We start from the raw sequence: 116,711 nt of genomic DNA on the forward strand, positions 1-116,711 counted from the left end.
CCTCCAGTTATGGACACCCAATGTTGGACAGTGATTTTTCATTGGATAAAAGTATAAAATATAATTTTATGCTTATATTATTATAATTCTAACGATGATTAGTAATCATTACCGTTTACACAATCGGGCTTGGTCGCCAGTTACATTATGGAAACCATCAAAGACGACTAATTTAACTTTTTGAAAAAAAAAGTTTTACAGAAACACTAAAATTTTCAATTCATAACATTATAAATCCTGTCCTCCTGCATTTTATTCTTCTTCTTGGTATCATTATGTTCCCCCAGTGGGGCGGAGGAACAGTTTTTGAACCCAGACTGTTGACAGCAGCCAGCTTTGCATCGGACCACGTGATTCAAACTTCCCGCATCTCCGTCCGATCGAGCGCCGCCAGGTCTATTTAGATCGGCCTTGCTTACGCTTGCCCTGCGGATTCCATTCGAGAGCCTGTCTCAGGATTTGGTTTTAGTCTCTACGCAGGGTATGACTATTCCAACTTCATTTGGGCGTTTTACCTGTGAACCAACAGCATCTTCATGGCAGCTTTTCCTCAGATCTATGTGGGAGATCATCTCGGGCCAGAAAATCTTCAAGTTCCGCTGGAGACTGTGGTTAGTGAAGACCTGTAGCTTCTGTGTGTCTATACGTCTTTGTGGTCTACCAGGTGTTGCAAGCGTATAACAGTACCGACTTAAGTAACGTTGGTGATAAATATCTTTCACTGTAATGAAGAGGTGTACCGTTGACCGTATTAGTACGGGCACCCACATCTAGGTCAATGCCACCATCTCCTGCAACAACACTCTCGTCTCAACCTCATCCGTTCCCACAATCCTCTCGTCATATCATATCGTCTGGGTTATCCAGGTCTTACATTTACACCAGCCAGAAGAAGCCGTGCTTTTAATTTAAGCTTTTATTTTCAGAACCTTTTCTCTCACTTCCCTTTTTTCTACCAAAATTTTGCTCTTAATTCCTTCTCCTCCTAAAGCCTCTTCTTTTCAAATTCTTATGGTATTCTTACCAAGCTTCACTGGTCTATTTTGTCACACGATCACTGTCTATTTCTCTATTTCTATTATCTGTGGGGCTGTAAGTACTTGCACCTGGCTCTCTCGAATGAAACCTTTGTGCTTGTGCCCCTAGGTCTAAACTGTATTCCTAAGCTTGGACCATTTCCCACCTTGCTGGTTCACTGCAGGTTGGTGGGTTCACATATTTAGATGTCTAACTACTACTATTATATTACTAATTTATTTCATTCTAATTCTGACGGTCGAATGGCGTAGTGGTTAGTGACCCTGACTGCTATGCCGAAGGTCCCGGGTTCGATTCCCGGCTGGGGCAGATATTTGTTTAAAGACAGATATTTGTACTCGGGTCTTGGGTGTTGATATATTTATATTTAGTATCTATCTATCTATGTATTTGTGTAGATATATCAGCTGTCCGACACCCATAACACAGGTTCTGCCTAGCTTGGGGTCGGATGGCCGTGTGTGAGATGTCCCCACATATTTATTATTTATTTATTTTATTTATTTTATCTGTGAGCGTGTTTTTCTACAACCACAACACTCCAGTGAAGACTTAGATTTTCATGTGCATCTTCGATCAATACTTGTTCTGGAACACTAGAAATCGATGTATGGGGAACATGTTTGTGTCTCCATAACGCATGGCTGCAGTGGCCATCCTGTACATCCATAATAGCATCTCCCATTTACTTGGATGTATATTCGTTTTTCATGGAAAATATGAAAAAAACAGTGATGGACACCCAATTATGGACACATGTACAACACTGGTATCGTTCATTTTATTCATGTTTTACAAAAACTACCAATATAATTATGAAATTCTAAAGACAATTAAATAAGAAAACTCAACATTACCTTAAAACATTATTTTCGACACGTGTCCATAACTGGATTTACTGAAAATTTGCAAACCAGTAATGAACACCCCCCTCTGAAATAATTTTCATATACGTAAGCTGTCCTATTCCTTTGAAAATATGTGCGTAATTCAGTATAGTTTCCATAAAATCAAGCTATTCAATATAAAATATAATAAAACGAAATTACAACAATATTCTACACTTACCTCCTAAACGATTTTCTTAACAAATCTCTATTTCATTTGTGAACCCCCGTCAAATGAACTTTTTTGCCTCACAATTTTGAATCTAAATGGATGAAATAAATAACTTGTTTATATAACAAGAAGGGATGTCTAGGCTTTGAAACTAAGGTGTTGCAATTTTCGTAAAACTCTGCATACTCTTATTTTAGACAAAATAAGTTTGTAAGTGTCCATTACTGGGTCCATGTCCATTACTGGTGCCGTTACGTTAGGAACCAATTTCACAATAATACTAGGTTCTTATTCATAACTCTTAAATCAATAATATTAAGCTTATAATTAACTAACCAACAAAACAATAATAAAGTATTTATTTAGATCAGAACATCATATTTCTGAGCAATTTTTAGGTTCATAAATTCTTTAATGGAATAAAAGCATTTATCCAATAAATAATGTTTGAGACTTTTGCAAAAGACTTTTATATTCGTTTCTGATGTTATATTTGTAGGTAGATTATTAAATATTTTTACTGCCATGTAATGTGGACTTCAGCGGATATGAAGATGTCGATCGCTCTTTGCCAGTGCCGCCATTTCAGCTCGGTTCCCGTGGAACCACATGGAACCTGGATCCATATGGAATCTGTCAGGTCACAAGAATTTCATAAAAACACTTTTTGCGGATAAAGATGCTTTTTCTTGACACACCATGTTTATTTTTATTGTAGGTATATAAAATTTATAAATAACGATATACCGAGAGTATAGGCTTTTATTACAAAAATGTTATTTGCGAAACATTGTAAGACAACTGAACTGACACTGACACGCAATATCTTCATAAAAGCCATAGATCATGACAATGTTAACATTCAAATACTACTTATCTATGTGTCTTGTTATTGTTCTATGGTCTTGTTGATAACGCCATCTTACATCTTTTTTGGTAGTAAGAGTAATATAAAGAGATGGCACTACCTTCTACTAAAAGTTCAGCCATTAAGGCATTGACTCCCCCCTGTCTTAGCTTAAGCACATGCTAAGAACACGAATTCACTATCATAGACACTACTTGAGCACAGACTATGCCACTATGTTCGCACTCTGACTTAGCCGAGTTCGAGTTCACATTTGTCAAGACTTGGCCCTTGCTTAGCACGCCGTTGAAAGGAATTATTATTCTAAGCTCTCGGGCTATCCACAGACCACATTTATACCAAATTTGCTAAAAAACTACGGAATGAAACCATGACTACAGATAAATAAATATATATTTGACGCAGATTTGACATAACAGGTTCTAAGCCAGTGACTTAGCCGAGCAAACGCTAAGTAGTATCTATTTTAGAGATTCATTGCAACTCGACTTAGTTCAGGTGAAGTCGTACTTGGCTAAGCATTAGTTTGAGCAAGTGCTAAGCAACGACTATTTATCTGGGCCCTAGAGTTGCTGCTCTTTTGCATACAACTGGCCACATACGTAAAAATATCGTTACGTTTCGTTACCGTTGTCATGTTATGTCTTTGGACAACTCTAGACGAATATTTCAACATGGCAACAATTATCCTGTCCTGTCACTTTTGTCATTTCAGATATATCTGTCAAATTCGGCAATTTGTGAGAATTTTGTTGTTTCACTTTCTTTTTTGTAATAATATCCTTTTACAAACTGTGATGTGATTACTATTTTACTTTAAATGTGATCGGTATTAATCCCTGAATGGCTAACAAGTCCATGATGGGGGACAGCAGTGATTCCGACGAGTTCTACGATGCGGAGGAGTTCACTCCCGTGAAGGGGTCGAAGCATGTTGAATTTGTTTACTTACTGCTATTCCCTCCGTTCCTAGTACTTCTCCTGTTCTTTTTATTCAGAGTTATTGACCAAACATCCGTTTGGTATTCAATTTGGCACCCTCGTAATTCGGAGCTGTCAAAAAAGCTTGAAAACAGCTGGGCGTGTAAAACAGATGTTTCAGGGGCCTGCCCTTTGCCTTTTGTAGTTCATAGTGCAATGTTATAGAACCTGAAATCGTGTTATTGTGTTCGTTGTAATTACATACTTAGTTCTTACTTTGAGGTGCATGTTTACAATATATCAACATTCATATTTCACAGGAGATCATCCGTCTGTAAAACTTCACCAAAACCATCAGATAATACTGATTCTAAAGACAAGGAGAGGATATCTTCAGCAAAGCAAAATGAGTCTGTTCCATCCTCAAGTGCGGCCCCAATCTCTGAGATGTCGGAGGCAGACCAGACTTCTATTACACATGTATGTATGATTCACCATTTAAAAATAAGGATACCTACCATACCATACTTTGCATATTTGTTAAGTCAACAAATAAGAATGTATGTATATTGTGATCTATAAGGAGTGATAGATGGCATGAAGAATAATAGAGCTTATGTTTATTGATTGATTAAATTTAATTCTGTGTGGTGAATCTCTTTGGTTGTCTGGACATGAATCCAGTTCAACTCAAGATCAATAATATAGGGTAAGGTACTGTCCCAAGTGTTTCTCCATATTCCTTAACATAAAAAATCACCTCCAACTCCAGTTTAAAATAAAGTAATGTTCTAAAACCTAAGCTAGAACAAAGCAAGGCCACACTTATTAGCATTTAGTTTGTATTCAAAACTCATTAACCTCACTGACTACATTATCCACAAACTGGAAGACTGCAAGAAAATGCTAATAAGCAATTAAGCAGATTTAGATAAATATGCTGCCAAGAAAAATAGATAAGAACTGAACTAGGCAAAGCTGGATACAAATAGCAGAGACCTAGCAGTGATCACTATCAGTTGGCACAGCATCATTACATTATATTAAGTTTTCCTAACAAACTTCACTTCATCTTTATGGGATTTCAAAACTTTGGCACATGCCTAGTGGCAAGCCCTAAGCTATAGCTAGTTAGCTAATGGTTGTAACTGACTCGCTAAGAAAAATATATTATGCCTGCAAAGGTGAGCTTAGTTGAGATTTGGAGCTGTGTGTAAACTTTTTATATTCTCTGCGGGGCTGTTAGTGCCTGCTCATGGCTCTCCCTTTTGGAACCTTTGTGCCTATCCCCTAAAGGTTTAAACTCTCTTCTGCCGCACGAATACGACAATACACACAGTATATAAGTACGAAATTTTAGAAAAGGCTTCTTAGCAGACCCCACTAAGCTTGCTTCTGTCCACAGGCGGTGCAAGACAGGCGGCGGTTCCAGGAGCTCCGGCGCTGCATGCAGGCCGAGGACGAGGACGAGGGGCTGCCTGACGCCGGCTCCCTCGACCACCACACATTCACGCTGGAGCAGCCATTTAAGTATGTACACACACACACACAAGACAAGACAGCCAGGGCTTTTAGGAGCTCCAGCGCTATACAAGCGGCACACACACACTCTGAAAGTATTCAAGTGGCCCGCACGGAAACTATATCCCTCTTATTCATTGCTCTATTTGCCACTTAGTGAGGGTCAGGTTTCTTTGCAGCCAACTATACACGCACAATCGCGCACACACTGTACTAGATGTTCAAGTATGTACGGTGGCCTGCGCCTAAAAGTATACAGGCGGAGTTTTTAAAATAGCAATCCCTGATTATGAAGGGACCAGCTACATCTGTTATAAATCCGGGGACGTGTTGTGTGTGATGTGTGTAGCAGTGGTGTTTATGTGGATGTGCTTGAGCAGCATGTGAGCTTGAGATCGCTATTTTAAAAACTCCGCCTGTAGGTATACTTTTAGGCGCAGACCACCGTACCTACCATCAGGAAAACTATGATTGCCGCTTTTAAAACATATCTGGTGCTAGGATCTAAAATCATGGGACCAACTCTAAAATCGTGGAAAAAAACATGTTCCATTAGAAATTGCATCACTATTGTTGTAGGTCCGATTTATTGACCCTTGTCATTGATCCTAAATAACATTATGAATCATAATCACATAACGTAGTAGGTAACATTCACGCTATAAATTCAATATCAACAAGCTGGACTGGGTGATTGCCCCATGAATACTTTTTCAAAAAGGCTTGTTCAGACTTATCACGTAAAGCTGAATAATGTATTAAATTAAAATATTTTTATAAAATAACGCTTCCATAAAAAAACAATTATAACATAAGGTACAATTTTGACGCATTTCACACTCATTACCATCGGTCGCAACGACTCCAAAATAACCGACAGGTGTAGTTTGTTAAAAAAGGCATTCATTGCGATACGGCTAGACCAGTAAACTTGAACCGATTGTTGTGTCGCACATTGCGCATTACGCAACCCGCGTCCGTCCAGCTGCCGACTGCAGTTCAATATTTGAGAGAAACATAAGCCTTTTTAATTGATCCAATTGAAAACAACTTTCACTTGATCGCAATGTAGTGACTTTTTCATTTCAATATTTTTATCGAGCACTTGTATTTCGGCGCGGTTCGCATTCGCCACTGATCGGTGTCTAGAGAGAACATCTTCATATACAAAATGTAGGTCTTTACGTGTTTTATTATTACAACTTTATAATTGAAACGTTTTGCTTCGCTTTTTGGCTGTGCTTTAAATTGCTATATTTTTATACTGAGCTTAAATTTACTATTTTCTATTTGTATTTATGTTTCATTTCCTATTTGGATCTGGCCATAAATAAGCTTTTAACATCATCTTTAATATCCAGTCTCTTCATTCTTTACCTTCCAACAAAGTACCTACATGACAATGTCTTGTGGCCATAATGGCAAAAAGGACCTTTACTCACCTACTGACTTCTCTACTGTCTACATTTACGCTATCATTAGTGCGTACATAATAACAGTTATTATTGTCTGCAATCTATAATATCACATGTGTATTTTGCCTGCAGGATCGTAGCCCACGATACGATGAGCTTACAAAGTATGACGTCACTGGGCCGCATCGGCAGGATACTCAGTGGTGCCTCCGAGTCTCATCGTGAGTACAATGAGTACATTTTACCCCCGAGCGATAGAGACGTTTGTTTTATGTGTGACATGTGTGTAGGTATGTAAGTGCGCAACATCGCAATGTATAGTATAGTCAAATTGGATTTTAAATGTTAACTTTAACCAATATTTTTCATAATTTAAAGATCATGAATCATTACTGTCTCAGTTCAGATTTTTTATGCCTTATCTTAAACTTCATTGTGTTATTTCGATGTAAATAAACACAATAGCATTATCTCAAACAGCGGAAATGTATGAAATATTTGTGGTCAGAACACATGCTTTAGAGTTTAACAAGACACAAACTTCGCGATACACAACATATTTTTGTAATGAAATTTTATTTTTTACAGCAAATATTCGCGAAAGTGCTCCGGCACAGGCGCAGGTGTCCAGAGAACCCTCAACTTTGTCTGAAGAAGCGATCCTACCTGATAGAAATCAAACTGGTAAGTTATCAATTATGTTAATAATTTATATATATTTTACTGAAATGGTCTATTAGGTTGGGTATTTAAATAAATGTATACAATGTCAATATGTCTCATATAGTTTTATTATAAAATGTACTTATTGTACTTCATTTTTATATATAAAATATACATTTTAAAATGCATTACATTTATTAAAACGCCTAAATTTATAGACTTCCTAACAAGAAATCTAAGCTAGTATTTTTATAGCCATTGCTCATTCATTCCGCGCACTCGTAAGCTCGTATCGTATCGTAACTAATATTTTGTAACGTTGTAATAACAATTTGTGGAGAAATGTGTACGGCCATTAGTGATTCGTTCAGCTTTTTATTTTTACCGTATGGCTGTGATATGCGTTGCGCTCGGCTCTGTTAGTGCATCTTTAGATGTAGTGAAGGAATATAGTGTTGTGTGGTCCGGTTTTTGACACGGGTATATTTGCTGTCAAGAAAAGATGGGTAATTTTTATTTACTGTATAGATAGTTAACTAAATGACGTATTGAAATTAGGTAAACATATCTAACACATTATACTATTTTTATTGTATCTTTTTGGATTATATTTTATACTAGCTTTTTCCTGCGAGCTGCGCTTTGCCCTAAAGTTTTCCCGTGGGAATTCCGGCATAAAAAGTAGCCTATGTATTCAGGGTACCAGCTTCCAACCCCAATTTGATGAGGAGCCTTTACAAATTTTCGTGTTTGTAATATTTGTAGGATTTAAGCTGAACTAATGTCTTGTTATAAAATAATGGTATGCCCATCATGCTGTCACACTACCTTCTGCGCTGCATAATAGGTAGGTAGGTACTCAATCAGAAATTTTGTGAAAACTAACATCTGCCAAAAGTTTTTAAATTTGATCACCACAACAACAACACTATGACCACCACAAGACCTCCGTACTCACCTCAACCGTACCTAACCTATACACAAACACCACCCCACAACTATACTAACACGAGCCTTTCCACCGACAGTGCTAGCCATGGCGGAGCCCGACGTCATAGCCAGCACAAAAGCGAACAGCCTCAAACACCTAGGCAGTGGCGGGTCGGCCATCGTGGCCATGTGTGGCGCGGAGCCGCGGCCAGCCAGTGTTGCCAGCGGCCCGGTGGCGCCGCCACGGAGGAAAAAGAGAAGTTAGTAGTTAGTCTAGTACCCCGCGATGGCAATAGATGGCGCTGTTCACGCTTTTGTCTGTTGTTTTCTGTGCTTGGTGTGTATTTCGTTTGTGTAGCTGTCATTTGTACTGTTGTACGTTTAGGTGGTAGAAATTATGTGCTCTCAGTAAATTTTTGTACTACCCTTGTTTAACACATTGATGGACAGCATGACATATACTGTGTTAAAATGTTTATCGCTCCTCAACGTGTTAACGATTATCATTCTAGAATCTAGACTATTCATCGATTATATAGCACAATCATTTAAGCTATCTTGTCATCACAAACGTTTTAACATTTCAGCTTCTTCCTTACACAGTCGATAGATGGCGCTTAAGCTTTTTCTAAAAACTTACAATTATTTGAAGGTTATGACCCAGCGTTTATTTTATCCACAGATAAGCTTCACGGGTCGCAATCTCTATCGACAACGGACGGCGACAACCTGAGTATTTGCACCAATGACACGGATGACTACCGACTGATGACGTCAGCGCGTAAACCGGAACGGCCTGAGAAACCGCCGCCGCTAGACGCCTTGTTGACTGAGGTATAGTGCTGGTTAGATGTATAACTTTGAAACTCCAGGGATCTGTTGAGCAGATATTGGTTTAAAAATAGTATTTCATGTGACGGAAGACTGTGAATAGACTCGCTTTGTTACTAGTAATCATGTGAACTCTAACAAAGCATCAGCATGTATTTCGAAACAATAAGTTGAATTATGTAGGTATAGTTTTTCAGTTATGTTCATACTTAAATTTAAGATTTTAAATTTGAAATAAAATAAAATTGCACAGTGTGCACCTTTGTTACTATATGCTGTTTATGAAGGAAAATTTGTAATTGGCCTTACTACATAACAATTTAATAGATTATAATTACTTTTGTTTACGCTGTAAATTTTCTGAATAAAAATATAAAAGCATCGGCAAGGGGCGACAGTCAATGACTCAATCAACAAGTCACGTTTATACTTTGTCGAAATATCCATTCTCCATAACTTACGGCGGTTTTTTCAAGGGGTACTTATGGAGTCGACTGTGAAAAGTTATTTATCAAAATGTGTGTATCAAATACGAGTGTGTTGTTTATCAAAATGATTAAACCAATGATTTAAAAGGGAAGGACACGCCCGTACGAACATTTTGCCTAAAAAAAATGTCACCTTGCCGCTGGCCCTAATTCAAACAAATTATGACAGATATATGAGATTTTGGGGCCACCGCGAGGGTGCCATAATTTTTTGCGGTTGGGCCTGTCCTTGTAATGTATAAGGGCCAGTTTTTTGATCCGTGGTCAACTTTAACAATTAGTCAAGTCACTTGTCAAGCATGACAGCTGCATACAAATTTGGGTGGTTTTTAACTAATGGTCGCGATTTTTGACCAATGGTTGAGTTAACTAGGGATCAAAAAACTAGCCCTAAGTCAATGATTGTAACCTCTTGTGTTGTTCGCTACAGAACCCGCTGTCGTCGTCGCTGTCTCAGAGCCAGTCGGCGGCGCTGCCGAGCCCCGCGTCCACCATCGAGTCTCTGACCAGGGAGTTCCAGGACTCACTGGAGCTCTCCAACTCTAAGTATGGTAAGGATTTTACAATGTAGCTGAAAAACCACGCACGCCTCAGTGACAATCCACGATCCAATGCTTGGTCTGTATGCAACTGCCCTCGGGGACGACGATACAGACCGAGCAATGAATCGTGTGCTGCCGCGTGCGGCCGGTGTATACGCGGTATTGAAGGAAGCTCCAGACCGTCGCTGGATATTATCAGGAACAACATAAATGTCATGTCAAAAAATCGCATTAATGTCAGTCGATCGGTCCATCCGATCGATAGGCACATAAATGGTTACATAAAACGAAATCGTTGATAGTGCTATTAATAAGTGCATGCAAAAGAGTAGGTAAGTTATGAATGCTCTAAAGTAATAGGAAAACAGAAATAAGGAAATGTAGAAACATAAATAATTCATTTGATGTATTTCATTCTGTTCTTCAACCAAGTTGTATTTTGTCGTGTGGTCGCTATGGACAATATGTAAAACGAAGCAATTTTAACAATATCCTAATTTATCATGGTAACTGCTCATGCTGCATATTTTGTATCGTTTAACTTTTACTATTATATCAAGTTATTAATCAACATTACCATGAGCTGTGTGCCGCCCTCCACTCTTAATTTACAATTTAATCAACATCTTTTATCTTTACGGTGAAATAGCGTGAGAGTGAGATAACTTATAATGAAGCTGACAGTACAAACTGTACTTAAACATCAACCCCTTCACACCCACAGAGAAATCATCGACGATGTCATCGAACCGTTCGACGCGACACTCCACAGAGCGCAGCGCCGCCTCTTCGCGCAGCTCCACCGGCAAGTCCGTACGCGGGCAGCCGCTCGATGTGAATGAACCTCCTACAGGTGACTGCTGCCCTGGTACTTTTATCTTCGTGTTGCGGCTGTATGGGTCCGTTATTGACATAGATAATATAGAGAGAGTTATATTTATAAATACGGAGATTGGTGGAACGCGTACTAAACCAGTTTATAGACGTCGATAATGGACCCGTACCTACCGAGGGGCTTATCCTTATTTAGTTCACTCACAATTCTGCTAATGTAATACGGTAAAAAATTGTAAATCAAAATAACCAATGTAACAGAGTGGTAAACGCTTAAAACCAATATTAGGAGTCATGTACCTGATTGCATTTTAACAGACACAAAATATTTACTATAAGTACTACACATAACACACATTAAATTCCTAAATTCATAACATCACACATTGCGTTCACAAATTCATAACATCGCACATTGCGCAGGGGCCCACGTGGTGCGTCCCGCCGACGACGACCGGCTGCGCAGCGGCGGCTCCAGGACCCAGAGCGAGAGCCGCGCCTTGCCCACTACTGGACACTCGAGCTTGGGGTCTAATGGCAGGTGTGTGGTGTTTTGTTGATTTCATATACAGTAGTAGTACCTATGGTAATGGTAAGCTGAAAGGGAATGACATAGTTTATTTTTCATGGTGTTAAAAAGCGTATAGTAAGCGAAAAGGAGGTAACTCAAGGGATCATTCTGAACAACTGTGGTTTTCCACTGGTAAAAAAAAATAATCCACCAGTAGTTTTTTTCACGAATTTCCAAAAGTTGTACCTCCGAGCTACCCTTTTTGACTTATTATACCCATTTTGCAACAGTCTGTACATACCATTGTTCTTTACATCCGTTCCTTAAGAAAAGAAAATGGAACCCTCATAGATAATCTCACCAAAAAGACTCGCCCGTTTTGTTCTTATAAGTGACATGGCATGACAGTTTAACTTTCATTCATCCCTATCCCCAGACGCAGCGCTTGCGAGTCAGGCGGGCCGCGGCGGCGTTCCTGCGGCGACGAGTCAGCGCTAGCCCAGGCACTACGCGGGTCCCCGCCGCGACTCACCGACACAGAGATACTGGAGCAGGTCACTGTGCTCAACCTCGATACGGGTATGTTTATCTCCCTCTAACACATGCACTCTAGAGTGACAGGGAAGTATAGCGTGTGGTGACGAGTCAGCCCTAGCCCAGGCTTTGCGTGGGTCCCCACCGAGACTCACCGACAGATACTGGAGCAGGTCACTGTGCTCAACCTCGACACGGGTATGTTTGTCTCTCTCTAACTCATGCCCTCTAGAGTGACAGGGACGTATAACGTGCGGTGATTTGTCAGCCCTAGCCCAGGCACTACGCGGGTCTTCCCCACGACTCACCGACACAGAGATACTGGAGCAGGTCACTGTGCTCAACCTCGACACGGGTATGTTTGTCTCTCTCTAACTCATGCCCTCTAGAGTGACAGGGACGTATAACGTGCGGTGATTTGTCAGCCCTAGCCCAGGCACTACGCGGGTCTTCCCCACGACTCACCGACACAGAGATACTGGAGCAGGTCACTGTGCTCAACCTCGACACGGGTATGTTTGTCTCTCTCTAACACATGCACTCTAGAGTGGGAGGGACGTATAGCGTGTGGTGACGAGTCAGGGCTGGAACAGGCACTACGCGGGTCTCCCCCACGGCTCACCGACACGGAGATACTGGAGCAGGTCACTGTGCTCAACCTCGACACGGGTATGTTTGTCTCTCTCTAACACATGCACTCTAGAGTGGGAGGGACGTATAGCGTGTGGTGACGAGTCAGGGCTGGAACAGGCACTACGCGGGTCTCCCCCACGGCTCACCGACACGGAGATACTGGAGCAGGTCACTGTGCTCAACCTCGACACGGGTATGTTTGTCTCTCTCTAACACATGCACTCTAGAGTGGGAGGGACGTATAGCGTGTGGTGACGAGTCAGGGCTGGAACAGGCACTACGCGGGTCTCCCCCACGGCTCACCGACACGGAGATACTGGAGCAGGTCACTGTGCTCAACCTCGACACGGGTATGTTTGTCTCTCTCTAACACATGCACTCTAGAGTGGGAGGGACGTATAGCGTGTGGTGACGAGTCAGGGCTGGAACAGGCACTACGCGGGTCTCCCCCACGGCTCACCGACACGGAGATACTGGAGCAGGTCACCGTGCTCAACACACGAGTGAGACGTGATGTCTTAGCCCCTCTCACACGATGCGACTGCGATGCAACACATGATCGCCTACGTTTCACTCGTCGTAGAAGAAGCTTACGTTTTGCGAAGTGAACAAACATGGGAGTAACTGTAGTTGCTGTGACAATATCATAGTCAGTTTTTTTTATTGATCAAACACGTCTTCTATTACTGTTATAATATGCTTAATTATCACAATCTCAATGTTCAGCTCATTGTGTATCATCACACACGTGTATCATTTTTGCAAAATTGCCATTCCTTTGCACACCCCAAATCTACTCCATCACGTTTAACACTCAACTCAAACCTCACACAATGACACGCACATTCCCTCCCCAGGTGAGCGAATGCCTCTAAGCGTGGCGGAACACAAGCTGCCGCAGTGCATCAACCCGCTCAGCCTGCACATCATGAGGCTCACTTCAGAGTATATCGGACGACCTAATGATGATGAGAATACTAGGTAGGTTTATGTGTGTAACTAAATGAAATTTAGTGTGTCAAGGTTTAACCGCATAACAGTAGTAATAATAAAAATAATGGTTATGAAAGGTTCTTGTAAACTTATAGTTTTTTCTATGAATTCGGGGGTTAGTGCTAAGGTACCAGCGGCTAACCAGTTTAAACAGTGGATTAAAGAAACACAACTTTGTGTCACAACACAGTATTTAATCTCTATACTATTAGCCGTTAGTACCTAAGTATTCTCGTACTATATTTTGTATAAACGAATACATTGACAAAAGCTGGATATTATAGTGTAGTTATGGCCAATGTGATCTTAAAAATAATATGAGAATATAGTCCCTAAACACTTTACTCCATATTCCTTCGCTCAGTTGAAATCCGGTTAAAATGTGTACCTACCTCTATTGTTGTAACTGCATGTCACGCTTTATTTTTCCTAAAGTATCTGTAGTAGCATGCACCTAATAACCCGTAATAATGGAGCCAAATTCTATAACAACCTACACACATACATCCAAAGTATAGATCCGTTCTGCATGCATTCGTGCTTTTTTATTTTTGTTTGCTGGACTTTGAGACTTCGAGTTTGGCTCTAGAATACCTTAACCTTGTTAGCAACTCTGACTATACCTTTCCTTCATTAACATGTTAAGTTCTAACTTTTCCTGCTTTCCTAATCTAACAGCTGCACGATTATTTCAGCCCGATAGTAAAACCTAAAACTCCTTGGACTCAAATCAGGGTGAGGATGCGATTGGGCAACCTCAACAGGCTAAGGAAATCGCAGTCCACCACCCTGACAGCCACAGACTCTGACATAAGTCTCGATATTCAAAATATGTGGGTTCTATTCTACTTTTTAATTGTGTTTCTCTGTTCGTTCGTTTTGTGCCAGTGTTGTTGTTGTCTTGAAAAAGTTTCGTGTCATTTGTTTTCTTTTTAGGTTTCTTTCATTTGTTTTTTTACGATTGGTGTGTTGTTGGTGTGTTTATTATTGTAATAATATGTTACTTAACAATTTATTTTCATTTAAAATAGAGTTATTTATCTACTAACTTATTTGGCATGGTTTTTTAACACTTTACAAATACAAATCTTATGTACATATACTTATTTACTCGTTGTTTGGTCGCTTTCATACTATCACTGTTGTTTAGTCCAACCCCCAATACAACAAACCTTTAGTTAACAAATAACATATATTTTAGGGAGACAGATGAGGAGAGTGAGAGCGTGTGCGCGGGCGGCGCCGAGGATGAGGCGAAGGAGGCCAAGCGGGAGTCCGCCGACAGACAAACCACGGCTATCAAGAGGAAAACGGAAAAGTAAGTTGCATAACCCCTTTCTTTACCGTAACGCAGACATAGCGAAAGCAATTTATATGATCCGTAACAGCTTTTATAATCAGTCTTCATTTAGATACTTGGTTTGCCTGAAGAATTAGATCAAATCGCTTCATAAATCCGATCTGTTAAATTTTTCTTCGTTTCGGTGACAAACTTTAGAGCTATAGATTGCCACTGCTGCAATCTGGTGATTGGATTGGCCAGACAGATTAGTGCCGAAGCATATACCTAAGTAACTGGTGATGACTTGAGGCTGTTTTCGTGCTCAACCGTCCTTTGGTTTATTTTATAATATTTGTCTCTGTACCGACTAGGGACAGCGACACACATATCGACACTACACCGCTAGACCTCCCAGCAAATGATCGCAAACACACACAATACGAACTAGCTAACTACAGGTACAGGGTGACACTAACATCACGATTGGATTTTGCATAACTTGACTTTTGAATTTAATTATTGAAGGATCTGAGTGCTTAGTGTGGATTTCAAATAAAAGGAACTATTTATCATGCGTTAACGATTATGAAACAAAAGACAGTAGTTTAAAACATGTTGACAAATGTAACAGTTGACCGATGAAAACACATTATTACGTTTTATTTTAAATAATAACTTTTACTGAAAGTGTTTCTACAGAGTTTTGCATTTTATTCTTGAGGCTTCGCTTAGAATGGCACACCGTTTTAGCCATGATAAAGAAGTGGCTTTGTGTGCTCTACTATTACTAATCCCTAAACCTACAACAATTTCCAATGAATAATCTATACAAAATTCCCCCACAGATTAAAACGTTTCTTCGGCACGACAGTAAAGAAGACAGTGGACGCGGCGAAGTCGCTCGCCCAGGAGGTGTCCCACGCTAGGCACAAAGAAGACGTGGCTGACATAGCCGACGACGTTAGAGGCGAACATAATATCAAATTGAAGGCGTCTAACTCACATAAAGGACCTTATGACTTCGATGGATGTGTGCGACATGTGCAGGTAAGGATTTAGTGTGTTAGTGTGAAATATGTGTGTGTAAATTCTACAAAGCTTATTTTGCTGGCCATGGCTACCATCTTTGACCTGCAAAACAAACAAAACTTACTACTACTTCGCAAGTACGAGTTTTGTTCACTGTTCTAGTAGTAAAAATTACATGCGTAAGGTACGGGGTACGGGAGTCGCCATCAATATTAGTATAGCGTCATTTATAAACATCCACGTACTTATACTTTTCTGTGCTATCTATTTGCGGCTCACAGTTTCTGCACCGCCATTCTGACTTCTTCATCCTGATACAATCCCTCAGACTACTTCAGAGTAACCCTAACGCTGAGTTGCAGAAAGGGACTTTAAGCTAATGTTGACCTTAATTGTATTGCTGCCTTGCTTTGACAGTATAGAGACAGAAAGAGACTGTTATAGATTTAATGCTGACATTAGCTTAAAGTTCCTTTCAGCACTTTCTGACTTGTTCCTCCCGATACAATCCTTCAGACTTACACTGATTTGCAGAAAGGATCTTTAAGTTAATGTTGACCTTAAATGTATTGCTGCCTTGCTTTGAAAGTATAGAGACAGAAAGAGACAGTCATAGATTTAATGCCGACATTAGCGTTCCTTTCAGCACTTTCTGACTTGTTCCTTCCGATACAATCCTTCAGACAAACCCTAATAGTGACCAGTTTAACCATTATATATTACTGTATTACAGGAGATGGGCAGCGGCCACTCGGGCGCAGTCTGGTGCTGCAAGTTCAGCGTGTGCGGCCGCCTACTAGCCACGGCGGGACAGGACAAGCTGCTCCGCGTGTGGGTCACCCGGGACGCACACCACATGTTCCAGGTCAGTGCTAGACTGCAGCTGTGACCTAGGACTCAGGGCAACTGCTGGACAGGACAAGCTGCTCCGCGTGTGGGTCACCCGGGACGCACACCACATGTTCCAGGTCAGTGCTAGACTGCAGCTGTGACCTAGGACTCAGTGCTAGACTGCAGCTGTGACCTAGGACTCAGTGCTAGACCACAGCTGTGACCTAGGACTCAGGGCAACTGCTGTGACATGGATAATGGAAGGCAATGTTAACCAATGTTCAAATCAAAAGCCGCAATGCTTTACTTGCAACTCTTGGAAGGTGGTTTGTTTATAGTCACTGCTCTGCTTTTTCTGTTCAGCGTGCCAAAAATTGTATAGTAAGTATAAAGAGAATGACTTTTGAAAATAGATTCTCGTCTAGAATGTCGAGCTGAGTCACCCCATTTCGCCTTTGTTTCCCTTTTTCTTTACTTAATCAAGGCAATATGTATAACAATAATATATTCGAGGTGCTCCTAAACTTAAACCCAAAGAGTTAGTCCATAACCAAATCTATTTTCTCTCCACAGGACATGCGAACAAAATACAACGCTGAACAAAAATCCTCCCCCACCCCTTCCCAAGAGTCTCTGGCCTCCCTCGCCGCCCCTCCCCCCGCGCCGGACGTGCCCCCCGCCGGCCCCTCCGCCCCCTTCGTGCCGACCCCCTTCTGTGTGTATAGTGGGCATACGTCGGACCTGCTCGATGTCAGCTGGTCCAAGAACTACTTTATATTGTCGAGCTCTATGGATAAGACTGTCAGGTATGGTTGTTATGTTTGTGAGTGATAATAATAATAATAAAATTAGTTTACTGAAACTCTTTTTTCCACATATTTTGCGTGAGTTAAGTACTTTTGCATGTTTTCCTTTTATCTTTGTGTTCTAAAGTGTTAACTTCATGTTAGCTTGAAAATTTTTATAATTAATTCTGTTGAAGAAACCTGTTATTGGCATTACTGATCAATGATTACTCCCTATAAAGGCTCCTACCCACAGTCCCGGAGGCTAGCACGGCTGCATTGCCAAAGACATAGTAATAGTTATCTTTAGGTTTCTCAATAAATAAATTATGTATCAAAAGTTGCATGATAATTCCGTAAGATGCGCCAATTTGTACGCGAGAAAGCACAAGTTGCAATCTTTAACAACTGACAACCCATACTTGGCCTAGCTGACACTAATACACCCATCTCTCTCCCACCCAGGCTGTGGCACATATCTCGCGGCGAGTGTCTCTGCTGCTTCCAGCACATCGACTTCGTGACGGCGATCGTGTTCCACCCTCGAGATGATAGATACTTCCTGTCGGGCAGTCTGGATGGGAAGCTGCGGCTGTGGAATATACCTGATAAGAAGGTGAGTTTGTAATAAGAGTTTTAGCAGAGTTAGTAGGTTCTGTCGCACGCACAGATGGCTTGTTTCTAGTAAAAGGAGTACCAGAATGCCTGAATTACCTATCTATACCACTTTTTAAACACTCTGTATTCTCGTATTAGTGAGCACCGGTCCTCCGAAAACTAGTGTGTGTGTGTGATATGTAAATTTGTATTTTAGTGTCGTCATCAAGACTAGTATTGAGTTATTTTTCAAATTAAATAAATAGAGTATTGTTAGGTCAAATAGTATTTTTATACATCTTTATACCTACTCAATATCTTTACATTATAATATATCGTTTCAGGTTGCAGTATGGAACGAAGTGGACGGCAAAACGAAACTGATCACGGCCGCAAACTTCTGTCAGAACGGGAAGTTCGCAGTCGTAGGCACTTACGACGGCCGCTGCATATTCTACACCACAGACCAACTGAAATATCATACACAGATCGACGTGCGATCTACTAGAGGAAAGAACTCAACGGGAAGAAAGATCAGCGGAGTGGAACCCATGCCTAATGAGGACAAAATACTCGTCACTTCAAACGACAGCAGAATACGACTCTACGATCTAAGAGACCTCAATCTCTCCTGCAAATACAAGGGCTATGTCAACGTCTCTAGCCAAATCAAAGCTTCATTCAGCCACGATGGTAAATACATCGTCAGCGGATCAGAAAACCAATGCATATACATATGGAAGACCTACCACGACTATTCAAAGTTCACGTCGGTCAGACGGGACAGAAATGACTTTTGGGAAGGCATCAAGGCTCATAATGCGGTGGTGACGTGTGCGGTGTTTGCGCCGAACCCCGATTATATGATCAGGATGATCAATGAGAGAGAAGAAGAGGCTAAAGCTAAGGATGGCACGGAAAAGGATGAAGTGGTAAGTTTCTGCTACCTACCTACCGTGAACTACTGTTATGAAATGTTTTAAAGGACCAAATCTCTGCCAAAACTTGTACCAATCCTATCTAATAAGTGATTAATCCACTTTCAGAAAGGGGCAGAAGGCGGCATGGTGGCGTCATCACAGACGGGCCATGTCCTAGTGAGTGCAGACTTTAACGGCTGTATCAAAGTGTTTGTTCACAAAGCGAAGCCCAAACACAGCTCCTTACCCGCTTCAGCCCTAGCGTAAGTGTTGTGTTCACAATTGAGACCTAAGAATAGATATTAGACTGTGTTATGTTGGCAGCACTGACGTTTGTCTGTGAAACAAGATGGCGGAGGCAGTGGCCAATCACAAAAGAGCTTTATACAATGCGTATTGGTATGTAGGTATAGTAGTGTTCTATGAAATGGTGAATGATGGGCAGTTACATTTTGTTCAATCGAGAATCACGTTTTAATGTATATTAGCCTTAGTTGGGACTAAAGTTTATACTCTTTTCGGGTGTTTATGTATAGCTGTTACATAATAAAGCATAAGAGTCTTCAATCATGTCTTAGTTGGCTTTAGTCAGTGTTCGCACTACTTTTATCTTTCAAATTTAATTCGTTAACATAATCAGAATAAAATCATTTCGTTACGGCAATATGAGTACTCAAATCATATGATATATTTTGACTTTAATTTTGTTTATCATTAAAATAAAGTATTTTTATGTAAGGGCTATGTTTATGTAATTATTTATTCGTGGTAAGGACTATCAAACATGCTATATTTTTGTTATTATGTATGTAATAAATTGTCGTATTTACTTTAAAGTATACATTACACAGTATGTCGTTGACTAGGTTTTCGGAATTGTACAGTTCTCCCATATTAATAATGCGCATGCAAATCTTCGCAAACTGTCGTATTCCCGGAAACACCCGAATCAGTGCCTTAAACAAAGCACTTGCATTTTGATCCTTGTTCGAAAGAAATAGTAGTCAATATCATGTGACACATAATCGAAAACAATTTGGGCGGTCGGTGGCTGTCACCGATCAGTCAAGGGTCTCAAGGTCAAGATCAATATTACTTTTGTGGAATTATAACGAGCTGCAATTACACATCGTTCTTGTTATTTTTTTCAAATGAGAATTTAATTTCAACTTTAATTATTTTTGACGATGCCATATTATGAGGCACATTTAAGAATAAAATATGCGTCACATTGATAGACTTCACTTTGCCAATAAAGCCACACCCAAAAGACCAAGTTTGTAATTGTAATATTATTGTGAATGATCAGCGCTGTAAATACTTTTGAACTGAGATTTTAATGTAAACATTTTTATTAATGTGAAATAATCAGTGCTGTAAATACTTTTGAACTGAGATTTCAATTTTTTTATAAACCTGTGTTTGAAATCCATTTCTCCTTATAATATAAACCTTGTGTTATTCAAACCTTCTTTCATCCATCTTTACATCAGCTTCAGTAAGACACTTGAAAAGTACCTACTGTAACATTTCAACAAGTAAATTTTAATATTATGGAATATTATGAATTATCGAATCAAATTTCGTTACTGATAAATCAATTATCTCTTTTAGCACCAATTACATAATTCTACTAAAATTTCATGAAGAAAATGCACTTAACCACTCTAAATACATAATAGTTTTCTAACGCTCGGGAATACGACCGTTGCCGAACAATGACGAAGATTTCTATGTGCATTATCAATTTTGGGGAACTGTAATAATTATATTCTTACTTCTAGTGTTGTGAATCTTCGTCGTGTTAAGTAGATGTTTTAGGTGAATCTGAAGCAAAAATCCCTAATTGAAATTTAAAAGCTATCAGAACGATTATTTTATCATGGAATTGGATTAATTCTTAAGACCAATTAACATTTCGACAGCATTAAATTTTAGATTAGGTATTTGCTTCAGAAATAGTTCTATTTTAAAAATCATGTTTCATCTGTAATGTTGACAAAATTATAACGCACGTAGATAAATAACAAAATGAAAATGGCGGCCGACACTTAAGTGAAATTAGAAAGGATACAATTAAATGACAGCTTGCATGAGTCCGGCTGCCACTTTCATATTGTTACGAGCGTTATACCTCATAATAAATACCCCTTCTCATTCATTAAATTTCAATGTGGAATTTTATCAGAAATTGAACCTTTGAACTGGTCAAAGACTAATATATTATGTACCGGATATTAGACCAATTTGCTTAAATCTAAGACTAGGATTACTCTTGGGTTGTTTTTTTTATTTATGTTGCATCTCCCGATGTAAGAGTGCAAGTATAATCAAATCAAATATCCGCCATTTTCAGATCCCTTTCAATGTATAGTTTGTCAACGCAATGTTTGTCAATATAAAATTAAATCTTATTTTTTTATATCTTTTAACATCTTTCTTGGCTGTGTTTTGTTTCTCTTATACTTCCTCTTTCTTAGACTTTATCAATGTAGATATTTATTAAATTTATAAGTTCTTGCCTTATATTAAATAAAAAATGTGATTAAATATTTTGTAAGGATAAAATATAATTATTTAGTATTTTGTAAAAAATTGCGATGCCATTGTATAATCATTATTTTTTAAAGAGTTCATATATTTTTAACACACATTTTACCTCCATTAATAAATTTCTGTTTTAATGTACAGTCTTGGTTTTACTTTAATCCAACGGTCTTCTTCTACGAGTGTATAAATAAACTTCGCTTCAGCTAAGACCATTCTTGTGACAGTTAATGTTTTTCCGATTCTAATATTAATAAGTCCACAGCAAAATGGATAGAATTTGTCTCCACAACGTTACAGGAATCATCTTAGCTGAAAAGAAGTATAGGGGCAACGTCGGCATAAATACCTATTAGAAAAAAACACAAATATTCAAATTTACGTCAAGTATTTTATATTAAAAAATAAAGATATTTAAATATTGTAAAAATACAAATCTGAATACCGAGTGTTGTAAAGCACAACAACTCACAATCGACGTGTGCCGTAATCTAATAAAAGTCTAAAAATCTGCACAAATCTGACAAGTCTGGAGACTGATTGTAGATTCTAAATTGAATAAAAACAAGTTGTATTTCATAAGAGGGCCTATGACCTGTATCTCGGGTTTTCCTTTACCGTTCCCGTTCGAAATGGGACAGGGCCCCTGATCGTATGTCTATAGTTTAAACATTGGTGAATATAAAAAGATTGGAAAGTTTCAGTTATTGTAAAAGCAGTAAACTGCCTTTCATATACCTACCGTAGTAGGGAGCGTTTTATGTATCACAGATTATTTTTTATAAAGAATTTTTGTTTGAGAATCTAAAAGAATTCATTGTTATCCCAAAGACATTGAAACCTATTTTTACTATAAACTTGGAATGTATCAGTATGTATTGTATTGTATGTAATCTGTAAATAAATTGGGAATATTTAAACTTCTACTGAAATGCCCTTAGTTATACAAATATTTTAACTTGGTCAATGTTTATATATAAGGTACATAAAAAATATACAATATTCCATCATCAACGCACACACACATTTATTATTGTGGATGTTATAAAAATACAATTGAATACTTAATCCTATCAGTTCATTTATACTACAATCGGAAATATGTATATCTACTTATATTGCATAAAAAAATATTTACTTATAACCTAACTGACTGCACTAGCATTATCTACGTTGCTAAAACATTCAAAATCAATTAATTGACAATATAATCTAAAATCTGTGATGTCAAAACATAAAATACCACACAGAAGGGTGTTTTTTACCTATTGTCATGTATCATTAATTAAAAGCAGGCGCGAAATAAATAACTATTGCTTCACAATTCGACACTAGGACTTCCAAGGAGGTTTACTCAGACTCAGAGTCCGTCTACTTTTCTCTCTCCTATCTTTGTCGGGTCGATCACTTGTCGGTTCTTCGTTTACATCCTTCTGTGAGGAGTCTAGATCTTTCTGTGTCTCGCTGCTCGCGTCAAACGAGGCTGGCTTCGTCAGGAGCTGAGGAGACAACTGGATGTTATTATTGGTGGTAAGCCGTATTTATTTATTGAGCGGCGGAGGTCCCATACTGAACATACTTTTGTGCTACTGTAACATTTAAAATTCCCAAATAATTTATTCAGAATACAAGGTGTTGCAAAAATATAAAAGTCTTATTTTTCTCCTTCGTTAGTGCTTTAAACTGAGAGAACAGATTAGAAGAAGGTTTGTGTAAACTCTGAACAAAATTGTTTTTCAGAAAGACCACCCCTGACTTTCGGAAAAGGACTTTCGGAAACACAAAAGGAGTAATTACATAAAACCCGCATGCGATAAGGATGTAATAATCATGATCGCTCTTAGCGATAAGGCCGCCTATTGATCATTGCTCTTAGTTTATAGGTATTTTTTGTATGTTTTGCTATTGTGGGGACCAATAAAGTTATATTCTATTAAATTCTCTATTGACCTACCATTTTAACATACTGCTGCAGCTCATTATCACTGAGTCCCTCGAACAGGTCTCTCCTGGCCGCGGCTCTCGCGTCCCTTCCCCCTGCCACCCTCCCCCCCGCGTCCCTGCCAACTGGCTCACGTCCTGATGACTGTGACAGTGACGACATCTGTAGCGGTGGAGGGTAGTCTCGGCAGTCCGGGGTTGACACTGTGGATGTGGAAGGTGTTGGTTATTGGAATAAGGGTTGAGGTTGTACGGCATTGCTTGTACCGATCGATGAGGTCTTTAGTTATGTACATGATAAAAGTGCTTATGTGCGCTAAACAAGTACATCAAGAGTCAAGAGGTAATCCACATAGCAAATTTCGAAATATGCACCTAATGTTAATGTAAAACTGCGATACGGCTTGCGATTTTCGATTGCGACTATTCTCCTGGACATTTAAAGAGACAAAAGAGATATATCTGAGTAGTCTCCTCACCAGTGTCGTTCCTAGTGAGGTCGGCGGTGGAGGCGTGCGTGAGTATGCGTAGTGCCTGTCGCCACTGTGACTCCATTACACTGTGCAGCTCGTTGGCGATCTGCCCGCGCCGCCGCCGGTAGGAGTCCAGCTTTGACTGGAAAAGAAAGAGAAGTAGTAATCAAAGCTGCACAAAATGTACCTTCTGAGGAGTCTACGGTAGATATAACGTTTTTAAAACAATATAAAGCGTGAAACTCGTCGTGCGAGCAAGTGTGTTTGTAGTAAGTATAAAAAATAAACAAACTTTAAAATATGGTTTAGTATTAAATAAGCGACGGTGGTTTAGTATTAAATAAGCAACGACGCCAACGCAGACTGGCCATGTAGGCCAGTCTGCGTTGGCGTCGTTGCTTAGTGCCAAAAGGTAGTGCTTAACAAATACTTAAAGTATGTCTTGTAAAATCAAGCGCTAGGAATATGACTCACAGAAACATCGAGTTCGCTTTTTAAATTATTTAAACAAGTCTTACCTCCAACAAACTGATCTTCTCGCTAGCTTGTGCCAGTTGCAGTCTGTACAGTTTTATCTCTTCCTTGTGCTTCTCTTCCAAAACGTTTATCTCTAATTTGTGCCTGAAACAACATTTTAACTTATAGAGTAGACGGTATATAAAACTACCATAGCAATAACTAAGAAAGTGGAAGGGTAGACTAGTAGGAGTCCAAAATATAAGAGCAAATAAACGGCATAGCTCGCACCGATGGCGTAACTCGGCCTCGCCCAAAACCTTCAGAGACCAATAAAATGTGCTTCTGCGCTTTGGTGAAGTTACGCGAATTCGCGAATTGAACTGTACCCGGCTGTATACCGAATAACTGATGGGGTAAATGGGTTCTCGAGTGGCTCGCTGAACCGACGATCTTAGATTGGTGGCCGGTAGTGGGTGGATTACGACTATGATATAAACGGGTATACAATACATACTGTTCCTCAATGCGTTCCATCTGCTTGTTGAAGGTGTGCACGATGGCGTCCTCCTTGCTGCGGCTCTCGCCCGCCAGGTCGCGCTCCGCACTGTCTAGCTGCACCTGTTATATAAAACAAGGAATCGTTATTAAACTTACTGTATATTATTACTGTGAGTAAAATGGTACCGTTTCTGGGTATCTTTGGGTGACATACTGTATTCATAATCATTACTACCCAGAAAACACCCAGCCAGTAATGTGTCCACTGTGCATGACATGGGCTTCCTATAAGATTCCCATTATCTCTACGCTTGGCAGACAGGTTGGAGAGGGTTGGAGTTATTATCCAACACAAATATTTAACATCCATGATCCGAAAAATGCGTTCACTGCGCCATGCAGTCGAGGCGATTTTTTAATGGCTTAATTATTTTTTTGCTTTATGATAAAGGATTAAACAAAGAGTACCTGAAACTCCTGCAGCTTGGCCAGCACCGCGTCTTCGAGCTGCTTCTGGTAGTAGCTTTTGAGGTCATTCTTTTGAGTCTCCAGCTGTCTGCGCAGAGACTTGATCTCTGTATCTTGCATGTCCTGTTTTGATAGAAAATAATTACCTATGTATATTGCCCTCTGGCGCTAAATGAGTTATCAAAAGAACCACGTTATATTTTTTTCCATCTTTCACAGGAACATAATTATAAACAAGAAATCCATTTTATCAAATTAAAATGGAGTCGATATTGATATAAGGCGCGTAGATAAAGAAAGAATATGGAAATGGCGGACGGACACATGCTATTTAATTCCTGGATGGCGCGCGTTCTTGTGTGTGTTCGCATATAAAGAAATGGCGGTCATCCTACACGTAGACAACGCCATTTACGTACAAAGAGTAACTTTTTTGTTTCGACTAAACTTTATTATCTACTTACAGATTTCTTCATAAGCTCACTGCACAAGTTCTGCTTGTCAGCGAGTTGGCGCTCCAGTATGTTCCCTCTCGCTCGCTCCTCATTCACCTTCTCTCTCACCAGGTCCCGCTCTTGCCTCACTAGCTCCGTCTCGTCCTGAGTCGTCTGGAATTTTCTGGATAATTCCGCCATTTTGTTTTTCGTCGCTTCATGTTCATGCTTTTCCTGAAATGATTTGATATTGTATAAAACAAAGGGTTTAGCTAAAAAAGATGAATAAGGGAGGGATATAGATGTAAAATCTTTCTCTTTGCTGCAAAGGTCTGCTGCATAGGCCATGTAACATTCAAATCCGGATTGGATTAATAAATGAAATAAAGTTATCTTAATCATATATTTTTTTAATAATAGTTTTTGATACCTCTGGTTCCTGCTTACCTTTTCCAAGGCTTCGTCCACATTCTTAACACATTCAGTTGACTGCTTATTTAGTCTCATAACAGCTTCATAGTTCTCTTTCAGAACCTCAATTTCTTTTGACTTGCCATCAATAACCTCGTCTTTACCAGCTAAAGCTTTTTCCATATTTTCCTGAAGCTGTTCTTTCTCTTTTGCTAGGTGTTTGCACTTCTCCTGGTAGTCATGTGCAAGATCTAACGCTTTGTACAATTCAGCTTCAAAATGGTTAGTTTTCTGAAAAATATGAATGACTGGTTTAAAGATGGCAACTATTGTGTATTTTATATTTTCTTCAGATGCAATTCAATTCAGAAAAAGTCAGATATGTAATATATCTATCAAAGTCTAATCCAAATGCAGATAATATAATCAAAATCAGATATGGCTATAAGAAATTGTACCTTTTGAGATTCATCAGCAACTACTTTGAAGTTCTCTACTTCTCTATTCATCTTGTCCAGAGCAGACCTGTGTCGCTCCTCGGCTCGGTCGAGGCCGGTGGTCAGTCGGAGCCACGCTTCCTTCAGCTTTGAGATGGCGGCATCTTTTGATCGGTCCACCTTGATTGCCACTGCTAGGCGTTCTTGCTGGTCCAACAGTTTCTTCTGTAGCTCTTGGATTAGGGCTTCACAGTGCTGTGCATTGTAAAATTTCAATTAGATCGAAAATCTTTTAGTAACATTTTGTGTAATCTAAGCAATTATAAATTACCTAAGATCTTAAAAGGAATAGCAATAGTGTATTCTTAGTAGGTGTTGAACCAAACTCGTAATGTAGAGTTTTCTATGTACCAAACATACATAGTGAAAGAACCTTACCTCTCTTTTTAGTCTCTCTTCTTCCAGTTTGTCTGAATCTACTCTGCCCCCTCCATTTTTCTTCTCCCCCCACAGGTCTGTCAAACTGAGCAAGTCTGTGTCTATAGTGTCCAGGAATTTACTCTGCATCATGCCCAGCTTTGGTCCTTCCCTCATCTCTATTGGCTTGTAAGGGTCAAATGATCTCTGGTTCTCATAGTTGTAATGTCTCTCAACATTGCTAGGTCTTTTTGGCACTTTGAACTCTTCTTTTTTAGGTGATAGAGCATAGCTGGTGTTGGCAGAGGCATTCTGGGTAGTCTGGCTGTTCATACTCTGAGCTTTATACTGTTCCAAAACCTTTGATGCTCTGTCATAGATTTTGTTGGAGGATGGCCTGAAGGTGTCTAGATAATTTATAGTAGCTTGAGGCCTTTTTGGGGTGGAGGTCGGCTGCACATCCTTATGGGTGTCTGGAAATGTGAGCTTACGGGCACTTGGGGACTTGGACTCTACTGAGCTTTTGGTTGTTTCATAACATGGCTTGGAATTTGATTCAGATTTTATTACATTAGTATCACTTGCATGCAATATATGGTTGCCTGCAGCAGGCCTATCAACCTGGGTAGAACTTATTGCATTATTTTTAACTAGATAGATATATTTATCAAGCACACTTGATGGCACAACTCGACCACTTGGCAGTGTAACTTCCTCATAATTATTTTGTGCATCCAACTGTTGCGTGAGGTAGTCTCCGGCAGCTTTAATTACATTCTCTGGGCTGTAATGAGATTCTGACTTCTTCAACTTAGAATCAGGACTTTCATATGTGTCTACTTTAGTTAAAAACTCATCTATTTCATGCAGTAGCAACTTGTCATTGTTTTTGTTGGGGGTGGATACTATGCTGCTTAAATCCCCATCCATGCTTGGTGATTCATCTACTGTGCTGTCTTGAAGTTTGGCTGATTCTATGCATTCAAATTTCAATGGTGGAATATGTTTACCGTAAGTGCTAACTGATTCGAGGCTTGTAAAGGAAGTATCCTGCTTCCTGTGTTTAGTTAAATTCTTCCGTCTTCGCCTGCGCGGGAATGTGGAGTATTTTCTGTCCGAGCTGTCGAAGCTTTCGGACAGGTGTAGAGTCCTGAGGCGAGAGTGCGGCCCGAGGCTCGACACAGAGTCACTAGCGGTACTCAACTCCAAACTTTCTAACCTGTTTTCCAAACTATAAACTTGATTCACCAACTTTCCAATAACTTGTGCAGTGCACGACTGTGGTTTATGCACGACAGTTCTTGATGATTCCAGTAGCGAGTCTTCGGAACCAGAGCTTGGAACTAAAAAGAAATTTGGCGGTATCAACAGCAAAACATCGGTATCGTCCGTTTCACTCATGACAGCGGTTTTCTTCGGTCCGCATTTGTGTTCTCAGCCATGATAAATTTGACTTCGTATTTTCTAGGTGTTCACTGGAATTTTGCTCAATATGTAATAAACGGAACAAAAATTATTCAAACAGTTTACTCTACAAAACAACACAACAACAAACAACCAAGAACGTTACTATACCATAACTTATTAACTTATCAACAGTTTTTTTTTACTGTCGTGAATTGGGTTGCCAGATGCATCTTTAAATCTTCCCTAAATTAAATCAACATTACAAAACGATTCAAACTCATCGATTCGGCTCTATAGACTCATGACCACTCTCCCGCCCGGCAAGAGATAAATGCGTGGCAGTGATGATTCTTATGATATAAGTTTTAGTAGTAAATAATTATTGTTCCAAAATTTCTAAATGACTAGGTACATAGTACCTAAATGTATCACTGAAAACTCCGTAAAGGCGGAAATCACCCAAAATCTGGCAGCACTATTAATACCATAGATATAGATTCCTCAAAAGAAGAACTTCCTGAAGAGTGTTATTATTCTGATGTTGTGATGTTGCTGATTTTGAGACAATAAAAACTGTAGATTTTCTAATGTCCCGAGGAAGATTATCAGGAAAAGTAACCATCCAACATTTCAATGTAAGAGATTGTAATAAAAAATAATTATTTATTTGTTACAATAACATAATCAACATACATTATAGGTAGGTATCTATTACTAAAAAAACTATGGAAAGAAACAAACTGACAAAATGTCCTGAATTAAATCTTATATAAGAATATTAAATATCTTAAAAAGCTTAAGCTAAAGCTTAGTACACATACTACACATTCCACACACAAATCTTGCCTTATTCAATAGAGGATATCCAATATTTTTAAAGAATATATACAAAAATAACATACCTACTTAATTTAACATGAGGCTCTAACAGCTATTGGTGCCTGTTTTATAAAGGCATCAAGTTTGGCCTTAAACAATTCACTGGTGATAGGCTCTCCAATAGCACACAGTGGATTTCTGATAGCGTACTTCACATATATTTCACTGTAGATCTTTTTTAGCAGTTCCCTCACTCCTTGAGCTTGGTTGTCGGTGTTGATGATGAACTTGAGCCCCGACGGAGTCTCGAGGCAGTGCAGGGTGTACTTTGAGGTCTTGTAGTGGAGAAAACCATCCTTGGGGTCTAGGGGGGATATTTTACTGACAAATGACTTTATGGAGAAAAGCATTCCGTACATTAGTTTTCCTTCCTGAAACAAATCCATTATGTCAGTAATAGATAACTTAGTGCATATTTATTCAGTCAATTAAAGTAATAAGTTATTGTTGAGCAAGATATTACTAATATATTGATAATTTTAATGAAGATCTAGGCAAATATAACATCAAATATTTTTACCTCTTCTCTGGACATCCCAGACTGTTTTGTTCTGTTCCATTCGCCATAATAAAGTAGTATGCCAAACCGGTCAAATATGTACAAGTTGTGAATGGTCATAATTGAAATAAGGCGCAGAGAATCTCCTCACAATTTGTTTACGATTCAAATTTAAATGTGTAGTTTATTGAAAATCACCATCACACAAGAAAAAGAAAACAATGACTGACAGTCTGACACATTGACAGTCTGCTGGTGCTGTCTGTTGGCTGTCTGTCACTGACGTGTGTTCTGTCTGAAAATAAAATTTATTGTTACAATGTTTGGCAGTGTGGAAGCTTTTGTAAATTTAATAATACAATTCTTTACGTTGATATGTTAACTAGGTATTTTTTTATAAACTCACGTAAAGACTCTCCCTCCGTTTCTCTCTCTTTTTTGTTTTCTACTCTACAAGATGAAATCGGGATCCGAAAGCTCAAAATAATAACAGCCTTGAGTTGTGCATAACATTATTTTGTTTCGAACGCAGACATCAAGTTCAAGCTCACAGAGTACTTTGAATAGCTGTCATCTGTTCACAGACGTCATTTTCGGATTCGATAATTTTCGTTTCTTTTTTCCGACGTTTTTTCCAGATGTGGAAGCATGAAAAGCGTTGAATTGTTCAGTGTTTGTGTGTTTTTCAAAATTTTGTGAAGTGGTCACTTAATATACCTAGTTCCAAGTGCAGTGGGTTTTCGTGGACTTTGGAGTGAAAATATTTTAAATCGTATTTCCAATTTAGAGGTTATAATCTTACACAACACTATCAGACTGAAACATGGATGAATATTCGAGAGAACCATGCCCTTGGCGTATCCTTGATGATTCTGGCGGTGCGTTCATCATGGGAGCTATTGGAGGTGGTATATTCCATTCCATAAAAGGATTCAGAAATGCTCCAACAGGATTCAACAGAAAAATGGTAAGTAACACTTAGTATTTTTTTTATAAATTTTCTACAATGTAAATCTAATCTACTGATATTATCTATCAAAACCCAAGAACTGAGAATAAAACCCTTATTTCAGCTCGGAAGTTTAGCCGCAATCAAGGAGCGGTCACCCATAGTAGCGGGTAACTTTGCAGTTTGGGGCGGGATGTTCTCGACTATTGACTGCTCCCTTGTGTACCTGCGACAGAAGGAGGACCCGTGGAATTCCATCATGAGTGGAGCCCTCACTGGTGGCATTCTTGCTGCAAGAAATGGTAAGATCATATATTTTTGGTTTAGAAAACATAAATTAAAGTTGTCATTTGATTTGATGAGGCCACCAATACAATAAACCATTTCCTCCACCACTTTAATGAACCATTCTCGAAAGTCTGCATAAAAGTTACACTAAGTAACAACTTCACCTTATATCTACCAGGAAGAAAAACAAACAAATACATTAAATTAACTATGCTGTTTGTTTGTGATTTGTATATGAACAAGGGAGTCTCTTCCTCAATCAAGTGTCAATCAATCCTCTATAAAACAAATATTTTTTTACAGGTGTTCCAGCCATGGCAGGGAGTGCATTAGTTGGAGGCATCCTTCTGGCTCTAATTGAAGGCATCGGTATCATGTTCACAAGATTATCAGCAGAGCAGTTTAAGCCTCAACAACCAATATTTGAAGACCCCTCTGTACTTGGCCAGGGCAACCCAGGGCCACCACCAAATTTCCAATAAGCTATTTACTATAAATATGTATAGGAATTGGTAAAAAAATGATCTTAAAATGGCTTCATCAGAAGTCATGTTTAGATTTGTTGTGTCATCAGAAATAAACTATGTGTGTTAAATTGTACTTTGAAGCTAGATCCAAATTGATTAAAGTAATTTATTTACTATATTTTCATTCAATAATATTACATAATCATTACACCTTATGTATGCATAACTTTACATTTTTTGTTTGTGAATTTGAGTGAATATTGTTTTGTATCTGTGATATTTCAGTTATTTACTGATTGCCAATAACTTTTCGCTCACTACATAAATAAAAGTACAGGATATTCAGGTAGCTTGTATTTTTGGTTGACACTAAATTATTTTTCAATACATTATTGTTAATTATTACAGGTACATACTTAGGGCATTTAATTAGAGAATATTACCAGTTCCAGTTGTTTACAGCCTCTTATTTGTTCCCCATGTGGTAGCAAGCAACTGTTTAATATTATTTAGTATGTATGTAAGTGTAAAAAGTTATAACTGAATCTTATAATGAAGGTTAGTTTTCCCATCTTCTGTTGATTCATGTTGTAATGGATTTACTATCATTTTTTTTTCTATTCTGACTATTCTCTAATTAATTATCCTATTTGAGTAGCATTATTTTAAATAAATAGTTTTTATTCATATGGATATCTTTTACTTAACAGCTTTTTCTACCTACCTACCTAATTATAACAATGCTACTATTATCAAAAGTACAGCCAAAAATAGTTTCAGCTATAATACAATTAAAAGAGTAGAAATATATACAGACGACCGAATGGCGTAGTGGTTAGTGACCCTGACTACTGAGCCGATGGTCCCGGGTTCGATTCCCGGCTGGGGCAGATATTTGTATAAACACAGATATTTGTTCTTGGGTCTTGGATGTGCCCGCCCCCTATTACATTGGGACTAACATAACACTCTGGCGAAAAGTGGGTGCAGCAATGCACCTCTGCCTACCCCGTAAGGGAGTACATTAGTACAAGGCGTAAGCCGCGAAAGTGCTTGTTTTTTTTTTTTTTTTGAGTAGAAATATCTATCTTGCAACAGTACATTACATTGCAAGGTGTGATTAATGGATTATAAATGTTTATAACCAAGAATAGATCTAATCCTCTTTAGGAGCTGTATTAATTATAATTTTTTACATTGCAAAAGGGTTGATGGCTCATTCCACTCCAAGTGGAAAACGGTCTAAAGTCTTCCGGTCCTTTACCTGTCATGAAATATTGTGAGGTGCATATCAGTCAATCCAAAAGGGGAGCCAATGGGAATCATATTATTTGAATTACACTTAAAAAGATATATTACATGCAACTTTAATCTCATTCATGCATAATCAAATTAATGATCCTACACAATAAAATTTTACTCATATACAATACAAGTAAATATTGTTATAAAAATAGCAGATCAGTAGGTTAGTTACAAGTTAAAGGGAATATTAAACTAACACTAATTATCATAGATTGAGAGGTTTATTCTGTGCAGCGTTAGTTCCCATCTTCTTGATTTCCTTAATGATATGTGCTAGAACTTCCGGGTCGACTCCCAGTTCACATAATTTAATGCAAATAGTTAGCGTCTCCGTATCTAGCCCGGTGCACAGCAGCTGAGATATTTGGTACAACATTTGAAATGTCTCTCGAGCTTGGCCAATCTGAACATTCCTTTCTGATGTCATTTTCTGCAAAAAAACAAATGAGATGGTTAGAAGACCATTGTGGCTGTCCTTGGAAGGCTTACAGTCCAGCAGTGGCTGATAACTGGATGATGATGAAGTGGTTAGAATATTGCAAAAGGGTTTATCTCTGAGTTATTTGAGAATGAAAATTTACATTATGTATTTAAATAAATAACATATTTTCTACCTTGAAGATGATTATGGTTTACCTTCAGTTTTGTATGCCCTAAAACACCTAATATTTCTTAAAATGCAAACAAATCTCTTTAAATTTTAAATAATCAAAACAAATTAAACACCTTTTTTAAATTATTATGTGTGATCATTCGACACCTTTGACACGGTGATTATATGACAAATGACAGTGACCACAGAACACATTTACTACATGACAGACCGAAGGTCAAATTTGCCAAAGTTACAAAAACTTGTTGACGAAAAACTTGATTTCATTTGATAAATAAAATAGGAATTCAGAGTTATACAATACCGGGAGGACTACGTTAATAATTGCAAAGTGGAGAACTTTATCTATGTTGGTTTAGACTACTTAATTTTCCATCATGATAAGAAATACTTTGAGTAAAATTCGCGCTGTAGTACCGATAACAAATCAAAAATGTACATTTTCGACTGCATCTAAGCCAAAGGTACTACTATAGTTTATTTATTTATATGGGTGGTACTACTCTTCCTAGCAAGCTAATATGTTCCATTCACATTTACTTTGTAGTTTCAGGAAGACCAAGTTAAAGTGAAAGGTTGTAATGTTAACTACTTAAAAGTAGGCAATGGGCCGCACAATATCCTCTGCTTACCGGGTGCTCTTGGCAGCATCTGGACTGACTTCAAACCTCAAATTGAGGGTTTAGACCATGGCAAGTTCACAGTGGTTGCATGGGACCCTCCTGGCTATGGGAAAAGCAGGCCCCCAGATAAAGAATTTGAAGCAGATTTCTATGAAAAAGATGCACACATTGCTCAGGATTTCATGAAGGTAGTATTGTAAATAAGTGTGATTACCAGACACAGTTCATATAAAAAATTAAGAGTTATATTATAAAATCTCTGGTTTCTGCAGAATACTAATTACCTACTGTGCTTTAAGTACTTTTGATACTACCAGATGGTCCACTTCTGCTCTTTAACCACTATTTGTATAACTTTACTTGTATTCCTTTGTAATTAGAATATTTCTCTATTTGATTTGACAGGTTTTAGACATACCACATTATTCTGTACTAGGGTGGAGTGATGGTGGAATAGTCGGCATGATTCTTGCAGCAAAATACCCTGCAGCTGTCAATAAACTGGTGATATGGGGAAGTAATTCTTTTATCCTCCCCAAAGAATTGGAAATGTATAAGAGTGAGTATTATATTACGGGTGGTTTTCTAAGAAACAAGTATTTATTGGTTTATTTGACATAAATGCCAAGAATTTTATTATTTGCCACCTATTATCTAGTCCATGAGTGATCAGCTTTGAATGTGTGGCTCTTATCAAATCACACTGTGTAATAATTGGATATCATCCAAATTGTATCCAGCCTTTCTCACAAATTACCTCCTTCTCTAAAAAGTACCTAAGTTATTTAATTTTATGCTTCACAGAAACAAGAGACATAAAAACATGGTCAGAGAGGATGAGGAAACCCATGATTGAGGTGTATGGTGAGGAATACTTTGCCAAGTTGTGGGCAAAATGGTGTGATGGCATGGAGACAGTTTTCAATGCCAATAATGGAAATATATGCTCACACCTTCTGAAAGACATCAAATGTCCAACCCTCATATTACATGGAGAAAAGGATCCTATGGTTGATAATGTTCATGTTTCCTATCTACATACTAATATTGTCAATTCAAGGTATATTAATTTATCTCCTTCATTTGTGTACAACATTCTCTTAGTTTAAGAACCTATTAGATTAGAAGGTGCTTTGGCTTGGTTTAATGCCATGAACTTGAAATTTACTTATTTCCCGAAAAAATATTCCTGAAGTGACTGAAACTGCAAAACCTTTGTATTTTTACAGGATTCATCTGTACCCTGAAGGCAAACACAATGTACACCTGAGATACCCTGATGACTTTAACATGCAAGTTGAAAAGTTTTTGCTATGAGCGACAAACTTCTATTCCTATAGGATAATAATTTAGGATAAGATATTATGAACTGTTATTTAATCTCTATTATGAATATATTACCTGTTATATACTCTTCCAGTTTGTTTCTTTCATTTATTGCGTAAATAATACAACCAAATTCCCGTATTTTCGTTTACTTCTTATAAGCATGTTTCATGTCAGAGTAATTAAAACAATTTACATTCAATAACACATAATTTAAGTTGTGAAGTGACTCATTTATCATAATGTACAGTACTGTTAGGCCAGGCCTATATGATATTATATTTTACTCTTATAATAATCACACCTAAATTTTTGTTCAAAATGTAGCTATAGGTATATTTGCAACTAAGTTTAAATAATGGGCAAAATGTTAGTGAAAACAAAAAATACTATAATATGAACATGAAACATGTTCTTTTGAAACTACACAGCTGGGCAGCTATTACAACATGCAGCGCAATGTCTAGTCAATATAAAAAATATGTTTCATACATATCAAGAGTGTATCTGCGACTGTTAATTTAAATAAATATATATTGCACTCATCTACAACACAATCTTGAAATCTAAAAAACGTGGTTGCAATTGTTTTATTTTTTAAATCCCTACCGGTACAAAAAGTCACGTGTATAAAAGATCACATTTTCATGTAAGGCACACACAATGAGCTACAGCTTCGAGATAGGAAGCACTTCACAGTTACAGACTACGATGCGTGCCGATTTACAAAAACGGTTTGTTTTCAGCGCTTGATACTTTACAAGTTATATCCTATCTATAATTATATAAACAAACACACAATAATTAAGCGGCCTACCAATATAAATACGTAAGAAAATATAGTGACGATATCAATCATTCGCTAAATCCAGTATGCTTGTTCTTATCTCATAAATAATTTCTCTAGTTACAAAAATAGTATACATTGAATGGAACAGCGACACAATGTAGAAACATTAAGAGGACGCCTTATTTACTAAACCTGCCTGCCGATACCGCAATACCTAAGTTAGCTCACATTTAACTAAATTAATTTACCGTCCTTTGTTAATAAATACGGACAGGCAGGGCCTCTCCGCTGGCACCGGGCGCGTCCACCAACTGCGATCCATCCATTAAATATATTACAGCATACGATTACTCTTACAAAATACATAACGATAAAATATTACAACATTATCACCGGGATTATTAACAATACGGTATTAATTAATAAGACACTTTTAAATACGTTACAATTCGTTACGTGTAGCAAAACTAGCATTTTAATAGAGAGAAAGTCTTGGCACACACTGTTTGAGAGAGAGTTCGGGCGGCTCTGCGGTTCTAGACGTACACGGGGCCGGGCCCGTCGCTGTCGTCTAGGTTGATCTTGTTGGTGTACCCAGGGCCGCCGTCATCAAAAAACCGCCGAAACGTGAACTCGAAGAACCCATGGAACGTCTTCCCATTATCCAGTAACTCACTATCCGATTTGTTAGAGTCTGAGCTGGAGTTGCGTAGTTTGTCGGGGTCTATGGGGTCGAAGTTGGAGGTGTCGGTGGGGTACTCAATGTGCGGTATGTGCGGGGCGACCTGGCGGCGCAGGCCCTTGTCGAAGTCGATGGCCTGCAGGAAGGGGTGCGCCTTCACCTCGGAGGCGTCCTTGCCGAGGCGCGTGTCCTGGCCGGAGCACAGCTGCAGGATCAGGTCCTTCGACTCGCGCGACAGGTTCGCCGCGTCCGGGATGTGCAGCGTGCTCTCCCAGTTTATCACCTGGAATTGGTTTAAATTTTTAGTTGTTTGGTCCATGCATTACATAGTTTTGAGAAGCCTACTACTAGTTTGTGGAGGTACGAGGAAGGGAATAGAGATCCTATGTGTAGGATGATATTTATAATAACTAGGGCTTAGGTATTCGTAAAAAAAAAGTCTCATCATGGCATAGGGAGGGTATTTCATCAGCTTTACAATGTAAGTAACTATACAAATATTTGCACTATTTTCATAAAAGCGCATAGCGCAACCATCTGCTATTAGGTAACCAATTAAATAAATATCTTACAAAACAACTCTTACCTTAAGCTGCGTCTCCGCGGGCGTGTTAGCCAGAAACGGCGGCGACCCGACCAGCATCTCATACAGAATCACTCCCACCGACCACCAATCACAGAGCTGCGTGTACCCAGTCCTGGTAAGCACTTCGGGGGCGATGTAGTTTGGTGTGCCGACTAGAGAGTGGGCCAGACAACGCTGGTGTTCGCGCTTGCGTCGCCGCTCCAGAGGCTTGAGCTGGTGGCAGCGGCACTCGCCCATCGCGCCCCACTCGCCGTCGACTGGGTCCATGGAGTCTTGCCGTCCGTGGTCTGCAATGTACGAAGCGTTTGTTAAATTCTGCATTGCATATTTTCTTTGAAAAGGTCCATGAATGTTTCAACTGTAACTGTCCAGCAACTTGGGCAGTTTGTTTCATCTTGGACACTCTAGTGTGTCACTGGCACGCTAAAAAGGCTTGCCATAATGGCTGGTAAAATCCATGAATCTTTGTCATTCTTTCAAAGTAACACACACACACACGCACTCACGCCTTGTACTAATGTACTCCCTTGCGGGGTAGGCAGAGGTGCATTGCTGCACCCACTTTTCGCCAGAGTGTTATGTTAGTCCCAATGTAATAGGGGGCGGGCCTATTGCCATTTTACGGGCACATCCGAGACCCGAGAACAAATACCTGTGTTTAAACAAATATCTGCCCCAGCCGGGAATCGAACCCGGGACCATCGGCTCAGTAGTCAGGTCACTAACCACTACGCCATTCGGTCGTCTTTCAAAGTAAATCAGCAAATATAAATTGACACTTATTACACATACAATTTTAACATGACAAACTTAGATAACTGCAAAACTAGACCCACTTTAAACCTATATTTTCAGCTAAAACACAAAATACTACTTTAAACAAAACATGCACACTAACCATTTCTTTGATAGTATTTCGAGTTGTGCGTCCACCTGAACCCCGTACACAGTCCGAAGTCAGTGAGCTTTATATGTCCGTCGCGATCTATGAGAATATTGTCCGGCTTGATATCCCTATGAATAAAGCCCATTTTGTGTACACTTTCCACCGCACACGTGAGCTCCGCGATGTAGAACCTCGCGAGTCCCTCCTCGAAGATTCCTAGTTTGATGAGTAGAGACATGAGGTCTCCGCCCGGGATGTAGTCCATGACGAAGTAGAGGTTGTCCTTGTCCTGGAAGCTGTAGTAGAGCTTGACGACCCACTCGTTGTCGGCCTCGGCGAGGATGTCCCGCTCGGCCTTCACGTGCGCCACCTGGTTGCGCTTCAGCACGTCGGCCTTGCGCAGCGTCTTCATGGCGTAGAGGTGGCTCGTGTCGATCTTGCGCACGAGCGTCACCTCGCCGAACGCGCCGACGCCGATCGGCTTGATCTTCGTGAACATGGACTTGTCCATCTTGGCCCGCTTCAGCCGGATGTAGTTGGACTCCTTCTGGGAGAGCATCTTGCGCATCTGGCACTGCGCCTCCGCGCTCAACCCGATCTTCGTCATCTCCTTCTCGAGCTGCATGCGGCGGAACATGCGCTGCTTGTACGACTTGAGGATGTTCTCGACGTGCTGCTCCATGAAGAACTTGAAGGCCTGCGGCGAGTAGTTGCGCACCTTGCAGTCGCGGCGCGCGTCCTCCTGCTCCTTGCTGATGGTGCGCCGCTCGGGGATGGGCGACTGGTGGCGGATCTTCTTGGGCGGCGCGGCGGGGGCGGGCGCGGCCGGGGCGGGCGGCGCCGGCCGCTTGTCCGAGCCGGACGCCACGCCAAGCTTGTTGGAGCAGTTCTGGTTGGGGCACTTGCCCTCGGGCGGGTCCTGCGAGGCGTAGGGCGGCGGGGCGGGCGGCAGCGCGCGCTGCGCCGCCAGCGCCTGCATGGTGATGGCGTAGCTGGGCGGCTCGCTGGCGGGCGCGGCGCCGGGCGAGGGCGGCTTGGGCGCCGCGGGGTAGCTCGGGGGCGTGGCCGCCGCCGCCTTCTGCTGGATGGAGCTCGCGTAGGACGGCGGCGGCGGCTGCGGCGGCGCGGGCGCGGGCGCGGGCGGCGCGATGGCCGTCTGCAGCACCGGCTTCTGCACCTGCGTGCTCTTCACGGACTGCATGATGATGGGCGGCTGCACAGCCTGGCGCGCGGTCCACGCCTGCAGCGGCGCGGGGCGCGCGGGGGCGGGCGCGGGCGCGGGGGACGGGGAGCCGCCCGACGCGCCCGAGTACACGCCGGACGAGGGGCTCTTGCGGTAGTCCTGCGACGTGGGGCTCTGCCGGTGCTGCATGGACACGGAGTAGGAGGGCGGCGGCGGCACGCCCGCCAGCGGGTAGGGCGGGGGCAGCTCGGCGCCGCCCTGGTACAGCGACAGCGCCTGCATCTGCTGCGACAGCTGCTGCTGCACCTGCGGGTTGTTCTGCACGATCATGGGCCGCGCGGGGGGCGCGGGGGGCGCGTGCACGGGGGAGGTGCCGCGCGCGGGGGGCAGCGGCGGCGCGGGGGACATGCGCTTCATGAGCTGCTGCACGGAGGGCGGCACGGGGGGCGTGGAGGGGCAGCGCGGCGGCGGCGGCGGCGGCGGCTCCGCGAAGGCCGAGGGCGAGTACTGGCGCGACAGCTTGTCGTGGTGGTCCTGGCGCGGGCTGTCGGAGCGCGAGGAGCCGGCGCCCGAGTCCAGCGCGGGCGAGCCGCGGTGCGCCGCCAGCTCGCGCTCCAGGCTCGGCTTGCGGATGAGCTTGCTGCCCAGCGCCATGGCGCCGCCCTTCATGCCGTTCATCCCCTCCCCCTGCTTGGACAGGTAGTCCAGCGCCGCCTCCAGCCGCCCGCCCCCATACTTGAGTGCTCTGACTGCAGGATCCTGGAAACAGATACAACAGCTATTCAAATACCTCGTTTTTCCTTGGCAAGTGGAAGACCCTTATATTTCAATGATATTCTGTGAGGAGGTTAAATTCCTGTACAACCTCTACCTTTATACATATTTATCCTCTCAGATTTCCTGCCTGGGTGTGCAGCAGGCAGCTTTGTAGAACAAAGGATAGATAATTTTGCTTTTATAGTACATGGACATGCTTATTATAAGTAACTAAAGAATGTGTTGAGCTTTTTGAAGCAAAGGAGTGTGTACCACTGTACAGATTTTGAGTTATTTGATAAAATAATTATGTATATTGTGTTCCAGTATTTTGTAACTAGGACCTTGAAAAACACTGTCTAGCATGAATAACAAATTATTCTCTTGTCCCCTATAGCATGGATAACACAGCAGCTACATTATAAAGCTGGGCAGTGAAAACTGAGGTCAAAACCAATGAATTCACCAAAAATAAAATAAATAGCCTATAGAAGTATAATATAGTATAGTATTAGCCTAGATTACCTAGTAAGAATAGGTGTTACCTGGATTTATTAGTTCTTTTGAATCAAGTTTAAGGAGCCATGAACTAAAATAGAGAAAAGTTTAAGACTAAACAACTTCCAGTGGCTCTGCCAGAGGACAATAATTAGTAGAATAAAGAAGTGTTGTAGAGTATGATTATGCTCTAACATAACAGGATTATGGACCACTACTTCTTCTGCCCTAGTACAGGTTTTTCAGTTCAAAAATAAATATTATGGTTGCTATGACATCAGTTATCATCATTATCTTACAGTATAACACAGACATTTGATTTATGACTAGCTTTTCATCCTCTTTTAATGGTTTTCTCATGGGTATTCTGGAATTAAATTGAAGCCTATACATAGCACTTAATGATATTGTAGTAACACTGTTGCAGTCAAAGTTAACTTGCTAAGTTGGCCTTCCCTAGGCCACTAGAAGACTCTGTAGGCCTGTAGTATGTAACTTATTAAAGCTACAGCTCACTTGCATAGAGGTATCAACTCTAGAAGTTATCAAAAGTAGAGAATATAAGAATCCTGTAATGGAGGTTTTGAGGTTTAGTTTTCTAGTCTCTATCTCACACTATCCATCTCTTGCAATATCCCTAAGATCTTACAGTGGGCCTCATGTGCTTTTCAGTGGAATATTTATGGGATGTGTATGTTTGTAAGTGGATTTACTTTTTAAACCATTGGTTCCTTCCATTTTAAACAAAAATATTCTGGATATTCTTATACATAATTTACTGCTGGACAGTACAAAAAAAAAACACACACACTCACGCCTTGTACTAATGTACTCCCTTGCGGGGTAGGCAGAGGTGCATTGCTGCAGCCACTTTTCGCCAGAGTGGTATGTTAGTCCCAATGTCATAGTGGGTGGGCCTATTGCCATTTTACGGGCACATCCAAGACCCGGGAACAAATATCTGTGTTTAAACAAATATTTGCCCCAGCCGGGAATCGGACCCGGGACTTTCGGCTCAGTAGTCAGGGTCACTAACCATTACGCTACAGTACATAATACTCAATTAAGAATGCTATAAGCTGTATTGCTTACCTCATCGTATCCCAGAGCAATTAATTGGTTTAATGATTGTGGTAGCACATTGAGATCCTTATCCAGGCCATTGCCCGAAGAGGAGCTGAAGCCAGAACTCACTCCGGAGCTGACAGTGCTTGCAGCAGAGGAGCCAGGGGGCTCCGAGCTCCCGATGTTAGCGAACGGGAGCAATGAGTTGCGGATCTCGGCAAGCGCCTTCTGGTGGTACCCGGAGGAGCGCGTGGCCGTCTTGCCGGAGTTGCCGGGCGCCGCCGGGTTCATGGCGCCCGCGCGAGCGTCAGCTCACCCCGCGCCGCCCATCACACCTCCACGCACCACCGCCACCACTCACCAAACATTACACTCCGCACATACATTTACAATTCAACACTTTATGTGTGGAGTCAAACAGTTCACTCAGTTTGTAGTTTACCACTTATTTTCACTTTTTATGTTTGATTATCATACTGTTTGTTGACTTGCTGTTTTTATGATTGTTTGTGGTCCTGAAAAACATAAACACTGGTGAGTTGAATCATTTCAAAGCAACTAAATGGAAAATAGAAGGTAATTGTAATGAATAACCCATTTAAAAAAGGGAATTCAACCAAAATACTTCGTTTTTCTGATGCAAACTGAAGAATGCTTGAAAGGAATTTGACATATAGAGGGACAGGAGCAAGGAAAGCCTACATTACTAACTCCATCGTTATGTATTCACGAGGACGACTACAACATATAGAAAAAGTAGTTACCTGATACCTTTTAGTGTCTTCAAATCCAAATTATCCGAATAAGAATCATAAACGTCATAATCCCGTAAAATAAAAATTATAGCAGAGAACTCTCACATTAGCGATGACATCTATGTTCGTGCACATTAGTAACCAGTCACGGGTCACTCGAATTCATTAATACCGAATCACATCAATATTGTATTGCAGTTATTTGTAAATGATACAGTATCAAAAGTATTATGAAAACAAAGAACTCTGAAACACAGACATGCAAGTTGGCAAACCATACACAGCGACCATTTTGAAGAATTACCACATTTTTTTGTTTTATGATCGGAAATTATTAAAATAATATTGAACCAAAATTGATGTGATTTATAAGTTTTGTTTTGTATTCAATAATTGTATTTTTAATAAAATGGGGATAAAAATGTTTTGTTGTTTTTCATAGTTTTATAAATGTAGTCATTATAATGAAATAATAAGCGCTTCATGGTTTTCTCAGAAGAATAACTCCGAAACATTAAAGTAGTAGTTTCCGAACATAATAAAAGCCGTTCCGTTCAACGCAATTTCTATTGAATTTAACGTTTGATTAGGAAATCAGAATAATAACGAAAAATCTTTTCAACCGAGAAGTTTGGTGGGTTTAGATTAATCATATTTACCAACAAACATTTTAAATGAGTCTTCAAGACCTATGAATCCTCAGAATATTACACGTATGCTTCAAACGTAGAGTTTTCACCACAGAGCAACTCTCATATCATCTATCATTCTGTCACCCATTCACAGAATATGTTGTCACTGTGTAGGGTTGTCAATTTCTCAATATTTCAAAATTTGCCTCAAAATAAAAATTAAAAATCCCATCCTCACATAGTTTAGACTCCCCATTCTCAATTGAGGAATTGGAATCTGCTATCCATGGTTTGAGAGACTCGTCTCCGGGCATTGATGGCATTCCATATTCCTTTATCTCTAAGTCGAGCTCCAGAGTCAAGCATTTCTATTTAGAGCTAACAAATTATTTCTTTGAATATGGGGCTCTCCCTGATTCATGGAAAAAACAGATAGTATTGCCTATTTTAAAACCCGGCAAAGATCCAAATGATCCCAATTCTAGACGACCAATAGCCTTATCGTCTGTTTTATCTAAGATAACGGAACATATGATCAAAACTAGACTGGAATGGTTGGTCGAAAATAGAAACCTCATAGCTAAGTCTCAATATGGATTCAGAAAGGGTATGGGTACACTAGACAGTCTGGGTATTCTGGTCACAGATATCCAGACTGCATTCAAAAGGAAAGAATATCTGGTAGGTGTTTTCCTCGACGTGGCTTCTGCGTATGATAACGTTCTCCTTCCAATACTCAGGCAGAAACTGCAACATCTGAGTATCCCTGAGAGGCTGACCCGTTTAATATGCAACCTCCTCGCGGAGAGACTTATTTATATTAAGTGCCCAAATTCATCCATTGACAATCCTAAACTTGTATGGAAAGGACTTCCCCAAGGTTCAGTATTAAGTCCACTCCTGTATAACATATACACTCATGACCTGGAACAGTCTGTAAACTGTTTTTGCGAAATTTTGCAGTATGCCGATGACATAGCGTTATACTTTGCTAGCCCATCAATAAGCGAAGCTAATGTTTCTCTGAACCTAGCCATGAGATATCTAACTGACTGGTTGCACGAGCATGGCCTTTCATTATCTGTTGCCAAGTGCTCCAGCGTGGTATTCACCAAGAAACGGTATGTACCAGATATTGAAATCGTTGTAGGTGACGATGTAATCCCTGTTGACAACAAGGTAAAATTTCTAGGTGTTATTCTCGACACACGCCTAACAGGTGTTCCGCATTTAAATTACGTCGCTCAGAAATGTGAAAAAGGCGTTAACGTCCTAAGATCCCTGTCTGGAGTTTGGTGGGGTGCTCACCCCTATACTCAAAAACTAGTATATAACGCTGTGGTGCGCAGCCATTTCGACTATGCGAGTTTTATCTTAGACCCTTGCAATAAGGCTGCTTCAGAAAAATTAAATAAACTCCAATATAAATGTCTGCGCATTATAACTGGTGCCATGAAGTCTTCCCCGACCAACGCTCTACAAGTGGAATGTGTGGAACCTCCCCTCTCTCTCCGTAGACAATTTCTATGTGACAGATTCTTTTACAAGATCTGTCAATTTACCTCTCACCCTCTCCTTTACAAATTAGGTACCCTTCAACATCTATCTACCGCTCAGATCAATCAATCCCCATTAACAGTCCCACTTCTGCTGAGAAGCTTCATCAGATTCTCTAGACTTCCCAACACGACAGTGACGTTTCTCTCTAACCCTATGTTTAGCACCTCTTATGACGCCCTTACCTTTCAACCAAATATTATCACCGATTTTGGTGTGGAAAAAGATTCTCCTGACGCTGACCAAACCTTCAACTGTTTGGTAAGTAAAATGTTTTCAGATTGGTTATGCATATACACAGATGCATCCAAACCGTCAGACACTAGCGACACTGGCCTGGCAGTATGGATCCCCAAATTCAAGATTATCCTTAGTTTCAAACGCCCTCCCGAGTCTTCTGTCTTCACAGGTGAAGCTACAGCAATCTATGAGGCCCTGCTTTATGTAGAGTCTCATAATCTTCAAAATTCCATTATCTTTTCTGATTCATTGAGCTGCTTACACGCCATAATTTCATTCCCTTTTCGAAGTAAATCCAAATTCCCTATTATATTTCAAATTCGAGAGTGTTTACACCGCTGCGTTACCCGTGGCATCAATGTAGCTGTGGCTTGGATCCCAGGCCATAGCGGTATTGTCGGTAATGAGCGCGTAGACTCATATGCCAAGAATGCTGTCCAAACTGGTTTGCCGACTCATTATAAAAATTTTGCCCATGATCTTGCCTCACTTGCCAAGCCAAGACTTGAAAAATCTTGGCAAAAATCCTGGGATCTTTCAAAATCAATAAAGGGAAAGCATTATGCTGATATACAACCAACAATACCCAATAGACCATGGTTTTTTAAGTCTAAGCATATTGACAAACGCACCACATCTACAATCTGTCGGCTGCGATTGGGCCACGTGTGTAGCCCAGTCCATTTGGCTAAGATCCGGGTCCGTGATAGCTCAATTTGCGACTGCGGGACGGACGAAGGCACAGTAGAACACCTTCTCTTCAGTTGTCCAAAACTCCAATCCTCGATATACGACTCCCTACCTCCTTCAATCCCTCGTCCTGTTAATGTAAAGTGTCTACTAACCTATGTCCATTCCTCATTTGTAAATATTTTATCAACTTTTCTTAAAACTAACAACATAACACTCTAACAGTCCTCCCCTCCGAAATTAATAATGTAAATACATGTGATCGTTATACTAACATTAATCTACTAACTTTTGTTTGTGTTGTCTTGTTTCAGAATATTCATTCTCTGACTGAAATACATCAATCCGTAAACAAGGCTAAATAAAATACCATGCAATCTCCAACACATGTTATTGGCGGAATTGACAGTGTTAGTCACACACAGTCAGAGAGCCACAAAAACAAAAATTGAATTGAATTGAAAATTAAAAATAAATTAGTTCTCAGTGGGATATGGATAAACTGATAATATTTTGCAGATAACAGGACTGAAACTTTCAGTCATTTCTTACTATTGACGGATCGTGGAAATTACAATATAAAGCCTGTTATAAAAATAGTGAAAATAAAATGTTTGCCAAATATTTATATTTTCTTCTAGTCTGGCCCTACTTTGTAGCCCCTAATGAAAGCAATATTTATGAATATGATGCTGATTCGTTTAGAACACAAGTTAAAGAAATGGATGGAAACTTCATAATGTTTTATGCACCATGGCAAGTTATTTACTAATTCCTATCCATTTGTTTTTGTCCTAAAAAATTAAATATCTACTTAACTTGATTTTCATTTCAGGTCTAAATCATGCCAAAAGTTTATGCCTATATGGGAAGAGCTGGCAGAACTGATTAACACGAAAGATTCTAATTTTAATATTGCCCAAGTGGACTGTACTTTACACACTAATTTGTGCAATGAAAATGATGTTACAGGTATGCCTATTTGAACTGTTATTGTTCAGATCAGAGATTTAATAAAGTTTTTGTAAATATTATTGCAAGGAAATATTACGTAAGTATAAAAAAGCAAAGGAAAATTAAGGTTGATGATATTTATACCACATTTTCAGGCTATCCTACTCTACTATATTTCCACAAAAACACATTTGAGCCTATTGAGTACAAGGGCACGAGGGACCTAGCCTCGCTCACTCTGTTCCTCAGTGAAGTCTTCACCATGAAAACTGAGGTAAGAACTCACTTTTCATTGTACTTCAGCAGCATCTTCTATTGTGCACCACTCTCGGCCAACTGTTTCCTTAATTATTAATTTCATATTCTTGTTCATACTTATCATAAAAAGCCAGTACCTCTTGTAGTACTTGTTGACTGGTAGAACAATCTATTGGTAATTAAGTCTATCCTTCTTTATTTTTAGGGCCCGCAGTCAGTCAAAAACACAGATGAGGTCAAAATATACAGTGGAGTGGCATACTTGAATGATTACAATGTGGAGAAATTCCTGTCATCTGGACAACACTTTGTCATGTTCTACACATCCTGGTGCAAAGCATCACAGGTAAACAACCTTACCTTAATATAATTAAATGTGAATCTCAGAAATTTGCTTCAATCTTGTAAGATACCATATTTTCAATGGGAAAATACATGGTCTATCAGTAAGACTAGACTGTTTTGTGATAAAAAAGAAAAGAAAATAGTGACCAAGCTCATGCCATCTCTTTTTAATTTTAGGTCAATTTTTACACCTTCCTACTCCACACTTAAAAACATTTGAACACAGAGAAACTATTTAAATCTAACATTGTACTGAAATTCTTCTTCTTTTGTGTCAGTGAAATGCGATTTTTTATATTTGTCCAGACCAAAAAGAAGCAACTTTGATAGCATTCTGGTTGGCCTGGAGTAAGTCTTCCCGTGTGCAGGTGGAAGGGCACAGGGGACAGGAGAGTAAATGCTCCATAGTCGGGGGGGCGGTACCACAGTCGCATAGGTTGGTACCAATGGTATAGCCCCACTTACAGAGATTGTCCTTGCAGCAGCCTACCTCTGCTCGCAACCGATTTAGAGTCTTCCAGATGTGCCAGGGAAGACTGTTACCGGGAGCAAGTTTTTCCTCAAGAGGTAGGAAAGGATCCTGGGGCTGCTTTTCCTCCCAGAGTCTTAGCCTTGCGTTTTGTGGGTTTTCATCCGTTAAGGACACCTCACTATTTAGAAACGCTTTGCGGCTCTTAAGGCGGGAAGGTGCGGCAGTATGTGAGTAAAGTGGATGTCTGGAGTCGCATTCTTGTTTGGCTTTCTCAACAGAACATGCCACTTTACGCCGTATGCTAGGGGGTGCTATCCCAGCCAGAGAGTAGAGTTTGTGGAGCGGTGTCGGTTTGAGGCATCCCGTAACTATACGAACTGTGTCGTTAAGAGCAACATCTACTTCTCTAGCGTGCGCGGACCTTGCCCATATGGGGCAGGCATATTCGGCAGCTGAGAAGCAGAGTGCTAAGCTACTTGTTCGTAGAACTTGCGGAGAGGCGCCCCAGCTGGTAGACGTAAGCCGTCGCAGAAGGTTGTTTCGGGAGCTGACTTTCTTCTTGGTGATTTGGCAGTGAGTTTTGTACGTGAGGGATCTATCCAGGGTCACTCCGAGGTATTTTGGTGACGAGCAGTGCTGGATTTTTACCCCTTCCCATGTTATGTCCAGCTCTCGATTTGCCTGGTGGTTGCGTAGGTGGAAAGCACATGACTGAGTTTTTGATGGGTTTGGCCTCAAAGCGTTTTGACTGTAGTAGTCACCCAGCTTCCGCAAAGCTGCAGTCAACGTGCCTTCCACTTCTTCGAACGTAGCTGCCTGCGATGCCAGTGCAAGGTCGTCAGCGTAGAGGAATCGAGCTGTTCCTGCATCGCGGGGCTGGTCGTTGGTATATATGTTAAAAAAAAGTTGGCGCCAACACACTTCCCTGAGGCAATCCATTTCTCTGAGAGCGCCATCTACTTTTTTCCGAGTTAATGCAAACTTGGAAACGGCGGTTGTGGAGCATCTCACTTAAAAGTTTGACGAAGTTGTTATCGTTAGTGAGTGCACCGACCTTCATCAGTAGTCTCTTTATATTGACTGTGTCATAGGCGGCTGATAGGTCGACAAACACCACACCAGTCACCTTTCCAGTTTCAAAACCATCCTCAATGGATTGAGTCAAATTTAAGGTCTGACTGGTGCAGGACTTTCCTGGTCTAAAGCCAGCCTGTTCAGGTATAAGTTTTGGCTCTATTTCGCTTGTGAGACGGTCAAGGATGAGCCTTTCGAACAGCTTATATGTATGGCACAGAAGAGATATTGGTCGGTAGCTCTTAGTTTCAGAAGCAGGCTTACCCGGCTTTAAGAGCGCTACAACTTTTGCTTTCCTCCATGGCTTAGGGATTCTTGCCGAATCAGTGCAGTTGTTGCAAAGGGCAAGTAACCAGGACACAGTCCCAGGGCCGAACTCTTTTATTTGCTCCACCATGATGTCGTCGACTCCAGCAGCTTTACCAGTCTTAAGTGATTTTATGACACAGATAATTTCACTGAGCGTAAACGGCTTGCTGATGTTGGTGGAAGGTTCTTCCTGGTTTACTTGTTTGGGTAGTCTGGGAAGTCTGCATGGTGGTTTGCCATTGAGTATCAGCTGGTGGGCGACTTGGTTTGCGGTAACTTGCCCTGGTTGTGTAGCTGCAGGTGGGTCGTCTGTGAGTTTACGCACCATCCACCACGCTTTCTTGCTATTATGGGTCATGTTGATGTTAGAGACCATGTTCATCCATTTTTGTTGACGGCTGTCACTTAACTTAAGCATGAGCTCCTCTCCGGCAATTATGGTCTCTTCCGAGAAAGGGTCCAGGGCGTAAAGTGACTCATATCTGGAGATTAGATCAGCCGCATCGATTGGTAGTCCCGGAATGTATGAGCTGCGGCAACCTCGAGGGATGGTTTTCCGAGATATTGTGCGCACGATATTAAGAAATTGCTCATAGTTTTGAGGAACGGGTGGTAGACTTAAAAGTTGTTCGTCAATACGGGATGAGAATTCACTCCAGTTGGCCTTTGTAAAGTTAAAGCGTCGTCTAAATGGAACTGTTCTCGGTCTAACTACTGCCATGACTTTGCATATAATTGGCCGATGCTGAGTTCTGGGGATGGGATTACCAACAGATTTGGAACACTGGGTGCTGATGTTTGCACTGCTAAAAATCAGATCGGGGTTGTATCCACGTTTCCAACGCCCGCTATTAAAGGAAGGGGGCAATTTGGCACTGTGGATGAGTTCTAGGCCATTGGATTCTGCCCATTCTTCCACCGCATCCCCATCTGTGTTGTTTTCTGCGTATCCCCAATTGATGCTATGGCTGTTAAAGTCTCCAACAATAATTTTTGTTGGGCTATTGTCGAAATTGTCCGTTGTGTGGAAGTGAAACGGTGTGTGGGGAGGTTTGTAGACTGACGTTACCGTACAGTTGCCCAAGTCAATGGTTAGCGTTTCGATAGATCCTTGGGAGACGGAGGCCGCTGATGAGATCTTGATGTCGGGTTTCGCGAATATTGCACTTCCATGCTTGGCATGAGGGAGCTCAACGGTCAAGTTCATTCCTTGTATATTGGGCCTGGGTTGGCCGATGTCACGGTGTGTTTCTTGGACGCAGAGAATATCACACTGCGTCTCATCGCACAATTGAGATAAAAGAGCGGATTTATTGCTCGAGAAACCCTCAATGTTAATGGATATTACTGTGAGGGCTGGTTCTGATAAGAACCGTTTGGGTGGCGCTGATAAGTGCCGTTGACGTGGCGCTGAAAAGTGCCTTTTAGGTGGCTCACAATTGAACCGATTCGCATTCATTTCACTGTGGGGAAAGGATTAGCCAATCTTTCGATTGCCCAGGGTGCACCGCGAGGAAGTTCCTTTCATGCACCCCCTGAAATTAAAACTTATAATTACTTATACTTTCAGAAATTAGCTCCAATCTGGTCTGACCTAGCGGTGCAGTACTCACACAATGACTATGTCCAGATTGGCAAGATCAACTGCATGGAGAGCCAGATCACTTGCAACAATTTTGATCTCAAACAGTATCCTTACTTGATGTGGATCGTCAGCGGTAGGATTGTAAGTACTTACACATAATGATAAATCCATAATGTCTTCAATCTACCTATTTCATTTAAACAATAAAATTACAGATTTTTCAATAGTCAGATAAGAGTTAGGGGAATTATAATTCTCTGCACCGTCTGAATGTTTGTGTTACATAGTGACAACGACATTAAAATTATCCCTTAAAAAATGAGCCCTTAGTAATTTTTCATCATATAAATCAGTTTCACATTTTCTTCAGATGGGCATAGCACACGAAGATACCTTGGAAGGTCTGAAGAGTTACGTGGACAAGATGCTGTTGACAGAGAACCACGATCCAGACAAGTTCATGAAGAAAAAGAAGGCTCTCCCAGTGGCCAGGATCACGGAGGAAACATACGAAACCTTCTTTGACAAGGACATCGTGTTCATCAACTATTTCGCACCATGGTATGTTTTAAACATTTCATATCAGCATCAGCAACCATTAAAACATGCTATATTTTATGTTAATACATAATTACCTACAAAACCATTACTATCACGATAAGCAGTTACATAGCGATGTGTACTACACTTACGAATTAACTCTGCACCTGATCGACAAAATCCAGGGTTCATATTAACTAGCTTTGGGAATTTTGGGATACCCGGCGTGACCCTAGGTTCTTGCTGACCACATAGTTAATGGGGAGAAAAACTAAAAGCTAATTACAGATGGCGCCTTATGGCCCCACTACACGTCCGCGGATGCGTCCGGAGATGACCTCCGCGGACGTTTAGAGGGGTTATTTGGGCATCTGTCGAGGTATTTCACGTCCGCAGACGCATCTGCCACCGATCCGTTTGTTGTCGGTTTTTGTGACACAGATCAAAGGGTTCAAGAGCGAGCGTCCGGCATCGTGAGTCACGATGCTTGCAGAGATTCGTCTGCAGATGCATCCGCGTACGTCTCCGGACGCATCCGCGGACGTGTAGTGGGGCCATTAGGCAAGTGTGCCTGATTCCCCAGTTCTGATTGGTTGGTTCAGTCGCCATTTATCTCTCCAACAATGTAATTGGTCAGAACCTGAAAGGCACACTCGATTGTACTGCCAAAGTTTCACTTGGTTTTCTTCCCCATTCCTACTATAGTGCGCGCGGAACTAGCTGGCCGCGCCTTAGGTATGTGAGCGGTGGGACGGGGAGGCGGGGGCGCTTGTTGTCACTGTCAGTTACTACTAAGTCCAAGCGCCCCCGCCTCCCCGTCCCACCACTCACATACCTAAGGCGCGGCCAGCTAGTTCCGCGCGCACTATAGTAGTACACACTGATGTCCCTGCCTACAGGTGTGCGCACTGTATGCAGCTGAGCCCGCTGTGGGCGCAGCTCGGGGAGCGGTTCGAGAACGAGAGCCGCGTGCTGGTGGCCGACGTGGACTGCGCCGCGTCGCGCCCCGTTTGTGAGCTGGAGAAGGTATTTGTTGCACCTTTTGTAGATAGTGAACTTTATGACAGTTAAGTAAAGTTCAACATGGTTGAAATAATCATATGTTTTCAGTAGTAGGGTAGTAGGCCAATTCAAATATATAGAGCAAGTCACAAGTGCGACTACTGCGTTTGGGGCTGTGCGCGTTAATTGAATGTTGACTGGAAGATATTTCTTTTAGTGATAAGCTTGAGCGCGGGATTACGTGCCGATAGTCATCTTGTGTTTTAAAAAATCTGGCACGGGCGTTACTACACGTGGCGATATACACTCAAAGATCTGAGGCCCTATTAGACTTCTCTTTTAACTCAGCTGAAAACCAATTGAATTGTTCACCCATCTGTTTTTCTGTTTCCAGATAAGTGGATTACCAACTCTAGTGCTTTACAAGCACAAAACGATTGTCAGTGTTGAGCATGGAGGCAAGCCTCTGGACAGTCTAGTTGCGATGGTCCAGGACCAGTTGGATATCCTCGCAGGTATCAAGAAAGAAGTTGTAACTACAAATTCCAGTGAAGAGTCCACTCCATCTATTCACGGAGGGGACCATAGCACAGCCACAACCAAAGATGAATTATGATTTATATTGTAGATAGACCAATAAACAAATTGAACTTTAAAAAATAAGTTTTTCTTTCATTTGCTACTTTTGAAAGCATTTACTTTAATTCCTATGAAACAATAAGATTCAGCATTCTCTGTTATAAATTATACATAATATCAGAATGTTATATTCAATTAAATCTTGGATTTATCTTAAAAGTGGGAAAATTTTGCATTTCAATAAAATACAATTGTAAAGAATGCTAAGAATCTTTTATTTTGGAAAAGCTTAAATTTGTACTATATGATTATGAACAAAGTGTCTTTTGAATTAAAAGTAAGTAATGCTTAAGTAAATTAATTCAAGTGATACATACCTACCTATACTAGTAGTATAGATAATACTATAACCTAATAATAATAATAATATAATAATAATAGTGAAGAGAAGAAGCTTTGTCAGTGAACATACTATTACCTGAAATAGAAACAACACCTAAATGGAAACTATAGCTTCTTTCGTTCAACGGTCTGACTCTGGAAGTATTGCCCGTCAGCCTGTGTCGCTTGGCGGTTGATCTCCTTATGTCTATCTCTTGACACTATCTCTTCCAATACCTCTCCATCACCTTTTATTAATCTGAAAAAAATATACAACTGAGAGGTAGCACTTCATCCAATGTGTGTTGAGCAAGGCCTGCACTTAGGCAGCAGTGGAGTGAGAAATGGCAGTGTTATAATAGTGATTTTTAAGCAAATCAAATGTAGTTGAAGCAGAATGATAGAATAACCTGTATCTCCCAGTTTCTTCATCAAGAACTCTTCTGACTATGCTCTGTCTCTTCTCCCATTCTTCTTTGGTCATTGGGGCCATGGCTTTTGATTTCTCCATTAATGCTGAAATATATGTATTATCAGTGGACCAAATATGTGGTATTTAATTCAAATAATTTTAAATAGAACAGTTATATTATTATATTATAGGAAATAAATTTAACTCTAACCTATGGGAATATCAGCAGCAGGACCTATGGTATTATGATCACTGGCATCGCTACTACGATCCTTGCTTTTACTCTTAGACTTCTTAAGCTTCTTTTTCTCTTCTTTTAGTTTTTTCTTGAGAATTTTCTCAGTTTTTCGCTGTTCTTTCTTTAGTTTTTTCTTTAATTTCCGCAGCTTCTTCTTCTCCTGTGAGGAATCGCTACTTTCACTTGATTCAGACGAACTAGATGCGGAGTGCCGCCTTTTCTTGGTTTTGTCCTTTCCCATAGTTATAAATTTATTGAAATTAATCAATAAAATTTGCTGAAAAACTGAAAATTTACAAACTTTGGTTACACCACAGAATATATATACTGACAGTGACAGTAGAAGTAGATAGTGGCAAGTGGGTGACAGTTGACCTCAGAATAAGAATTATTGGCCCGCTGTGTTCTTAGCAAAGCTATTATTCCAAGCGTAAAACAACGATTTACCATTTAACGAGTTTTTACCCCAAACGAATGGAAAGAATCTAGGAAGTACTTCTCTAACGGGAAGGAAAGAACTGAACTAGCCATAAGTAACTTTATGGAACCAGCTCTCCTTAAAAATGCCTGAAACACGATTAATTAAACATCATGACTCATGATTGTTACATTTCTGTCCTATGATGGCTTATCTAACATAGGTAGGTAAAGGAGTTGTTCTACATCTACAGTAATGTAGTAAGTAAAGGACTGCATGTAAGGACTTTCCAAGTGCTCCACTGCTCTTTCCTTATTATACTTACCTAGGAACCAAAATTCAGATTAGCCTCAGACCTCAGTCGATAGCGAATTAGCGACTTCGTTAGTTAATTAATCTGAATCTTATTGGTTAATAATATTTTCACCGCGTTTCATGGCTGCTGACCTGCTGACCCTTAATAGGGATACGTAGGTACGTAGGTAGTAGGTACTTTCCATATTCCTTGCCTTCACAGTCTTACTCAACAGCAATAGTAGGTATTTATCATAGTTTCACATAGTTATAGTTATCTTCACAGTAATACCTACTTAACTAGTTAGTAGGCACCAGTCCAGTCTGAAATATGGCACCTGAAGCCGCAACAAATTCTGCAGTCATTATAAATAATGAAGTTATTAAAGAGGCCGCCTGTGGGCATAATTCATACGATGTTCATACGTATAAATACCTACATTGAATCAATCTTTATAAGAGGAGTTGCAGTATGGCGATGCGACACGTCACGGGAGCGCCCGATGAATAATCAAGAGGGGAGGGGGCCCGCGCATGCGCGCAACAAACCCGAGTGAGACACCGGCGCGCGTGCCGCAATCCTGTAAATAAATGAAATAAATACGCTAGTGCATAGAGAACGCTAGTGTTATTCTCCAGTGGCAGAGCTAGCGATGGCGGAGCCGGGCAGCGCGGCGGTGTCGGAGGCTCCCAGCAGCGGCAGCGAGGACTCCGACTGCGAGGAGGCGGCGGAGCAGGATGACGCCGCGCTCACCGAGGAGTGGGCCAGGGAACTGCTGGCCGAAGTGGGCGTGGTCAACGCTGATGAGGTAAACAATCATTTGTTTATGGATTTTTGTGGATAGGGTAATGCTGAATGGTTTAAGTAAGGTCCGGTGTTAGTAACTTTTACCTAACTCTATAGCTACTAACCACTACTAACCTCTATAACATCCTATAGATATAGATACTTAATTTAAAATTAGTACCTAACTATACGAGTGTGATGTTTAGGGAAATGATATACGAGTTTGCTGTTCACCATTCTTGTATTCGGTAATAGACAACCTAAACCAATAAACAAACTTCTATATCAAAAAGGTCCAAACACCACATTCCTCCCCTACTATTTTCAAAACAATATAAGCAACTTAAAAATCAATACATCCTTACACATTAATCCAACTAAAGTAATAAATCATTAACAAAACAAAATCAAATAATTATTCACATAAAATATTTCCTTTTTATTATACTTTACTTATATATAGGATTCGGATTCCTAGTGGAACGTATTGGCCGACCACTGTCACCCACTGGTGGCTGAGGAGCAACCTCGCCTCTACTCTCCTCCCCCTCTATAGAAGTGCCAGCAGTAACATCGGTGCAGTCATAGTATGGCACATCATCATCATCTTCCACAATACCCTTATATTTCAGGAGGTGATCAACATGCTTTCTAACTTTCACATCTAAATCTCCTATGTACACTATGTACATCATGGCACCTATCTTCTCTTCAACTTTGCCCAGTTTCCATTCAGTCCTATTACCATTATTAAAAAAACATTTAGCCAAAACATAGTCACCGATACAAAAGTTGGCTCGCCTATGGCCACCGTACTGTCTATATTGAGAGTCTTGCTGAGCAGAAACATTTCTCTGAGCTACAGCCGACAGCGACACTGTAGCCGGCGCATCCTGCGGAGCTGGCGGCGGTGGTGAACCTCGCAACAGATCGAAACGACCGCGCAACGTGCGACCGAACATTAACTGCGCAGGAGAAAAACCTGTCGTCAAATGAACCGAGTTCCTGTAGTCAAATAAATATCTATTTACACCACTCTGACAAGCTGTTTGACTATCTGCCGGTTTTAGTATCACCTTCAAAGCCCTTTTTACCGTCTTAACGCTATTTTCTGCCTGGCCATTTGATGCCGGATGGTACGGTGCGCTGGTGATGTGGCTTATACCATTGTGCTCACAAAAACGCTCAAACTCGGCTGACACAAAATTGGGCCCATTATCACTCACTAGGGTCTCCACTAATCCAAATCTGCTAAAAAGCTCTTCTAATTTTTCTAACACACTTTTAGTGTCCGTTTTGCTCATCACATAGCATTCTACCCATTTTGTATGTGCATCTACAGCAATTAGGAACTGCTTGTCGTGCAGTGAAAACATATCTATGTGCATGCGCTGCCACGGCCGCTCCGGATATGTCCAGACAGCGAGCGGCGCGCGCGGCGGCGCGGGCCTCAGCGCGGCGCACGCGGAGCACGAGCCGACTATCTCCTCGATGTGCCGGTCGATGCCGGGCCACCACATACGTGCTCTAGCCTCTGTTTTACTTTTCACTACACCAAAATGAGAGCTATGCAGTTCATCTAGTAACTGTTTACGAAATTTACTAGGTATAACCAATTTATGGCCCCTAATAATGCAATCGTTCTCTCGAGACAGTTCTAATCTACACTTATAGTATGGCCTCAAATCATCATCATTACATTTGGCAGGCCATCCATTCCTAATACAGTTCGACACTTTAATCAAAACTGGGTCTCGGCTGGTTTCAATTTTTACATCGGCAATTGTTATCGGTTTCAATTTATATTTATGTTTGAAATGCTTATCATACATCCCTTTAGGTAACACAGAAACAGCGCTTCCACTATCTACTTCGCACGAAATCTGTTCACTCGCTATCGCTACGATCGGTCGCATAGGCTCACCATTATAAGTTTTGATGTGAAACAATTCGCAATATTTACCGTCTACAATGTCGCTGTCGCTGCCCTCCGGCTGTAGGAAATTGTTCCGCGTAGACTTGCACATTCTTCTGAGATGGCCCTTCTTATTGCAATTCTGACACATCAAGTTACTAAATCTACACTGGTCCGTCGTGTGGTTCCGGTAGCCGCACACCTTACACCTGCCTGCTCGTGTCTGCGCGGCGGGTGACGGCGCGGCCGCCGGAGTGGCGCGGCCCGCGCCGCTGCCCGCTCGCATCTCGAGCAGTTGCGGCGGCTCCCCGGCGCCTCGCGCGCCGCGCAGCGCCTGCCGCGCGCACCGCACGCCCTGCGCCAGCTCCAGTGCCTTGTTCATAGTGAGCGTCTCTACGCTCTCCGCGAACAGTCGCTCCTTCTCCTTCGCGTCCTCCAGTCCGAGGACGAATCGGTCGCGCAGCGCCGTGTCGAGCTCCGTTCCGAACCCGCAGTACTGCGCAGCCCTCCGCACTCGAGCCGCCCACTCGGCCAGTCCCTCTCCTGCCCGCTGCTCCGCCTTGTAGAAAGTGCACCTTTCTGCGAAGTTGCACCTCTTTGGCTCCAGGTGCAGGTCTAGCAATGCTACAAGCGCCTTGTACTCCACATTGTCTAGTAAGGTCGGGAAGGCCAAGTCTTTTACGACCCGGTATGTCTCATCAACCAGCGCCGTCAGCAGCAAGGCTCTCCTTTTAAGGCCTGCTGCATCGTTTTCTTCGGTAATGTCGTTTGCTATGCAGAACTGTACAAACCGGTCTTTGAAAATTTGCCATTCTTGACAGGCGTGGTCGAAATTTAGGTTACCACCGAATATACATGTGCTAGAACTCATAATGTATACCTTCCGCTCTTGCTATGTGTATTAATTTACTATTTACACTTCGCGTGGGGTCTTATTCGTCGCCAATGTGATGTTTAGGGAAATGATATACGAGTTTGCTGTTCACCATTCTTGTATTCGGTAATAGACAACCTAAACCAATAAACAAACTTCTATATCAAAAAGGTCCAAACACCACAACGAGTAACATTCATTTCGATATTTGCCGGCGGTGGCGCGATTATTTTATTCCACTCTACGGGCAGGTACCTAATAGCTTTTAGCAAGTCTGAGTTTAACTAGGTACTTTTATTTACGCTGGTAATTTATTAACCTGTCAACTACCGAAACCGAGTCGCGCGCAATGCAAAAAATTACGCGGGTTTCCCTTTTTAACCGACTTCAAAAAAAGGAGGAGGTTCTCAATTCGTCGGGATATATTTTTTTTTTTTATATATATTTTTATGTATGTTCACCGATAACTCCGCCGTTTATGAACCAATTTTGAAAATTCTTTTTTTGTTGTATTGGGTTGGGATTCCAGGTTGTCCCATTTTTTTTTCAGAATTTTATCTCACCCCTAAGGGTGGGTAAAGGGATAAAAACAGGGTATGAATTTCCATTTTGGACACATATTAACCGATTCTAATGAAATTAAGAACGTAAATATAGTTCTTATAACAATAAAATATGATGGTGACCTTGAGCTGATCTGATGATGGAAACGGAAGGCAGTCAAGGGAACTCCTCAACGGTATATAGCAACTACCTCGTGTTTAGGCTTGAATGATTCGTATTGATTAGTAGGACTTTTTGGTATCATTTGCATCTTACTTTTGATTAAAAATTATTGCAAATAAACTAAAAACTATAAAATAAAATAATAATTAAAAAAAATAAAAAACCGACTTCAAAAAACCACTAAAATGTAGTTAAGTAATAATTTAAGGTTTACACAAATTATATGTGACAGTACAAATGTACGAGGGCAGGTCAATAAGTCCGTGACTTTTTGAAGAAAATACTGGTTTTTGGATAATTTTATTTTTTATTATTCAACGTAGTCTCCTTTGAGCTCTATACACTTTGTCCAAAGTTTCAGCAATTTTTTTATCCCTTCCAAAAAATAAGATTTCTCGAGGTCATCAAAATACCCACCTTGGCCTTCTTTGGCGCCGATTCACCCCGAGAAACCCACTGTTTAGACTGCTGTTTGGTCTCTGGTGTGTTGTGGTGGATCCACGTTTCGTCCACGGTTACAAAACGGCGCAAAAACTCGTCCGAATTTCGGTTGAACAACGCCAAACACTCCTGCGAAGTTTTGTCATTCGATTGCGTTTGTGAGCAAACGCGGCACCCATCTTGCGGAAAGCTTTTTCATACCCAAGTGATCATTCAAAATTGAAACTACTGAGTCACGTGATATCCCTGTGGATTCCACTATCCCTCTCACTTTCAATCTCCGATCGGCCAACACCATTTCGTGATTTTTTTCAATCATTTCAGGTGTAGAGACCTCAACTGGGTGCCATGAACGTCCGGCATCTTCCGTACTTGTACGGCCACAACGGAATTCAGTAAACCACTTTTTACCATAGATATTGATGGTGGAGAGTCCCCATAATCTTTAACAAGCTTAGCCTTGGTTTCAGTGATGGTTTTTTTCCGCAAAAAATCATGCTTAGTGAGCACACGAAATTCAGTTTTTTCCATTATGTTTTTAAATCACGCGGTAGTTGCTAAGAACGGATGTAAAACACAAACCAAGTGACGTAACTTTTCCAAATTTTGACAGATGTCAACTGACAGTTGCCTGTTGACAGGAGCAATGTTGTTCTTTCAGTTAAGTGGCGGGAAATTATAAAAGTCACGGACTTATTGACCCGCCCTCGTACCTAAGCAGGAACTGTTCTTTTTTGAAGTTGGTGCCATATTTCTTCAGATTACTTTGTCACTGCACCAACATCAAAAAAGAACAGTTCCTGCTTAGGTACATTTGTACTGTCACATATAATTTGTGTAAACCTTAAATTATTACTTACATTTTAGTGGTTTTTTGAAGTCGGTTTTTTATACGATCTAAGTAAAACATTTTGTCATTGATAGGTAACTTTATTTATTTAGGTACTTAACTCTTTATTGTACAAATATCACAAATAAAAGTAGGTACACACACACTCAACTTTATGATGAGTGCTGAGAATCCCAATTATCTATTCGCATCTCTGGGTAACGAAGCTGACTGTACCTCGCTCTTGAATTCACCACTCATACTCGCCCCAGGTCCGAGTGGAGTCCCGAGCCGGCGTGGCCAGCGCTTTGAGCCGCGTGCTCGCCGTGACCGTGCGCTACGAGGCGGGCGGCGAGCGGCGCTCCCTGCCTCTGGTCGTCAAGCTGCCTCCTCGGGACCCCTTCGGCCGGCTGTTCGTAGCTGAAGCTCAGTTCGACACTCGGGAGATCCTGTTCTACACGGAGCTGGCGCCGGCGCTGAACCGCCTGGCGGAGGAGGCGCTGGGCCCGGGCTCGGGCCTGCCCATACCGCGCTGCGTCAAGGCGAGACTGCCAGGTGGGTTGCAGGTTGCAGGCGTTTCGCTTGTGTTGGGTGCATTAATTAACTATTACATTATTTCGTGTTACTTATATAATTATGTAAGTACTTACTTATATCTAAAAATAAATTAGTAGGTACTTAAGTATCAGCAGTGAGGGTAGAGTTGATATGGTAACTTCTTATGGGTTAGGACTTAGGAGCACAATAAGGAATTATTAAACGAATGGATAATCGTTGGTGTATACATGTAATCATTGAGTAGTTACCCGAGTAGGTACTTACGCGTTGTTCTATTTTATGTAATGTACTTAGTTACCTACTTCAGATGATTTTATTTTATTCCCGAATATTTGAGTCCCGCAATCCCAAGTATACTTATCTGAGATATATACCTGTACCTGCCAAGTATGAACATGTTCATCGGTCTAATTGACACTTCACCTCCACAAGCGTAGGTAGAGATTGGGTGCAGTGACCGCGTTCATCTTCATTGCCCCACTTTTTTCGTGACGTCTCATCTGACCCAAATTCACCGTCTGAGGTCGCCCGCTACTACTACATACGTAGGCAGGTGCTCTACTTCCTTGTTTCTCCAAAATGATCATAGGCTTGTATGACACGTTTTTAACTCTGGTTTTTAGGTAGGTAATCGTTTCAAACTTTTCTACGGTATCCTAGATTGCTCCTTGCGATGCACGATGGTATATAGCATCTAACCCTTTTTAAGAGAGGTCCGTGTCCAGCAGTAGACGATTACATTTATTTATATCACAGTCTTACAGAGCAACCTGATTGTGTTTCACAGATGAGATAGGCGGCGACAGCGAGCTGGTGCTCGAGGACGTGACGTCGCACGGCTACGAGGCGGTGGACTTCGCGGAGGGGCTGACGGTGGCCCGCGCGCGCGCCGCGCTCCACGCCGCCGCGCGCCTGCACGCGCTGTCGCTGGCGCTGCGCGAGCGCGAGGGGCCGCTGGACCAGCGCTTCGACTTCCTGTTCCCCTGCGAGCGCGCGGCCGCCGGCTACCTGCGCCTCGTGCGCCGCGGCCTGCCGCAGTTGCAGGCCTTCCTGCAGGGCCGGCCCGACTGCGAGCCCGAGGCGGCCGCCGTGGCCGCGCTGGCCGCCCGCGCGCCCGCGCTGCTCTCCACGCTGCTGCAGCCCGCCGAGCCCGCGCCGCTCGCGCACGCCGACTTCTGGAGCGGAAACCTACTGTTCAGGGAGACGGAGGGAAAGTGTGAATGTATCGCGTTGGACTGGCAAATGGTGTCGCTGGGCCGGCCGATGGACGACGTGGCGCTGCTGATGCTGTCGTCGCTGACGCCGGAGATCCGGCGCTCGATGGGGGACTCGCTGATCGAGGAGTACGGGGAGCGGCTGGAGGCGGAGTGCGCGCGGCTGGGCGTGGCGGGCGCGGGCACGGCGGCGCGGCGCGGGCTGCGCGCGGACTGGGCGCGGGCGGCGCTGCGGGCGCTGCTGCTGTGCGCCGGCAGCGTGGACGTGGCGCTGGGCGAGCCGCGCGCCGAGCGCCGCCTGCTGGAGGCCGTGCGCGACCTGCGCGCGGGGGCCGTACTGGACCTGCAGCCCGCCGCCGCCGACTGAGCACCCGCCGCCCCCGCGCCCCCCGGGGGGAACATCACTGGACTATCGTGCCGTCGCGTCGTTAATTTATGAGCAGTAATCATACTTTACATCATTTTATTTACCCACCCATCCCAAAATAGTGCCAGTAGATTATTTAATTTAAAACCGATACGGTGCACAAATACAGATTGTGAGGTAATGTAGGTGTAGTTAATAATTATGAAGTTAGTTAACAATGGAGTTGACAATCCCCTGACGGTATGAAGCCTAAATGATTCTAATGAAAGACTGAATTTAAGTGTATCTACCTGTACCGTACGCCCTGAGAGCATGTGTGGTGCGGTTATAATTAGGTAAATTTATTCTTAGTAATATAATGTATGAAGTAGGTAATATGCTCATCGTAAACGGCTAGAATTTTAATTTTTCAGTCTATTGACTATTATTTAATTTGGAAATAAAGTTATTAAAACATAAAATGTTTATTTACTTAAGTACTTATATATTTTTAAACAGGTAAGTAAGTACCTATGTAGGTATACCTGACGATATACTTAATAACGACTAGAGTCACTTTGGCAGCAACAGTAAGTTTTGTGGTATACCTATGTGTGTAGTTCTACCACCTACCTGCAGCTCTAGTAGAATAAAACATCATGGTCACAATAAGTCCTTGGTCACAATCAATCCATAAATAATCAAAAGTAGTTAACCGTGGACGCGATTCGTCTAGCTCTACTGACAACCTTAGGCAAAAAGTGGCTGGATGAGATAGGCCAAGGGTTGAATGTTATATAAAGGCCTCTGTGTCCAGCAGATTACGGGGTGATGATGATGAGACGTAGAGGAAAGCGATGATGCAGAACTAGAGGTAGAAGATGCATTGTCGCGCGCCCGTAATGAACATGGCGAGACGTACTGAACCTTAAAAGAATAATGACGTTCAAAATAATCAGGCACATACATTATTTTTTGCGTCAACTGAAACGACGCTCGCAGAAATTTAAAAAGTTAAAAATGACACTTCTTCTATCCACCTGTCAATGTCATTCAGTTTAATGTCAAATCTGGTACCCACAGGAGATTTTGGTTGATGTATTGTGTATTACAAAAATCAATGGTTTTATGCTTAAATTTGTTGTGTACAGTGTATTTCAGTTGTGGTTAGTGACGAGGGGCGATTCAGCCATGGCTCAATCATCCCAAGTGACGTTAGACATAGATAGTGATGGCGCAGAAGAGTCTGCATCAAACACCAGAACCAATCTGCTTCGAGTGGAGCCAGGCGCCCGGCCCGCGCCGCCCGCCCGCGGCCACCTCGGCCTTGGCGACCGACTGAACAGCGTCTTTCGGGAAATAAGGCCGCTCGTCGAACATGCGCGCATGGTGAGATTAGTCCGCAGTTCTAATGTTGTAAACAATATGCTGTGCAGCTGTAGCCTGTGTCTATGTACACTTTGGACTGTTTGCAATCTTGTAATGTTTGGATTGTCTTGTAATGTAATTGAATGATAAGAATAGCTCAATACATATATAAAACCTGGTATATAGAGACCATTAAAATTCTTATATGTACTTAATGTATTTCTGTGTTTATTGATTTCATTAGTTCTATTCATGTTTATTTTTTAGTGTATTTTTCTAGTATGTATTACATGTTGAAAGTATGTATAATCATTAACAAAACAGCATTTTAGTGACATAGACCCATGGTAACACGGCTAACACCCTTTTTCAAATTAATTTTGATACAATGTACTTTTAACATTTTAATTTTCCATCTTTTTTCCATACCTGTACCACCATTTATGGAGAAGGATATGGATATAAGATTTTGGTGGTGCTCCTTGGAAGAACCTATGTGCAGCAGTGAAAAATACTATTATTTATGTTTTTTTTGTGAACTTTTTCATTAATTTTTTTTCTTTTTAACAGGGAAACAATTCTCGACTATCACTTCCAACATGGCTTCCTCGCAATGTGCCAGCTCCTCTTGCAAATACAGAAGCCGGAGTACAGAGGCCACAGAGCTCCATAGCCCACGTGAACCTTGGGCCAGGAGCCACCACCTTCATTGTCACAGACCGGGGCGGAGGAGCCTCACCGGTCAGGCCGCCGGCCCCCCAGGGCCTCACTACCAGCGCCTCCAATGACTCCAACCTGTCAGATATGGCAGCTGAACACCCGGAGATCAATATTTCAGTCAATCCGGCCAACAACAACAACATACATGATAATGCTGACAATGAGAGCCAGAGCGATGATGGCAATCAGCAGGTCAGTTCTTAAAATCTTTAAGGATAACTAAAACTTTGCTCATCCATACTGCTATTCTGCCTATTTACTTACTAACATACTTTATTTCTTACAGGTTGTGGACTTAAGATCAACATTGAATCTTTTAATAAAGTATGCCCCATTTTACTTCATACTGTTCATAAAATTCATGTATGACATGCGGGAGGGCCTGTTCACGTTTCTAGTACTCTTCTGCACATTCTCTCACAGCAACAGTCTAGTCAGGAGGTAAGCTAAAAAGATCTATAATTAATACGACATTGAATTCTGAACTTACAAATTGAAATCAGCTCATCGAACTTACCTTCTTCTACCTTATTTACAGGGAGAATGGAAAGCAAATGAGTAGGAGTCTCAAAGCGCTGATCTTTGAGCTGTTCTTCACGGTGGGTTGTATCGGCTCGGTGCACTACCTGTTTGGGCACGGCAAGCTGCTGCCGAACCTCGTCATGTTCCCATACTACAAGGAGAGCATCGACATCTGGGAGCTTCTGTGGCTGGTCGTGCTCACTGATCTGATAGTGAAGATCATCACAGTGGACATTAAGATCCTGGTGACGGTGTTGCCAACAGTGGTGTTGCCGTTCCAAAAGAGGGTAAGTTTTTATTTATTGAAGGGTCTTTAACTGTCTCTTTAGGGAAATGTGATATGCATTTACACATGCAATTCCTACAATTTCTTTGAATTATTCTGAGCTTCAACAGTGTCCCTGAAGTATAAAGTTGCATTAATTAGTTAAGTGCTCACATAAAATTGGTGTATGGTTAGAGCCACCATCATCAGGAGGAAACTAGATTTATTCAGCTTAAGTTTACAAAAATAAATTGGTTAACTGGTTTTAGGCACTTATTTGAAGAAAATTTGATACCAGCATCAATTTGTTAGTTTAGTAGGTAGATACCAATCGAGCCCAACCTACTTTAACTAAGTAGTTACATACCTCCTTGACAAGAGATTTCATATTTAATTAGTAGTCGCATTGCACCTATAAAATTTTGTAACTGATGTGATTTAAAAATAAATTATGGTTGAAAGTATCTATAGTCCTTTAATTTAGTATTAGAGTAAAAATAAATAATGACTAGGTATTTATTGACTGAGCTATTAAACGACATGATAAGGCATCAGATGGACATGAGTCATACTCATACCGAATGGTAGGTGATTAGTAATAGTCACACCTTGCATAATAATACTATGAATTACTCATGCAGATTTTGAAACGTATATAATCTTCTTGTTAGAGAAGTACTTATTATGTTTCTCGTACATAATGTTTTCCTAGTTATACATAATTATTCTTTATAAAGTGCAGTGCGTAGGTAATATACGAAAGAAGTTTATAGAACTAGTCAAACTAAACGACTTTTCTCACAAAAACTGAAATGGTTCTTCCACAGTAGTTTGACCCTTGAACCGTTAGCTCTAACGAACGTTTCATTCGTCCATAAAGTTCATACTTACCTACGTAAAAACATGTGCTCTACAGTTCGAAAATCGAATGTTGACGAAAACCTATAGCCCTCCTACTATTCCAGGGCAAAGTCTACCTATTCGTCGAGGCCGTATCCCAACTGTACCGCTCCCTGCTCACGATCCAGCCGTGGGTGTTCTACCTGATGAACTCGTACGACGGCTCGGAGCGGATGGTGGGCATGTTCCTGACCAGTGTCTACGTCATCGCCAAGGTCATTGAACTGCTCGTGCGCCTGCGTCTGTTCAAGAACGCTACTTGGACATTGCTGCAGAGTGTGGTGAGTGTTGCTGCTGACCGTTTTCATTCCATCTTTGTCGCAACACTTGACCAATTAAATTGTAAGTTGTACAGTCAACAAAAGAAAAGAGATAATACTCTCTATCATGCGTGTTATGCCATGGCTGGTACAGTACTGGTAAGCAAACCACACATCTCTATTTGATATGAATCATCAGTTATCATTTCGATCTTACTGCATGCCCAGCTCAGCTGATTGGACTTCCTCCCTAATCTTGTCTCACCAACATTACAGAACCTTGGCACCAAACCGACCGGCGAGCAGCTTCTATCAGCGGGCGATTCCTGCCCGATCTGCCACGACGACTACGCCACGCCAGTGCGGCTCGGCTGCGGACACATCTTCTGTGAGCTCTGCATCGCCGCCTGGCTCGACAGGGAACATACCTGCCCACTGTGCCGGGCTAAGGTGGCCGATGAACCAACCTGGCGCGATGGATCGACCACCTATGACTTTCAATTGTATTGAAGCGGATGGTAAGTGGTTTAGGAGGATTTTTGAATGAGGAGTGATGATGATGACGCGTGGACGCTCTCTTGTGATTGGTGAAAGGATTTTGTTTGATTTGCTTGTGTCTGTAGGCAGATTTGTGTTTGAGCGAAAGTTTTGTTGATTGCCTTTTTTGACACAAAGGCTATAATAATATTAAGCAAAATTTTCAACTATACCTACATGAGCGAAATTAGTTGTTGTAAAAGTTTGAATATAGATGCTATGATGTAAATAGAAATACTCATTGAATGTTATACCTAATATGAAGCATTTTATAAAACTACTCAAATATAACCACTAACTACATACATTATCAGGCTATCAGCGGTCTACCTATAGCCTGGCTGTATGCAAAGCTTACTTATGAGACAATGTCCCAATCTCAACCAAAGCTTTGTTCATAAAAATTTCGATTCAAAGAGATGTTAGGTATATTTAAAACGGCTTGCTTGTATTTTAAAGCACGTATAGTTATAGATTGTTGCTGACTACTTATGTATAGACGCATTTTTCCTGAAATAAAAATGACATATTATGTATCTAGCCTATCTGAAACCTAGTTAAACATTGTGAGATATGGCGTTTCGACTTTCTCCGTGTTCGGCATCATAAGGGTCACAGTGACAGTTAAATAAAGTCCATTTTTCTCTCCACCTTTAGTTTGCAAGGTGCGGGTGCCTATATAAATAGAGTGAGTCGCCCGCGCGCCTCAGTTGTAATATCACCATGCAGAAATGACTAGGTTTCAGATAGGCTAGATACATAATATGTCATTTTTATTTCAGGAAAAATGCGTCTATTATGTAGTCTGAGCCTATCTGAAACCTAGTTAAACATTGTGAGATGTGTTTATTATCGCATGGTGGAGAGAAAACCAACTGTGACCCATAAGCTACTGATGCGTATATCAGTAGATAAATATTTGAATCTATAAATTTATAATGCATAGATTTCTAGGTAATAGATATACTAAAAAGAAAGGTATAAGTATACATAAGACTTAAGTACTTCCTTATTATTCCTGACTTGTCAGAAAGTTATGGAAGGTATGTACCTATACATATAGGTAGGTATTTATACATATGGATACACACAGTGCCTCTTCGAAAGCAATACTTATAAGTAATTATTTATCAAAATCTTGTTATTGTCAAGGCAATATTTTTAACATACACTAGCCGAATGGATGGAACCAGTGAAATACTTTTCAACAATATTTAAAAGCTGTAAAATGTAGAATATCGATCTAGGCCGCTGGGGCTCAGGCCAGCACATGCTGACTAGGGTATGTAATTCTGGACTGACCTCAGAAATGCAGCAGCCGACCCTGGAGCCTCGAGGACCTGCTCAGTCAGCCCTGTACGACGACACGGCCTGCAACTCCTGGCGCGGCATCTAGTCCTTGGAACGAGGAGTGGTGCTTGAAGGGAAGATAATTTTACTAAATATCTCAGCCTCATCAGCTACTGGAAAAGATTAGATGAAGGCTGTGACACTGGCGGATAACTGAGTATTCAGTTTTTCAAAACATGATGCAGGTCACTATATTCATATTCTAGATTGACAAGTAACACACAGTCTAATTTTGTATTCTAACTAACTCGGCGGTTAACGAGTTCCTGTGCAGTCCTACTAGGAAGGAAAGTTATTTTATAAGCCTTTGCACCGATTTTGTGGGCTACTATCATTCTGTATCATCATGTGTGAATATTATGAGCTCTGGCAGCATTCCTTAGTAGATGACATCAATTAATAAAGATTGATTAACACAACTATATAACTATTAACTATAATAGTTGATAAATGAAACCCGGCTAACATGTCCTAACTGGGTAAGTAAATGATCAGTCATACCACCAGGATAAGTAAAATGTTCAGTACTTCATATGAAAAACATTAACAAGGTCACCTTCAGGTATGTTCGTCAACACTAAGGGCAGGTCTCGGCCAAAACCTTAAGGCTTCGCCTTGTTGCAACTTCAAAGGTACGTAGGTAGGTACCTACTTACATTGTTGTAGGTTTGATTTTGAAACCATTAAGTCAACCTAGATAAAACAAAATAAAATAGCTCGATTAAATAAAGATGGTACGTAAAGATGTTAGTTGTACCTGATCAGACCTGATGCAACGACAGCCAACATAGACTCTCTAAGCTGTGGAAGCAACAATCATGGTGGCGGGAACATGGACGTCGTTGGACGAGCCACCTCGAGCCTGACTTATCAATCAGAACTGACAGTTCGCCAACAGCAGATAGCTTGCGGCTATCTATAGGTAAACTTAGGTATCTATAGGTTAGTTAGCTATACCCAAGAAAAAGTCCTTGGACATCGATATGACAGTGGACATTCTTTAAAACAAAAAGGCTTGTTGTTGTTGTCCAGCTAAGGAAGGTTACCTACTTCAGCGACCTGGCATTACATTCTGAAAGAACTGCGAAGAGTTAATATTATGACTAATAAATATTACTTATTTAGAAAGTTTTCAGCAAACTCTAATAAATCAAGCAGCTACCACGTCACCGCTGCCCGGTTATAACTCTGTACTAGCTTAGTAGATATATATACCAGTTCTAGCCTTCAGCTAGAGGCCATAGAGCTCCTAAATGAGATGCGAGTACGAGCATGACACAAGTGATCTTGGTAACTAGTTACTAACTAACTGAAAGATCCATAAAACAGTTGAGGATTACTCAAAATGGAATTGTGAAAACGGCACGTCTGCATCTTAACCAGTCAGTCTAAGTAGTTTCAGCAGATACAATGTTGAAAAATAGTTATGAAACGTTTGCGCCAGAATCGAATTAAAAATACATTTTCATTAGAGAAGCCGTTTAGGCATGAACTTTCACACTTTGGATTGTGCTCCAAATGATGAACTTCGAAATTCATAGAAATTTAATGACGACTGCCATTGTTTATTATCTAGCCCCGTACATTGAGTAGGGCTGCGGCTACACGTGATGTGATACACAGTACACAGTAGGTATATGCATGTTCCCAGAATAGTGGAAGTTATAATTTTACCAAAAGGTAGTCGTCTCGTGCAAGAGCACCGTTACTCGATTTATTCGATAGACAACTAGTAGACAGCTGCTGCTTAGGAGGTTCACGCATTTTTCAACAAAGAGCTTGGATACACACTCACAATCCACTGGGACATAAGGAAGACAGCTAATATGGTGCCACTCAGAAACCGCGATGACACTCCGATCATGATCACCCGACAGTAGGATCATAATAAATTCGGTAACTTGTGAAGCGGTATGGTATAGCAACAGCGACTTTCACGAAATCAGGAATTAGCTCTGTGCTTTTAGGTTGAACACTCGCCGGTGGGATTCACTTTGCTCACAGCCGAGAAAAGAAAAGACTCAAAGCTGGAATCTGCCGATGTGTCATAACACTTAAGATAGTGTCTGGGGGGACACTTTATATGACGAAAAACGAACTTTCAGTGCACTGCGGCGCGAGCCGCTCTATCTGTTTGTATGTATTAAACGTGCCGATTGCACGACAGCTCTCGTTCGTTCGTTTCTCATCAGTATAGAGTAACGCTCCTGTACTTACCGTGCGTCACCATTCCCACGAGCAGTCCAATGATCTTTAGGCAGTTTAGAACAAAAGCTGCATTAGACAATTTCTTCAGCAGAGACATCGAAATAAAAAATTGATTGCACAACTATCCCCAGGAGCAGTCTACAGGTCACTTTGGGCAGTTCAGAAGAAAGCTGCTTTAATAGAATACCCTACCTCAGCGGAGGCATCAAATTGAAGTGCTATAACACTTTTAGAAGCGGTGCACGTTAAACGATTTGTCGTCATCCATGCCGATGCGGCTACGGCGACTGCAGGTGGTTACTCAGGCTTCGTTGGTGTGCCCTTGTATGGCTAACATGACCAACCTTGGCAGTAAACGATCGTCTGCATATGCCAAAATCACTGATGAATAGCGCACGTTACTCGATACCTTCTAAATAAGTCACTCATAATGATGGCTGATGATGATGATGACCGTGCTAGCAATAGTGCAGGCGGTTCCGCTGAGCATAAAATCTCTTCCCAGACAGGGGGCGTTTGGATCTGGCAACCAGAACAGGAGTGCCAGGTGTGCGCAGCGATGCAGGTGGGACAACACAGCCGCCAGCGCAGGAGTACATGGCTGGGTCTATGCAGCGATGCAGGTAGCACAAACCGGTGGCCTGGGCCAGGACCGGGTGTACGCTGCGATGCAGGTGGCACAAAACGGTGGCCAGGGCCAGGACCGGGTGTACAGCCGCCAGGGTAGGAGTGCATGGCTGGGTCTATGCAGCAATGCAGGTACCACAAACCGGTGGCCAGGGCCAGGACCGGGTGTACGCTGCGATGCAGGTGGCACGAGACGGCGGCCAGCGCAGGAGCACAGGGCCGGGTGTATGCTGCGATGCAGGTGGCACGAACCGGTGGCCAGGGCAGGAGCGCAGGGCCGGGTGTACGCTGCGATGCAGGTGCCACGAGACGGCGGCCAGCGCAGGAGCACAGGGCCGGGTGCAGGTTACACGAAACTTCAATTTCACCGAATCGGCTTGCCTACCCTCAGCGGGTAGGTACCGGCGGATCACATTACTCGCCGCACATGCCACAATGTCCCAACATACTGAAACTCGGAGCCACGTGCTTCCTGTAAAAAATCCTATGACGGTCCTGGAAAGCTCCTATTTGTAAAGCCTTACATAAGCTATAATCAAGTGCATTATTGTAATAGCAAAGTTTTTATCAACTGTTTTCTAAAAATATTAGAAATTGAGGGTAGAAAAATATATTTTTATTATTTTTTCCTGTATAAAATTAACATATGCTTTACTTAAAGCGGTCATTAATGTAAGTATCTAGCTCAAGCGCCACTAGTAGGACCGGAATATGTGATCAATCATCACCACGACTATTGAATCGGACCCTACTGCGTGGGATAAAAACCCCAAGCGCCGGAGCATAATGACCAGTGGCTGAGCTTTTAAAAGCAGTAAATAATAGCATTTTACTCACGGCTTATCAACTCAAACCTTCGTTGCGAAATCCTCAGCAATGGCTGTGTGCGCAGCAGCCGGCAGGCCCCGCGCCGCCTGGTCCGCATCCGAGGACTCCGCAAATTCAATATTATATTTTTCCCCGTCGGAGCGAAGCCGACGAGAACCGTGGCTACATTGAGCCATTTTGCCGAAGTGTTCACTTCAAAAATCAAAAACCAACTGAGGCGCGCGGGCGACTCACTCTATTTATATAGGCACCCGCACCTTGCAAACTAAAGGTGGAGAGAAAAATGGACTTTATTTAACTGTCACTGTGACCCTTATGATGCCGAACACGGAGAAAGTCGAAACGCCATATCTCACAATGTTTAACTAGGTTTCAGATAGGCTCAGACTACATAATAGCATATATTATTCTAATGTTAGCTCAATCATTTATGTGGATAGTACCTACATACATACCTATGTTACAAACTAATTAATGCATAGGTTATGTCAATGTAAGTGTAGTATGTGTTTAAAAGTTTCTGCAAAGAACTTTGTAAAAATTATAGTGGTATATCTTCCAAATGAGCTGAAATATTATGTTAAAGTAGTGTAGTTGTTATGTAACCTTAGTGCGAGTTTTCTGTCTTCGGTGTCACTGAAAAGGACCTGTGGTGGTTATGGCGCTGAAGTGTTGTTTAGCTTTAGGCACCCGCACCTAAAGTACCTTAAATACAAACAACAATGACATACAGATGGATAACTTGCGAATGATGAGAATCTCGCACTAACAGAAGAATAGGCCTCAATGTTAAATGATGAAACTACACTAGGTCCCATAATGTTAACATAGCTATGTAAGATGAATGTGATACAATATCCAAGCCAATATATTTTTGTATAAATTGTAAATATGTATATTGTTATATTACTTTTTTAGGATTTGCTTATTTGAACATTACCTTCCTTTTTTGCGAAAGTATGATTTGGAATAGGTTTAAAATATTGTAGATTATTGGAATCATTACTTTACACATTATGACTAAAATGGAAAAAATAGGACAGTTAATTTAATTATGCACAAATTCTAATAAAAAATTTGTTGATTAATAATACTACTTAATAATATTACACACACCCCTGTTCTAACACCATTACGGGAAGGGGTAAGCGTTATGTAAATACGTTACTAAAAAATAGTACCTACCCACTAGACAATATAATCCTGTGTTCCCCATGAGATACACCTAGTATTACTATTTACTGCAACAACTATACATAGACGGATGTAAATTTATTTCAGAAGAAATTAGAATAAGAATCTATCTAGTTAGATACTTATGTAGGTACTGAAATTGAAAAATAAATATGTAATGTCTATTGAAATACATACTCTAATAATTGAGGGAGGGAGGAAGAGAACCTACCTTTCTCTTAGATTTTGATAAATAAAATCATCGTCAACCTTTCATAAAGTGCAGTATGTGTATGAAAAGTATTGTCTTTTTTGGTTTTATGTATCGTCCATTCCATGACATTCCTGTAAGTAGCTTTTACACATTACCGGCTTGAATTACTGTACCAAACGATTCGAGTCTTGTTCATTAAAAGTAAATATAATTTAAGGAATTTATTTCACTTCACAACTATAGCTACAATAAGTGTTAAGTTTAAAATTTTATGTCCTATTTGTAGAATAAAGATCTTGCATTTGCGAATTGTAATTATTCAATTTTATTGTTGAAATACGTGGTATTCATGGTGAATACTAAATAACTGTGTATAGCGAAATTATTTAAAATAAAACATTTGAACCTAACAGCTCGGTGTTTACTTTATCGACGGGGTGGGTTGAGTAAACAAAATACGTCATAATGTTTAATCACATTTTAATCATCATAGTTTGTTTACACTTACGTATGTATATGATTTATATAACATTCAATCTTACACTATTTTTCCTACAAACGTGAAAAATTAAATAATTTAGATTACAATAATTATTATTCAAAAGTATCACAAATATCAGATAGAGTAGCACTGCTTTGCAATAGTAAAGCGCGAAGCATCTATCATATCATAACATTGTCGTTACACACAGATATCTGCTCGGTCGGCCTTACTGCCGCCACAGATTTCCTCCAAGCAACATACAGTAATAGTGTCTCTGGCTTATGAAACTGACTGCACACAAACAATAATCTCCTGTTACTAAGCTTTAATTCCTAATTATTCGCTGTAACACCACTATACTTAAATCAGTTCTTTTTTACATATTTTACGGTTAAGTGCAAGTATGAACATTGTATTGATTAGTTGGCAACAAAAATACAAGGGTATAGTATTGCAAACAATAGGTGAGTGGGAAATTTTATACATATTAATTTGGCAAGTGACAAAAGCTCATAATCCAAGTGAGCTCATTCAAGTTTCCAAAGCGATGGACGAATTCGTTAAATGTGAATACTAAAAATAATACCCTGAGTAAGCTGCCTTGTCGGGCGTGCGGGTGACACATGGCAGTATCCACATGACACGGGAGCGGGGCCCTACGCCCTCACCCCATGAATATACCCCAAGAGGCTACAAAAAAGAATCTGACTGGAATGTGGCCAATATTTACCGCTACTCTATACACATCTGTATAATAATCATAATTCAGTCTATCGTGAACTTTAATACAACGTCCACTAATACCAAAACAGTTACGTACATTTTCGATAACAAGCGATAAACTTTTGAAATAAAGTAGCGAAATGCAATTTGAGTAACACCTTCTAGATATAGCCGTAGAAGACATGAATATTCTTAGTTTACCATAATTTCATAACAACAGTGTGTATATATACCTACTGGAGTATGCTTACTAATTAATGACAGCCGCAGAGATTTCATATCGCGGTGAGAAATACCTATACATAGATCATTAGGCTGTGTCCGCACAACGATATTTTATCGCGCGATATTAATTCTCGCGAGTTATATTCCGACGCCTGTACCCACCTATACACGATTTTTTACCGCCAGTGCGGCTACTCGCATAATATTCAATGTGTTACAGAATTGCGAGAAAAAAACCACGCGGTGAAATATCACTGTGCGGACACAGCCTTTATAGTTCACTTCAAAATGTCCATAAAACCGTAACACGCAATAGCCTTACACACCTGTCACCCCACCGCCATCTACATCCTACACTTCGTATTCACTGAAGGAGAAGCTGTCACTGGCAGTGGCGCCATCTATATCCTACAGCTCGCAATCACTGCACGAGTAGTTCCCTCCACGGCCGGCGGGGGAGGCGGGGGGCGCGGGGCCGGGCTAGGAGGGGCAGGCGCAGGGCTCGGAGCGGCCGGAGGGCGACCGCGGGGCCTCCATCTCCGCCGTGACCTGGGTCGTGAACTGGGTCGTGAACTGCGGCGGCGGGCACGAGCACGGGCCGGCTTCGAGGTCGTCCGGCGGGACGGCTGACCCGTACAGGAATAGGCTTTTTAGGAGAGCCGATCTGGAACGGAAATATTTTGTTAAGTAACTTGCCAGTAGACTGGAGAGTGTAGAGCAGCTGATAGCGCATACAGAAAGGAGTATACAGAGCTAACTGCCAACCTCCAGTAGTGGAGAAGACCAGTAGACTTATCACGTCGACTATACGTTATTACATACACAGACGATGCGATGGTAAAACAGGGATCACAAAGTGTAATCCCACATAGACGATGCGATGGTAAAGCAGGATTACACTTTGTGTTATGATCCCTGCTTTACCATCGCATCGTCTATTCACTTTCGGATGCTGACCCGCTGATATTCATTGTAAAAGCAACCCTATCCCTCTACAACTATGGTATATACCGGTGCACGGAGAGCGCGGGGTCGTCCTGCGCGGGGTCGCCGGCCAGCGAGCCCGCCAGCGCGCCCAGCGAGCCGCGCGCCTCCGCCACGCTCACCGACCCCGCTGACAGAGACGCGTCGCCTGAGGAATGATTAATAATAAGTTTATGTGTTTTTACCCGACTACGGCGAAGCAAAATGGAGGGTGATGATTTTATAAATTGGATTGCGAGGAGTGGAGAGCGACTTTTAACACTGTTCAAGCAGTGAAAAGTGAATTCGAATTGGTATGACGGGCGAGTGCCGCCATCTAGCGGAGACCGCTCAAATTATTTTTACAAAGAAGGATAGTAGTACGATGCGGCTTAACGTAAGCCACTGTATTGAAGAAAGCATCGAAATGACAATCCGGCTAAACGTTGATCCGCCGTATTACAAAGCGGTCCTGTTTAGTAATGCGGCTAGCCGTAATATACGGCGGATTATACGATCCGGCTGCGACCCCTATGTATGTGTCTCAATCATATACAAGCCAACTTTCATAACTAACATCAACAAAAACACATCCTCACCTATAGACGGCTCCTGCCTCCTTTCCGGTACCTCATCCACCGACGGCGGCATACTATGAGCGTCGCCCTCCCCCCCGCGCGCCCCCGCGCCGCCCCCGCACCCGCCCGCGCGGCACAGAGACACGGGCACCACGCCGTACACGTAGAATAGTAGAATCGGGACGCCGATTCCGACTGCCAGGCCCGCCACTAGCGGGGATACTATTAGCTGTGGAGGGGAAAATTTGGGGGTTAGTTAGGGGTTGTTTAGGGGCTCAAAGTGGCAGGTGCGCTTTTAGGAGCTTGGTAGCGCTATCCAAAATAGCGCAGCATAGCAAAATACCTGGATTAGTTAACTGGCTAATCGTTTCACCATTTGTAACAAACCCACAACAGCAGCACCACCTGCAGCGCGTTGTAATAATACTTACAATAACTAGCTACGATCGGACCCGCTAGCCAATTAAGCACTCTATAAAAACGCACGAGCGCAAAATACCTACATACATAGTGGTTTTTCGATGCAGCCCGGTGCATTTCTCATTATGCGCCATCTTACGCACGTGTTATGGGACGCCGCAGCGTTTTTTTGTTCGTAATACATACAAAATACATAGTGGCTTTTGCGGCGGACTATCTAGCCAATAAAGCGCTCTATAAAAGCGCACGAGCGCAAAATACATATAAAATACATAGTGACATCGCATTTGCGATGCAGCCCGTTGCGTTTTTCACTATGCGCCATCTTTAGCACGTGTTATAGGACGCCGATTCTGTTTTTTTATTTTTATTTTAGATACTATCCATCGCGATCTCGCTAGTCGCATCCTAAATGAGCATATCTCCACTTAGCTCCAAGTAGGTATCTCTTTTGGTCTATAGAAGTAACTCACGGCAGCAGTGACGGCGGCCGCGACCGCCGCCCACCTCCTCCCCCGCCGCTCTCCCCGCAGGCGGCGGGGCGCGCGCCGGCCCGCCCACAGCGGCAGCGCCACCAGCAGCGCCGCCACCACGCCGGAGCAATCACTAGCGGCCTAGAACGGACTAGCTAGCCAATACAGCGCTCTATAGAAGCGCACGAGAGCAAAACACATACGGCTTTTGCGATGCGGCCTGTTTCACAATCTTAACACGTGTTATTGCACGTCGATTCAGCGTTTTTACTATTTAGGTACTATCCATCGCGACCTCGGTTGGTCGCAATCTTAAGTTACTTAGGGAACTTACAGCAGCAGTAACAGCAGCCGCGACCGCCGCCCGCCTCTTCCCCCGCCTCTCCCTCCGCAGGCGGCGGTGCGCGCGCCGGCCCGCCCACAGCGGCAACGCCACTAGTAACGCCGGCAGCGCCACGCCCGCCACCACGGCGATGCCTAGAGGAGCCCCGGCCAGGGTGCCTAGTTGCCAGAGAAGCTTCTTCTTGCGAGACCAGGGTTTTTTGCCCCAGAAGGTGCAGCCGCTTGGACTGGAAGAGAAAGGGTTGGTTTAATTTTGTGTATATTCTGGTTACGAATGAGGGTATTCTTTTGTTCTAGGAGACAAATGTATAACATGCGCAGATAAAGAAACAATATGAAAATTGTGGCCATTACATAGGACTTGATCCGTCATTTTCGTATTGTTTCTTTATCTGCGCACGCTATAGATACATTTATTTATCCGCAAATGCTATGTATACCTCCATCGGCATCGCTGTCCATTATGGCATTTGACAATCGAATCGTGAAATTCACATATTTCCATTGCAAGATACAACTCTCTCTGGTCTTCTACTTTCTTTTCTGTCTAAGAAAAAACTCTCCCTGATCTTCTATCCACAACAAGCTCGCTCCACTGACCTGAGGTAGTGCAGGTCGGACACCTCCTTCATGCACAGCCAGCAGAACTCGGCGCCGCACACGCAGCAGACCATGTGGTTGCACGAGCCGTCCTCCACCTTCACGATCAGCACCGAGCAGCGCGGGCACGGCTTCACGTCGCCCGCTTGAAAACAATGGTAGAGCATGATTAGTGGCGGTAGGTAATTTAGTTTAACACAACTCCAGCATACGCTAAGGAATCTCGATTATGGAACAGGCTTCTGAAAGACTTAGGGTCTGTTTCACAATGTCTGGTTAGTGGCTACCTGACGGATAAAATACATGCTGTCACTCTCTGTTATTATTTTTTAGACAGTGACAGCATGTATTTTATCCGACAGGTAGCGACTAACCAGACATTGTGAAACAGGGGCTTAATATTGAGCGCGTGTGTTAAACCCTTTTGCGCTTCCCGGTGGGGACGGCGTAACCGCGATACAGGGTAATCTGCGGATTACGTAGCCCTATATTCCTTGAGTAAGTACACTATACCCCTTTTATACTCTTATCTCTAGTCCATCCATCCAAAGGTTGTCTGGAAGAGATCGCTATAAGCGATAAGACCGCCCTTTGTACCCTAGTTAAGTGTCTATGTAAAATTGATAATTATTTCTTGGTGTACAAATAAAGAGTACTCTATAAAATTTGTAAAAACCAATAATATAATGGACAGAGTATAGTGTCAATCAGCACTAGGGATACATACAGACAGATAGATACAGCAGATCTAACCTTCAGTTTATGCCTTAAACCTCGAAATGAGTGGCCTCCCGGAGTGCTAATTTATTATTGATTGTGTGTCTCCTTTGGAAGTATGCGCTCCCCTGTGGGCACGGCGTAATCCGCGATACACCGTACCTGTACAAACACCAGTGACCAATTCCACTCACCATGCTCCATATGGTCATGATCGCTATCCGGCTCGCGCGGCTGCGGCTGCCTACTACGTCTGGCCGCGTCACAAGTCTGCGTGGGGTGCCACGCCGCCTTGCAGTGGTAGCAGAACGCGCCCCCGCAGCCCGGAGCCAGGCAGGACAGCTTGGGGCACGACGCGCAGCCGGTGGCTACTACTGCGAAGCTGCGGATGGAATAGGTTGGTTATAGAACCCTTCTCTTGTGTAATATAAAATGTACATAATGCTATAGAGCTTCCACTATGTTATTGTATTTTTTACGTTTCCTTTTGTCCTTTGCAGTCATCAAATATGTAAGGGGTTTCGAATGTCAAAAAAACAATAATATAATGGATAGAGTATAGTGGTTGTGATCGCCGAATGACTATTCGGAGGTGGTTTATAGGGATTGCAATCCAGTCCAGCGGATCCGGTAGATAAAAAAAAGCGATCGATTGCAATCCCTATATGTACCGTTTTGGAATGATTGTTATAATTATATTTATTGAGAATCTGCCTAGTTTACTCATGATGTTATGTTTCGCGATTTAATGTTTTAAATGTATTGCATAATTATGGAAAATAAATAACCAGTAGGTGATAAATAACCTACTTATAAGTTACTGACTAATTTGAATTGGGTGCGTCATATCATAGGCAAACCTGTTTATTTTTTGTCCTTTAACTAACTTTTTAAAGCTTGTAACTGCGAGGCTTCTTTTTTTTACTTCAAGACAATATAAATGGGACCGAAAGTGTATAAAAGTTTAAACATGGAGGAAGTATCTTTTCAAAATCTACACGAGAATGACATTGTTTTATCTGCAATACTGCAGATCTCACTTTCTTCTGTAAAAAGTGAAAGCTTGTCCATCATGCAAAAAATAATACAAAGGATTCACAATTACACAAGTGAGCTGCTGAACTAGGAAGGAAGGTAGCTTTCTAATTTGAATGGCACTGTTTGTGAAATAAATAATATCTCACATTTGACCTGGCCTTTACCCCTCTTTAGAAAAGACAATTCGAATATGTAATCTTTTTGATGAGCCTAATAAGGCGCCGAGACATACTTCAAAAACTCTCGAATTTGTGCTTTGGGGGCTATGATGGTAGTTTATAACATTTTTTTTCAAATCTGTGAGTAATAGAATAGAAGAAGGGTGGTGTGCATAGCATAGTGTAGCCGTTTGTAGTATGTGTAGTGCTGAGTTGTATTTTAGGTGGCATGTAGGTACAGTCCTCGGCGGTATGCATAGACCTGGCGGTATGCCTTCTACTGGGCGGTATTCATAGTACTGACCTGCAGTCGGGCGCGGGGCACCAGCGGGTGTCGGGGTCGGCGGCGAGCGCGCGCCGCACGGAGAACTCCTCGTACTTCTCGTACAGCACCTGGTTGTCCACTATCCGCTTCACGTCTGCGGGAGAGAGGGAGACGGGTGATATTGTGTAGGTTACGTCTTCAGTTTTAAGGGCCTACGTAGCAGGTGGCAGTGGTATAGCAGTAACACATGGAAATAGTGGGATCAAAGCATACCGCTGCCATCTGAATAGTCCATAAGGTTTAAGAGTTATATAAGTAAGGTTATTTATTGTTCGGTTGTCATCATAAGAATGCTACCCAAATAAGTTAGAAGCTAGGTATATTATTTATCAAATAGAGACCACGTACAGGCAAACGTGTAGCGTAGGAGCCATAAGATTCAAGTCATGAACGCCGAAGACGAATGTAAGAAGTCAATAATCGTCCACTGCTGGAAACAATCCTTCTTCCAGCAGTGGACGATTATTGACTTCATCGAGAGTGTTTTCAAAACATTATCATCATCAGCCAATAATCGCCCACTGCTGGAAACAATCCTGGAAGAATAATGTTTTTTAAAACACTCTCGATGAAGTCTCTGTGGTTCCAACCTTTTCGACTGACGATAAAACTGACATCATGATCATGGCATGCCGCAGAAACAGATTTGATGTATTATTCTTCTTTTTCGGTCGGGCATATAAATTAATTTTCCATCATTCGAAGGCTAGACGCAAACATATCAGAAAATTCATTTCACATTATTATTTCCAAGAAATTGTTTACGGGGCCTTATTTTTCCACCCACAAGGGATCTTTCACAAAAGCGAGTTCCTGTTATTACGAAAATATTATACTTACTCAGAAATTATGATTATGACTTGTTATTTATCCTTGAGAGGTTCTTTATAACTTTTATAAGGTTAAGTTGGCACAAACAACATCTATCAAATTAGCTATTCCATGACGATCTTATTTTTCTCTGGTAAATATAGAAAAGTTATTCAACTTGTTTATTTTATTCATAAAGGGAAACATCAATTAAGCCGGCTTAGTAAAAGAACCCTGGAGACTTAATTTGCTTTCTGTTGAATGTTTGATGAATACCTTTGAAGTTACCGGGTAAAAATCTTACAGTATAGGTATAATGACCTTACAAAGTAGTTTTCTGTTGCTACGCCCACTGGAATAGGGCATCTGACTAACTCGGCACGCAATGTTTCATTTTTTGTTAGCAAATTATTTGTGTTTTTAATATTTTTGTTCTAGGGTAATTCATTTCACACCGCGACAGAAGTCAGTCTCATACCCATCATCTCTATCATCAGCCTGTAATCGTGCGCCGTAATCGCAACGAAAACCCTTTGTCCTCGGCCTTCCTCACCCAACCTCTACCGACTATTAGTCTTAGGACTTCGGTCAAAGGAAAACCAAACTTTATTTACCAGACTTATGGATCTCTCAATCAAACCCCACAGGCTTCACGCTACATTTCTCAACATACAGCTAATGAACATTACCATCAGGATGCATATGCTCGTGGCACACGGCGCAGTTGACGGGCACCCGCGCCTCGTAGATCTCGATGGCGAGGTACTGGCGCAGACAGGGAGAGCAGCAGCGGTGCTCGCACCACGCCAGCCGCTCGAGGCTCGACGCCGGCAGCGGCGCCAGGCAGAGCGGGCACTCCAGCGTGCCCGGCTGGAAGAGGAGACAGGAGCTTTAGTTTGTTTGCATTAAGGTATATTTTATACAGGGTATTGCAATAAGGGTATTCCTGGGGGTGACTCAGGGGTTCATTCTCATTCTGAACCACTTTTGTTCAACGTGTTTTGGAAATTCGCGCAAAAGAATATTCGTTCTGTGAAGTAAAAATTCACGTGACCAACATCTCTGTATAAGAGAATGGACGTGAGTGGCCAGCATAGAACAGCTGTTGCGCTTGGCGAAGAATAGAGAGGTGCAAAGCTGACCGCCAAGCTCCAGTAGTTAAGAGACAGTAGAAGGAGAAGGAGGTATATTTTACTCTGGCTTATAGGAACAAGGTTATTTATTCTTGGTCAGTTTAGAAGCTTGACTGGCTGAGCTGAAAGAAAGGGGATGTGTCAAAGGTTACCCGCGCAATACTTATGAATATGCAATAGCATATGCAATTATGCATAATATTAGTGTTACACGGGTGTTAAATACTTAAATTAGGATCTTTAGGGAAAGTATACCTATTAAACATTGGCTGAGGACAGCTCAAGATGAAACAAATAACTTGTTAAAGTGAATCATACTTTATGGATTTGACTTGTTTGCCCCTGTACAAAAATAAACTTGATTAAGGATTAGTATGAAGTTAACATAACATTATGTTTTTGCATAGTCCAAACTAAGAACGGGTTTTATAACCTTCAGTTAGTTAGATATATTAGCTGCATACCTAATAAGTGTTTTACATTAGTGACAATGGCCCGTGGATGAGCGTCATATAAGCACACAAGAGAAGTTGCTAAATGGGGACCAGCATTTGCACAAACTCGCTAATTTGCAAACATAAACAGCTACCTCAGATAAGCACAGTCTGTACAGTGCAGTAGGCATTGTGTTAACTTGCCAAGATACTTGAGATGCTTCCTTAAAATATAAGATAAAAGATACACCTAGATTTCTCCTGCTGCCAGTGGTCTATTCTATCCAGAAATCTAAACATACATTTTATCGTATCATATTTTGTACTCAAGTTTACTAAAGAAATAATTTAGTGTTGGGAATTTTATTGTCCAAATGAAACATTATTGCTTGATTTTTGAAATTCAACAAAGACTTTGTAATTCTTATTGCACTACATAGGAAAAAATCCTTTTTATATATTTTTTGGAAAATCTACAGAATATACACCAAAATTTATTTAAGTATTTCTAATAATTATACCATGGATTTATCATCATTAAACATACCACGCTACGACGGCAACATTTTACACGTTCCGGCAATGAAATTCTATAGTAATTGTTCCGGTGAGACAATTAACACTAGAAGTTAGAGAGCACACATTAGTAATTACGGGGGGCGGTGGAGTAACACCAGTGTAACACACCCGTGTAACTTGTAACCCACTTGTAAACACGAATTAGTTCAAATTAATCGTCACACTTTACAGACCATATAATTGCAGCTTTATAAAGTATGCTACAACAAAAAATATAATTTAATAGCATTACGATAGAAATTTGCATGACTGGCTCTGATCATGAACAGCAAACATGCATTGTTCATACTAGACAAGGTGTTATACAATTTTCTGGGCAATCGTCATTGTTTTTAATTAAATAATCAAAATAAAAATTCAACATTGATCCTCGTACATATTTTTTTTTTCATAATGTCTTATCGTATTGAGCGATCCATAATCTCTACCACAATAATCAACGAGAATCATGATGTTCAAGAACATAAATACTTCTCTACCTTTCATTTCTCTATATATTTTTTAGCCAAACCGCAAAAGCTTGTCATTGTCAACCTATTTCTATTTAAACCGTTTGATGGACAAATAACAAATTAATTGCATTTTGTAGAGAGTCGGCGAGCGCTCTCGTTCCATTTACGTCGATTGAGCTCTTCGCCGCGGTAATGCACCGTCAGACCTCATTAAGATTTATGGTCAGAGTCAGGCTAGACACCTATTGGGGGCGACAACGGACTCAGTTGCCATCACAGCTTTTGGATGACTCATGTTGATACGATGGAATGGGACCAAAATACAATAAAACCCATCACTGCATGGAATAAGAGTTCATTGTTTCTAGTTAAAGAAGCTTACCGGCTATATCTCGGATGAAGACCAACTTAACCGCTAAGCCAAATGGAAGGAAGGTAGGTAGGTACAAAGAAAAGTAGTGGATCAATCACTGTAATTAGGCCCACGGTACCTAATGGATGAGAACAAATGACGGTGATATGCCGCCTTACCTACCGCACTCACGTGAGTGCTATCTCGACTGTAGTTCTACACGTGGCTCAGTGAAGTACCTACTTACACAAGTGCTAGCTATATGTAGAACGCACAATACAATCAGTGAAACCAATCTGGTCTGGTGACAGCTGATGTACACTGTACAGGCAGCAAAAGTGATGAATCCACACCCATCACCAACAAGCTAAGCTTTTAAACTTCACTGACGAGTTATACTCGAACGTGACATGAAAAATACTGTCTGTGTGAATTGATTAAGTATTCTTTTCTTTAATTCGCCTATCTTCACTTATGAGCTATGAGTTTTAGCTAGCGTCTTAGTATAAAGCGCTGGGGTTGAATGCTTACTTCTTTTGTTTAATCCATACGATTGTATGCAATTTCTTTCTTTATTCTTTTGAATATCATCCATAGTAATAAACTATTGATGATGTTCAGATAAGTTGGTCTCAGTAAACCTACTCGCTCCTACCACGGCAGGTAAACATTAACCTGTTAAATGTCAAGGGAAGCGAGAAGAGAAATGGGCCCCGCGCCGTATGACGCGACATCTCGACACAAATATTTGCTGAGAAGGAATCCTGCTAAGAATTCCCCTTTCCCACAAGATCCGTGATGCCGCAATGTTATTTTATTTGCGCTGTGTAATGTTGTTGTTATTTTATCAGTGTTTGCACTAAACAGTATTGTGTATTCGTGGTTTATAAGTTTCACGTGCTACTCGTATATTGTATATTATTAAGCAATAGCTTTGTAAATAATCAGTTTGGAAAGGCTCGGTCCAACATCATTGATGTTTTCCATGCGAAAGTATATTAGTATGTATATAGTCGCTGTAATTTAATGTTTTACACCCTCAATATAGCATGTTTCGGCGAATATGAGTTTTCTCTTTCATTTCTGCAAACCGGGTCACCCGGATCTTTCTAGGAAACACTGGAAAACGAGAATACCTTTCAGACAACCTTTTTACCTACCTATTGGAAGGAAGATACATAACCTACTTCCCGGAATACATTTCAAAGAGAAAATGTCATTTGTTCACCGAGTTTTCATACAATGTAGTAAAATATTTCCAGATCCACGCAGCAAATACCTAAAAATATTTTGAATTAGAAGAATACGTGTGTAAAAATATGTAGGTACATAAAATAGTTGTAGGTATATCCAATCCAGTCCACACGCTATGTTTTACGAGTTGATTACGTTTGCCTTACCGGAGTTGCGAGTGATTAGATTACCTGCCCTGATTGTGCGCGCCACTTCTCGTACGTTGCCGACTCGGCCTGAACGCGACAACTATATGGCTTTGATCCAAGCTATAGGGTAGGTAACTAGTAACTAAGAAAAGACATGTAGGCAGAAGGAAAAAGTCTTCGCTCGGCAACATAAGAAAATGGAAGGGATTGGCCAGCGTTACCATGCGTAGAACAGCTGTTGCGCTTGGCGGAGAATAGAAAGAAGTATGCAGAGCTGAACCCTTCCTTCATTGAAAGGAAACTCGTGCCCCAGCAGTGGGGACGTGATGGGTCGTGATGATGCAGAGCTGACTTCTTCTGAAGTGCGGCTCCGGTAGTGGAGAGGAACTTAAAGAAGAAGTAGGTACAGTAGCTATGTCCAAAAAAACCCAGAACATTTTTGTTGTATAAAATATTATTAATTGCTCTTAATAACTCAATTTTTGCTTTAGGCAAGTGTTCATATTTAATTGCTAATTTCATAGGTTTAATCAATTGGATTAATGTCGTGATTACATCACTAATTAACGTAACAGCACCAGTAATGGACACCTTAAGGATTTTTTACAAATGTTTTGGCTGTTACTCGCACAGTTTTTGAATTAGAATATTGAAAGTTGGTATGAACCATAGGAATATCTTGCCGTTTAAGATGAATGTACACTAGCTCGATTTAAACTATTAGTATTTCAGGAAATTGCATATTTGTAAAATATGTCCTAAAACCACAGTAATGGACACCCAACCTCCAGTTATGGACACCCAATGTTGGACAGTGATTTTTTATTGGATAAAAGTATAAAATATTGTTTTATGCTTATATTATTATAATTGTAACGTTGATTAGTAATCATAACCGTTTACACAAACAGGCTTGGTTGCCAGTTACACTAGGGGAAGCATCAAATACGGAAAATTTAACTTTCTGAAAAAAAAGTTTTACAGAAACACAAAAATTTCCAATTCAACATTATAAATTCTGTCCTCCTGCATTTTATTCTGTAACTTGGGAGCTCCGAATCGTTTTCCGAATTACTCTTCTCCGATAGCACGGTTCGTCGAAATCACTGTTCGTCGACGGTTTGTTCATCGAAAAAATCCTTCTCCGATAGCACGGTTCGTCGAAAGCACTGTTCGACGATGGTTGCTTTGCCGAAGAAATCGTTCGCCGATTGAAAGATTCGTCGAAAGCATTGTTCGACGATGGTTGCTTTGCCGAAGAAATCATTCGCCGATAGAGAGATTCGTCAAAAGCACTGTTCGACGATGGTATATTATGATTGGAATAATGATGTATAAACTAGTATTACCTTATTGTGTCATTGTGTAGTATTTAAGAAAAGTAATTTCTATTTCTTTCTTATATAAAGTAATCTTGCTCTTTTTGCTTACGCTTACCCATTAACCGATTTGGTTCGATTCCTAACAAAAATGGTGAACAATTCTTTGCGGCGGCAATTGATTCTTTCGTTAAACGAACCATCCACATAGGTATTGGGTAAGCGTAAGCAAAAAGAGCAAGATTACTTTATATAAGAAAGAAATAGAAATTACTTTTCTTAAATACTACACAATGACACAATAAGGTTATACTAGTTTATACATCATTATTCCAATCATATACCATCGTCGAACAGTGCTTTCGACGAATCTCTCTATCGGCGAATGATTTCTTCGGCAAAGCAACCATCGTCGAACAATGCTTTCGACGAATCTTTCAATCGGCGAACGATTTCTTCGGCAAAGCAACCATCGTCGAACAATGCTTTCGACGAATCTTTCAATCGGCGAACGATTTCTTCGGAAAAGCAACCATCGTCGAACAGTGCTTTCGACGAACCGTGCTATCGGGGAAGGATTTTTTCGATGAACAAACCGTCGACGAACAGTGATTTCGACGAACCGTGCTATCGGAGAAGAGTAATTCGAAAAACGATTCGGAGCTCGTAACTTGGTATCATTATGTTCCCCCAGTGGGACAGAGGGCAGACACAACAGTTTTTTATCCCAGACTGTTGACAGCAGCCAGCTTTGCATCGGACCACGTGATTCACACTTTCCACATCTCCATACGATCGAGCGCCGAAAGGTCTATTTAGATCGGCCTTGCTTACGCTTGCCCTGCGGATCCCATTCGAGAGCCTGTCTCAAGATTGGGTTTTAGTCTCTACGCAGGGTATGGCTATTCCAACTTCATTTGCGGCGTTTTATGTGTGAATCAACAGGATCTTCATGGCAGCTTTTCCTCAGATCTATGTTGGAGATGATCTCGGGCCAGAAAATCTTTGAGTTCCGCCGGGGACAGCGGTTAATGAATACCTGCAGCTTCTGTGTGTCTATGCGTCTTTGTGGTCTACCTACCAGGTGTTGCAAGCGTATAACAGTACCGACTTTAGTAACGTTGGTGATAAATATCTATCACTGTAATGGAGAGGTGTTTTGACTGCCACATGCATCGCGGACATGTAAATGCACCATTGACCGTATCAGTACGGGCACCCACATCTAGGTCAATGCTCTCTCCTACAACAACACTCTCGTCTCAACCTCTTCCGTTCCGACAATCCTCTCGTCATATCATATCAGCTGGGTTATCCAGGTATTGCATTTACACCAGCCAGAAAATGCTTTTAATTTAAGCTTTTCTTTTCAGAACCATTTTTCTCACTTCCCTTTTTCTACAAAAAATTTGCTCTTAATTCCTTCTCCTCCTAAAGCCACTTCTTTTCAAATTCTCATGGTATTCTTACCAAACTTCACTGGTCTATTTGTCACACGATCACTGTCTATTTCTCTATTTCTATTCTCTGTGGGTCTGTAAGTACCTGCACCTGGCTCTCTCGAATGAAACCTTTGTGCTTGTGCCTCTAGGTCTAAACTGCATTCCTAAGCTTGGACCATTTCCCACTATGCTGGTTCACTGCGGGTTGGTGGGTTCACATAAGTATTTAGATGTGCTTAACTACTACTTATCATATTACTTATTTTATTTCATTGTGCTTCTGTGAGCGTGATTTTCTACAACCACAACAGTCGCGTGAATATTTGGATTTTCATGTGCATCTTGCATCAATACTTGTTCTGGAACACTAGAAATAGATGTAGGGGGAACATGTTTGTGTCTCCATAACGCGTGGCTGCAGTGGCCATCTTTTACATCCATAATAGCATCTCCCATTTGCTTGGGCGTATATACGTTTTTCATGGACAATGTGAAAAATCCAGTGATGGACACCCAATTATGGACACCTGTACAAGACTGGTATCCTTCATTATATTCATGTTTTACAAAAACTACCAATATAAATATGAAATTCTAAAGACAATTAAATAAGAAAACACAACATTACCTTAAAACATTATTTTCGACACGTGTCCATAACTGGATCTACTGAAAATTTGCAAACCAGTAATGAACACCCCCCTCTGTAATCATTTCAATAAACGTAAGCTGTCCCATTCCTTTGAAAATATGTCGAAAATTCAGTATAGTTTCCATAAAATCAAGAAAGTCAATTTAAAATTAAAAAAATACGAAATTACCAACAATATTCTACACTAACCTCTTTAACAATTTCCTTAACAAATCTCCATTTCATTTGTGAACCCCCGTCAAATGAACTTTTTTTCCTCACAATTTTTTATATAAATGGATGACATAAATAACTTGTTTATATAACAAGGAGGGATGTCTAGGCTTTGAAACTAAGGTGTTGCAATTTTCGTAAGACTATCCATACTCTTATTTTAGACAAAATAAGTTTGTAAGTGTCCATTACTGGGTCCGTGTCCATTACTGGTGCCGTTACGTTATATGTAAAAAAGGAAGTGAGAGTTGTTCAACTTAACTGTTCTATAACTAGTAGCCATGGATGCGTGTTTCGGAAACCGGTTGAAAAGATTCAATGACCCACATTTTTTGCACTCTAATTGACTCTAACTTGAAAAAAAATAAGTACATAAAGTTGCTTTTAAATTAAAACCGTGTCCGAGAGAATTGCAAAAAATCTAGAGTTAGAATTACGCGCAAAGACACCCTCGAATTAATTCCGACACCGGAGTTGTTTAAGTACTACATGTTATAATTAAATTTTACTACTAATTTAATTTCACCACTAATAAGATACACAGTAATAAAAAAAATGTTGTTCAATATTTGCACAAGTTGACAATAATAATTTAAGCTCAATATTATATAAACGTGTACTAGAAACTGAGTATCAAGATTCCCAGGAAAAGCTGATTGCTTTTAGAAATTTTATATCTCCACATTTCGATGTACGATGAGTACCTACTTAGCCACTCTTTTGCAGACTCATATTGAACCTTTAAGATTGAAATATTTTTCCGTAGAAACGTTATTTGTGAATATTGAGCTGTTAGAATTCAATATCGTATGGCAGGGGCAAATAAACACTTGTTGAATCAATCGAAAATGAAAACACAAAGGCTCGACTTCGTCTAGACATCATAAACAAGATGACTTTATTAAAAGAACATTGTCACAAAGATGTACCAATTAGCAGTTATTTAGAGTTCAACAACCTACAACCAAAATTATAAATAATCAAAGAAACAATTTTTCACTCGTACTTTGCTTCTCGATAAAGTTCCCGTACGAACTCTAGTTTGGCAAACTCGTCCAGCCTTCCTAGTATCGCCACAATCGCACCATTCCAAAGATATTGTGATATAAATAAGATTAACAACTAAGATATCGCTGGACCATACCGTGTGGGTAAAGAATAAACATTATTTCACATACATTCGAAAACACATACATTAACTATCAATTTGCATAAGGCGATTTGTTTAAAGCCACAGAGCATCAAAAACCTTCCAACCCAAAAATATTTAGGGATGTTGAAGAACATTAAAAACAAAAAATTTTAATAACAGAACCGAATAGTTTTGAATGAACAAAAAAATGCAATTTTATTAGAACAGCAGCAACGAATACATCGAGTTGGCTTGTCTGACCGCAAGACTAGTTCCGCCCACATATCTGCGTCCAATGGACTTTATATGGCTTTTAATAGAACTCAGTGGCCATAACTTATGCCCACTCAGTGCCCACTTCTAGGCGTAAGCCTTCCATCTTGAATCCCTATATTGTGGAAAAATAATATCTGAAAATAATTTATACCACTAACTAAAACAGAAGCTACTGAGCACAACATGTACGGTATTGTCTTAACGTAAATACTTCACATACAAGGCTTATTCTTATATATTTTTTGTATCACTAGTTTGGGGCACCAGCAGCTGTAACACAGGTTTCCACCTAGTACGGTTGCTGGAAGCTACATCATATCTGTATAAATACAGCCTACTTTGTTTTAACCATGCATATAGATATCCACTCAATTGTACAATAGCATTGTAAGTTGTGTTAAATTTTGAAATAAAAATATATTCATTCATTCATTCATTCATTCATTCATTCATTCATTCATTCATTCATTCATTCATTCATTCATTCATTCATTCAATATATGTTTTATCAAATTAACCTGGCTTTCCCCCATTCCACCCCATGAATCGATGCAATGCAATAGCTACACCATTGAATCAATATAATGACCCTAAGAAGCTTTAGCTTATACTAATCACTATTCAAAAGAAACACAATGGCTTGCCACAGGCAAAAAACTATCCGAACACAATCCTAAAAAAGCATAATAATCGGCAATAGCACATCACATTAAGTTAGAATGATCATGCGTCATTTGCTGGAACTGCGGTAGACCACCAGATGGGAATATCCCGGGGAAAGGACGAGGAAAATACGACCAGGTTAATAACACTGGGGAATAACGTGCACGGAACGAAGGAAGGCTATTTACACATTTATGTCGAAGGAATAAAGACTATTACTATAGGCTTTGTCTCGAAGGGCGAAAGGGGCATAAAATTGTGCCGTTCGATATTATTTCTAATAGGATAGAACTAGAAGAAGTGGCTTATGATAAAATGTGTACTTAGAGAAACGAAAGGCCAACGAGAAATAAATTAAATACTCGTGAATCATCAACATGGAGATAGAAGAGGTGACGTACGATCTGAATCAATAAACATTACAAACAAACTACGTAACATTTGACGCAAAGTTTATACCTTTAAAAAAGTGATTTCAACATAGAAATATTTACATTTACAATGCTAATGCTATGTAGGTATACGACAATTTCATACATTCAGCGTACTCGTATTTTCTACGCTCTACGGTCATCGTTCAATGGGGCCCAACTAGCCCAAGTGTTGTTTTATGAATTCAGGCACTTTAAAAAAAGTGAAACAATATTGTTGTTTTTCAGGGTTTTATGTAGAGTGACTATGATGAGATGAATGATGTTATTGCCATATCTGATACAGTATCTGGATAGCGAAATCTAAATGCAAAGCAGCACCCCAGCAGCTTTGACGTAGGTAGTGTCTATTCGGAGACAAGATTTGCATTTTTTTCCTCACTGCAGGAAATTATTCTTCTCATAATTACTGCTTAATGCTAGTCATCCGATTTATTCACGTTTATTAGACTAATGTTGTAGAAAAAGTAGGTCATGAACATGATCATAAAAATGAATTTTAGGTTTTTTGTTGATACTTAAAAACGTGACATTGTCATTGCGCTCAGAGCCGAAATTGGGTGAAAGATGATTGTAACTACCTAGATATACAAAATTAAGTTATGTGCATTCAAGCAAAAGCTGCTTTTCCACCATATGATTTAACGGAGGATTTAACGTTCATTCGAATGATCAATAGCCTTGTTACAGGCAATTCAATTATAGATTGCTAATCAATGCCTTAAATACGAGAACATAATATATTATGTTAATCAGTATCTATTCTAGAAACCTACTATGTACCTAATTATTTATGAACGATATTACTTATTTGGATTTACACCATGAGTCGATTCAAATGGGTAAAATAGATAGTTAGGACATATTATGTACTATATATAAAAAGTAATCATATTACAAATCATCTTAAACTTTATGAAAGATAAAGACAGCTGCTAAAATTACAACTCATGTTTACAGTTTTCTTGGAAGTACTAACAATAAATAGATACATAGATAACCTTACACATCAATAAAACTCCTAATCTTGTATCTGAGCGGTAATATTGCAGCGATAGCCGGAATTTCTAGATTATGATATTTATGATTATCACAGAATTATCTTGCCCATTTATGACCAACACAATTATGTACTTATTGCCAAATGTTCGTAAGTATATAACTGGTTGATTACCTAATGTACACAGTGAGAGGCAACTGGATAGGGCTAGATAAGGAAAGTTGCACTGGCATGCATTCTCTAATACTGCCCGGTTTACAATTTGAGGTAGGTTCTAGCTTCTAGCACTATACAGGGTATAATAATTACATACCAAGTACTTTGTTTGTACTTTTAAACGTTAAATATTTACTTACTATGTTAATATTTCTAGGATTCGCTTAAATTAAAATCATGAAGCCATGCGCAATTTATGCTTGAGAACAAGATGCCGGTAAACGTCAAAAATCGCCCACACCATAGACATGTCATAGACACCTTTCTTCTGTTCTGTGTTTTGTTCCTCCAAATAAGAATGTAGGCCACATAGGGTATTATGATAAATTTCTTCTAACAGTACTTTAGTTAGGTAATAAGGAAAAAATGTAAGATAACAATACAAGTAAAAACTTGAAAAGCTCCCCTGAAGATGCGATGTATGTAGAAGTTCGCCGGTAATCGTATCGGATATATTTGTATAAGGTTAAACTCTATATTGGTAGCTCGTGCATTACACTACACGGGTCAGAAGCTCGTCTGTGTCCGTGACATGCATACAGTGGCGGCGGATTTAAATACAATATCTATTTCTGCAAATTAAATCCTCAGGTTACCGTTTAATGGAATGTAAATGGATGTTAAATCCACGCCAATAATATGCCTACAGTATCGAGAATATGTCTTGTGAGAGATCGACGAGGTTTTTCAAAGCTTTTACATTTCTTGTGTTGCTGGGTTTTTCGATCTGACTGAATCTAAAAGTGAACGTGTCGGTTGGTATAGAAACGTGGTGTGCAGATTAGCAGTGCCGTCACATCTGACTCGGACATAATCAAGCGAATGACCGCCGATGTTGTAACTTTCGCAATTTCCTTTCGTTAAGCATGCGTCAGCCAAAACGACGTAGAAAGCGTTCGCACAACACGTACAGAATCTTGATGGAATCATCACGACGTGTCTGATCGAGACCTTGCCGGCTGGCTGCGGCTTCAGTTTAGCTCTTAACGTGTGAAGCGTAAAGGCCATTTTGCGGGGTCGAGTGGCGTGAATGTCGTCGGCTGGTCGCTTGGCTTGCACAATTTTATTTGTGCTTGGAGCGCGGGCCCAAGGCCGGTGCAGCGAACAAAGAGCCGGATTAGGAACGGATTAGCGACTACGTCTGTTTTCTTTTAATCGATCACACGAGCGCGACTAATGCCTAACTTAATGGTTATTTTATTAACGTTCCTCTATGACAATAGTGGGTGTTGAATGACTGATTGTTAATTAACAGAGTGTGATGTTAGCCGACTCAATCAGCAGATACGCAATACTTGTTAAAATCTAATAGCCTTCGCGGATTAATATTACTTTTAAAGTATCTAAACATCTAAATATTAAGCAACCGCAATAGGCATTAACTGAACGGGCCCTTGTCCGGCGCAAGGAGGTCGAGGATGTTACGACACGGAATTATTTAAATATTTGAATTTTGAATATGAATGTTCTAGAGTTCTAGACGGTTACCTCCTCGTAGTCCTCATAGTACTCGGCGGAGGTGTGCTGGCGCGGCGCCTCCACCGCCGTCAGCTTCACCTGCCGGTCGCGCGCCTCGCCCTGCTCCAGCACTGGAACAAACAATAAAACAAGTTTAATCAACATCGCCTTAATACCTTAATTAAGAATCAATAAAATCGATCATGCACGTTCACAATTAAAACTGATTTTTCGTAGGAAATCGTTTATGTACGCAAATTCGCACATATGTAGTCCAGTGCCATGTGTATTTTTTCTTATGTAAGTACAACATAAATTCGTATCGTAGGATTGCACAATGAATACTTAATCTGCGCAAATCTCTCGAACATAATCTAGTAGGTACCTACTTAATAAATCCATCCACCGTATTGCAGAACCAAGACATTTAATCGGCAATCAGCGGTCACGAAACTGCGGATTTCGTATTTTTTTGCCGACTTGTACAAATAACTACACGATGACACGAACCTAAATAGTTACGAAACAAAATGATGAATGACGCTGACTGGAGGTGCCTAGTGCTGACTCGCCGTCGCCGGGGGGACGTGCGAGAGTGAATGTGGAAACAGGTATGTATGACGCATACTATCATGAATAATAAAATTCGCATTTCTTCAAGCAGGTAGTTGGCCATCTTGAAACAGGAAGACAGTATTATATCGATGCAAGTGCGATAAAATAATCAAAGAAAACATAATATATTAAACAGGCTTGTGGTAGCCTTTTTATAAAAACTTGAGATTTAATTAAACTATTCGCGTGCTAAAACACATAAAGAGAGCCCTCTTGAATAAGTTAAAAAGTCTGAAAGTGAATTTTATGCCGGGCAGTGAAGCGGCGAGTCGAATTTAAAAGTTGTAAGTGCTATAGATTACCATGCACAAAGGGTCACTGCAAGCGTTGACTAGTTTGCACTCAGGTGGGGAGGTGGGGCATTCACGCCACATTTGTAAAGCTGAGGCATCAATTTAGCGCATCGACGTTTGAGAATAAGAATGGATGTCCAATCGCTATACAAATACCAATCAAATCAACACGTAATACGTAATCGCTGCACGGCTGGGCATGGGATATGGCCTTTATCATTATTCTATGCAAGGTGTTAATTAAAATGATATTGGGTAACTAGAGATGAAAAACGAAACTGAAAAAGCTTTTTAAACAAATTCTAAGAATTTTAATTTTGGCTGTGTAATTAATAAACCGGGTTTTAAAAGAAACTTGCAGGAAAAATTGGGAGAGAAAGAATCTCTCAAAGAAGAAAAGTTGTATAAAAAGGTTGCGCGGTTATTTACTAAGCATTTTCTTATAATTTCCGAGAACTTTTACGGCTAACATCAAAGAAGTGTGTAAAGGAAAGCTGATTACTTGACCGCTAACTACATAATTTAATATGATACGATGCCGATGGTAGCGTTCACTATCGGAGGTCAGAGCCGTTAGTGACTGGATTACTGAGGCGCTGCCAGGAAGAAGCCTATGCTCAACAGTCGAGATACGTGGGCTGCTTAGACGATGATGATAAAAATTACAATTTGAATAAGTTGTACATAAAACTAAAACATTTAGTCCAAAGCACCTTTGAAATCACACAAAATAATCACCACGAGGCACCCACATCTGTTTGTTTGCAAACAAATATCTGACCCGGTCAGGAGTCGAACCAGAGACCGACAGCACAATAGTCACTAATCAATAGCTAGTAAGCCATCCGGTCGCCGATTAGGTACTGAGGAGTGAGTCTCAGAGTTGAACTCGATGCAGCTACCTCCGTTGTTGTCTGGGCCCCTAGTAGCCACCGTCTAGACGAGGGTAGCTCGATAAAGATCTATTCAGTTATTTTTCTACAATGCCACTTTCATATCACATAGTAAATTATTTTTTTCCGTTACATAAAATAATGATATCAACGTATGTAGAGATGAAAAGGGACGGACATTTACAAAAGACATAATTTATGTCGAAATACGAATCATAAATTCTATGGTTCTTTGATGTTCTGTGTAGCAATTTATGTTTGAATAGACAAAACAATCCGATCCGATTAATTCAATGGGACACGTACAATAGAATAAAATAAATGTCGTGCTCCCGATATGGCCTAGGTTTCAGGTTATAGATATCTAGATACCCTTAAATTTGCGCGAAATATTTATAGAAATAGGTCAAGTATAATCATCTCAAGCAGTCTCGATAGTTGATAACTTAAGATGCTGATTTTAATCAAGTTTTTCTCGTAAATAATAAAGTATCTAAATTGATTCTGGCATTTGAATTCTTAGATGTAGGTACCACACAACTACCAAGTCATTATAATGATCATGAGGTACGACCAAGTGACCATATTGGGTTTTCCAATTATTGGTGACTGTTTAGTTCCGCGTGGTCTCGCACCGCCCCTGCTTAGATAAACAATATAAACATGAATATCTCTTTTATGACATCAATGATCTAAATACAGCTATCACCTCACCACACAGCACGTGGTTAAAGATGAAACTATCAGAACAATGCAATAAATTATATTCAAATTACAATAATAAAATAACAAAACGTATGGGTTATAGTTATATGTACCTACGTACAGCAAGGACTGTGGGACATTTTCATTCAACTATAAATCAGGGCTCGGTTTTAGTGATGGTCCAGGTTATTGTAGTGATACAGAATATTGAAACAAATGCGTACAAGTTTCATATACTTGGATGCTCAGGACACTACTAGCATATACCTCACTGATGACAACACCTACTTATGCCTTACAATATTCATAAAGAGCGTAAATAGTAAATTATGCCAATAAACACACACATGTCTATGCGCTCATAGGCCTTCAGCGAAATCAGCGAAACAATCAGTTCTTGGTCTCCCGTAGCCACTTTGTACCATTGTGCCAGCCTTGGTCTGCCACTGTTAGTCCAGTCAATAAATGACTCAAAATGAGGTGTAGAGTGCGTGAACAGGTAACTAAGCGATTCCTTCAGAAAATTGTTCAGGGGGCTTAGGTTGTTAACATACCAAAAGTCCTGACTCCTAGGTGATGAGCGGGGGGGAGGAGGGGGGGATAAAGGTACGATTTTTTGGTTTTTAGCTTATATCTCGAAAACGTGGAGGAAGGAGACCCATGCCTCAGCAGTGGGGACGTAATGGGTCGTGATGACTCGATGATCTCGAAAACGGTGCATCGGAGAGAAATATTTTCAGCTAGTGAAATGAAGTTCTTAAAATTGTCTAAAACTTTTATATCATATGTTTTTTTTCCTCGGTAGTTATTACCTAGCTATTACCCTCGGAAAAGTTGAAATTTACAAGAAAAATGTATTCATGTCAAAACATTCATAAACATTGCATCATATTGTCTTAACCACGTCTTAACCTATTCATAAACGAAAAAAGTGAATAGAAAAGAAGTTGTAGATTTTTAAATTCCCTAACTTCGATAACGGTTATAGGAATTAGAAAAAAACATATGATATAAAAGTTTTACATAATTTTAAGAGCTCCATTTTATTAGTTTATAATATTTGTCTCCGATGCACCGTTTTTGAGATATTAGCAAAAAACCAAAAATTTGTACCTTTATCCCCCCCTCCTCCCCCCCGCTCATCATCTAGGAGTCAGGACTTTTGGTATGTTAACAACCTAAGCCCCCTGAACAAGTTTCTGAAGGAATCGCTTAGTTACCTGCTCACGCACTCTACACCTCATTCCTTGACTGGACTATGTGTACCATTGTAAGTACATATTATGTTGCTGTCTTGTGGAATAAGGAGTGGCAAAGTAAATGTTCCGAGGAGAAGCGATATCAACTGTCGGATGTGCTTAAAACACGAAAGTGCTGCCTGTAACATTTAGTTTTTGCTGTCGGTACATGGGCATTTACTAGCTTTATTGGCTTCGGTCCAATTCAATTTGTTACAGCTTTCACTAATACACATATGTATTAAAATGCCCTACATTTATTAAGTGGATACCGCGTGTGGCATCGAACTGCAGAGTTGACCCAGTGAAAGCTTCAGCTGAATACAAAGGATGTATACAATCAAATACAGAGAATAATTTTAACAAAATACTTTATTTTATTGATGTATTCAAATATAGAAAACCTAATGTGTAAAGTATGGCTTTATAAGTTTATGGCTGGTAATCTGTATTTTTCAGAGTGGTTGTTGAAGGGAAAAAAAATTCCGTGGCTGGGATTTTTCGCCAGTATTTCAGCTTACACCTACATACTACATTTAATTAGCTCTTCTTATACGTTATTTCATTATGTTTACAAAAAAAGATAATGGCTAGTATTATTAAATTAATTTGCCAAGTCATAATAGCCATTTACTGAACACAGTTTAATAGTCCAGCTGCTACTGTGATTTACCCACTTGGCGGTGCGCCAGTGCTTTCGTTACGAGTACATAATATGTGGGGTGGACCCGCCACTTGCACTACCAAATCATACTAACACCAGCAATATGGCCAATCGTTTTGATTTACAGAGTATTTAGAGGTTTGGGCTTCTACAGTTACATTCGTCGCATTTGTCAGTAATTACAGGACAGACTACGCCTAGGTCAACTGGATAGCAGAGTAATTGCTAATTACAGCAATAATTAGACATGTGCTATCTGACTAAAGCCAACAAAGTCCAGCGTATCAGGTTTGCTAATGACAAACGTAGTCTGAACCATTAAATTCCTACAGAAAATCCATACTTTTAGTCCAACGATTATGGCTTTAGATGACGAATATGTCACAAGAACTGGGTCCCCTCTAGCTTACGAAGAAACGATGATTCGGAGAGCTACTACACTAACCACAACTTTGTTCCAAACATAAACGACTGCTCTCGCTCGTTCGTGTTTGGTAAAACTAGAGTAACCCTCCAGTGACTCACATCTCTCGGAAAACCATATTGAGCACACACAAAATGACGCGTGTTCGGTCAAAGACAGACGAGAATACTCGTTGTTGCTGATGATGATGACGGTGACCAGCTAGTCGGCCGCCACTAGAATGTAAAACACATCCGGGTGTAGAGATAATGTGCCGGGTCCTTTGTTAAGTATTCATAGCGCTATGCTTTTAATCTCCTCGGAGTTTTAGAGTGAGGTAGATAAAACACACGCGCTCACACAATGCATTATAATGCCGAAATTGCCGAATAGGCGTTTTCAACAGACGGATCATAATACTGATATCATTTCCATATTATAGGCTCTGCTTAGTTTGGGGTCGGATGACCGTGTGAGAGATAGCTCCACCAATATTATTGCGATATGAATATAACGTCATATAAATGTAGAAGAGTTGTTTAAATTCAAGGTGGCAAGTTATTGAAAACATGTTTTATGACGTACAAATTGTGTGTTTGATTCTATCGTAATCGTAATATATAGTGGAATTCCTAATGGCAAAATACGTGGCCATCACGGCAGCAATTCGCAAATATGCTTCTTTTATGTGCAGTACAGTGATGGTTCTATCAAAAAGTCAAGTGATCTTAAACGAATTCATGCTGCTACAAATAGGTAGCAAGTGACATAAAATGATTTCTAAAGCGTTACAGTAATCAGCTCAATTGTTTACTGATTCCTGTGGAGGTTTATTGGCAATTTAAAACCAGTGTGGATCTTACATCATCATATATTATGACTTTGCCATGCAAATAGACAACTACCGTGTAATGACTGACTTCTTATAACGCATAGAAACGGTTACCCAACCGCCTATAACCAAGTTTTATGATCAGAAATTAATTTGTATTTCGATTTCGTAATTCCCGCTAGTCGCTAATGCCACCAATATAGGTTCGCTATTTGGCCTCAGCGTAGTTTTCCATACATCCTTGAGCATAAAAAATATTATGCATTTAAATGAAATGCAGTGATCGTTAGCCTGAAGCTTTAATTTATTATCAAGGTTCACTCGAATAATATATTTTTTCCAGTTGGAACGAGCTGCAAACACACTGCACAATACTGGCAGAGTTGGCAAATATTACCACAGTAAACTAAATAACGTGCACACATATATTGTCGCATTGCACTTGTTAAACAAACAGGTAGTACACGAGCCAATATGCTCGACAAAAATGGGATTATTGGGAAATATTTACTGCCAAGACGGAACAAGGAGGTTCACAACTTGGTTACAGACTTTTTTGTTTTTGTTCCAGATAGATGTGTGTGGTACTTGCCCCGTTGTTCTCACGTCCCGGCGTTACGTGGCGGTACGAGAGAGCCGACCGACATAACACACATAAGAAGACTGGTTACGCTATGCACTGCCTACTTGCGTAATCAACTTCTGAACCCGCACTCGAAATCACACGATACTTGATTAGGTATCGTTGATATAGACCGATTATACAATATTACGTGTTATCGAACAACCCTTGGCCCGACCAGTTCATCGTAAGTCTAATACTTCCCCGTCATACAAGGCAATGGAAGTACTGATAAGAGAGAAAGAAAAGGCGCCAGGCGACGGCGACACTAGGAAATTAGGTCGGTGCGAGATCTAGAATAATTGTCACTATCATCAGTCCGCGGGTTCAGTGACCCCTCTGGCACTGGTCCCAGGGAGCGATCAGCTGTGCCTGCATTTATCTTATCGTTGTTTCAAGTTTAACTTTACTATACGTATATTTCATTAACCCAATTCACACGACCGTCATTTACATACATTATGTAAATTGGTATAAAGACAATTAGTTTAGTTTACGCGGCCGCTGAGCTTTTCATGCGGATTGACCTTTGCTTATTCGAATGCCGCACAAGGGTTATTGAAATTCGTAAGTAAAGAAAGATATTTTTAGTTTTTATCTATAAAATATGCATGGCAATTTACATAGCAGCATCTAAATGCGGCATTCTATTTTTAAGAACAGACACTAAGTAATTAATGCCAGAATAGCTGTAATTAACACTGGTTAATAAAAACGCCAACTTCGGGATGATAATGATGTCTATTATCTCATCCGTCTCTAATGAAGTGACTGCAGCCTTCATCTACACCCACCAATGGCTTTTTGCTTGTTTTAAGAATTAATTAAACACTACAAAGAGTCAAATAAGTGTTGGGTACATATGAAACTTGCGAGTGATGCAACTACTAAATTAAACAAGGTGAAATAAGTACCAGCGCAAAGCAAGGATTTTCAAGCTAGCATTCTATAGGCTCGTCGTCGTATTGTTATGAATAAAAAATAAGCGCAGTTTTTCAAAGTCATAACAATGTTTTTGAACGCATTATAATTATGGAACTGATATTTTCCCATGACCGTTTGCATTAAATAATAAAATATGAATTAATTCATATCAAACATACGTAAGTATGATGCCTACTCGTATGAAAGTGTAACCTTGCCATGAAAATATGGTGAAAGAAAAAAGGACGAGGTTTCAAAATGGAACGTTATTATTCGTCACGAACAATCCACCCATGGACTAGACCCACATCGGTTCGCATGCAAGTGTAACAAGGCCACAGCCTTGTCCTTTAGCTATTATCAACACGTCTTCAGTACCAACTGCATTTTGATTACTAATGAAGTAATGAAGCACAGACCTATGATAAAGATTGTCGTTAAAGATACGGACGGATCCCGGTAGCAGGTCGTATCGAAGAACAGTGAGATATAGACAATAAGTATGTAATCGACAGCAGCAAAAGGCAAGAACAAGGGCTGATCATCGCCACGAGTGTTAGTTATTGACGGGATTTCAAAAACGTGAGATAAATAGAATAGTATTTATTTGTACACCAAAAAAGAATAATAAAATTAATAAGTTGTAACTTTATTAGGGTTCAAAAGGCGGTCTTATCACGCGATCTCTGCCGAACAACCATTAGCCTAGCTATAAAGGAGCTTCACTACCTCCAGAGCTAGGTGTCATCAAATATTTCTCTAACCTTTGAATCATAACGAGGTTTACATTTCTTGCTGAGTCATGATTACCATGTTATTGTTTAGTTATTGAAGTTTAGTCACGTCTGAATGCACGATTATAAGTTATTTCGTAAGAAAATATAAAATAATAATTAACGTAGCAGGTATTTTTTAAGCAGTATGACTAGGTTAGTACATACATTTCCTATCATATGTTTAACCAAACTGGCATTTTTTCTTTCGTATCCCCTTGTAGCTTGTAGAATCTAGGGCACAATGCACACTGCATGTCGAACAATGCATGCAAATATTGTGTACATAGTGGAAAGTAGCGTGATACATGTTCACAAAATTAGCCAAGAACCTAATTAGACAATTATCGGGGGACATGCAACGACTTTACGAAAAATTACGAATACGAGACGGTATACCATTTACGTATTATGTGGTACAAACTACCTACATAATTTAAGCAATTTATGCACGACCATGTATGGATGGTTGTAGCCTGTAGCTACATCAAATAAAACTAAGTAACCAGGAACAAGACAAATCAAACAGATTTTTGTTTGCGTTGAAACACCCACGAAGGTTTAGGTCACTGGTCCAAGGGCCGATACAGCAGGGTCACATTAACTTACGAACGAATTAAATGTTTTTTTGTAAAGCTGGAGTAACTCTACGATTAACTACGTGTCTCTAATCTCTATCAACATCCATTCATTATTATTATTTTCAGAGAAGGCCAGTCAGTTCAGTTTAGCACATTTAATAAATCACTATTACTAAAAACAGTTCTTGCAGTGTCCTCCACTGCACCGATCTTAATCCAGCAGTTGAGAAATAAGTAAGTAATAGGTTTGTCTATGTATAATCTATTCTAATTATTGGCTATAAAATAAATCTAAATATATTTATTAAAAGTATGATTAGGTATGTATATTTATTAGCACTGTTAAGCAACAACCAGTTTTTTTATGATTTTATCTTCTTCGTGGCATGTCGCGTGTCGGTGACAACCATGAGCGATAGACCTATAGTGAAAACTGGCAACCACGAGAGTGGTTAGTACAAGAGAAGTACCTATGTTCCTTGGGTTAGTAGGTATGTCAGTTGCCCTGGAGGCTCCGAAAGTATCTAAAGAACAGTTGGTATCACTGAGGGGACAGCTATTTTAGCAAAACCATAGTACACAATAAGTTACAGAAAAAAAACTATTTATAGATTCGTTTTCTAAGTTCTCTTACGAATCACGCATAGCTCTTTACATTGCCCGCTGAGCGACATCCATAAACCAGTAATCGATAACGTATACGATTTTGAAGACAAATATAAATATGTATACTTTTCAAACAATTACATTCGTTCAGCATGAAAACTAAGCACTGCAAATGTTATAAAAAATGTTATAAGAAATGGTTTACGCAAATTTGATCACATATCCGAATACCGCACTAAGCTCAAGTGGCTCCCAATCCGCCTTCGCCGGAATGCTCATATTCTCTCCTTACTCTACTCTGTGCTGTTCAATCCCTCAACACCGGCGTACCTTAAAGAGCGCTTCGTTTTTAAACTTCACGCAGACAACAGGCCGATGACATCCTCACAAAGGCTTTTGTTGGAGCTTCCAACGCACACCTCTGAGTTTTATGGCAACTCCTTCACAGTAACCGCCATACGGCTGTGGAACTCACTGCCATTGGAAATCCGTTGTGCAAAATCAGCTTTTGCTTTCAAAAGACAAGTAAAGGAATATTATCTGTCCATCATTTAATAGTACCTACCTACGTATAAATCTTTATATAAGTATATGGTATGTATGTATATATATAAGTATCTATTATATTTGTATGTATGTATCTAAGTATTTATTATTAAAACATAAAAAATATCACTAGTATTTAAATGCAATACGTGTACACCTTCCTCTTCTACTCAATAAGTCTCTCTTCACCCAAAGGTTGCCTGGAAGAGATCGCTTTTAGCGATAAGGCCGCCTATTGTGCTTACTCCTTTTGTAATTTAATGTATGTTGTGTGTTTTGTTCAATAAAGTTATATTGTATTGTATTGTATTGTAAGAATTGGCCTCGATGCTAACAACATTAGCGGCACACATCAGTCGGACACGAACGTCTCTTCAGAACTAATTAAGGTAACCCACATGAGTACACGGCACGAGAACAAAATAAGAAAGCATCTCTATATTCTCTATAGGGATGACTTGCAATACACACTTTCACCGCATCCTACTTACGGAACAAAAGCGGGGTTTTTGGGACAAGCTAAAAATGAAACAGAGTTCAGTCTAAAGGTAAGTACATGCCGTGGCGACGAGTATCTATATACTTTGCTTGTCACAGCACCGTTTGCCTCCGATTCGTTTCGTAACATTTTGTAAGAAAATAAAACCTACCTCCGAAATATTTGTACGAAACATAGCTAAGAAGTAATTCTTCATGAAGTGAAATTTATGGTAATCATAAATTACAATCGGTCATGAGTCAAATACAATGTTAAACTAATAAATACCATACCTTTTCATGGATAACATATTATTAGTTCACATTGATGTAAAAAGTTTTATAATACAAATCCTAATAGTCGGTACTAGTAAGCAACATAAAATTTAAGTACTTAATAAAATATATGACCAAAGCCAAATATTCTACCAAAAGTACAGAAACATAGCAGAGGTTGTAGGCAATATCATATAAATAAACAAACACCACATAAAGGTTAAATGATTCTATTGTAAAGGCCGGGCCGCGGGCACCAACCAATCGATTGCTAAATTGATGGGCGAAAATTGACGGTGTCATATTTCTAAGCTCATACCGTGGTTGCTTTTCATTATAGTTGTTAAATATTGACCACATTGTATTGTAACAGGTTGTAAACAAAAAATAAATAAATTTAAGTTTTCCAATCAATTCCTACAACATATTTGCGGAGGAGGCATTATACAGAGGTAATAGCGCAGTCTAGGTGCTCTAGTAATAAAAGGTTTCTGTCTAGACTGTAGGAGTTAAGTAGCAGATGTTGCCAGGGTCGGTATCCTTATAATTTCGTGCAAAGTTGCTGAAGTGGCTCTACTTGTCTGAATAGCAATGAGCTGAAAATTCACAATTTACCCTTCATTAGTATTTTCACTCTCTCAGACAGATTTTATTTAAATTGCTTTGCATTACTTTCCATTTCTTGTAAACTAAAAATATTTTTGAAATAATAAATACCTAATTTCTTCTAACTTTATTGTCTACTAGCTGTTCGCTTCGCCTTAAAAAGTTTTCCCGTGGGAATTCCGGGATAAAAAGTATCCTATGTTCTTTCCCAGGGTCTAGACCGTATGAATACCAAAGGAGAACGGCAGTGGGCGTACCGCCTTTTTTTTGGAGCGTTTCAGAACCATGTTTTCACCATTTATTAATACAGTGTAGATAAGGTATTTTCAGTAATTACAATATTTTTAGAAGTCGGGGGAAAAGAAAAAATGATAAATGAAGAATATTTAAATCTAAGGATAATGGAACGTAAAAATAAACATATAGAGAACGGAACGTAACAACAGTGGTGCCAGACCTCGGAATATTACCAGCAAATCCGAGCAAAAAAGTAATCGAATAGAAATATCGACACATTCTTAAATACAAAAGATATTTTATTTATCAATAAATTACATGTTCTGGTACTATTTGTGCCAAAACTAGTACATTTGGTTTATAAAATATCATTATATTTAAGTCTTGAAGACTTTTATCCATAGTAAACCATTTTCTTTTTCTCTTTATTCGATTCACTATAATCGATATTTTTTGAATATTTAAATCTAATAACACTGAATCTTGCTTGTCAATCTTGTCATAGTAGTTGTTATTTCATTTTCCATTACCTAACCTAATTATTTAATATTTTGAATACCGCTGAAACTGCTGAAGATATAGAACAAATGTGACAAAGGGGAGAACCAGACCCGGTTCCTGTTCCACCTCCCCGGCAGGCTCCCGTCCCACTTCTTCATCAGGAACGTGCAGAAGCAGCAGAACAAGAACACGCAAAATCCTGACAATATTTTCTATGAACCATAGGATGATAAATACCTAAATCAAATATGAGAAGAGCAACTGCGTTCTGCAGTTCGAATCCCGGCGCTGACATGTACCAATGTGTTCTTTGAATTTAATTAAAATGTATACCATCACACTTACAGTGAATGAAACCTGCATACCTATCTAGATTTAGCATATCTAGAGAGCCAGGTGCAGGTACTTACACCCCAACAGAGAATAGAATAGAGTAGGTAATAGGAACATAAAATTCCTAACGTTGATTCCAGGCAAATTATGTTATGTAAATAAAACAATGATCTTTTAAACAGTATATTTTATTTCATTACATTACTCGCCAAATGCATACCCATATAGTAGAACCTTTACATATAGCATTTCGAAATGGCATAGCAGATCCCTGTTGCGGAGTGGCAATTTAAAACTTCAGAAGTTGGATAAGTATAACATTATTCCATGATGAAAGTAGTAGCCTGATCTAGTCGATAATATTAATAAAATCATTATATTTATTAATATTATCGTTGCACGTCCCGTATTTATTTAAACGTAAACATATAACTTGATATACCTAACATATTATTATCAAATTATTATTCACGTTGTTCGTCTTGTGTTGTTCAAGTGTTGACATGGTGTTGACGTATAGTTGTTGACATGACACATTTTTTTATCATTTCAATTTTTCTGCTCTGGTTTGTCAATTTTTGTCATTATACTGAGATCCAACCTAGACATTTATGACGTAAATCACAGAGTACTTGGCATAAACATTACTTCACTTGACGTTCCATTCTTCCTGTATGAATGTTTACGTTCCATTGCGACTACATTTTAAAGATTCTTTTTTTCAGTTTTTCTCTTTTCTCCCAGCTTCCAAAAATCTAGCAATTAATTCACTGAGAGAAAAAAGTACAAAAATAGTGTTGAAGTTACTAAAATGGGTGTTATTCCCAGGACAACAAATTTACTGTTACTGTTACAATCGGACTTTTGTAAATTCAGTTTTGTATAAATAAGTAAATAATATGTGTAGACATTACACAATAGATATAGCGAATTTTATAAAACTTTGTCATTTTAAGTTTAACAAAATAGTGTCTTTTAGTAGTACCTCTGTAAATATTACTAAACTTTGTGTTACTTACAGACGTTGTTTTGTGATACTAGTGTTTGTGTTTTTATTATTACTGAACATATTTTTCGTTTTTTAATGTGTAGACTGGGGAATACATTAGCATACTGAGATTCAGTAGTGTGTTTAGTAATTTCAGCTAACTATTTTATATATTCTATAATCCTTTAGTATTGTCTTGACTAGGAAATACATTGGTGAAGTTAAATATATTGTGGGTGTTTTGTAATTTCAAGTACTCGTTTTGGTGATATCAATAGCCATAGCGCAGGCCACACCGGGAGTGAAGCGTAAGGAAACGGAAAGGAAAGGAATGAAAAGCTTCGCTCTCGTAGCTACCGTCTCTATACCACAAACAATATTAGTCTATGCTCTATACGTACTTAGGATCTGACTATGAATGAACTGTGAATCAAAGTACTATATGAGTGGATGAATATCAAACTGCCATATGTCACGTCCACGCAAAATTTGGGAAATGGAGTTTTTTGTTTTCTCTATTATTTAATGGTCATAGAACTTGCCCCGTGATTTAATCAGTTGACTTGTGACCTTAAGAATGTATTTTAATAAACAAATCCATTAAAACACTCATAGAAAAGCGTAAAAGTTAATAAACAGTTTGGACTTATAGCAGTTTGATATGCCCATACAAGACTTATGCTGTTTTGATATGAGTCATAAGGACTTATAGTTGTTTGACAAATACTATTATCATGGGCCGGACTCAGTAAGACTAATATGATTTATGCACTTCTATTAAATACAATGCTTCTATTAAAGTTAATCAACCAAAATTTATCGGTAGAAAAGTACCTAACTTCCGTATTATATTCTACCCGATACGGCCCTGTGTTTACTACGAAAATGATTTGTGATTGACACGTGGGTTGGAAAAAAGGGGTTTTAAACTTACTTCGCCATAGTTTTCTGTCGTTTTTTTGCTATACTCTTCAATCTGTTCCTTTTCCGATCTTTATGAGGGTCCACAATCACAATTTCCTCAACATTTTTATTCATATTCGTTATAAAACACTTGGAGCACACACCACAGCCTCGAAATTCTCACCAAGACTGACGCCATGTTGAAAATATTACGCTCTGTGATTGGCCGGAATGGACTTGTGAAAATTTGTAATGCGAAACGGTTAGACTTAAAAGGATTTGAAAAAAACTTACTTTTTTAAGGGCTTTTTTCTCATGGATGCCTTGCACTTATTGGAACTTGAAGGGCATAGGCAAACTAACATTTTAACGGAGAACACGACCAAATCAAAAAGTCAATTTTTCGGGTAGGTGGACATATGGCAGTTTGATATTCATCCACTCATATGAGACTTGTAAAAGTACAAATCTGAGCACTGATTAGTGGTGGAAGTACGTACCAGAAAGTCAATATAACACAAGAAAACTTAATACCGCGATGTAGACTATTGCATAGTGACATCTGTTAGCGGGCATATGAACTAAACACTAACAAAGACTACATTAATTTTTAGTATTATGAAATACTCGGAATAATCATTGTGGTCACTTGTAAAAACAAAATATTCATTTGGGATTACAAACTTTGTTTGATTTCACAAATGTATGTTTTTCATCAGGGCTACATAAATTTTTAGTATTAAGAAATACTCGGAATTATCATTGTACGTTAGAAAATACACAGAGAAGAAATTACAAAGCAACGACACTCAACTTCACAAATCGATACACTTGGTATTATGAGGGAACTGTAAATTTTATTTAATGTAGTAATACCATAATTTTAAAATGTTTTTTGTTGTTATTACATTTGGATGTTTTATAGTAATTAAACAAGCCTTTGTGAAAATAATTAATACTGTATTGAAATCAATAGGCATTGTAAATCATATGATTTTTTAATAATACCCTCAAAAACAAAAGTCATGTTATAGATATTACAATATGGAAATAACAAAAGTTTTTAATAATTATGTTTCACTATTATTTTAAAGTAAAGTTCTGTTGGATTTATTTTAAAATAGTATTAACGGGCATTGCAAATCGATTTTTTTATTTCTACAATAAAATTTCTCTCAGTGTTGACTTGTGTACCTGTACAGTGTCTCTCTAATCATGGTACTTTCATTACGGAACCCGTCATTTCCATAGTGGTACAAAACGTCCTTAGAACCCTGCCTTTGTCCTTTCATTCAAATCCGTTCAGTAGTTTTGGCGTGAAAGAGTAACAGACAGACAGACACAGTTACTTTCGCATTTATAATATTAGTTAGGATTAGGATGAATGTATGTACAGTCCGCAAGTAATGTTATACAAACATTTGTTTCACTACTATTTCTTATAGACTGGGTCGGTTGGTCGGTCGCTGTGTAAGGAAACTCTTATGACTGGAAGACTCTTTACAGCAGCATAACCATACCTACTCGTTTTTTTGCTCTGATAGCTTCTTAGTACATACATGAATGCGAGCCTCTTGTACGGTAGAACGTAACCGTTTATTTATGAGTTTCCGTTATTTTAGCCGCGATCTCTTGACCGACATCGTACTCCAAAATTCTGTATTATGCTTGAATATTTACATAATGATAAATTAATTTCCATTCAAGATGATCGCGCCACTTCCTTTGCTAGAGGAAGTCGGGTGAATAATTGAAGTAGATACTCAGTGTAGTACGGCACTTCGCGTGTTTGCAGGGCCCCAAGTCTGCTAAAGAATGGCGGCACAGTTGTGTGTCGGCAGCATGGGTTTCGCACTGTAGGTATTCATTATCTGTGTTTTAGGAAACATTTATTGCATCTTTTTTAAAGAACTAACGTTAATAAACAGTAATAAGTGTTAATATTGCACTACTGGGAGTCACTAACCAAGAGAAAACAGATACCTAAAGTCGGAAAACCATTCAGACGACACAGCATTGAGCCGCCATTCATTAGCAGACTTGAGGCCCAGTAATAATGCTGAAGAACCCGTAATAAGTACCTAAAGCTTTTTGGTAAGTAAAACGAGTACCATCCTATAAAAGGAAAGTAGGCAGTTTATCGTGGGTAAGTGTGCTTTATAGGTTGTAATATGAACGTTATGTTGAACAACTACCAAACACACTACTGAAAGATTACAGAAGAACCAATGTGATTTTTATACAGAGCATATATTTATATGTATATTATTGTATATATACTAAAGAAGACAAGCATTATCATAACCAAGCAGTACAAATATGAGCACATTTTAAAAATAAGCTATGACTATTGCCGTTGGTGGACCGGCCTTACCTTAAAATCATAATTTCATCATGGATTCACTGGTACGTGATGTGATGATTCAACGTTTTTTTAATAATTTATTCGAATCATCACATCGTGTATTTAAACAGGACCTTGCGCTCTTCCTTAGGAAGTAAGTCGTAACGTGCAATTATGTTTTCGAACGCACGCTTATCTCTGTAGAACACCGGAATAGGCCACCTTCGGAGGATGGGCATTGGCCAGCTCGCGCGGTTGCATGTTCTACTATTATCCATTATTATGTGGAGGTGAGGATATTATCTAAGATCATACTCAGTAAGGGGAAATACAGGTTTCATGCTCATGAAGTTCAAATGTGAATCTTTCGAAACACAGATTAAGAGCGCAAGATCACAACAGTGACTACTCAGGTAACCCCGGTTGATTGAGAAGGCGTGGCCCGTGTCGACATGATCGACACTTGAGACCGCAACAATAGTAAAATACCATAATCCAAGTTATGCAAGCGCCAGCAAAGAATACATTGCGAAATGAGGGTGGGCACATTTCATTAATTGGCATCACCTATCGCACACATTAACCTAGTATGCGGAATTCCTAACTTAAATAAATAAATAAATAAACTTGATGCGCTTTTATGATGCGTCTTTTATAACATTAGGAGGCTATTTTGTATAATTATTCGTCATTTGTTAGATAATCAAAAATTAGCAAGGAAACTCGTTCTACAAAGTCTGCCGTGTCGTGTTGTTTATCACATTTTTCGTCATACACTCGTTCTTTGTTTTAGTAGCATTTTGTTTTGTAAATTTCATTATTATACCTAATATTTTTTGCTTTATTTTTTACACGAACAGACTTTTAAAAATGTATGTATGTACTTACCTAATTAGTAACTACAAACTATATTCGCGAGAAACAGTTAACATAATAATAATAGCTCAGTCAGTTGAAGATGGTTTAAAGACTAAAAAAGTGCCGTACGGTACGTGGTACTGGTACGCGTCAAGTTGAAACGGTAAAACAGACGTTCAACCACCATTCATCTCTCTTGACCACGGTCAGTGACGCCGACAAACATGATTGTATTTTAATAAATCCTCTAGCTATTTACTTAACGTTGTAACCAAATAGGTTTGTTATTTACCTTTGATATTTTAGTTTAACATGGTTTTACGTAAATTTATAAACATTGCTTTACATCAGGACATGGTAAAAATCCATTCATTCATCAAACTTTCAGATAAATGAAAATAGTAGAATTAGTCTCAATCAAAACAGTAGAATTAATCTAAAATATCTAAATTCAAGCTAAACTATGCAGTCATAGATACCAGGGAACCAGCGGGCCTCACACAAACCAGTTGGGTGCAGTAGAGCAACAATCACTTTCATGGGCCGAGCCAAAAGGCTAAACTGGGTTACAAATATTACATAAGTGTGGCGTATGATACCAGCGTGCCGCGCCGTCGCAAAATATATGAACACTACGCAAATCAACCCATATGCTTATAAGTGTAGGTACCTACTTACTGTATTTTAACACTAAAAATATGTTAATTAGTATGCTTCAAATCAGATAGTTTTCTTGTTTTTATACTTGATACCTATTGAAAGTTTCTGACATCAAGCACCAAATGAAACTTTGTCAAAAGGTAATTTAAGGGAGTCTGCCAAATATCAGAATTCCAGGATTTGAAGAAAACTGGCATACTGTGATCATTTTTATTTACGAGATTAGTTAGTAATTGTAGTTGAAGGCCTGTACAATTATTATTGATATTCTGTAAGATATGAATCTTTATTTTCATCATAATCAGACTGTAATCATCCACGGCTGGACATAGGCCATGAATCTGCACCCAACTTGGACTTTTATAGCAATGACCTCAATGTTTTACTGAGCTGAAATATGTTAATACCTTAACACTTACTTTGTTGCATAATTTATAGAAGACATTGCAGTCTTTAGATGTTGAGTTATTATTTCATATTAATAATTTGATATAACAACAACTAACATCAATAATATTGATACAAGTGTTAAATATATTGTATAAAATTTGAACTATCACTTAAAAGTGTATGCTTACATTAATTTATTGTCCTCTGGGTTTTAATACATATTTTATAATTCATGTTATATAACACCTGTTCCCTTGCAAAATTAAGGGAAAGAGTATAAAGTGGTTAGGAAAATGAATTTGTATAATACATAGAAGCTCAGCCAACTGAGTAAAAACCCTGTTAAGATAGATCTCCGGCTAATAATGCTAGTTAAAAATATATGTTTTTTTTTTTCATATTTTGTTTGCCAACATGCAATCGGTTTAATAACCATAAGCAGTTCATTTCGTGGTTTATGATTGGTTGGCTTTGCAGGCATACCCTCCCATTGTCAGTTTGCCTTCTAATGTATTATTGGTCTATGTTATCCCAGATATTTTTCCTTTTTAGTCTTCTGGTGGGTACATTACTGGTAAGGTCAGTGGTCAGTTTATTTGGGTGATTTACAATCCTGTCTTGGTAGCAGTGGCGGCTGCACCTTAAGTGCGCCCGTGCAACGCACTACCATTTAAAAACCTTCTAAATATGTACCTTCCTTCTTCCTATACCATACTAGACTAGGTAGGTACTAGGTACGTCTAAAGAAAACTTCACAAAAATATAACAACCGTAATACCTACCCTAAACAGAAATTACATAAATCATTCGAACGTTACGAGTTAAATTAAACCGAGCTGGCCTATTTTGATTTCTACTGCGAAAGACTTAGATCTTATTTTTGCTTGAACAAAAACTGCCTCGTGCGCTCGGATTGTCGCACGGAGCGAGCTCCTACACATAGTATGAAACAGGATGGAAATCGCCCGGCGCGTGAGACGGAAGATGCTCAGTACAAACTGTATGCAGTTCTAGGATAAATTCGTGCGCCGCACGCGACCGGAAATTGCCGAAATCATACGAATGACGCCACGGGAGGCGCGGGCGGCGGCCTTGACCGGTGGCGTGACCTACGAACGATGCACTTGTCATGTCATGTCATTGTCGCAGTTTCACCTTTCGCGCGCGAATACGTAATTAATTTGTTACTCTAATTACTTATTAACTAAGAAAGTAGGAAATATTTCGTGAGTGTGTGTTAATGGGTATGTGTATGTGAGTGAAAATGAGTGCAAAATACAATATGGACTTCATAAAAAGCAATAGGACATTTCAAAATAGACTGGACATTAAATCTGCTGGGCCGCCTCGGCCTTTTCTCATCTTAAAATAGGAGTGCAAAACAAAAAATAAAACTTATACCTGAATTTTCAAAAGTGAAATGTACAATAAAAACAAATGGTTATGTGGATGTGAGAGACTAAATGCTTTATTTTGCTTTCCGTGTGTTGTTTTCGTCAAAAAAGGAACGCAGAATGGATTTAAAATATAAATAAGGTAAAATATATTTTTTTTACTTCTAATTGTAATAGGTAATCTATTTTTCTTCCAAAATTTACTAAACCCATAAAGTGCACCACCGGGTATCTGAGGCACCAGCCGCCACTGCTTGGTAGGTTCTTGTAAGTTTTGCAACCTCCTCTCTCACGGTAGGCATTTTCAAATATTCATGCACCTCATCCATTCTGGTGAACCAGGGTGCATTTACTATGGCTTTGAGTACTCCATTTTGAAATCTTTGTAAGATATATTTAAAAAATTAGTAAATATTTGTTTGGCTTGCTGTTCCCCACAGTTGAATACCGTAGGTCCACACCGGTTTGAGGACTGTTTTGTAAATCAATAATTTATTTTCCTCAATAATTTAGTGATCGGTATCTCTGATTTAGCTCGTCTCTTTTCTTCTGTATATGGCATTTCCAAGTTTGTTTCTTGTCTAAAATATATGTTTAATACATTTTGACATATTTTTTTGTTTGTCACATAAAATATCAAGAAGATTTTTGCAAGTCAGGTTGCTGCGAGTATTTCAACAAAATACAGTTTATAAATTATATTTGTAATTTTCCCACATGCTAAGAGGGTGAACAATGAAATTGATGAATCATAATCAGACAATTCCATTAAGTTAAAGCTGGATCCACACATCACTTAAGTGCCAATTTCTCCATAGTCGGTAAGAGCATAACCAGGTAGTGGTTGACTTTTGACACATCTATCATGAATTTTAAATGGAGATGATGTTTAATTTATAAATCAATCCCTGTCTGTTAAATAACCGACTATGGAGAAATTGGTACTTAGCCTACAGTCAGCTTCTTTGGCCACTGCGCTATTGACAGATATACAAGGGGAGGTAAAAGACAAAGAAAACACCACCAGTACATGGCAATTGCACAGTATTGTTGTTTTTTGCTTCACAATGAGGTGAATACTTATAATATTCCATTATGCATGTCATTTAAATGTAATTAAATAAATCTTTAACATTAATGAATTAGAAATATACCAAAATAAATATAATACTGATTTTTATTCACTGTAATATTAAAAACTATTCAGTATAAAACAATCCAAATACCATTGTTTTATATTCATACTTGGCAGTCATGTTTCAATACTAAATGTTTAGCAAAGGTTGTTAGGTATGGTAGGTGTAACCCTTATAGTTTTATTTTCATTTTAAACTATTTAAATTTTCTTAGATAACACCTTATTTGGCAGCAACAATACAACTCAGTAAAATATAAGCATCTGCTATTGAAAATATTGTTACTAATGTGATGCCAGAAATCTGTAAACAAGATAAAATTCAGAGACTTTTGACTTCATTATAATACAATGAGTTTGAATATCTGAATGTTATCTTATCAGAGTGAGATTATAGTTTCGAAGTAAGGAAATGGGTGAATGGGTTTAATGGTATTTACCTACTTGTAGCATAATGTTTGTATGCACAGTGTGGTTGGTGATTAGTTGATTACACTATGTTTGTGTACTGTACAAAGTAGATGTGTGGTGGTACCTGTATGTGCGAGCCTCCTGCCCACCAGGGGGCTGTCGAGCAGCAGGCGGCGCAGCGACCAGCGGCCCAGCACGCCGCCGCCCCAGCCGCAGCCGCCGCCACCGCCGCCGCCGCTGCCTCGTCGCATCTTCAATAACACTCACTCACAGCAACACCACTGACCTATCAACTGTTCATTAGTTCATTACACACTCAACTGTCCTTAAACACACGCTGCACTACCGTTAGGAAACATCGAGACGGCAGGTCCGACTGGTTCGCTTTGCACAACTGTCTGTTGAGTAATAGTGGAGGCGCAACGCATCGGCGAGAGAAAGTGCCGATAACTCCGCGGATCGTACGTGCCCGCGGCCCGAGCCCCGTTCTCTGATGCAGACTTTTGGTGGGGAAGATCTTATTGAGCATCCATTGTGTTGATGCTGAGCTGAGTAATGGTAACTTTCTGTGTCGATCACTAAACACTCGTCTAGCGACTGGCAGAAGTTATTCTGGGCCAATTATTTCACTTCTCCAGCTGCAGATTTCCTCAATAAAGTGCCGTTTAAAAAATAAAATATAAACTGGAAACTGGAACTCCACCAAAAACCCAACACGCAAGCCAAAAAAACGAAACCAACAGAATGAAATGAAATTGAAAAGAGCGAGATGGACCGCAGCGATCGTCCGCCACTTCAACGTCAACAGTGTCAAATAGATTTTGATAAAATTAATCTGTGTGAAATGAAATTAGGTGGTCAGTCCTTCTTCTGAGTGTTAGCAGCCTTCCCGACTTTCGTGGACCACGCAATAAAATAGCAAAACAAGGTCAATAGGCCAACAAAACGTTAATTTATTACTTCTTTGGGGCCAACAAATCTCTCTTTTGTGTCAGCTGTTCAAA

At 40.1% G+C, this 116,711-nt stretch overlaps 11 protein-coding genes across 14 annotated transcripts; 6 read left to right on the forward strand and 5 right to left on the reverse strand.

Annotated features, from left to right (window-relative positions):
- The first annotated feature begins 3,658 nt into the window (after positions 1 to 3,658).
- LOC105389549 (WD repeat-containing protein 44) lies at positions 3,659 to 20,100 on the forward strand. 3 transcript variants are annotated; one of them, XM_048621539.1, is made up of 19 exons: positions 3,659 to 3,894; positions 4,207 to 4,366; positions 5,292 to 5,416; positions 6,955 to 7,043; positions 7,411 to 7,506; positions 8,514 to 8,675; positions 9,098 to 9,249; positions 10,165 to 10,285; positions 11,001 to 11,129; positions 11,534 to 11,651; positions 12,058 to 12,200; positions 13,646 to 13,769; positions 14,983 to 15,099; positions 15,909 to 16,110; positions 16,826 to 16,957; positions 17,497 to 17,729; positions 18,174 to 18,324; positions 18,650 to 19,237; positions 19,352 to 20,100. In XM_048621539.1, exons 1-19 carry the CDS (start codon positions 3,809 to 3,811, stop codon positions 19,490 to 19,492), a joined length of 3,069 nt encoding a protein of 1,022 aa, XP_048477496.1. In that variant the 5' UTR covers positions 3,659 to 3,808; the 3' UTR covers positions 19,493 to 20,100. The 3 variants fall into 3 exon arrangements, with proteins under 3 accessions (XP_048477496.1, XP_048477494.1, XP_048477495.1); XM_048621537.1 differs by lacking the exons at positions 3,659 to 3,894; positions 4,207 to 4,366; positions 5,292 to 5,416 and adding an exon at positions 14,477 to 14,614 and having other exon boundaries at positions 6,941 to 7,043; XM_048621538.1 differs by lacking the exons at positions 3,659 to 3,894; positions 4,207 to 4,366; positions 5,292 to 5,416; positions 8,514 to 8,675 and adding an exon at positions 14,477 to 14,614 and having other exon boundaries at positions 6,954 to 7,043.
- Positions 20,101 to 22,158: 2,058 nt separating this feature from the next.
- LOC105389536 (myosin-2) lies at positions 22,159 to 28,880 on the reverse strand. Its single transcript, XM_011560665.3, has 10 exons — positions 27,332 to 28,880; positions 26,915 to 27,148; positions 26,493 to 26,747; positions 26,076 to 26,279; positions 25,612 to 25,734; positions 25,160 to 25,263; positions 24,705 to 24,807; positions 24,193 to 24,328; positions 23,727 to 23,917; positions 22,159 to 23,271 (listed from the first exon to the last, which is right to left on the reverse strand). The coding sequence occupies exons 1-10, from the start codon at positions 28,709 to 28,711 to the stop codon at positions 23,104 to 23,106; spliced, it is 2,898 nt and encodes a 965-aa protein (XP_011558967.2). The 5' UTR covers positions 28,712 to 28,880; the 3' UTR covers positions 22,159 to 23,103.
- A 486-nt stretch (positions 28,881 to 29,366) lies between these two features.
- Positions 29,367 to 30,347, reverse strand: LOC105389535 (trafficking protein particle complex subunit 1). The gene is made up of 2 exons (XM_011560664.3): positions 30,117 to 30,347; positions 29,367 to 29,967 (listed from the first exon to the last, which is right to left on the reverse strand). Exons 1-2 carry the CDS (start codon positions 30,213 to 30,215, stop codon positions 29,629 to 29,631), a joined length of 438 nt encoding a protein of 145 aa, XP_011558966.3. The 5' UTR covers positions 30,216 to 30,347; the 3' UTR covers positions 29,367 to 29,628.
- Positions 30,348 to 30,692: 345 nt separating this feature from the next.
- Positions 30,693 to 32,488, forward strand: LOC105389534 (mitochondrial import inner membrane translocase subunit Tim17-B). Its single transcript, XM_011560663.3, has 3 exons — positions 30,693 to 31,062; positions 31,169 to 31,346; positions 31,636 to 32,488. The coding sequence occupies exons 1-3, from the start codon at positions 30,919 to 30,921 to the stop codon at positions 31,812 to 31,814; spliced, it is 501 nt and encodes a 166-aa protein (XP_011558965.1). The 5' UTR covers positions 30,693 to 30,918; the 3' UTR covers positions 31,815 to 32,488.
- Positions 32,489 to 34,022: 1,534 nt separating this feature from the next.
- Positions 34,023 to 35,757, forward strand: LOC105389533 (valacyclovir hydrolase). Its single transcript, XM_048621607.1, has 5 exons — positions 34,023 to 34,181; positions 34,265 to 34,528; positions 34,746 to 34,899; positions 35,145 to 35,400; positions 35,570 to 35,757. The coding sequence occupies exons 1-5, from the start codon at positions 34,095 to 34,097 to the stop codon at positions 35,655 to 35,657; spliced, it is 849 nt and encodes a 282-aa protein (XP_048477564.1). The 5' UTR covers positions 34,023 to 34,094; the 3' UTR covers positions 35,658 to 35,757.
- Positions 35,758 to 35,799: 42 nt separating this feature from the next.
- On the reverse strand, positions 35,800 to 43,172 carry LOC105389531 (serine/threonine-protein kinase Warts). 2 transcript variants are annotated; one of them, XM_048621606.1, is made up of 5 exons: positions 42,884 to 43,172; positions 42,140 to 42,627; positions 38,623 to 40,552; positions 37,725 to 38,011; positions 35,800 to 37,421 (listed from the first exon to the last, which is right to left on the reverse strand). In XM_048621606.1, the coding sequence occupies exons 2-5, from the start codon at positions 42,401 to 42,403 to the stop codon at positions 36,993 to 36,995; spliced, it is 2,910 nt and encodes a 969-aa protein (XP_048477563.1). In that variant the 5' UTR covers positions 42,404 to 42,627; positions 42,884 to 43,172; the 3' UTR covers positions 35,800 to 36,992. The 2 variants fall into 2 exon arrangements, with proteins under 2 accessions (XP_048477563.1, XP_037975637.2); XM_038119709.2 differs by having other exon boundaries at positions 42,877 to 43,172.
- Positions 43,173 to 46,186: 3,014 nt separating this feature from the next.
- LOC105389530 (thioredoxin domain-containing protein 5 homolog) lies at positions 46,187 to 53,188 on the forward strand. The gene is made up of 8 exons (XM_011560657.3): positions 46,187 to 46,742; positions 46,822 to 46,958; positions 47,096 to 47,214; positions 47,404 to 47,544; positions 50,969 to 51,124; positions 51,354 to 51,544; positions 52,423 to 52,549; positions 52,920 to 53,188. The coding sequence occupies exons 1-8, from the start codon at positions 46,597 to 46,599 to the stop codon at positions 53,139 to 53,141; spliced, it is 1,239 nt and encodes a 412-aa protein (XP_011558959.3). The 5' UTR covers positions 46,187 to 46,596; the 3' UTR covers positions 53,142 to 53,188.
- Positions 53,189 to 53,530: 342 nt separating this feature from the next.
- Positions 53,531 to 54,452, reverse strand: LOC105389528 (ADP-ribosylation factor-like protein 6-interacting protein 4). Its single transcript, XM_011560656.3, has 3 exons — positions 54,109 to 54,452; positions 53,896 to 54,001; positions 53,531 to 53,744 (listed from the first exon to the last, which is right to left on the reverse strand). The coding sequence occupies exons 1-3, from the start codon at positions 54,374 to 54,376 to the stop codon at positions 53,612 to 53,614; spliced, it is 507 nt and encodes a 168-aa protein (XP_011558958.2). The 5' UTR covers positions 54,377 to 54,452; the 3' UTR covers positions 53,531 to 53,611.
- Positions 54,453 to 55,229: 777 nt separating this feature from the next.
- LOC119694208 lies at positions 55,230 to 63,019 on the forward strand. The gene is made up of 3 exons (XM_048621772.1): positions 55,230 to 55,656; positions 60,692 to 60,974; positions 61,765 to 63,019. The coding sequence occupies exons 1-3, from the start codon at positions 55,501 to 55,503 to the stop codon at positions 62,556 to 62,558; spliced, it is 1,233 nt and encodes a 410-aa protein (XP_048477729.1). The 5' UTR covers positions 55,230 to 55,500; the 3' UTR covers positions 62,559 to 63,019.
- Positions 63,020 to 63,580: 561 nt separating this feature from the next.
- LOC105389527 (RING finger and transmembrane domain-containing protein 2) lies at positions 63,581 to 67,129 on the forward strand. The gene is made up of 6 exons (XM_011560655.3): positions 63,581 to 63,926; positions 64,476 to 64,817; positions 64,912 to 65,066; positions 65,164 to 65,434; positions 66,378 to 66,593; positions 66,849 to 67,129. Exons 1-6 carry the CDS (start codon positions 63,666 to 63,668, stop codon positions 67,080 to 67,082), a joined length of 1,479 nt encoding a protein of 492 aa, XP_011558957.3. The 5' UTR covers positions 63,581 to 63,665; the 3' UTR covers positions 67,083 to 67,129.
- Positions 67,130 to 73,972: 6,843 nt separating this feature from the next.
- On the reverse strand, positions 73,973 to 116,511 carry LOC105389526 (E3 ubiquitin-protein ligase RNF19A). The gene is made up of 10 exons (XM_048621713.1): positions 115,832 to 116,511; positions 94,530 to 94,630; positions 82,055 to 82,235; positions 80,535 to 80,649; positions 79,229 to 79,416; positions 78,318 to 78,462; positions 77,710 to 77,944; positions 76,504 to 76,711; positions 75,953 to 76,073; positions 73,973 to 75,605 (listed from the first exon to the last, which is right to left on the reverse strand). The coding sequence occupies exons 1-10, from the start codon at positions 115,956 to 115,958 to the stop codon at positions 75,422 to 75,424; spliced, it is 1,605 nt and encodes a 534-aa protein (XP_048477670.1). The 5' UTR covers positions 115,959 to 116,511; the 3' UTR covers positions 73,973 to 75,421.
- Positions 116,512 to 116,711: the final 200 nt, after the last annotated feature.

Source organism: Plutella xylostella, chromosome 6 (genome assembly GCF_932276165.1).
Source record: "Plutella xylostella chromosome 6, ilPluXylo3.1, whole genome shotgun sequence".
NCBI lineage: Eukaryota > Metazoa > Arthropoda > Insecta > Lepidoptera > Plutellidae > Plutella > Plutella xylostella.

What these genes read in the sequence shown, in the direction of transcription:
- LOC105389549 (XM_048621539.1), top strand. Translation starts at nt 3,809, where the DNA reads ATGGCTAACAAGTCCATGATGGGGGACAGCAGTGATTCCGACGAGTTC. An exon ending in GCTCTCCAACTCTAAGTATG is followed by an intron (nt 10,286 to 11,000) that starts GTAAGGATTTTA and finishes TCACACCCACAG; the next exon opens with AGAAATCATCGACGATGTCA. An exon ending in GGAATATACCTGATAAGAAG is followed by an intron (nt 18,325 to 18,649) that starts GTGAGTTTGTAA and finishes ATATCGTTTCAG; the next exon opens with GTTGCAGTATGGAACGAAGT.
- LOC105389536 (XM_011560665.3), bottom strand. Translation starts at nt 28,711, where the DNA reads ATGAGTGAAACGGACGATACCGATGTTTTGCTGTTGATACCGCCAAAT. An exon ending in TGGACGAAGCCTTGGAAAAG is followed by an intron (nt 26,280 to 26,492) that starts GTAAGCAGGAAC and finishes AAATCATTTCAG; the next exon opens with GAAAAGCATGAACATGAAGC. An exon ending in CCAAGCTGCAGGAGTTTCAG is followed by an intron (nt 25,264 to 25,611) that starts GTACTCTTTGTT and finishes TTTATATAACAG; the next exon opens with GTGCAGCTAGACAGTGCGGA.
- LOC105389535 (XM_011560664.3), bottom strand. Translation starts at nt 30,215, where the DNA reads ATGACCATTCACAACTTGTACATATTTGACCGGTTTGGCATACTACTT. An exon ending in CTGGGATGTCCAGAGAAGAG is followed by an intron (nt 29,968 to 30,116) that starts GTAAAAATATTT and finishes GATTTGTTTCAG; the next exon opens with GAAGGAAAACTAATGTACGG.
- LOC105389534 (XM_011560663.3), top strand. Translation starts at nt 30,919, where the DNA reads ATGGATGAATATTCGAGAGAACCATGCCCTTGGCGTATCCTTGATGAT. An exon ending in CAGGATTCAACAGAAAAATG is followed by an intron (nt 31,063 to 31,168) that starts GTAAGTAACACT and finishes CCCTTATTTCAG; the next exon opens with CTCGGAAGTTTAGCCGCAAT. An exon ending in CATTCTTGCTGCAAGAAATG is followed by an intron (nt 31,347 to 31,635) that starts GTAAGATCATAT and finishes ATTTTTTTACAG; the next exon opens with GTGTTCCAGCCATGGCAGGG.
- LOC105389533 (XM_048621607.1), top strand. Translation starts at nt 34,095, where the DNA reads ATGATAAGAAATACTTTGAGTAAAATTCGCGCTGTAGTACCGATAACA. An exon ending in TTGCTCAGGATTTCATGAAG is followed by an intron (nt 34,529 to 34,745) that starts GTAGTATTGTAA and finishes TTGATTTGACAG; the next exon opens with GTTTTAGACATACCACATTA. An exon ending in ACTAATATTGTCAATTCAAG is followed by an intron (nt 35,401 to 35,569) that starts GTATATTAATTT and finishes GTATTTTTACAG; the next exon opens with GATTCATCTGTACCCTGAAG.
- LOC105389531 (XM_048621606.1), bottom strand. Translation starts at nt 42,403, where the DNA reads ATGAACCCGGCGGCGCCCGGCAACTCCGGCAAGACGGCCACGCGCTCC. An exon ending in GAAATACTATCAAAGAAATG is followed by an intron (nt 38,012 to 38,622) that starts GTTAGTGTGCAT and finishes CGTACATTGCAG; the next exon opens with ACCACGGACGGCAAGACTCC. An exon ending in CCGCGGAGACGCAGCTTAAG is followed by an intron (nt 37,422 to 37,724) that starts GTAAGAGTTGTT and finishes AACCAATTCCAG; the next exon opens with GTGATAAACTGGGAGAGCAC.
- LOC105389530 (XM_011560657.3), top strand. Translation starts at nt 46,597, where the DNA reads ATGTTTGCCAAATATTTATATTTTCTTCTAGTCTGGCCCTACTTTGTA. An exon ending in CCTGGTGCAAAGCATCACAG is followed by an intron (nt 47,545 to 50,968) that starts GTAAACAACCTT and finishes TTATACTTTCAG; the next exon opens with AAATTAGCTCCAATCTGGTC. An exon ending in GGATCGTCAGCGGTAGGATT is followed by an intron (nt 51,125 to 51,353) that starts GTAAGTACTTAC and finishes CATTTTCTTCAG; the next exon opens with ATGGGCATAGCACACGAAGA.
- LOC105389528 (XM_011560656.3), bottom strand. Translation starts at nt 54,376, where the DNA reads ATGGGAAAGGACAAAACCAAGAAAAGGCGGCACTCCGCATCTAGTTCG. An exon ending in TGCTGCTGATATTCCCATAG is followed by an intron (nt 54,002 to 54,108) that starts GTTAGAGTTAAA and finishes CATATATTTCAG; the next exon opens with CATTAATGGAGAAATCAAAA. An exon ending in GAAGAAACTGGGAGATACAG is followed by an intron (nt 53,745 to 53,895) that starts GTTATTCTATCA and finishes TATTTTTTTCAG; the next exon opens with ATTAATAAAAGGTGATGGAG.
- LOC119694208 (XM_048621772.1), top strand. Translation starts at nt 55,501, where the DNA reads ATGGCGGAGCCGGGCAGCGCGGCGGTGTCGGAGGCTCCCAGCAGCGGC. An exon ending in GCGTGGTCAACGCTGATGAG is followed by an intron (nt 55,657 to 60,691) that starts GTAAACAATCAT and finishes TACTCGCCCCAG; the next exon opens with GTCCGAGTGGAGTCCCGAGC. An exon ending in CGTCAAGGCGAGACTGCCAG is followed by an intron (nt 60,975 to 61,764) that starts GTGGGTTGCAGG and finishes TGTGTTTCACAG; the next exon opens with ATGAGATAGGCGGCGACAGC.
- LOC105389527 (XM_011560655.3), top strand. Translation starts at nt 63,666, where the DNA reads ATGCTTAAATTTGTTGTGTACAGTGTATTTCAGTTGTGGTTAGTGACG. An exon ending in AGCAACAGTCTAGTCAGGAG is followed by an intron (nt 65,067 to 65,163) that starts GTAAGCTAAAAA and finishes CCTTATTTACAG; the next exon opens with GGAGAATGGAAAGCAAATGA. An exon ending in TGTTGCCGTTCCAAAAGAGG is followed by an intron (nt 65,435 to 66,377) that starts GTAAGTTTTTAT and finishes CTACTATTCCAG; the next exon opens with GGCAAAGTCTACCTATTCGT.
- LOC105389526 (XM_048621713.1), bottom strand. Translation starts at nt 115,958, where the DNA reads ATGCGACGAGGCAGCGGCGGCGGCGGTGGCGGCGGCTGCGGCTGGGGC. An exon ending in ACTATGAGGACTACGAGGAG is followed by an intron (nt 82,236 to 94,529) that starts GTAACCGTCTAG and finishes CTCCTCTTCCAG; the next exon opens with CCGGGCACGCTGGAGTGCCC. An exon ending in CCCGCGCTCTCCGTGCACCG is followed by an intron (nt 75,606 to 75,952) that starts GTATATACCATA and finishes TTTCCGTTCCAG; the next exon opens with ATCGGCTCTCCTAAAAAGCC.